General features: G+C 40.5%; 1 protein-coding gene across 2 annotated transcripts; it reads right to left on the bottom strand.

The window, feature by feature from the left end:
* Positions 1 to 26,963: 26,963 nt before the first annotated feature.
* pcdh1a (protocadherin 1a) lies at positions 26,964 to 131,696 on the bottom strand. 2 transcript variants are annotated; one of them, XM_034098319.2, is made up of 5 exons: positions 131,161 to 131,696; positions 123,132 to 123,946; positions 120,004 to 122,190; positions 54,397 to 54,616; positions 26,964 to 30,853 (listed from the first exon to the last, which is right to left on the bottom strand). In XM_034098319.2, exons 2-5 carry the CDS (start codon positions 123,924 to 123,926, stop codon positions 30,483 to 30,485), a joined length of 3,573 nt encoding a protein of 1,190 aa, XP_033954210.1. In that variant the 5' UTR covers positions 123,927 to 123,946; positions 131,161 to 131,696; the 3' UTR covers positions 26,964 to 30,482. The 2 variants fall into 2 exon arrangements, with proteins under 2 accessions (XP_033954210.1, XP_033954211.1); XM_034098320.2 differs by lacking the exon at positions 54,397 to 54,616 and having other exon boundaries at positions 30,755 to 30,853.
* Positions 131,697 to 144,179: the final 12,483 nt, after the last annotated feature.

Raw genomic sequence — 144,179 nt, 5'->3', positions numbered from 1 at the left:
AGACTTTTATGAGCAATTTATGAACTTTTCATGATCCAGCCAATCACAACATTATAATTAAAACCCCACAAAGTGTGCATGAGTATTTCATGAACTTTTCATGACTATGAGCATTTCATGAATTGTGGATGATTGTGGCAAGTTCAGAATATTTTGGAATATTCATGAGCATTTTATGAACTTTTGATGATCAGTGTGATGTTTTTAAAGACCTCTTGAATATTCATCTACTATTTGAACATTTCTTTCTTTTTTAAAACTTTTAATCTTAAAACAAAACAATAGTGAATTTGAAACTGAACATTATCTGTATTTATTTTGGTGACATTCATATCATTTTATGGTTTATCTGTACTGTTTGAGAAGCAGTACGAGTAAGTAGCGCCAAGGTGGAACCTTTGGCAGGTGAGCGGTGACATCTGGGTTACCTTAGGGGGGACACTTCCGCCCCCTCCTCAGAAGCAATCCAGACGATCAACCGGATCCTGTGTATAATTATTGCTGCTCCACTTTTCTGTTTTCTACAGGTCAGTACATAATGAAAATGATCGATGTTAACTTGTGTGAATTAGATATGATGTTGGAGATGTTTAGGAGAGTGTGTCAGAAGGTTTTGAGCATGTTTGACATAGTAACGGTATTTTAAAAATACTAAACTGTCGGCAACAATAGATGCCATTTTCGCGGGCTTCAGCCGCACCTGGGTAAATATGACCTGAGCGAAGGCTCGCAGGCAGGTTAGCTGCTGCGCACGGGTAATATGTTTGGTTTACCTGAGTGCAGTCTTGCAGGCACATTGCCTTGTTTTTTGTTTATTAACATTGACAGTGTATTTTTGTGATCTTCATAATATGTTATATTTGGTAAAGATAGATATATTGATAGAAAGTATTATTTGATAGCGTTATGTGTTTATAGATAACAACCTGTCCTTCACTGCAAACATAGCTGCTACAACCCGCTGCTGCAGATACACGCTTTACAACATCAGGAGGATGCGTCCCCAGCTGACCCAGAAAACGACGCAGGTTCTAGTCCAGGCTCTCATCATCTCACGCCTAAACTACTGCAACTCCCTCCTGGCTGGTCTACCTGCATGTGCCATCCGACCTGCAGCTCATCCAGAATGCAGCGGCTCGTCTGGTCTTCAACCTTCCTAAATTCTCCCACACCACGCCGCTCCTCCGCTCCCTCCACTGGCTTCCGGTAACTGCTAGAATCCACTTCAAGACAATGGTACTTGCGTACCATGCTGCGAATGGATCTGGCCCTTCCTACATCCAGGACATGGTTAAACCGTACACCCCAGCACGTGCACTCCGCTCTGCATCAGCCAAACGGCTCGCTGCACCCTCGCTGCGAAGGGGACCCAAGTTCCCATCAGCAAAAACACGTGGGTTTGCTATCCTGGCTCCAAAATGGTGGAATGAGCTCCCCATTGACATCAGGACAGCAGAAAGCTTACACACCTTCCAGCGCAGACTGAAAACTCATCTCTTTCGACTCCACTTCGAGCAATAGAACTATTAACAAAGCACTTATGGACTGGCTTACCTAAAGCCAGTTGAGTAGCACTTGAAATGTTTTTGCTCTATGAAGCCTGATGTACTTTATGATTCTGTTTTCTTCAAGTTTGTATTTTGTTGGTCGAACGCACTTATTGTAAGTCGCTTTGGATAAAAGCGTCAGCTAAATGCAATGTAATGTAATCATTTATATTCACTATGTTGAATTTCTCCTTGAGATACAGTAATTGACTGTGACAGACAGATAACTTAAATGGAGAAATGTGATGTTTGTAAAGTTCAGCTATTTGAATGTAACTGTGTACTTTGAATTTTGAATAAGAAGCATTCCAGACGATCAACCGGATCCTGTGTATAATTATTGCTGCTGCACTTTTCTGTTTTCTACAGAAATCATTTATTGTTGCTGTGGTACCCAAGCTTTTGGGACCCGTAACAAAAAATGTTGTGCAGCTGAGTGTCAAGAACTGCTTGTGATAGGATTAATTGTAGTGCTCCACCTGTATACATGCATGTTTGTTTGTTAATTTGAGTAAAGTTCCATTGTGATTGACATAATTGTTGTTTTCTATGGTTGCCAATTGACCCACAGTCAGTGGTTCATGAACAGTTCATGAACAGTTCATAGCCAGCCATTGAATTATATTCAGTGACTGGGTATGAACTGTTCATGAACGGTGTATGAAGTTGTTATGAACAGTTCTTGATATGTTCATGAACAATTCTTGAAATGTTCTTGGTTGAATATCCCTACACACTCACTGAAAACTCCATTTCATGAATTGTTCATGAACCATTCCAGCACAGGAGGTTCATGAGTAGTTCATGAACTGCCCTAGTGCCATTTAATGTTCATGTCACTTTCATGAACAGTTCATCAACTTTGTTATGAGCTGTTTATGAGCTGTTCATGAATATGGTTCACTAATATTTCATGAACTTTTCATGACAAGTTCATGAACAGTTCACTATCATCTCACTGGGGTTCAACATCAGCACACAGATCGATTTTACCCCAATCAAAATCAAACTGATCATGAACAAAACCCTGCTCCACAAAATGTTTTATGTCTCTCTTGATGATAATGCGAGGTTTAACCTTTTGGACCTTAGTGTCCCTAATTGTGGCTACAACACAGTGATCGCTCAGATCATTTGCAAATACTCCCACAGAAGAATATTTATGGGGAACATTAGTTAAAATGAGATCAATTAGGGAGGATTTATTAGGGGACTTAATATTTGGGCGAGTAGGACTGTCCACAATCTGAGTAACATTTAACGAGATACAAAGGTTTTTAAAATCCTCTGACACTGCAGTTAACCAGTCCCAGTTAAAATCTCCAAGTAGCACTATTTCCTTGTAGTCTAGTTGTGATAAAAGATTTGCTAGTGAAGACAAGGAGTCTTTGACAGCTGAGGGGGGTCTGTAGCAGCCCACCACCATGACCTGTTGACCCTTTGCCACTTCTATATTTAAGGCTAAAAATTCAAATTGCTTACTGATCGATTTGGAAATTAATGTGGTTACACTGAACTTATTCTTAACATAAATTGCAACGCCACCACCTTTATTAGGCCGGTCGGTACGATACACATTAAAACCATTTAAGGTAATGTCAGAGGCCAAAATAGACTTACCCTTCACTCTAAATTTACGCAGAGGTGCATGTCTATCTATAATTTTCATAAAACCAAGATAAAAATAAGACCATGCAGTTTCTACATCAGCACACATTGATTTTACCCCAATCAAAATCAAACAGATCATGTAAAAAACCCTGCTCCACAAAGTGTTTTTGTCTCTCTTTGTGATGATACGTGGTTTAACCTTTTGGACCTTAGTGTCCCTAATTGTGGCTACAACACAGTGGTCACTCACATCATTAGCAAATACTCCCACAGATGAGTATTTATGTGGAACATTTGTTAAAATTAATCAATTAAGGAGGATTTATTTGGGGACTTAATATTTGGGCGAGTAGGACTGTCTATAATCTGGGTAAAATTCAAAGAGGTACACAGGTTTTTAAAATCCTCTGACACAGAAGTTAACCAGTCCCAATTAAAATCACCAAGCAGCACTATTTCCTTGTAGGAAAGTTGTGATAACAGTTTTGCCAAAGACGATAAAGAGTCCTTGACAGCCGAAGGGGCCCTGTAGCAGCCCACCACCATGACCTGTTGACCCTTTGTTACCTCAATATTCACGGCTAAAAATTCGAGCTGTTTACTAACAGATTTGGAAACCATATTGACTACACAAAACTTATTTTTCACATAAATGGCAACGCCACCACCTTTTTTAGCCCGGTCAGTACGATATACACTGTAACCATTTATGTAAATGTCAGAGGCCAAAATGGATTTATCTAGCCACGTTTCTGATAAGACAATGACATCAGCATCAGTCGAACTCGCCCAAATATGGACAAAATCTAATTTAGGTAACAGTCTACGCACATTTAAATGAATTAAACCTAGCCCAGATCTAGATATAAGATCAGCAGGAGTAGCTATTTGACTAATACTGCTAGGTGGACCTGGATTTGGCTGTACATTTCCTGATAGTAACAACAATAAAAATACCAAGCACCTTTTCCTCTTAATCAACACACATACATTGTCAGCTGTTCTAGAGTCACCAGCAAACTTCGCGAAAGTGAGATTAGAGTTTAAAAAACAATTCTGAAGGACCATCGTGGCAGGCATGTGAGAAAGACAAACATTTTCCGAAATGAATGTCCGCGACAGTGCAACCAGCAATTGTTTGTGCAACACCTCCGAAACTGTACAGGGGATGTCCACTGCGGGCAGCAGAACATACCCGAATCCAGTAGATTTTTCAGGACGACTAGCGATCTTCTCCTTGTCCATCACAGCCAAGAAAAGGCACAGCAGAAACACGACACCCGCCATTCTCCCAGTCCAGCACAACAGTATCCACGCTGTTCCCGGAGCAAGGTGGAACCAGGCCTCAGCTACAGCAGAGCAGAGCAGGTGGAACCAGGCCTCAGCTACAGCAGCACAGCAGAGCAGAGCAGGTGGAACCAGGCCTCAGCTACAGCAGCACAGCAGAGTAGGTGGAACCAGGCCTCAGCTACAGCAGCACACCAGAGCAGAGAAGGTGGAACCAGGCCTCAGCCACAGCAGCACAACAGAGCAGAGAAGGTGGAACCAGGCCTCAGCTACAGCAGCACAGCAGAGCAGAGAAGGTGGAACCAGGCCTCAGCAACAGCAGCACAGCAGAGCAGAGTAGGTGGAACCAGGCCTCAGCTACAGCAGCACAACAGAGCAGAGAATGTGGAACCAGGCCTCAGCCACAGCAGCACAACAGAGCAGAGCAGGTGGAAGCAGGCCTCAGCTACAGTAGCACAGCAGAGCAGGTGGAACCAGGCCTCAGCTACAGCAGCACAGCAGAGCAGAGAAGGTGGAACCAGGCCTCAGCTACAGCAGCACAGCAGAGCAGAGAAGGTGGAACCAGGCCTCAGCTACAGCAGCACAGCAGAGCAGAGAAGGTGGAACCAGGCCTCAGCTACAGCAGCACAGCAGAGCAGAGCAGGTGGAACCAGGCCTCAGCTACAGCAGCACAACAGAGCAGAGAAGGTGGAACCAGGCCTCAGCCACAGCAGCACAACAGAGCAGAGCAGGTGGAACCAGGCCTCAGCTACAGCAGCACAACAGAGCAGAGCAGGTGGAACAAGCCTCAGCTACAGCAGCACAGCAGAGCAGAGCAGGTGGAACCAGGCCTCAGCTACAGCAGCACAGCAGAGCAGAGCAGGTGGAACCAGGCCTCAGCTACAGCAGCACAGCAGAGCATAGCAGGTGGAACCAGGCCTCAGCTACAGCAGAACAGCAGAGCAGAGCAGGTGGAACAAGCCTCAGGTTTTGCAGTGCAGCAATAAATATTATTATCGATATAGTTAGATTCCACCTTCATTATTATGAATCTGTGAGTGTGAGTATGCACGTAGACGCTTTTGACATACCTGGAGAAGGAAGGAATAGGTCTTCAGAATGATGGGAGTTAAAGACAAAAGACTAGGCGGAGACTAGTGTTGAAACTAGTGGAGAAATGATCAAGATGCCACCTTGTCCCTCTGATTAGACCGCATGTTAAGTCAGGAAGTAGCTTTATTAGTGATGAGTGGAGGGCATAGGAGAGTGCTGAGTAACATGGAGTACAACCACTACACCATAAACCACAGCAGGTGGTTTGTGAACCCCCAGACTGGCAGTCATACCCAACATAATGAAAGAGCTAGGTCGACCGTCAAAGGACATGAGAGGAAACCGTACAGAGAGTTTGTTTGAGGAACACCTCACGGTTCTTGAATGGTCATCTTGGCGTGGCTCTGGTCACCCTGATGGATTGCTTGGACGCTTGTTCAAGGGTATACATGTCTGAAAAAAGCATTTATGTATAAAAATATGTGTATTAGTCATACTAAACAGTCATTACTTAAGTCCTGATTTTCTTCATGGGTGAATAAAATGTTTTGCTTGGCTCTGTTGCATCTTACTTTGCATTTCATGTGAAAAATGTGTATTAGGTAATCTATGGGCTCAGAACAGTCTCATAATACACACATGCGCACAGAAGGATTCACACCTGTATTTCATGATCCGCAAAAGGATTCACACTTGTATTTCCGGATCCACACTTGTGTTTTTCAATGCACACACAAATGTGTTCCGTTTCATATACATGTAAATAAAATCCAAATACAGAAAATATATGTATTTTTGATCCTCACACATTTGTTTTCCGTTTAAAACCTCTGAACCTGCAAACACAAACAGCTTTCTGTGCATGGATCGCTGTGCATTCGTGTGTGGGTTTTTTGAGACTCCCCTGACGGTCAGCCGATTCATATTTGTAATGATTTCTATCTATAGCCAATCAGATGTCTCCTCAAGTATAAGCCAATCACATGAGCGCGTCCCCACGAGGGTAGATTTCTTGCGTTCATGACGTAGCGCTTCATGTACGTATTTTGCGCAGTCCGGAGCTGACAGCTCCATGGAGCCTGCAGCTAATTTCAGGACACCCTCCATTCTCAGTACAGCGCCACTTTCCGAACAGGAAATGCACGCAAATACAAGCCTTTATATTATTAAGGTACAGCGCCACTTTCCAAACCATTGATGAATGCTTGTGTACACAAAAACGGCAGGCAAAACCGTTTTAAATGTGTGTTTCCTGTATGGCGAATACAGCTGCTTTATTTATGTCTGTATGAAGTTGTTGTGAGTGTGGAGGGAGCAGCTACAGGTTAGCTTAGCCTAATCGATCAGTGCACTACGAAGCCAGTGCTAGACAGTGACCTGTCAACGGGGGGAGCCCCGCCGGTCATTATCGGACGATATTAATAGTTTGATCGGTGCTCTCTATAAAGGCCGATTAGGAGAGCTGGATCTGATCGATATGGACATAAACGCGAGTGAAGTATAACCGGACGCAAGAGAGAGATCAGATCAGCTGCTGAGTCTGATGGAGACACGCTGCTCTGCATGATCACCTGATGCTCCGCCCTCTGTTTAGCGAGCTGACCGGACTGCGCAAAATGCATACATGAAGCGCTACGTCATGAACGCAATAAATCATACCCTCGTGGGGCGCGCTCATGTGATTGGCTTAGAATGGAGGAGACATCTGATTGACTATAGATAGAAAAAATTACAAGTACGAATCGGCTGACTGTCAGGGGAGTCTCAAAAAACCCACACACGAATGCACAGCGATCCGTGCACAGAAAGCGGTTTGTGTTTGCAGGTGCAGCGGTTTTAAACGGAAAACAAATATGTGAGGATAAAAAATACATATGTAAAACCTTTTTCTGTAATTGGATTTTATTTACATGTATATGAAACGGAACACATTTGTGTGTGCATTGAAAAACACAAGTGTGGATCCGGAAATACAAGTTTGAATCCTTCTGTGTGCATGTGTGTATTATGAGACTGTTCTGAGCCCATAGTAAGCGTGAATGTTATAACTCATTCATAAATGGTCATGTGTATTAAACTTTAAAAAAAAAACGCAACCTTTCAGTAGTTATCATGTTAGTGACTCATCAATAGATGGTGATGTGTTTCACACTTTACAATAAGGCTCCCTTTTAACAATTATAAATGGTTGTAACTCATTAATAAATGGTGATATGTGTTTTATACTTTACAATAAGGCTCCCTTTGTTCCCTACATGTTAGTAACTCATTCATAAATGGTCATAAGAGATGCCAAGAAATATCAAGATGGAAGGGGGTGGAATCAACTCAGTGAGCAACAGATACCAAGGATGCTGGCTGATGAAGAAGACGAGTTAAGCTAAGTAGCCAATATAAGACAGCAGTACAGATCAAGCTCCACATTTGTGGAATCAGCTTCCAGTTTGTGTTCGGGCGGCAGACACCCTATCCGTTTTTAAGAGTGCGCTTAAGACCTTCCTTTTTGATAAAGCTTATAGTTAGGGCTGATTAGATTCAGCCCCTAGTTTTGCTGATATAGGCTTAGTTTGTCGGGGACATCTTACTTCTTCCTTCTCGCTGTCTATACCTGTGTACTCTCATGTTCCGATTAACCCAGCTTCCCCAAATGTCTTTCTTTTTGGTGTCTATATACGCCGGGATCCGGAGTCATGGATGATCCTGCGGTCCTGTGTCCTGGATCGCGAGCGCTGGATCTTGAGTCGTGGCTGTGGTCCTGGATCATCGGTCCTGGATGGATATCCTCGTGGATTCATCTTCCTATTACACACATGCATTTCCAAACATTTGGACTACCTATGTTGCAAATGTATTATCTTTTCAATTTACACACGGCATCTATTGCACGTCTGTCCGTCCTGGGAGAGGGATCCCTCCTCTGTTGCTCTCCCTGAGGTTTCTCCCATTTTTCCCTTTAAACTGGGTTTTCTTTGGAAGTTTTTCCTTGTACGATGTGAGGGTCTAAGGACAGAGGGTGTCGTATTGTCATACTGATATTCTGTACACACTGTGAAGACCACTGAGACAAATGTAACATTTGTGATATTGGGCTATATAAATAAACATTGATTGATTGATTGATTGATTGATTGATTGATACAGATACATGTGGGCTCACTATTTGGCAAGCAACCGGTCATAGTGGCCCTGTTTATCTCATGTCTTATAAAAGCTTATTAATGATTTATAAAGTGTTCACAACCTAATTAATAAATGAATTACAAACTATTCGTAAACCCTTCATAAGGGTAGTCTTATTGTAAAGTGGTACCAACAATTCTAACATAATACAGTCCCCAATACTGTAAAATATGTTACCATCATATACATAACATCTTTCCTCCAGTAACACATATCACATTATTGGAGTTTATGTATACAATATACTGTATATAGCAATAGGAGTAAATTAAAAGGTTGGCAGTTCTTTATGTAAGAAAAAGTAATTATGTTTTAAAAACAAACAATTGCAAACCTCTCATACATTATTTATTTGAATTCAAATTAAAACGGTTGATGTTATGTGAAAGCATCAGCGCTGTGGGAAGTTTTCATGTTTCTTTTATGTCTCTAGTGTTGACAAGATTATTGTGTAAGGAGAAAATCTTCCACATGAGCAGCCACATATTACATTCCACCTTCAAGTAACAGAGCAAAAGTCAAAGATGAATTCCCATTAGAATTCTTAGAAAAGCAACACGCCTGGGGTTTCACAGCCCAGTAATTGCACAAGCAGATTTCTGGCTTGTTATCTGACCAATTACTTTTGACATAATTAAATGTAGCCACTGTGCACTAAAGAGACATTATTTTCTTTTATCATATTGATACTTTTGATTAAAGTAAACCTTGTGTCCTTTCACCTCACAGTCATTCTGTCTCTTCCTCGTGCAACAAATCGTTACAGCAAACTAAAATTCAATCTCACTCAGTGCCGTCGCTTCACAACAAGCTCTTGATCTTGGTGGCGGTGTGACTCATTGTTTGAATTAATTTGGAAACACTCTCAGCCACTGTCTCTATTTAGACATTTAATTACTCAAGTCAAGCTATAGCTCTGATATTTGTTTTTTGGGTATTTTCATAAAATAACAAATTGTCAATCAAATGTGAGGACCTTGAAATGGTTTATAGGGGTGTATATGACATGAAATACATCTGTACTCTAGCTCAGTGTTTTTCAAAGTGGGGGCATTTTATTTTATTTTAATTTTATTAATAACTGCATATCTATCAATCTATGTGTCCTTTGATGCCAATCTTTTAATATTTTTACTTATTCATATATATATATGTATATCTTTTTTAAATCACACGACCGCCCTTCAAGCCAATCAGAATCGAGCTGCCGCTACTGAGAGTGAAATACCTCATTCACACCAACGCAACTCCGGTTCAAGCTCCGTGCTAGAGCTTTTCAGGTTCAGAACCGGTTCTTCGGTTTAGCTCTGGCTCTTTTCACACCGCCCAGAGTCCGACTGGTGATGCGTCATTGCGTCATCGTTTGCGTCATGACGTAACCGTTTGCGTGCCTGCTTCATAAAGCCAAACCGTGCGGATGAAATCAGTTGCATTAATTTCTTATGGCTCTACCTGCAGCTTTTCCGGAGTCATTTCTGTGTTTAGTTATATTCTTATAAAAAAAGTGTACTCGTGTCAATAAAGGTTTTTTTTAAACGCAACTGCTTCCGAGGTCGGTCTTATTTCTTAAGGTGGACTGAACCATGAGTGTGGAGTAACGTTGTATCTTTCATTTAAATGAACTGTCACCTTCACCCAGGTATGTAACAGCTGTTCTCAAATGAACAAGTGAAGTAAAGTTTAATATGTATAGTTTTATAGATTTATAATGAGTTATAATGAGAGGTGATCAACGTGAATGCTCAGGTTCCACCTTAACACGCAGACACGTTGCTTCACCATGAGCAGAAACCTTTATATATACAATCTATGGCAGAAACACTGAAACTCTGAAACTCTTGTTAAGTTTCTCCATCGTTGTGTACAAACTGGATAAAACGCGGGCTTTTTGTTGTTGTTCAGGAGTTGATCTGTCTCTGCCCCCGCCTCGACGTAAGCGTGACGTATGCGGTGCTTTTGCTCTGGCCGGACCATTTTTTGGTACTTGAAAGGAACCCGATTCTGGAGCTAAGAGGCTGCTCCGCTGCGGTGTGAAGAGGAAAACCCGGTGCTTTTCAAGCTCCAGCTCCGAACCGGCCCTGAAACACCGTTGGTGTGAATGAGGTAAAACTGAGTATCTGCTCAGCTTTTGGAGCAAGTGAGAGCTAGTGAATATTTAACTCTGCAGCTGGATGAGAGCACGGATGTAGCAAATATTGATGTTTATATATATGAATATAAATATGTTTATTGTTAATATACTGTTGAATATTATATATAATACTATTAAGGCATAAGTAGCTTTCAAAAATGCAAAAAATATATGTTAATTGTTCATATTACTGTTGAAAATTATATAATATTATAAAGACAGAAATCACTTTAAAAATGCTTTAAAAATATGATTACTGTTGATATTACTGTTTAATATTGTGTTAAGAATGTTTATAACAGAAGACACAATGAATGTAATGAATGACAAACAAAATATAAATACAAACACATTTTAGAAGAATAACTGATTATTAATTATTAATACAAATATAAAAAATGTGTTAAGCTGTATGATTAATTTGTCATATTCTCCATCATAATGTACTCATCATTTAAAAAATAAATTGCAACATGGGGGTCCCAAGGCAAGGCAAGGCAAGTTTATTTATATAGCACTTTTCAACACAAGGCAATTCAAAGTGCCCCCTATATGGGGTCCTTGGCATGGCAACGTTTGGGAACCCCTGCTCTAGGTAATGATAGATTAAAGAGAGCCCAGTTGAGGCACAGCATAGAAATATAAACATGAAAATCAGCGTAATATGGCCTCTTTAAACTATTGTTGGGTGAGGGTTAGGGTTATTAGTGTAGTTAGTCAAAGTCAACATAAGTTTAACAAAAGATGGATTGAAATAATTATCTTTTAAATTGACGTTGTGATACTGTTGATTGTATCATCAATTTTGGTGACTTCATACCTTAAATTGTTAAATCAGCAGTCACGTTTCACTTTACCGTTCGAGGGCTTGTCGTTGATTACAAAAGGTCTGTCAATGCAAACGGATAGCTTGTAGGTAATTCAGTAATGACTGAGAGCATGCTCAGGTGGGAGGTAATGGAGTGTTAAATGAGTGATGCAAAGCTTCACAGATTCAGCTGAGTAGGAAGAGGTTGCTCTGACTGCTTTTCGGTGCCTGCTGTTAAACATACAGTACGTCCTCTTTTCCCACTTTTTAGTATGTGTGAGGGCAACTGACAGGCAAGATTAAATTAATGATGATGTTGCATACATACCAAGTACACTCCTCAAGAGTACTTATTCACTTAACGCAAACGTCCTGTAATGATGATTCACTTAAATTTACTTCATCAATTTTAATGCCGTAATAACATCGTCAGTTAATCAAAGTAAAAATGCCAGGCAGTAAAATAAATGGGTGTGATATGGCTTAAAGACTTGTAGCCGTCATTCATTCCACTTTATATTTCTGATATCAATCATTTCTATAGAAATGGCCTTGAATGGATGAGCAAAAAAGTGTGTGTTTCTCTCTCCAGTACTACAGAAGGATGCAGATTTGGATTGATCACTCAGGCATTTCCCTCCTCCTGTGAAATAACCGTGACAATGTCTGGAACATTGTTTTGCCTTTTTGAGCGCAGTGCAAGCTTGAAAAAGCTTCAGAGGCAATGTCGGATCCTTGTTACATTTGGTACTAAAAGACTAAGGACTAAGCTCCGTACTATGGGAGACCGGGCCTTCTGCTCGGCTGCTCCCAGCCTGTGGAACGCTCTCCCCGACCAAATGAGAGCACCACAGACCGTGGAGGATTTTAAAAAAGGTCTCAAAACCCATCTCTTCAAAAGAGCCTTTGCCTAGACATTTTTATCACCCTTTTATTTGTATTTTTTTTTTATTTTTATTTTTTTTTTATTGCTTTTTAATTAATTCTACCGTGTTGTGTAATGTTTATTTATACTGTTCATGCTCACTACTTGTAGCACTTCGGGATTTGCATTCAAATATGAAGTGCTTTATAAATGGAACTCATTATTATTATTATTATTATTATTATTATTAAAATACATGTATTTTGAAGTCATTCATTTGCATGGCAACCAAAGTGCAGGCTTTTAGAAGCATGGCTCCCAGGTGCATGGTTTATTGAGAGCAGATGTAGTTGCTGTTTCAAAGTGTTTAATTGGAGACTGCATTTCCAGACAGGCATCCCTGCCGCTGGTTTTATTCTAATTGCCAGCAGCAGCGCACTTAATGAAGCGAGTGGTGAAGAGTGTGGGTAAAAGAGTGAGAGTGACCAGGTTTCCACGGCAACAGCAGAGGTAGCCGAGTAGTGTTTTCATCTTGATGAAAAGGCTACAGGAGAGCAGTGTTTCCCTGCAGTGCTTCCTGCAGCTCTATAATGAACATGTATACGGTAATGGATATATCCATGGAAATGTTGCAGGGCTGGAAAATGTATGCAAACCTGTAAGAGTAAGGCCTCTGCAATCCACCACAGGAAACAATTGTTCTCCAAACCTCAGGATTAGACATGTGTAGGCCAAATCTGAAGCACAATAGTGCAGAATCTTAAAAGTGAATCTGCAGGCGAAGAGCTGTTAAAGCTTTCTTCCTTAAGATCTGAACAAAGAATTGTGCTAGTCATTTTTTTTGCCCTGCTTGTCGACCAGATTTATATAATAGCAAGTTCTTTGGAATCCAGAGGGTGTTCATTTGCACAACGTTGACCACAGTTACCCTCAATGGATCCTCATTAAAGCTGCAGTACAGTTCTGCAAATTAACCCGATGGTCCCATGAAGGTATCGGGTCTGGGGTTTTTAATTGCCCGCCAGCCTCATGTTGCGTTCAGGTTTGGTTATTTTCAACTATAGAATTAAATTCTTCCCTCTTTCTGTTTGACAATGCATCTATGTGTATCATGAGTTCCAAGTAGGACACACTATGCCCAGCAGGAGAAGAGAAAGAGAGGCAGAGCGTAGCCAATGTGTTGCATTAGCCTAACGGTCAGTAATGGATGAAACAAAGCAACAACTTGCTAAAGGGTGAGTCTCAAAATCCCCAATGATTCATGCAAGGATTCTTCACTGTAGGAATGTGATGACCTTGGATGATCCAAGATAATGACTATGAAGAGAACTGCCGAGACTGGCTTGTAAAGACGCTCAAAGTTCATTTGACTGTGACCTGATGTTGCTTTTGGGGTTTTCCCTTTTCTGTAGTGTGTTATATAGGTTTGTGTGTCGAAAAAAAAGATTTACATCACAGCGTATAGCCTACTTCAGCGGAATATCAACACAGCGGCACAGGGTGTAAAACGCATCAATGACAGCGACCCTCTACCACACAAAACAACACCATTTATATAAACACCTATCATGACAGGCCACCCACAGCCAAGTAACAATTACAAATGAACTAAGTCGGCGCGGCGGCCCACATTGAAAATGACTTTGGCCTACCTTTGATGATCAAATCACTTAAACACAAAGCCCATCCTCCTGTCCTTTTGGATGAAGCACTTGCGGGTCACGCAGCTGATCCTTTGCCACTCCAGTTTATCATTGTAACTCAATCTTGAAATGACTCGGTTAATAATTTCGCAATGATGTCATCACTATCACTGACATGAGCCATCTTGAACGAACTTATGCTAATTATAAATCTATCGATCATAAATCTATCGATTTAGATTTATGATTCGAAAATAATAAAAGTAGGATAGACATGTGGATATTATCCGACTGAACAAAACGTGCATTTATCTAACAGGTTCGTTTTCCACAGACCTTATTTCCAGCTATTTTCCAAAATCCTATGGAGAAATCCCACTGCTTTCTGTCGAGGGAACCCAGGCGCAGCTTACTTCCGGGTAAATACGTCATCCCTGCACCACTCTATTGTTGAACAGCATTTCCGTGCACATGAATTGTGTTTTTAAAATGTATAGTCCGGTTGAGTTTTGCCTGTGTGAACGCAAACGAACCTTCTAAAAAATTAAAAAATCTAACAAACTCTAGTCTGTTGCGCACCAGAGGAGCGGACTATTAGGTGTGAATGTGACCTTAGTCCTGATGAAAGTATATTATTATTTTGGGTTCATTCTTGTAAGCTTTACCTTAAGTTGAAAAAAAGATAAAGTACAAATGTTTTGCTAATTTTAGCCTAATATTCCATAAATCTGTTGACAGAATGTGATTGAGATTAGGGGGCTGGTTGTAAATGGTAGTGCAACAGGCAAGTGGCTATCAACGGGGGGCAAGGGGTGGCAGCTGCCCCCCCACTGTAGAGCCTTGCCCCCCCAGCTGCCCCCCTAACTTTTGTTTCCCTAAAACTGTACTAAAACAAACCTACACTATTTCCACAAGCTTCTCAAGCAACGAAACAAGCATTACATTAGTCAAAAGTGAATCATTTAAAATATCATTTTAGGCCCGTTAAAAACGCAGCTACGGCCCTGCATTAAACTGCGGAGCGGCGTTCACACAGACCGCGGCTCACACAGCTGCAGAGAGGGAACGAGCTGTCCCAGCACCTAGGGTGGATCAGCTTCCCCTGGGAGCATTTCCCCTTCCACTAGTTTTGTTTTTACTAAGGACGAGAGCTTGAAACTAAATATTAATAAAACGCAGCCGTTTGAATCGATAGCGTTTAACAGATGGGCGCTGTTTTGGGCGTTACGTTACAAAATACTACGCAGACAGCGCTAGCTGAGAGATCGATCACTTTGCTAAATTATGCGGTAGGCATACTATTAAATCCACGTAAACTACACATCACAGCAATGAGGCCAGATCAATGAAACCAGGATACATCCTTTACCGTAAAAACTGGATCTAAACACAGCTGCCTGTTTGCGTTTGATAAATACTTTCTGATGTTATATTTATGATATGCTACTTATTAGCTACATGGCCCTAACGTGTAAAGTTATACAATAATTTGTACCAGTGCTTTTCACAAGTAGACTCTTGCAGGCCAGAGTAGCTGGAGTGATTCAACAACAACACAAAGACATCTGAGAAGTGATCAGGACGAACAGAGAGAGGAAAAGGAAAAGAGAGTTCACTGAAGAGACCAGGAGGGTCAGAGCAGGAGGAAGAGGAGGAGATGAAGACATTAGTGAAGAAGAAGACATGTAGGCTGTGAGGATTGGAATAAAGATGAAGTATCAGAAAGAGGGCCAGAGGCAGGGATCAGGAGGCAGATGAAACTCCAGCTGGACCACATGGTATGTTCTTATTCTCCTTACATATTCCATCACAGCAGCTCAATCTAGCAGCTCTTAGTATTGACAAATATTGATTTAAATGTGTTGCTGCACAGGTCACCTGTAGCTCTCTGAAGAGATGGGTGATGTCATGTGTGTACTTAATTATAACTAAGTACTTTTACTGTAAGCACAGTAAGCAGAATTCTGAGTATTGTCTGAATCGGGTGCCTTTTGGGTCTTTACATCTTTGAAAAATGAAACCAAAATGTTTGGTCAACATCTGGTAGTGGACTACTTACATGTTCCCACCTCAGGCACAAAATATAAATAATTATAGGAATTTCCTTGAAAAAATGTAACATGGTTGAAGTTTTTGACAAAAAGTAGGCCTGAGACCTTGTTTAGCTAAGATATGGCACCACATGGAAATCAAGGACATTACACAATTGTAATATTTTGCAAAACTATTGTTTATTTTCTAATAAACAATTATTTACTATTATTAATTCATATAACAGAGTTGACATGTTGAGCTTGTCAATCTTAATCTGAAAATACAAAAACTGAAATAAGAGAAGAAACTGACACTTGCCTTTCTTTGCCATCTTTTCTTCAGAAAACTTTTGTGATGTAATTCCCTCAATGCAGATCACACATGGACTGATCCATTATTTTAACTTAATAGGAGGGTAAATGGTATGGCGTGACGGGGTTGAAACAAACTGAGGGACGTGTGTCAATATTGCAATTTCATAGATAATTCAAGTATTTTTTCAGAATTTCTTTTTGATCAGTTAAAGTTGACAAGCATATGATTATATTAGCAGCAACATTTTGGGATAATTGGCCATTTTCATTTGTTTAATATTAAATTAATATGTAATAATGCTTAGTGAGGACATGCAAATATGTCTGTCTACTACTAAGACAAACAATCTTTTAAAAACAAAATATATATATATTAGGGCTGTCAAACGATTAAAATGTTTAATCAGATTAATCACAGTTTAAAATGTAATTAATCATGATTAATCACCATTCGAACTATGTACAAAATATGTATATGCCATTCATTTATGTATATTGTTGTGGGAATGGAAAGAGGGGGGAGTCTCCCTCCGCAGCCGGTTGGCGTAGTTTTGGCACAATTCCGTTGTACAGACTGACGTTAACAGCAGTCCTGTCTGTGCACACATGCCCCTTTCACACCAGCGCCTTTTCAGCTCCGGCTCGGAGCTAGAGCCTGAAAAGCGCTGGGTTTTCCAGTTCATACCGGAGCGGCGCCGGCTCTTAGCTCCGGAATCCGCTTCATTTCCAGCTCCAAAAAATTGTCGGTCCAGAGGCAAGAGCTTTGGAGCTAAGAGGTGACGTCGCTTACGTTTCTCTTACGTCGAGGCGTGCAGGAAACTAAACTCACCTCCCATGGGTCGACTGTTATGCCTGCCTACAAGCAGTAGTGCCTATAAACACACTTTATAAAGTCAGGCAACACTAACCAGGCTTCGTGTGATTCTGTTTATTTGTGCCTTACTTTGACCATCCGTTCACTGTTATCGATCATTGTGGAGAGAGGCAGACGTGTTGTTTTGTATTATTGCAGCTATCGGATGCAAGTAGTCAGTTTAGCTTCGGTTGCTATGCTAACATCGCCCGTTTTATACCAGAGAAACTTTCATAACAGCGTTGTGATACCAAACAGTGTCAATTCAGACTGACACACATTCACTTAGGCTAAGGGGAACTGGGGATATGCATCAGCTGCTTGTGTGAGTCGGACAGTGAATACTTTAGAGCGGCCGCTGCAGTGTGAGCTAACCGGGAGCTAACGGGAGAATAAACTCCCGTGGAAGAGCAGCCAATACTGCAGCGGTCGGTAAATGCTGCAGAAACACATTAATAAACAATGAACCACGGCACTCTGGAGCAAAGTATAAGGTTGGAGAAGTCGTTATTCAATTTATTCTGGCTTCGTGTGATTAAAAGCAACACGATCATCGACCCGACGCAGTTGTTGTTGTTGTGAGCTGCCGTTGGGGGGCAAATCAGCGATGTAAACGGTGACGTCATGACGCAGCAAGGGCAGCTCTGGGGCGCCAGTGGGCGGTGTGCACAGAGCGGGAGCTGAAAAGGGAAACCGGAGCTGAACCAGAAAAGCTCCCGCTCGGAGCTAGAAACTGAAAAGCGCTGGTGTGAAAGCCGCAACAGAGACCGACTCTGTCGTCCGGTGATCTAACCGCCTTCTGGAAAAGCTTCACAAGTACGTCAGTACGCAAATGCGTTTTGTGATACAAGTGACGGTACACATTTCAGATTATGCACATAACCTGCGTACCAGTTATGTGCACCCCTGTACTACAGCAAAAGTATTCTCCGTCGGGACTTCCTGCAACAACACCACGCCGTTATCAAAGATGTTCTATTGAGAAGACGATCACTACGTGACAAAAGTTTTCAAAACCGTGGCTACTGAAATCAACTGCTTACTGCTTACTAACTGCTGTCTGTGCAATTTACTCCGCGCGAGTTGGCAGACTTTATTTTGCTTACTTTAACATCATTTTTCATGGTGGGGCTAAGCCATTTCTTGGTATGGGTGTAGCCTACCCCAGCCATACACTGGTGGCACGTATGGGGCGGGCCATTCTACACATGCGGTAAATGCGTTAAATATTTTAACGCAATTAATTCAAAAAATTAATTACCGCCGTTAACGCGATAATTTTGACAGCACTAATATATATACATTTAGTTTTACATTGTAATGCAAAACAACCTGTTTCATTAATTCATTGCTTTAAAATAAATGTGGTAGTTTCCTTTCATTTAAAATTGTTGAGGTAAGGTTGGGGGACTCAAAGGGCACCCGATTGTTTGTCTGAACACCTTGTTTCTCTTGTGCATTAAGAACACTTGTGTTAGGGCATGAATTAACAATAAATAGGTTATATACAGTATAAAATACCACATACTGTCCGCCCTCCCATGCCACCCTGGCATGACCTCTTTCCCCCCCTTTGCCACCCCATGTAAAATGTTCTAGAACCGCCACTGCTATCAACTTGTGAATACATTATTCCACTGATACCTGCAGGTAATTAATCAAGTATTTAGGGACATTCAAACAGTAATTAGTGAACTTGTTAATGTGTCAATCTTTCACAATATATTTAAGTTTTAATTCACACCAAAACAATTATTTTCAGTTTTTTTTCCCAAAAAGTATGCTCTCTACTTGTTTGCTTTTAAAACTTTCCCTATGCTTATGCCAACTATTGTTGCGTACTGAGTCCACCATGCACTGGTGGTTTCAGGTTTCTCTGAATTAATTTGCATATTAGATAGTGATTGGCTTTCGAATTTGTGACCAACTGGCTGGGGGTACATTTGAATCACAGATCACTTCTGCCGCTTTGAATGTGAAAACACCCCTTTAGTGACAGTCTCTGCACAGATACAGTATGCATCAGTGTGGTCAAGATCAGACATTTTAATGTACATAAACATAAGAAAAACACATTTCTGAGTGGAGGCAATCTTTAGGGTTTAGGGGATGATGAATGAAACCGTTTGTACACTTAACCACCGCCCTGACATCCAGATCTGCACTTTTCTCTGTGTTACAAGCAGAGCTTCTTCCTGCTTTTCCACATAACATAAACATTTGCCCTTAGTGGAGCTTGGATAAGGCATATTGTTGTTATAATGATATATCACACTTTAATGTGCCGTCATGTTTCCCATGTTTCTATTTTCACATTGCATTTTACAAATAGTTTTTTTACAGTATAAATCACGTCCTGCATCTTTAATGTCTCAAATGTGGTTGGTAGATATATTGAAATGCCTCAATTTGATATTCCCCCTCACAGTTGATGCCAACTTACTCGACTGTAAGAGGAATATCATCTGTAAAAGTTAATTATAAGTCAAGCTGCTCGGGAGATATGTATAGAGTTATTAATTCGATTTAACATCTTCAATTTATCATCTTCCTCGCCTCTTCTTTTATGCGTTGTCAATTACCACATGGTCTCAGGTCTCTCTCACCCAATTCCAGGTGACTCCCCTGAATAGCAAAACACTTCCATGAGTCAAAAAGCAGATAATAACCATAATACTGAGACAGCACATCCCTCAAGTAAGAGGGTCTCCAGCAGAACATAGACACATTAATAATTGATAGTTATAGAGCCAGCCCTACATGGCAATTCTGAGAAGCCCAGCGCCTGCCATAGGAGACATTTCCAGCAGCAAAGGTCTTGAAGGTGCCAGTTATGTCATCTTTCACTACAACAGGGAAGTGAAATGCAGAGCAAATCTAAAATAGAGCCCCTTAACCTGAGTATAAATTCAGTTGAGGGTAAAAATCCTGTAATTCCTGAGTAACAATTTAACTAATTATACTGAAATCACAAAATATCTGTGAGTAATAATAAAAGAAAACTTCCCTTCTGAAAAAAAGTCTCTAAAACATGTTGCAGTTAAGAATTCAGTCCAACAAATACCAGCATACTAGAGTATTTTATCTTTACCTCTTGTCACTTCAACACTGTGTACACCGGGGGTTTGTATTAAATATAGAACAGCATCCGCAGTTTACCAGTCACTGTGCGGTAGTTCAGCATGCAGTCTCTATCACTGGAGTAAATGGTGTTCTATGCACAGCAAGCTAGTGCACATGTCCAGCGTTAAGGTTTTGTGCTATTGATGATATTGGCTTTCTCTCACTCCCCAGGAAGCACGGTAGGCTAAAATTAGCCGCAAGTTAAGCATGGCATCAGAGCTGATAAACTCAGCAAAGCTACTCATGCAAGTTGCATGGAGCACATTAAAAGAGGTTAGAGAGACAAATGTGTTCCTTCGAGCTCTTGACACTCTTGCACCTCAACTCAGCTGCTATGAGTGTGAGAGAAAGAACATATATATTTTTTTATTTTCTTTATAATAAGACGTAGAAAGAGTCTAGACTATTGTAATCCATTTAAAGTGCAGTAACTTTAAAGAGGACATATAACGCAAATGTTCAGGTTCATATTTGTATTGTGTTCCTCTACTGTGACATGTCTCCATGCGTTGATGCTCTTTATTTCTCTCACCCTGCCTGTGCTGCAGCACCTCTTTTCACCCTCTGTCTGAAACCAGAGCCCAGTCTGCTCTGATTGGTTAGCTGGCTGGCTCTGTTGTGATTGGACAAACGTTTACAGATGTCCAGCCCCTAAGCCTATCACGTACAATGTGTTGGAGCGCTAATCCAATAGAAGCACCAGTGTTACATAGTGATGCCACTATGTTACGGAAGTAAACAATCACGTCCATTTGAGGTGTTTCAGGCTGGGGGGAGATTGTGCGAGGGAACTTTGGAATGTAGCCTTTGTAGGCCATTTACATGCACACAAACCTATAACACACTACAGAAAAGGGAAAACCCCAAAAGCAAAATCAGGTCACAGTCAAACAGAACGGGCAAAGTTCTCAAAACCACTTCTGTGTTTTTTTCCCGCTAAAGTGTCTCCAGGTCAAAACCATGACAAACATACATAAACAGCCTTGTGCTGTAAAGGCTAGTAAAGAGCTTTGAACACCACAGTCGGTGCAACAGTCCTTATTACGCCACTTACATTAAATAGCCTGACTCTTACAGAATGTATATAATCTTCTGGAAATAACATTGATTTAAGAAGGTAATTGATAGTTAGCAAGAGAAAGTGGGAATTCTCACAAGACTTTCTGAGCATGGAGCCAAAATCCCCGGCACTCTCATGCCCCTTCCACACCAACGCGGTCTATCATAAGTAGAATCATAATGAAAAATATGCCGGTAAAATGTGTCAGTTTATGCCACAATGAGATAGCAACAAGTAGTCAAGATAGTCAGTTTAGCTTCGGTTGCATCACCCATTGTATACCAGAGAAACTTTCATAACAGCGCTGTGATGCCAAACAGCGGGCAGCACTGCAGCGGTCGGTAAATGCCGCACACATTAATAAACAATGAACCACGACACTCTGGAGAAAAGTACAAGGGTTGAGAAGTAGTTATTTAATCTAATCTGGCTTCGTGTGATTAAAAGCAACACGATCATCGACCCGACGCCGTTGGGGAGAAAATCAGCGACGTAACCGGTGACGTCATGACGCAGCAGCGGCAGCACCAGTCGGGCTCTGGGTGGTGTGAACAAAGCGGGGGCTGAAAAAAAAAAACAGTCAAGCAGTGAAAAGAAAGGCCGACTTCATCACTAAGGACCCTTCAAACCCCCTTGACAACTCCTTTCAACTACTCCCATCAGACAACCACTTTAGAGCACCTTTGGCCAGGAAAAGAACTAACAAAAAGTCTTTCATTCCCATCCACTGCTTTTCAAACAAGGCCAAATAGACTTTCGCTACTTTTTAATTCAGCTTTGAATCCTTGCTTTTATTTATTTTAGGGGGCATATTGTTGTCATTGTAATCTAAAGTGGTTCCTTTATGGGTATTTTGATTTTGTTATATAACTCTTAAATTAGGAACATTTTTATTATGTGATATCATAACATTTTATGAATCTTTAATCTTCCTCCCAAGCATTTTACTTTGATCATTTCGAAAATTGGGATGATGTGTTTCGCCAAAAACTCTAAGTCTGCAGTGAGTCTTCCAACTCTTGCTGAGATAGTGTTCTCTCTTTGCTTTTGTTCATCTGTTTTGTCTTTTTTTTATTTCAGTCAATTTTGATTTATATCACCTTACACCTTAGCTTTTCCTTTATGGGAAGTACTTTTTGGCTGTTGATCTGTTTTTCCTGTTCTCGGTTCATATTCTTTTTTTACTTCTTCTGAGGTTATTTCCCCCCTACATTGCTGTTTTTCAGAGCAATGTTGGTGAGCTGTTAGAGAAAGTTATTTGTGTCGATGAAGGATGCCTGCTCCTCTGAAGAACTTCAAGAGGAGCAGGTGAAGAGTGAAATATTAACGCACCATATGGCTGTTTAAAACTGCTTACAGTGGAGAACTTAGAAGATATGTTCACTTAATACAATCAAAGGGATTGATGTATCAGGAATGTCCTGTATAACTGAGTTACTAGTGAGGGAAAAGTCAAAGCTGGAGAATGTGTGAAATGGCAGTGAAAAGTATGAATATTCATTCGCTGTTGCATTATTAATACATCAACTGCTACATCCTAACTCCTCTATGTATTGTCTCAGTGATTGCCATTTCCTGCCACTTGTTGTTGATGGGTGTATTGTTGGTGTTAGATTATCCCTTCCAATATTGGTTTAAGAATATGTGAAACCATTTAAGGCAAATACGTGAGAAAAATTTGATATAAATATTAGCAATTATAAAATCTGTTGTTATTTGCTGTAATGATGAGGAATCTACCTTCTGGGTCAGTAATGTTTGATATGAGTTAATGGGACCTTCTTGTGAATTAGTATGGAAAGTCCTATTTGCAATATTTGCAGTGAGCAAAGACAATTGACTGAATACTGATGACTGTAATGTTGAAGTTTATGAATTTAGGTTAGGGAATGATTGAAGGTTTTTCAGATAATGCATCCTTGTAAAGCTTCCTTGTAAAGCACAAGTGTAGGTGAATTAATATGTGCTTGTGTGTTGCTTCAGTTTTTTTGTTTCAATTAAGTTACAATTATTAATAAAAACAAAACAAATACCTACTGTCTTATGATGTTCTTATGTTAAGATGATGCCAACCACTGCCATGTACATTTGTTGGTGCAGAGAATGTAAAAGTAGCATGTAAATCCCTGATGCTGTCCCGCAGTTTAATTGATCTAGATAGTAACTTTGATCCCAGCCAAAATGTACAAATTATAGAGAAAAAAATTAGATGGGATTTTGGTAGATATTGGATGGGCCCCATTATAGGGGAAAAAGTGTGGGCCTCACAAGTATATAACATGAGTATGTGTGTATGTGTGTGTGGCACTTCAAATACATTATCTTTTGATTTGAGCATGCTGTCAACATGTCCCTTGTTTACACTTAATACATTCTCAAAATATTCTAGTATTTCACTTTTTCCAAAAATGTTCGTCCAAAACCTGCTGATATCCAAATATAAAAAAGCATCTGTAGATCTGTATTATAAATGCACAGATCTACAGACATGAGACACCAGTTGTTGCTTTTGCTGCATCTGTGATAATGTAAAATTAAAAAGCCTTGTTTCAGTATATATTATTTTCTTTGTTAACATTAAATCACATAACTGCGGGAAGTATGCACTTGTCGTGTTGGAATTCGATTTTGTATTGTTCATTAAAATCAAATCGACCAAAGACCATTAGACAGTCCCTTGTAACAAGATTAAAGAGTAAGCAACCATTGATTTACCAAAGGTTAAGAGAACGTTTGTGTACACACTGACCTTACACAATGATAAGATATAATGATGAGTTTGCAACCCATGCCTTAATCGAATCAGTATGTCATTGCTTCAAACTTGTCAATGCTTTGTGAATTACATTTTTCGAGCTCTTATAGTCCTTTTTCTACAACACAACCTGGTACATTGAGATATATGTTCTGAATACTTTGTCAGAGAGTTTTTGCTTTTACAATATTCTAGGCATCAGTGACATTACACTCAACCTGCTTGAGTGTAATGACTCCAGAATTGAAAATGGAATTATTTGATGGTGTATAGAAATGCCATCCTTTGCAGTGGCTGTTGTCTATCACATGGCTACGGCAAGCCTCAAAATCAGTTAAGAGGGTGAGAGACCTTTGCTCTCTTTGTTCACCCATGTCACAAACCCATCAGATTTGACCGAAAAAAACGAGGCAGAACCCATCCTTCGTTCTTAAAAGCATTGGGAGTTATCACTTGGATGCCTCTCGTCTTACAGGGAGAAAAACATGCATCCCAATAATGCCCTGAGCATGTTACGTGAAATGAACAGGTGCACAAGGACGAGGAGCAACTCTTTGTCCGTTATGCTGTCAAAAGGGTCGAGGCGTTGGCATTACAAAGGGAGAATGATGTCACCATTATGGCTCTTCCTGCTCTATTTATATATTCCTTGCATTTCATCAAAACTGTATATTATTCTGAGCTGATATTGTTATTGGAATATCTTCATTTTTATGTAGAAAAACAGTGATCCAACTGCAGGAGCCATTGAACTGTGATGAGCTATTTTTCTATAACCGTTTTGAACACAAGAACGCTATTAGCCACTGCGCTAATGCCTGGAAAGCACAATTATTGGCTAGACATAAACCTTTATGTAACAAAGCTTTACAGTTACTGGTCTCAGCCATAATGCTTCATGTCGGTTATTACTGATGATGTTGTAATGATGATGAGAGATTTCTGCCTTCATCTAGCTTCAGAAGAATGAATAGACTTTTTTTAAACAGTTCTGTTGGCGAGTGCAGTTTCCCAGCAGTACATGGGGGCCTGTAGCATATGTTTGATCTTTGAAGCAAATATATAATGTAGGTATACCCTGATCCAACTTAAAGGGCATTGAAAGGCAATTTCATGGCCTCTTAGGGCTGAGTATCCTACACTTTTGAATAGTTGAATGCATTAGATAGCAATGTGGGTTGGTCTATCCACCATTTTTGGATCCAAATCAGGTTTATTGCCAAGTTGGTTTACACATACAAGTAATTTGTTCTATTACCATTCACTTTTTTGGGGATGATTCCGAGACTTCTATCCTCTGGCGCCACAGCAGGTTGACCTTTGTCTTTCAGAGATAAATACTGGACAGATTATCTTACCATTTGGATATTCAAGGTATTTGAATATCACTCGTGATCCCCTGATATTTGATCAACCACCTTCATCAGGTCGATGGTTTATTGGTGTACGACAAATTCATGAACAGCTGATATTTTAAAATGTACATAAAGTACAACCCGTAGCATGAATTGTAAAAGGACTTGAGATGTATTAAGTACATTTCTATAGCTCAATGTTCACATCTTTGCTGACTTGACACTTGCTTTGAATAATAGAATGAGTGGCTTATTGTCATACTGATATTCTGTACAAACTGTGAAGTCCACTGAGACAAATGTAACATTTGTGATATTGGGCTTTATAAATAAACATTGATTGATTGATTAATGTTTCTGCTTACACTACCCTTTGTTATTTGGCGCTATAATTTGGAAATTACCATAATATTAGTTACTCAATGTTCTGTCCACCCCTGACTTTAACCTTGACTAATACAGTTTGCAGTGTTCAAATATATGCATCGTTTTCCATTTGAACAATTTTGTTAGAGAGAAGAAGGCTTTTTCCTGCCATTTTTATACCCCCAGTGAATAAAAAACGTGTGCTGTCTTAAAATTCCTTGAGCGCAGAAACTGGGGGCAGTGAGGAGTAAAAAGCATATGTGTGAGAGGATTACATTATGAAGGAATGACTCAAGACTTAGTCCTGGCGACCGATTGTGAAGGAAGCCTTGAAAAAATTGCTTAACCACTCATGTTACATTTCTGGAGTTCACACATTATTAAATAATATGGTATCTGTGCAACAATGATTAAGTCAATTAAGCTTATATGCTAATGATCAAACACAGCAGAAGTGCGCAGAGCGTGAACATCTCGCATAGAAAGAGTTTCCCTTTCTCGGAATGCTTTCAACCGTGGATCATTGTCCATTAAAACTATTATATTCTCCCTTTAAAAAAAGACACAGACAGTTCAAAATTAACATCACAAGACAGCGGTCTTGTAAACCTTGCACTGAACGTGTAGCGAGCTCATCAATGCTTTAAAGATATGTTCTGTGTGGAGCTAAGTGCATGATGGGGGCTGTGTATTTCTGGCACATGTTTCTCATTGAAGTGGAGAACATAGGTCCTGGGACCTCCTACTTCAAACTCTGGAATGCTTCCCTCTCAACATTCTGGGGCTTCCTGACTTAGAAATGAGGTGCTGGGCCCCACATGACCGGAATACTAGTTATTCCTAATGAGCCTGGGTCCTAGAGTGAGAGACATTTTACACAATGTAGCTCCGAGGCTGCAAAGGCTCTTATAAAAATGCAACAGCCAAGTCCTTGTTTAAGAGTCAAAAGCGATGAATAATAAAAGGGAAAACACTGACAGCATTCATTTTTTCCCTGAAGTGATTTTATTACAAAGTTCATGAGGACTTACAGTATTACAAGAAAATTTGTCAACATGCGAAAACAGAACGAAGCAGAACACAGGAGTTTAACAAACTGGTAAGATAAGACGATCCACTGTTCACGATAAACATAAAAACTGATTAAGTCCTCAGGAGGTGGGAGCCGGTGAATGACTACAGTGCAGGCAGAGAACGGCCACATTCACACTGACTCAGCAAAGGTCAATCAAACCAAGGCAAGATTTGCACATCTCAGGAAAACATGTTACAATTTTTATATGCCATCGGCTTTTCTCAGAACTTCTAGAAAGCTTCACTTGTATGTACATAAAACTGTACAAAAACATGGCATCACAAGCATTTTATCCTATATAAATATACCAACAATTAGGATAACAACTAGATTCTCTTTTGCAAAGACATATTTTCAAGGCAATTGTCTTGTGTGAAAAAAGATGAAATGTTCAGTTAATTTCAGTTCGTTTTGGGAGAGGGCCTTTTGAATATGAACCAGCACTGACATTTCAGAAAGGAAAAAGAGTAAACAGTTTCTACCAATTATCTTTGGAATTCATGCTAAAATCGCTGTCTGTTCAACAGCAGACGCATGGTGGTGGAGATCTATGTACACTATACCACCAAAATATGTCAATATTTTTTTCACACAACCAGTTTTCCTAAGAGTCTTTGATCAGTAAGAAAACAAAATTCCATCTTAGTAATTTCAGTTCAGTAATTTCTAAAGAAATGATCACCATACGATACACACCACAGAGGCAAAATATACTCAAGTGAACATTAAATCAATGTTAGGTACAAATTAAACATTATTCAGTGTATTTAGGTGCTTCATGATGTCCTCCTACTTTAATCAAGAGGAACTGTCTGTGTTTACGAGAGAGGGAAACACAGTTCATTCAGCATGAGTTCAAAAGAAAGGTCAAACCTGGTGATATATCGTTCCAGGGGTGAGTAGCACGAGGTCATTACCGACTCGAGAGAGAATCCAACTCATTAAGCCAGGGCTTGTTTTTTATTTTGCAGAGCACCTAAATCAAACTCCCGTCATTCCGTTCAGAGCAACAACCGCTGATTACGACTTATCTGCTAAAAGCCACGCCATTTATTTCATGTATTAGCGATCAAAGAGGCAAATCTGAAGATACCAGATTCCCAAAAGCGATAAGTGTACTTTGGCTGGAAACAGGTTAACCCCGGATACATCTGGATATGAAGCATAATAGGAATTGAGTCAACGCATTTAAATAGACATAGTCGTGATGGAGGCTATGTGACATTGGTTTTATCACTCACTGCTATCTTTCTCACTTATCCTCAATTCCAGGTCAGCGATCTTACCCACTGCTTTGAGTTCGTGAAGCGGCTATCCGCAGCTCCGAGAGGGGTGCTGGGGGCAGCCGTGGGGGTTTAATCACAGTGTATCATGGCTGTTGTTTGAAATTTATTTCAGTTGCTAAATGGCTTTGAAAACGGCATAATGTGCTTTCTCCCCCTCAAGGCAGGATAATCGCCCACCTTATTTAATCATGGCCATGTCCAGTAATTTCCATATGTTTCCAGTTTAATTATTCTAAACGCAGCTTTCAATGGCAGTGTGATGAGGTAAGTGCTGATAAAAATACCCCTTTTAACTGATTGTAGCTCTGCGGGTGGATTTGCATTATCTGGTGGGTGCCTTGTCCTGGGGGTGTGCTCACGCATGCCCTAGCTCAGGACTCATTACTCACCCTAATTAGGAAATGTCCATTCAAGGCTCTTCCACCCTTACTCAGAGACACAATCTCACAATGGAAATACTCTGCAGAGGTGAAAGGTATCTACAAATCTAATCAAATCAATGTTTAAATCAAAGACACCGGCCGGCCCTACAATGCTGTAAGACAGGCTAGTGTTGTCATCATTAACATCCAATTACTGACTAATACACAGTGTCCTTCAGACATATCCTTCAGTGTAACTTGGAACATCTTTGTAGAGATAAATGAAGCCCCACGGGCATGCCCTATATTTTATTCTCTGTTCAATAGCCAGAGGAGGAAAACATGCCTAATAATTGATTAAGCATGTTGTCCTCAATAGAGGGGAACTCATAATTAACAGGAGTTGGAGTCATTCCAGTTTGACTGTTTAATCTCAACAATATTCTGCGTTTGCTATCAAATATTTGTTTCCCTCATGTTAGTAACAATAACTTCAAAGATGTATTTTCATTCAATATCCTTGTATTCCCTCATTTCATTGTGTGCTCTGTATTGTTTCCACCTTTGAAGAAGTACATATCTATTGACAACTGATACTCTAAAAAACAAAGAAAGTATTCTCCACATCAAGCACTCGTGTAGTGATATTAGCTTCCATAAGTGCTCAATGTTTCTCTAAGCTCAAGTGCCTTTTTATGTGAATACATCCTTATGCATTCAATAGATCTAGAGAAGTTCTTCTGGATCTTAAGGGGTAAAGGACTATGAGCGTAAAGGGGGGACGGGATTGCGAGATCTCGTCTGATTGTCACGACAGAGATGAGCTTTTCGGGCTGAAACATTTTCATCAACAGAGTGTGTCAATATGAAAAGCCAATCAGAATATGTCCAGTGAGTACTCTGCGGTCATTTTAACTCTGGGGTACTGTGGCCTAGTCAACCGTTTTCATGATGAACGATAGGTCACAGTGCCGAGAGTCAGTGGAACATAATGTCAGTTTAAATGTTGCCACACAGCTTTCTTCACCAGTGGCAGAGCTCTGTAGGGAGCAGAGGTAAAGGCCATTCAACTATGATTAGGGGTCTGAAATGTGTGTGTGTGTGTGTGTGTATGTGATTTTGTGGAGCGGATAAATGCCCACCACAATATTGAGCTCCACTTCAGGAGATGGTTTCAATCAAGTTTAAACAGCAGCAGCAAAGAAAAGCTTAAATATGCAAAAAATTCTGAGGCAATTTCTTTTTTCAGCGTATGCCGGACAAAAATATATGTAGAACACACCATTCAAATGTATTTACAGCACTGTACATTAATATAGACCGTTTCATTTGATGTTAGTCAAAAGTGTAATGCCTTCTGATAGGGCCTGACTGTCTGTCTATTGAGTGATATCTAATAATGGCACAAGAGCACTGACCACAACTTTCAAATTCAAGAGATCACTTCACAGAATGGTACTTGGCTAACTACAACAATAATTAGTTACTACTAAAGTAGCATTTGCCATCTGCACTTCCTTTTGATTTGTTAGAATCGAATCCATCCGGATTTTGTATAAATTAATGAGTGAGTGCATCAATCGACTTTGTGGAATTCTTAATAAATATACTAATAAATTAATAATTTAAAGAGGAAATGACAGAAAACAAGTGTCCATGCCAGTGATTGAATGTGTCACAGCCTATTGTTACCTACAAAACGGGCATTGGCTTTAGCATGTGTACAGCCTGTTTCTCCTTCTGACGTGGGTGTAGCTTTTTCCTCATTTGTGCACCAATCGGATGACGGCATTCCTCACAGGTAAATTTCCCTTTTTGGAGTGTGGGCCGAGGGGGGGGTGGGCGGGAACTCAGACGCCACGCTCAGGGGCATCTCCTCTAAGGGGCAGTCCTGACTGGCGTCGTTACCGCTGTTGGAGTAGGCACTGCGGGAGGGCGGGAGGCGCGACCGGGGCTCCTCCCCCCCCAGCCTGACGCTCCCGTTGGCCAGGCGTCCCAGGCTCCCTCTCTCCTGGTAAGGCACGAAGGTGGAGAGTTTCGGGGGGTTCCTGGCCTTGCGAACGGGGGAGGGATGCCCGGGCATCCAGCAGGCGTCAGAGTGGCCCAGCTCGCTGCACTCGTTTGTACAGTTTCCGGTCATCGCCACATCAGGGAGCGAGCGGATATCTGTGGGCGGAAGAGAGGAAAACAATAAGAGACAGCTTCACAGTGGTACAAACAAAGTTGTAAAAAGGCATTTGTGAACAGAAATGGTGTCATCTGAAACACCCCACGAAGCCCACCATACCCCCTCCTCTGTGTCTTTGCAGCTGTTGCTAAGCAGTCAGCAGCAGTTGCTATGTAGCTGTTGCTATGCACTGTGTAATGAGCACCTCGGTGTGTGTAGTCCACTAGCTGATGTGATGCATTCAGGAGATGGGGTGCTGTGTCTCTGTCATTTAGAAGTGTCCAACAGCAGTTTGTCTGAAATGTTGGGAAAATATCACTGCATTGTTAACGAGTTCATGACAGCGAGCATTGACTTCTATCACATGATATGTGTGGACTTTAAATGGTGCTCCATGTACATGTCCACATAAAAAGACAGCAATACAAAGATAACATACCACGGAAATACCGACACACATACCGTAAAGAGGCAGTGTTTGGCTACACTAGCTGGAGGCGAAAGCATTGAGTGAGGTATTGATTGACAGTGCTAAAATGAGTTCCCTGCCCTTGATTTCCATCCATTTTGTATTCAACTGCTCCTAATTAAATAAATGGGTCTCTGACCTAGTGACCTCATTTAAATGTACAAGCTGTAAAAGCTCCAAAAAAAGTCTGCCTCAAACATCACTCCAGAGTATAACAGGCTTTCTGAACTCACTGTAGAGCTGCCATGAAGAAGAACCCATGGACTTGTTTACCAGAAATGTGCAGCTGGCACCTACTATACTTGTTAAGCAGCCCACCTGTTGACAAGCTAAACACACAGAGCCCAGATTTAATGGAAATACCGCTCAATTTGTCTTTGTTATGCCGTCAGACTCAGACTAGGACAGCTCAATCGATGGCTCTGAAGAGAAAGAGCAGACAACTAAGATCTGTGAGAGTGCGAAGTCACCCTCCATGTAAACTTTTGATTGCCGTGATAAATGCATTACTGTAATGCCTTGGCGCTGTCCACACCATGAAAGCACCCGTCCATCACGGCACATCTTGTTTTGTGGATTGTACACAGTGTGTAAAAGAGAGTCAATGCATCTGTGGATAATGTGGAGGGTGCTTCACACAAAGAGAAGATGTTGCTGCATGAGAATGATGCAACCACAAGAGATGACGTATTAGAGGCAGGAGTGAGGGTTCACAGCTAATAGAGCACATGCCCTCTTCGCAGTGTGCCTTTGAGACGTTCCATCAGTTTTGTACTCATGACCAGTGGCTATAGATAATTATCTCCACAAAATGTCAGACCTCTAAGGCCCGAGAAAAACAGCATCCGGGCCCACCGAGGCTTCAATCAATCAGATCCCAGACAGAAGCAGCTTTGGTAATGGCAAGGCATGCTTTCATACTTTAAAATGCGTAATGAAAAGTAGTGGAGTGTATTTGTTCTCATTTCGTTTTCCTATGTGTGTCTAAAGATTCATTTCTCATGGTTAATCCATATACAATTCCATTGTTTAGAATGAATGCATAGCGCAATCTATTGTTGCCGTTAATCTCATTGTTCCAATAATCCTAAATTGCTAGATGTTCAGGCTATTTAATACGTTTACTTTACAATTGAGCAACGTTCTGCCTCATCCATGCTTAATTCTATTATTGTGCTTAAGTGGCAAATTCTTCTCCCTGTTTACAAGGCCAATGTCAATGATTTTTTGCAAATGAATGAGCAGCACTATTCCTGATTAACAAAGAAGAAGACTGAATGTGGTGCTCCAAGAAAAGGACAAGGCGAGAGCGTGCCCGTGTGCATCATGCATGATGATTGGGAGTTTCATTTTCCTGAGCGCCGCTAAGAGCGTTGTCTGTATGCATCACTGCTGCGAAATGGACTCTTGATACAAAAGATGTTCATGGGAAGAGAGTTTGGGGAGAGGGTTGAGGAGTACGCTTCTAAGCACAAGTACAGTCGTGTAGGCATCTACTCCGAAAGGATTTCACACTTGATTAAAACCTCTCCACAGCTTCCAGGAGGTTTATGCCACACCAAGCGGCCTTGTGTATAAAAGTCTGCAGAGCTGCACAACCGAAAAATCTGTTTGTGGAGCGAAAAAAGGTACATTTCCACCGGTCTTCTAAAACACCTCACAATGGGCAATGTTTCTTCTTCATGAATTTGACTTTATATTTACATGTACAAATCCTTAACTTAATCATACATGCACATAGAACTTACATTTTGTCCGATATGTTTCATATTTCATACGTATTATATAATCTCTCTTTTAAATCATTCACGGAATAAAATTACTGATTGCCACATCTTAAAGCCCCTGTCACACTGTCCCGAAATTGACACCCGATGGACACACGATAAAGGAAATGTTCAAATTCGGCTGTGATCGTAGCAACATCGGGCCATTCGAGAGGGCATCTAAGCCATCGTATGACCGCCGGTGGAGTTTCTCAGGCTCCGGCAGCAACTTCGTGAGCGGCAACTTCGTAAGGCACTCGTGAGGGCATCTTGTCAAATCGTGTCATCTTCGTGTTATCATCGGTGCATTCGCCCTCACTCTGATCGGGGCGAATGCCCGATGGCACCGAGGATAACAAGATGCCCTCACGATGGCCTTACGAAGGGCAACATTGACACACGAATTCAACACGAAAATGAACCTTCGCAAGGTCCTTCGGCAATTTTTTGGCGTGTCAAAGATTTTGCCACCGCTCACGAAGTTGCTGTCGGAGCCTGAGAAACTCCACCGGCGGTCATACGATGGCTTGAGATGCCCTCACGAACGGCCCGATGTTGCTACGATCACAGCCGAATTTGAACATTTCCTTTATCGTGTGTCCATCTGGTTGTTTTATGGCACAACAAAATCATGTAAACATATTATGTAAATAACCCAATTTGTGTTCTGTGAAACTAAAAAGGATATAATATATATTATTTTGAAGGACAGTTGACAGGAAGTTGTTGTTGCAATGGAAACAGCAACATGACGGAGAAAACGTAATATTTTCTACATATAAAGACGGAGAAAGTAAAGAACAAAGTCTGAAGATATCAGTACAGTATCATAGTACTGTAACATAATTGTTTTTGGTACTTTCATTGCAGTTGTATGTCTTAAATGTAATGTAAATGTTGCCTTCGTGTGGTTCATGGCCATCTTCGTGCGAAATTCACAATTCCATATTCGTGTGTCCATCGGATGTCAACTTCGGGACAGTGTGACGGGGGCTTTACTGATTGTCAGGTTGCTAGGTTCAGAAAATATAATTTGCTCTTAATGATGTAAAACACTATCTAAAAGAAAACATGTAAGGGGAACATGATGCCATGCACCGGTGACAGGAATGAAAGCGCATTATGAAGCACATTCATCATCATCCAGGGCCAGAAAATCAGCAATGACAGCTAAAGCTTGCCAAAGTCTGGCATTTCCTTCCAACAGTGCCAAAGCACACATCGCACGCCATCGACAGAGAACATAGATGCTCTCATGCCAGCTATTTCAGTAGGCCGTTCGTTACCTTGTCTGTTGGTGTTTCATCAACATTATATGTGGTTGTATTTATAAAGTATGACATCATTGTCTGTTTTCCATACACATAGATACAATGGGAGGCCTATATTTAACAGGAAGCTGTCAGGTTGGAGTGACTGTGTTTCTGCATACTGCCACTAGCCTTCCATAATGCGTGTTATTTCCCTTCAAGTATTCCAACATGTAGTAATAATAATAATAAACCGAGTGCAGTACTTATGCGTTATGATGGGGTGTATCATTTGTGAAAGCACACATTTTTACACTTGCTCGTGCTGACCTTTCTCTCGCACTCAAATCTATCTCTACAAAAATCAATACGGGTAATTATACTTTTGTGTCTGCCTTCCGCTGTGGCCACACTAGCCATCTGTAAGTGGCTCACAGCGTGGCAGAATTCCATCTGCTCCGCACATCTAAAAACACACTCCCACACTCGACCATTGTCTGAATATGTTAGTGGACGCGATGAAATGAGATGAGTCAACCATTAGGGCGACCGGAGCAGCCAAAGGGGGTGAGAAACTACACATTGTCCCGCCCACTCAGGCCTGTCTCCTTCCGTAGGTGTACTGTACCTGAAATACATCTGCAGTCTAGAACAAACCCCTCTCCAGTCTTGTCTGTCATGTATGGACTGTACGGTGGACATCATGGGCAAAGCACAGCACTGATATGCCAGTGGCAACAGGCTGACTGGATTTAAAGAGCTTTTGATTTGGTTTTTGAAGAGTGGTGACTCAATGACATGTCTGACTCCCCACACAGCAGTTCCTTTCCTCTAGACTGGGAGATAGATTGCACCTGTAGAGCTCGTTTATATTAGGTTAGCCCCATCTGCTTGCTTAAAGCATGAACACAACAAAATGTCCACTTCCAACCTTCACTACCACACTCACAGTTAACCTCAGCACACGTCTTTCTTAAAAGCACCTCCACTGCAGTAGCATAGCATGCACAGTGCAGTTCCAGAGTAAGGGTACACACATAGCTTAACCCCCCCTCCCTTTCCCTAGGCTGACAGATACATGGGTTTGCATGCGGCTTGCATCAGGGTGCCAGTGGGAGGTGTTGAGTGTCTGAGGCAGGCTTCCACATCGTCTGATCCCCTGCCCACGGGCATGGGGGAAGCTGCCTCTTCCTGAGATTTCACACCGCTCCTCTCCGTTTGATTGCAAATGCTGCCTCTCCCCACCGGCTGCTATCCAGCGTGTGCGCCACACCGCTATGATCGATGGCGAACACATATGAGAGGCCCACAGCTCATGGAGGGATAACGGCGGAAAACAGCTACTATTGTGTGCGCGAGTGTTATTAATGGTATATGTGTGGTCCCTGCAAACAGTTTGCGGTGGTAAATGACTAAGATTCAGGGAAGAAAAAATAAGAAGCATCCCACATTGGAGCAGACATTAGTTTCTGGTGCGGGCTATCAGTGTAATAACTGGGTGTGAAGGCATTCTGTCCTTGTCATACTTCGTGAAGAAAAACAACAAGATACCAGGGTTTTGTTGTTCTTTATCTGTGACATGTCAAGTCGTGTTATTCAAGTGTTCACAACAGTTTTTCGCAGTAAGCAGAAGCTACCAAAAAACCGTCTTTTTTAAATGTATTTTTCTCCAGAGGGGAGCATTTTGAACAGGAGGGGAACGTTGCTACAAGCAAGCAACCGTAGTGTTGACGCGCGCATTTTCCTTGCTCATTGTAATGGAATACAAAAGAACAATGGTGGAACTTGTACCCGCAGACGTGCACTTTTGCAACAATTCGAATGTGTAGGCTTGAAGGCTTTGTCACCTTGCCTGTACAGAAAGTAAAATGAGGCTGGAGCCAACCATTTAAGTCACAATACTGTGCTGATTTCCTGTAGATAATTGCTGTGCATTCATATTTCACAGCATGCGGTTTACATACCTGCATTGTTGGAAAAGTTTTATTTTCTAACTATTTAGAAAACAAGCCAATGCATCCCTTGATGCAGCATGGAGGGCATTTGTTCCATTCTGTTTCGTCTCTAGAGCTCTGCTTGCACTGAAACCTGATGAGGGGGACCTCTAGTCATTTGTGATAATTGCAGTTGTCGCAAATTACCTCATAATTCACCAAACATGGAGGTCATGTGATAAAAGTAGTCCTTTGCTTTCGGAATATGAGATTTGGGATTTTTCGCTACGTTATTTGTTTTCTGAAAGGGAAAATAAGCACATTTTAGGAAGATCACTATCAGTGGTGTAAAGTAAATGAGTACACTCTTAGTTTATTGAGTTCACTCAAGTACTGTACTTAAATAAAATGTTTATGTATCTCCATTTTCTGCACTCCACTACAATTAAAAGGTAAATCATCTACTTTTTCTCCATTAAATGCATGTAATACCTCAGTTACTTTGCAGTTATGGATTTATGATACAACATATAACCAACACTTACTTAAGATATTAGTTACACTTAGATTTCATTTACAAGATACCCAGCAGCAAATAAAGTCATTAAAATCAGTTCCACCTTTTCCAGCGTAAACACATTAATACATCAATAATTATAATCAATCGATACGATATATATTATTCTGAAATGTGCTTATCTGCATAGTACTTTAATGTATGCTACTTTAAGTATATTTAGATGTTAATAATTATTTACTTTAACTTGAGAAACAAGAACTTTTTAATTGTTACAGAGTATTACTACACTCTGTTATTTCTACTTTTACTAAGGTACAAGATCTATGTGCTTATTCCACCTCTGCTAACTATACATCAACTAGATCAGGGGTGTCAAACTTATTGAAATGAACTTATTGCACCTGGAACTAACAAAGCTTAAATTATTGCCTATAAAACAACATTAAACATTAAATAATCAGTTGCATTCATTTCTTATGGCTCTATCTGCAGAGTCATTTCTTATGATTACATTTCCCCACAGGCTAACAACAGCTTCAAAAAAACAATTTCCCTCAAAGTGAAAACCAAACATGCCCTGTTGTCGTGAGAAAAAGTACAGAAGGAAACATCCATGTAAACTCAGTGTGCCGCTCTGGGATGCTAGTTCAGATACTTGGCATCTCATCTCGGGTGCACGTTCATCAATGTTTGGGCTCAGGCTCTGAGCTGAGGAAGCCCTCAGGATGGAGTGAAGGTGTGCGTCCAATATACCGGAGAGCCAGATATAATAGTAATTAGAAATGATCCTGTGGGCCGAAATTAAATCCACCACGGGCCCGATTTGGCCCCCGGGCCTTGAGTTTGACACATGTGATCTAGATCCATTCCAAAAGGCTGCTTTTTATTTTAATAAATGTTATGTTAATGTTATATAAACATAAATAGTCTTATAATTATAATGTAAATAATATATAGTTTAATAATGTGTATATAAGTGTTTGTTACGCCAAGCTGTGACATCATATTTAGGGTATATTATCAATCATTTTGAGTAAAATACTTTCCAGTGTAAATTCACAAAACACGTGGAGGGTTTTAACATCATGAGGTCTGCTGGTAGTACTGGTCCCATGTGAAAAGGACTTATGCTTAAATGGTTAATCAATCATTGGCCAATTACAGGTAAGCCAAGATGAGCATCTGTGTTGAAGTTTGAGGCACATTTCCCCCACTCCGGGTAAGGTAGGCGAGCCTCTTGCTGACAGAGTGTGATGAGTGGACGTGTTGTCCAGAGACACGTCAGCAGAAGCCCTCGATGGTTCAGTGGGCGATGGTGCACTTCCTGTCAGCCCACTCACCATCCACCATTTTGTCTTACGGTTCCTTTATTTTAAGACTTCCTTTTGTTTCCGCACATTTGACAAAGCCTTAGCACCTGCTGACAGATCACACCATGCACCGTCTCCTCCAATTGAGAAGTTGATATGCGGTGTGATCTGTCAACCAATACCAAGGCTTTTATCAAACTGTGACAAGCGCAAGGCATCGCTGAATAGAAGAGATTTCATACATCGGTTTGAGAAGAGGGAGGAACCGGTTCTAAATGATGATGTAGTTGCTGTTGCAAGTAACATAATCGTTCCTCTGTTGGTGCACAGAGGTGTTAGTGAAAGGGTTGCATGGAGAACAGCTTCATGCCCCTGCCCACAACAATATGTTTGGCTTGCTGGCCAATTACAGACTGGAAATTGCATTCTGAACCTTGACAACACTATATTGATCTGCAGCAGCTGCCAATGCGAAATAAAACAGAATACATTATTCATCAGGGAGATCTGAGATGCAGGTTGATGATTATCATACGGCTCTAGTTTCCAGTTGTATGACTTCTTCGACTTTCGAACGTTACCAGTTCTGTTAAGAAAAGTTAACAAATAAAAAAGTAGGTCTCCAGAGAATATCTTACACAACCTACAGCAAATTATGTCTTGACCATAAACCAACGGGTACTCAAGTTTGCATCGAGAAGTAAGGATGCCTACATCGTTCTGCTTGAATGTTTTATCAGTGCAGTCAGCCTGGATAATAAACAGCAGTCCTCTATATGCTGTATTCAATCTCATATTCATGCACAGAGGGCTTCAGGGAGAGCAGAATGTGCATGTTGACTTTGGAAGGCATTAGTAAGACGTCAATGCCTACATTTAGACATTTGCATTTGTTCTTTAGGCCAATACAGCAGTGGCGAGCCGTCAGGGCCCTCTAGGCCCTCTGTGAGGGCCTTACTATATTCTAAAAAATAATATTTGAAAACATTAAAAAAAAACACATTTTTTTTTTAAATATTTTTTTTTACATTTTGTTGTTGTTACATTTTTCATTAATTTTACCAACATAACTTGATTTAATTGTATTTAAAATAATATTTCCAAAGAAATAAATCCTTCGAATCTGCCTGTTCAGTTTCTGTTGGAATGTGAAGGGTTAAATGCAGTCTCTGTGAAAACGGGAGAGCTTGGTCCCTCTCTACATTCACAGAGGGCCAGCTATAGTAACTCAACGAGAGAGTAATGTCAAATGACAGTACAATTGACCAATCATATCTTCCCTCTAAATGGGCGGGCTTTCTTTTCGCGGACTTTATGACAGGTTCCGCCCGCTGCGAGGTCTATGCAAGTGGTGCAGTGACGCGTCCTAAAACCCGGAAGTAAGCTGCGCCTGGGTTCCCTCGACAGAAAGCAGTGGGATTTCTCCATAGGATTTTGGAAAATAGCTTGAAATAAGGTCTGTGGAAAACGAACCTGTTAGATAAATGCACGTTGTGTTCAGCCGGATAATATCCACATGTCTATCCTACTTTTTTTGATTCATAAATCTAATCGATAGATTTATGATCGATAGATTTATGATTAGCATAAGTTCGTTCATGATGGCTCACTTCAGTGATAGTGATGACATCGTTGCGAAATTATTAACCGAGTCATTTTCAAGATTGAGTTACAATGATAAACTGGAGTGGCAAAGAATCAGCTGAATGACCCGCAAGTGCTTCATCCAAAAGGACAGGAGGATGGGCTTTGTGTTCAAGTGATTTGATCATCAAAGGTAGGCCTAAGTCATTTTCAATGCGGGCCGCCGCGCCGACTTAATTCATTTGTAATTGCTACTTGGCTGTGGGTGCCCTGTCATGATAGGTGTTTATATAAATGGTGTTGTTTTGTGTGGTAGAGGTTCGCTGTCATTGATGCGTTTTGCACCCCGGACCACTGTTTTGATATTCCGCTGAAGTATACGTTGAGACGTAATATCTGTTCTTTTTTTTCGAGGGAAGGGGGGGTCAGAGGGCCTAGGTCTAAAAGTCACGGCTCGCCACTGCAATACAGGTATTGTGTTAATGCTGGTCATTTCAATTGTTATTGCTGATTTGGACTGCAGTTGGTGTAGGGTGTACTACAAACACAGGTATGCTGATTAGGCATTAAAATACTGTATAGACTTCACGTGTTCAGTATGTAACGAAACACAACATTTTGGTGTGCAAATGTAATAATTGTTTTTACACCGTATGCACGACTGAATAATGAAGCCCATTACTGCATAGACATTTTGGATGCCATGGGTTTATTGGAAAAAAGGGTCAGCAAATGTTTATAATCTTATCATATGGGATAACCTGCTTGCATAATTACATTGAGCTCCACTCTGCTGCTCCGTCTCCCTCTTTCTCTCCAACCCTGAAATAGGATACCTCACATTTCCCATTCAGTTTTCTGTGCAATTTAATTATAAAAGCTCAAAGAGACTAAATCCCTGTGGTGTGGGGTTGTGACTGGACGCTCAATATGCTGAGGCTTTTCCTATTTTTTTGCCTTTTTCTTGTGCTACAAAGTTTAACTCCATTACAAAGTCTGCACAGGTCAAAACACCTTTAACCAAACTTGGTTAGAAACATTTCAAGATTAGATTTCTGTCTGAACAACTTGATTGACTCTTTGCTCTTTCCTGCTGCTAGGGGATGTGCGTGTTGAGAAAAGCACCAGAAGTCTGGCTACTAGTGCAAATTAGTTGGAAAAAGAAACATGCAAGACTTGCTTAATAATTGTTGACAGCTTTGAGGTTAGAAGCTGAGAATAAAAATACATTGTTGTGAAGTTGTAGGGCTTTTAATGAAACTATTGTCATGGCAATTAGACAGGCTGTTTTCTCTGACATTTACTTTAAGAGTCACTTGTCTATTCCTGTCTCCTACCCAACACGTTCTTTCTTCTTGTTGTCTGAATGTCTCTTTCTTGGCCCGGCCCTTTGAAGCATTCTTCATGCTTTCGGCTTTCACATTTGCACTCTATGGCCCTTTATACCCGGGTGCAAGCGCCTAATGGCCTCATACTAGTAGGTAGGAGATAATTTTGCAACAGCAGAGAAAGAAACATTCAGTCTTGCTGTAAAAACGTATTTTGCATTTAGGCTGTTTATTTCCTTGGAGCACATTTTCAGAGAAAACACTTACTGTAATGGCTTTTTCTTTTCAGGCCCCAATATGTTATGTCGCGCTTTTATCTTTGTTTGCCACCCACGCACTAACCTGTCTCTAAGAGCCTCCATTGAATATTCTTTGATTTTAGTAGACGAAATCTTTTTTTTTATACCAAGAGAGAGGTTAAAAAAGGTTCCAATACACATCCAGCATGTTGACTGGATTTACTGTTTTAATGATTCAATTAATCCAAATAATGTCGGTCTCAGTCAGTATTTTTTTTGTATCAATAAGTAAATCAAAGGTTTCGTGTGATCTACAGCCCCAATTATTTCCCTCCCTGGACACGTGGAGTTAATTCCTGAGCATCACTCACGATCTTTCACTCATTGATCTCATTGACATATAAAACGGATGGTGTCCATTTACTGTTTTCCTTCCCGTTCCCAACAAGATGTTATCTCTCCACCAATTCTGCCTTTGATTTCCACCGTCTGCAATGTGAGACATGGTAAACCAGGGAGAGATAACATAAGCTGCCAACAGAAAGTAGAAATGAAGTGGTATAAATTGAACAGACTTATTTTTGCACTCTTTATTGACATTGTTCTATGTCTTGTGGGCTTTCTTAGCGTTGCCAATGGCCATGGTTGTTGCAGAATAACTTTTTATCATTTGATCAAACATGATATTCTTTAACCGAGTGGTCATGCTCTGTGTTACTATCAGAGAGTCTTGGATGCATTCCAGGCACATCAGCCCACGTGATATGAAGAGATAACTGCATTAGTTAAATCTGTGAGTTACAGGATGTACACCAGTTAAATGCCAAGTATGGACAAACACCAACATAATCTCACCAAATCCCATCTTTAGAATCATGTAAGCAGTTCATGCCGCGGCTAAATAACAACCCCAGAGAGGCAGTGCTTTATTTGACTGTTTACTGTAGATACTGAGTTGCTGCATGACTGACAAGTCTCTGGGAAAACAAAGTACTAACGCAGTCAGATGGAAAGCTCTCCTCCCACATTGCTTTGAAAAACACAGCTATGTGTTCAGAGGAGAACAATTGTAATGTATTAATTGTTGAAATATAAATATTGCCTTTTGTGTTGCATAGAGGCAAAAGGAAAATAACTGCAGCAATCTCCCAAAGCTGCTCTATGCCCATCTTCACCCGGTGCAACGCTTCTCTGATTAAGCCTTTGATTAAGGCGAGCGGGAGAAACACCGCATGATATTAAGAATGTGATCGAATAAACAGCACAGTTATTAAAGGAAACAGCACATTTATGTCTTTAAATCTGGAGCTCAAGAGAAAACGCAAAAACAGAAGGCAGCGGGGGGTGATCACATCGACTTTAAAGGCCAGCGTGATTCCATCCCCCCTGTTGTTCCTTCCTGATCCTTTGCATTCAGCTGCTTGTGTTTGATTGACTTTTACAAGCTTCGACATAGTGAAGAGGGTCAATGTTCGTGTCCTTTGATGTTACTGAATCTCACACCGAAAATAACAATCGATAGCAACACATGGTGTCCTCATTGCTCAGAGTATATGTGCAGGGGGGAAGCTGGAAACAATATGTGGGAGGCTAAGTATTTTGGGTTAATTGAATGAAGACCACACCTGCACTTTAGTGCTGCCTTGTGTATTAGAGAGGCATTAAAAAGCAATATAAATGTTTGATCACATTATTGTATAAATGGACAGGACATCCACTACATTATGAGGCAATAAGATTAACATTTAATGAGCCGGTGGGTGAAGTGGGTCATGGAGTCAGTGCAGTTGCCTTAGACTGGCTGTGACCCCGGGTGCACGACTAAACCTCCGTATGTGGCTGAAACGTGGGAGGCGTTTTTTTAATAATGTTGAGCTAGCCTTAATACCTTTGTGTCTTATGAATGTGGCTTCAGATGAGCTAGGGAGCCATTGCAATAACTACAATAATGCAGGAAGAAAAGGAATTAAAATACATACAGCAAATGCACAACAACAGTAAACATCGCTGTCCCTTTTTTTATTAAAGTGGCTGCCCTCGCCATCTGTTTTTTTCCGAGCCTGTGGAGGCTGCATGTTTGATGGGTACCTCATCTCCAGGCTAGATAGTGGACAGCTCATCAAGATGAGTGACAAGTGTTGGGACCTTTCAACATGACCGTCTGAGAGGGAGCTAGCCAAAGGGAACAAGATGGAAAAATTGCTTTGAGTAAAATGGACCTTTGTTCGGAGACCAAAGGATCACATGGAAATATACGTCTGTGTTACAGCTTGGCACTTTGGAACTAGCGAAAATCACTGATCATTTACAGCAAAGTTAAGTATTCTCAGTAATTACAGCACCAATCCAGTTGAAGTGATAGAAACAAGCTATATTATCATGCAATGAAATTAAGAATCACTCTACTTTGTGCAAGGGCTCTTTAGGGATGGCATGGTAGTGGGTTTTTGAAGCCAGAAAATCTATAAAAAGATATGGATGATTCTGTGTAATAGGCCTGTAAAATGTTAGTTAGCTCAATCATTTCTACATAGCTTAAGGCATGTCGAATATTGACTGCATAATAAACCATGTTAACACAGGACTGCAAATTAGGAATTGATCCTTCCAACAGTAGGATGTTATCATTTGTGAAAGAAATCAACAAAATAAATGGCACTACTGCTTTCCGTTTTCAGTTCCACTGGATGCAGTCCTCATTGTAAGGTCCCGCTGCATTCTGAGATATCTTCAACAGACTGTGCCTTAAAGCGAAGGCGACTTCATTCCCCTGCAACTCACTGGAAATAAGGAAATACATGTCGAACCTATACAGTACAACTCTCCCTCAAGTGCCATCCATCATTGAAGGGCAGAACACTAGTTAGAGGGGGGTTCAGCGGCTCTCGGTCCCCATCACACTATGATGGAGAGATGACCCCCGGGGCCTCTCTCTGATGGCGGCTTGAGCTGCTCGACCAGCTGAGGTTGAAGTGGATCTGGCCCCGAGCCAGCATCCCCTCTTCTACTCACAGCTCTACCTGCTTTATGCATAACATCTGGGGTTGGTCTAGGTAAGACCCACTGAGACTCAACACCTCTTTCTATCTCTGCCTCCATAATTATCCTTCAGTTCAAACTCAGGGTCTCCAGGAACTGCCAGTGGACACGGACATCTCTTATAGCCACGAGCCACTAATTAAGACATCTTTCTCCATGTGTTTTGTATTAACCTGTACTTTCAAACCAGTGTTTAAACACATTGTGCCACCTACAGACCTGCTGCTTCAGCATGCTGTTGCCCAGACTCACTGTTAAGCCAAAGCGGGCAGCGTGCTATCCAATTTTTGCCTAAGTACAGAGAGCCATCCACTTTTGTTAGAGTAATACATGAGCACATCTAAAGCTTAGGGATACTGGCTTAGGCAAACTGGCTCACACATTTTACAAGCTTAGTGCTAAAACCACACATATTCAGCAGCAGCATGGTGTTAAAAGCATCATTCATGTGGACCTAATGTGTGCTTATATGTGTGGAGTTTTTTTTATTTTCTGAGGATAATTCAAAACACCCATCTGGGTTTTCATCCATATTGAGTTGCTTGTGTGGATCTGAAATAATGGATATCTTTCCCAAAAATGTTATCCACAAAATCCCTTTTGATTTCTTTTTTTTTTTTTTATTATTATTCTTATTTAGACGAGATTTTGACATATTTTGTGCTATTTTAACAGCAATTTCTTAGTTTTTCTGTATTATTTTGCTCTATTTTGTAAAAAAAACGTACTCAACACCCAAAATAAAAAAAACATGTTCAATTAAAGAAAAAAAATGTGTATATCTTTTCTTTCTTATACAAATGTATGACACATATTGCAACTCTAAGAACCACAGTTCATGAGAGTTTAAGGTTATGAAAAAAACATGATATTAAGAAAAAGTCGTCCAGTTATTTGAACACAATGATACTATGATGAAACCACATGAAATCTGAGTTTTTGTTGAATAGAAGGTGAATGCAAGGGTTACATTTATTGGAATAATGGCACTTCTATTCTGGTTCCATCTAGATTTCTCATGTGGCTGTGATCTCTGCCACCAAATGATATGTCAGTCTGAAAGTTACCAAGCCAATTACACACTTTGCTTCAGTTAATTATCTGTGCTGTGATACCATGTCCTTCCTCTAACATGGACATGTTTCAAAGGTCCAGCCTGTCTGCAGTCATTTGACAAACACTGCAATGTGTGCTGTGGCCAACGTTTGTGGAGTGTCTCATTGTGAGCGATCACACAAGCGGAAGCACATTTTCAATTTCAAATTGGGCGAAGGGACATATTCAAAACTGTGACGGGTTGACACATAATCTGTTCCATTTTGGATTCAGCTGCATTGTCCCATGAAGTCATTTGTAAAAAGGGCCATAGTTAACCATTGTCCATGGTGTCGGCGCCTAATGCAGGTTGGAGAGTTTACTTCTGCTCCAGTTAGGCTCTTCCAGTGACCTATTTGCTCTGAAATAAAATTACAAACAATCAGGGGGTAACAAACAGTTGCAGATGATGTGAGCAGAGCATAATGCGTGTGCAAGGATGAGCTTGGGATTATAAGCGTATTACTCATGACAACTTGCCTCAGGGGAGCACTTGTAAGGACTTATTTTCCTCCGAAGCTTCCACAAAAGTGCCAGTCCCATGACCTGTCCCTGCTCTGGTGGTGTTACTTCCAACAGTGGCTGGCGTAAGCTAATGCACTGGTACAGGCTACTCCACTCAATAGTGCTAACAGGCAGGGACTCTGACAAGGCTCAATGGCATCTGTCTGAGGAAACCCACACCCCTGCATCAGCACTTTATACTGGCACCCGGGCAGGAGCCCAATATGGCACTCATAGGACAGACAAGCCCCATCAGGCTGACAGTCTGCGTCTCTGTCTGCTCAACGTCTTCTTCCACATCTTTCTTTGTTTTAAATATTTCTCATGCTTTGTGCACAAACAAGCCACTAACCAGATATCCACAGGGAGCTTATGAAAATAAGTAATGGCTAAAACGGTGGCACCCCCTGTATGATACTGATATGGCAAGCAATGAAAGCAGAGGAAAATCCCTGACAGGAGTTCAAAAGGAACAAATATATACGACGCAACAAGCATCATCCGAGAGATCTAAGGAGGGGAGAAATCAGACAGCATCTCTAAAGCACCTCATTATCATGCAAATGCCATTTATTCCATTTTATCTCACCCTGCTCAATCGCCCATATGGCAGCGAGTCTGCACAGAGGAAGACACGGGGAGACCTCACGCTGGGCAAGCGGCCACATCAAAATTCCTCCATCTGTGGTCAATTGGGTGTGTGTGCTCGTGTGTGTGTACCTGCATGCTAGGACCAGTCTTCACTCCACCTGTGTCCTATTGGTGCTAGCCCTCATATCACAGCCAAGACACCTGACCACCGATCCCCGGAAGAGTGATTACTGTCTGGGTTGGACAGGACATGATGGGATTGCCAGTCTGTGTCCCAAGAAGAGAAGGGGGCCTGTAACGGGCCCCAGATGACTCATGTCCAGGGTTCCTGGGCAACAGGAGGTTAAATCATTTCTGTTAAGGGACTTCAGTTTTGCACTGGGGCTCAGAATACACTTAATAGCTCGGGTCGATGAGATAAAATAAACTGTCAACTGTTTGTTTTTTTGTTATTATAAAGAGGTCAGCTCAAAGACTGAAGATAACAAACGTTTTGTTTTGGTTTTTGACATTTTTCCTTTTTTGTGAATTCAAATTATTTGCGTTAATCAATCTGTAATAATGTCATGCTCTGTCACACCGGTTTCCTGTTTTATTTTGAAAAGCCTTCACCCCCTGAGTTATGTCTGTTTTAACTTCCTGTCTCTGTGTTTTCCCTCCTGCTTGATTATCTGATTGTGTTCACCCAACAGCGACGTTTGGTCAGTGTCCGTGGCGTGCAGTTGTGACGCTCCTAGGCTCCTTCAGCGTCATAAAGGGACGCAAATAGCTTTCAACTGATTGCAATGTGTTCCCATCTGCGGCGGGATTTGACGCTCATGGAAGCACGGCATTCGTTTGTGTCGGCTGCCCTTAAAGGCAATGTGAGCGTCCATTCTCATTGGATAACGGAGAATTGTACACCCGGAAGTAAGTATTCCCCTTACTGTCGATTGATTTTACAGTGATATCTGCACTACTCATCAACTAAAACACACCAGATTATCCTTGTTAATTACACAACATTGATTGGTATAAATTGTGTGCAATGCTTTTGTATGTTTCCCCTTCGATTCGGAGAAACAAATATTCTTAAAGGATGGCAGAAGACACTACACTACCCAGAATCCCCAGCTATCGTTTAGGACTACACCATGTGCTCTGTTTGACAAACCCCGTGATAGTCCTCAAGCTCTGTGATTGGAGAGTGTGCTCTGAGGGTTACGCCGAGCCTCGAACAGCACTTGAAATGGGATGGAACCACGGCAGACTGTCCTAAACTGGATTTGAACGGGTCCACCCCGTCCCCCCCTCCCCCACCCCGTCCCCAGAACTACACATGCTGGCTATTGTGTTTCGCAACATGTTCTCTATCTATGGCACGTCTCTACTGGGAGTTGTATTTTTAAAAGATGTTTTCGTATTTCCCATAATAAGAAGTTGCCAGTATTAAACTGTGTACATCCCTGGAGGTTTAGGGGATAGGAAACACTCACATTTAAAACATATAATTAATAAATGGGTGAAAATTGTTTGTGCCCATAATGAGCAGCATTAATATATACCCACATGCCAGCTAAGGTCAGAAGAGCTTTATTTAACAGCTGGTCTTATGTCTGTGACCCCTCCTGTTGTTAATTGATAAGCCTGAAACATACACTTGTCAAGGTTCAGAGGCACATTTTGCAAATATGGCAGTAGCCATCGATCAGCTTAAGATAAGAAATACTTTATTGATCCCAAGTTGGAACATTTGCGTTACAGCAGCATGTGTAACAGTTGTAAATATGCAGTGGTGTTTATTTGTAAATCATTTAGTATAATCACACAAATTCTATGTTTTATATTTAACAATTCTGTGTTCTTTATTTATTGATTGTTCAATACCTGACAAGGCCGGAGATGAAATATCTACATACATCTTATAAGAGTATAATACATTATGTATAATATCAGTTAAAATAAGTGCTTCAACATAGTTAACATTGCTGGAGGTATGCACAAATATGTATAGATGTCTTGTAATGCACTATTGAGGAACCTGCGACCCAAGTTTTTCATTCAATGCAGAACTACACCATAGTTGTGTAGGCCTATATGAAATGTCAATAAACCTTAGAAAATCATGAAATCTTGAAAGGAATGTGCAAAATAGTCATTACATACAGTCTTTAATTAACTATTAGTAGAGAATAACGAGTAATGAATATACTTTATAGGGATCCTAATAATATATCTAATAATAAAAATAATGAAATTCAATAACATGCTTTAACCACTAGGTGTCCCTTTATATCAGCTGTGCACCTTTATGGTGTAAATACAGCCTATCTATCAATTGGATCAAATATAAAAGTCTGCCGAATTAGTGTTGATACTGCAAGGAGACGTATTGTGTGAAAAGAAATGTAAGATGTTGTTTAATGGCTGATATATTTATGATCCACGTCACGTTTTCAGTTCCTCATGTTTGTCTTCTCATCAGGGCTCGATAAATACAGAACTACGGCAGATATGTAATATTTAATGCAGCCAAACCGTGTATTACAATGCCGTTATGTGATGACTTTCCAAGAGAAAAGCAAGCACACTCGGAATAAGTATTATTCTGTTTCCGGTATTTGTTAATGACGATGTGCTGTGAGATGTGCGACTGGAATTGCACAGGGGGAAATAACGTAGGCTATCTTTAGATGCGGATTTTGTTAAACTAATGTTTGCGCTGTGGACCAACACTATACATTGACGGGGAAGGGGGTAGCAATAAAGATAACACCATTAAACAGTTACACAACATAACAGAAATAATATCGATAGCAGCGTCCCTAGCAACCACCTTGGTAACAATGAAAACGTTCTCAGTATTCTTCGTAATAACTAGCAAACTAAAGATCATGTACATCCACTGCACATATAATCTGAAATAACAACTCATATTTCTCGCATCAAATGACATCAAAACGCATTTTAATGCCAAACTAACTTTAAAATCGGCCATGTTTTCTTTTTCTGCAGGGAGAAATTTGAAGATCACGTGACATAGACGCCAGCCATTGGAATGAATGGTGAAAAAAAACGGGGTTTGTCAAACAGAGCACATGGTGTAGTCCTAAACGATAGCTGGGGATTCTGGGTAGTGTAGTGTCTTCTGCCATCCCACCAAAAATATTTGTTTCTCCGAATCGAAGGGGAAAAATACAAAAGCATTGCACACAATTTAAACCAATCAATGTTGTGTAATTAACAAGGATAATCTGGTGTTTTTTAGTCGATGAGTAGTGCAGATATCACTGTAAAATCAATCGACAGTAAGGGGAATACTTACTTCCGGGTGTACAATTCTCCGTTATCCAATGGGAATGGACGCTCACATTGCCTTTAAGGGCAGCCGACACAAACGAATGCCGTGCTTCCATGAGCGTCAATTCCCGCCCCAGATGGGAATACATTGCAATCAGTTGAAAGCTATTTGCGTCCCTTTATGACGCTGAAGGAGCCTAGGAGCGTCACAACTGCACGCCACGGACACTGACCAAACGTCGCTCCTGGACGATTATGGAGTGAGAGTGTGTTGGTTCACCCGGTGCCTTTGTGTGTTTTCTTCCCTCCCCAGCTGTGTCTTGTTTTTTGTGTTGGAGAGCTTTGTTATTTTGTGTTTTGACTTGCCCTGATTTGCCTGTTAAAACCTGGAATTAAAGGTATTTGTGTTGTTCAAGACTTTTTGTCCTGCCTTTGGGTCAACCCTGCTCAGCTCTAAAACATGACAAATAAAAACAACAGCTGGGCAATAATTCAATATCATAATTTAAGCGTTTTCAACCGAATGATATTGTGACTAAATCCTATATTGGGCAAAAATTACTCAAATGTCTAAAATAATCTGATATTCAGAGTGAGAATTTAGGGAATATGTTTGGTTATGGCTAAAATAACCACAACACACAATTCTGCTTATGGGTAAATGGCAGTTTAGTTTAATCAAACTATTGTCTTAATCTCATTACTATGTGTGCATGCATGAAAACATAGTATGGATGGAATGTCAATGTATTCTTCTCTAAGGTTTCACATGAAAAGTGAATGTTTCTTGCTATATATCCTGGTGAAAATAAGAAATTCCTTATATCTTGAAAACATATGTTGTCCATATTTCCGAGCACCTTAAATCACTTTGATTCCACCACTCTGATCAGCAGCGTAGAAGATAGATGGACGGACAGATTTGACATACATAAACCATTCCTCTGTCTTCCTTTGATTTCATTGTGGAGGACAAATCATGTATCTCGACAGCAACCACACATACAAGATAAGCAGTTTCCATGTTGTTTGAAGCAATCCATTTAAGAAGAATTAAAGGGCTGAGTGATTATGGTGAGAGTCGGTTAAAGTAAAATGCCACAGCAATCAAACTGATTTAGAGATGCAAGGTGTGATGCACAACCTCCAATGCAAACACATACGCTCATACATGCAGGTGCGAACACACAGACACACCGATGGATAAACAATTTTGCCGAGATTAACTAACAGAGTGAATGATGTGCACTCCACATGCATGAACATAAGAGTGGAACATACACACAGGGAAATGAAATGCAGTGCACTTAACACAGCCCGGAGACAAGAATTAGAAATCAAATGGGAGGAGGAAGCAGCTGCTCAGGCATACGGAGAAAGAAAAAGGAACTCCAGAAATGAATTGCTGCAGATCGGGCAGCATACATGTCATATATCAGAAATGGTATTACTGTAGTTTGAATCTACTCTTAATTCCAACGCCAAGAGCCATGAGGGAATATGTTGCCGTCTACTCTAGTGAACCAGAGACTATTACGGACCACACGCTCTCCTTCCTCTCTGCCACCCAGCCCAGTGAACCAAGGTCGTATTACTTTAGTCTGCACGACTCTTCAAAAGGCAGCACACTTAGACTTCCCTAACGCCTTGCATTAAAATTCCTCTCATATCCAGATTGTCTCCTGATATGATTTAACATGATTGCATTTACACCTGGTAGTAATATGTGTCTCCAGTGTCCACATTGAGACCTAATTGAGATCCGATTGCTCAGTCTGAAAGAGCTGAGCGGAAGCCTCTGAAGGCTCTATTACGCACGGCTAGCAGGAACCGCTGTTGAGGTTGAGAGGGCCACCAAACGTGGATATGCTACTTTATCGTATATTCTACACCACATGGGTACATCATTTACAAAATGAACATCATGATGTATAGAAGAAGACTGGAATTTAGCAATTAAGACCAAAACAATGTCTGCGGAGGAAATAAATAAGCTAAAACGCAATTTTCAGACTTCTACAGTATACATTCTTCTCCCCTGCTGCCTATTCGGGAGAATGCAATAAGGCAATTCCTCATCGGCTTCAGTTTTCAATCACGGTAGTTGCCACCTGATTAACAATCGTGTTTAATGATGTCACAATGCATCACTGAAGGTGATTTAGCCAATCGGTTCACAGTCTGTTTGAGTGCATTTAAGCCTAACTATGCTTTTTATGTCGTCACTATCCACCTGCACCCCAAACATATTGTATTTCAAGGAGTAAAGGTGGTTATAGATAGAATATTTAACACAACATTGACCAACTAATGCAAACCAACTCATAACAATCATGTATAATTTGCTATTGACCTATCTTTGGAATATATATCCTGACAGGGACGAGCATTTAATAAAGATATTGCATGGGCTTAGATCGCTTCACACTGGAATACCCACCAAGTGCACTCTAATGTCAGTAAAGGTCTGACCTGACACCATCACTTTTCCAAATGTGAATCTAAAATAGAACATGAACCACATCATTCTCTGCTGTAGACCACTGACACTCTCTCACAATGTAGATTTTCCACTGTCAAAGTTCAACTTGTTATACAAAACACATCCATGTCGATATCTCTGGGGCCCAGTGATGCAACGTGTGACAGTCTGGAGTTCATATATCGCGTTTTATCCAACTTAAATAGAGTGACACATCGTGCTCACCTCCCCATTTTTTGCCTGTCACTCATCACTCCTGCAATGAATAAAGCTCTGCACCATTACAAGCTGTCAGTCTGTCACTCAAAGGATTTCACGTCACAATTCAGGTGGAAGCTGGGGAGAAATTCCTCAGTCTTGTTTGATTTTCCTGTCTAATCCTTCATTTTATGTCGGCTCTAAGTTATCTCCCTGAAGTGGGAATCACATTTTAATTAGGTCTATCCTCGGTGAGCCGTTCATCTTTGCATCTCCCCGTCCTATGTGCTCATCCTATGGGCTTTGCTTCCTTGTCAGAGACTCCTAAGTCCCCGCTCCCTGTCACAATCTAACATCTCCACCATCTTGTGCCATCTTTTCATTCTTTAACTGCTCCATCTCCACTCACAATCTTGCCCTCCTGCTGCTGACAACAAAGACTGACAAAAGCTGTTTTCCACAGATGGGAGAAACACAATAATCAGTTACGACAAAAAAGATTTAAAAAAAGAAAAAATGCATATATTACATCTTCTAAGTGCAAAGAGCAAATGGAAATGGTCAACTGTTGCCCCGTAAACACCAAGCCTGCACTGTATATAGGGCGATTAAATCTATCTATTAAATGGGATGTTAAGCAATCCCTGACCTCTATAGGGCCTGAGGGAACTGCAGTATTGGCTGGATTCATCCTCCACTGCACATCCACCCCCCCCCTCCCTATACCCTTGAATAATGGTGTCACTAATTCACATAAATAAATAAACAATAAACATTTGCAATACAGATGAATAAACTAGCTAATGAGAGCCAACACAGTTGTCTGGCGATGCATCACAACGCAAGCTACTATGCTAATAATAGAAGTTTGTCATCTGCTGTTATGGTGTGACGGTGACACTTTTTAGCCTTTGATCCTGCTGTTTTGCAACTGAGAGCTCTTGAGGTTGAGACTGTTTCTTTCCCTCATTAAAAAAATATATAGATATATATATGTTCCACACTCAGATCCAGTCCCGTAGACAAAAGGTATATTTGTGTATTTTTCTCTGACACTGTGACAAACTGACTGTCAATGCTGATCAACAGCTCCACCGTGTCTCACTTAGTATGGTGGCAGTACAAATACATCCGTATGCATTAGCAAGACACGATAGCCACGCATGCTCTCGATATAGAACCATACATTAACACAGCAAAGTAGTTATATAAAAACATAAGAAGCAAGGCGATTTGTTATTGTGAGTGGTGAACATCCACCGTGTAAGAGCGGCTAGCAGCAGTGCAATGCAAAACACTATAATGAGTGGAAATGCACCATGTGAATCACTTATCATAGTATGTTACAAGACAGGTAATGGATTATGTTTGGCAGCTTAAGGCGCCAACGTTATTATTATGATGTGCAGTTCACAGAATAGCAGTTCCAGCTTTTGTTATGTTTTCTTTGTATATGGACCTATGCTGAGACCATCGCTGCTCAGCCTGTGGATTTGGTTGCAGTCCTTTGGAATAATGCGCACCTGAGCTGCGATGTAACTTGCGGGAAAGAAACGCTGCGAGTAAATACAGGGTTGTGTGCACAGATGCCATGGTTCAGATTTATTTAGAGGGCAAATGCTCCATTAGTTGGGCATTTTAATTAGCACACTTGTGAGAGAGGGTCATTAAGGATGTCTGACAGAGGAGGATGGAGACACTGCTAACTCCAGCCTTGATCCCCCCCCTCTCTATATGCACACACATCCTCCCACAGATCTGCTTAAAAACCAATAACATCTTCACAGTCATCGGCAAACACAGCAAGTCACAACATTTCCACTGGAAAAACAACAACACATCTTCCACAAATGCCTCCCCATCACCAACACACACAAAGATCTTATTAGAGTCATGTACATGCAAATACATATTCATGGGGCACACGACAGAGCGGAAGGGATTGTCAAGGTACCGTTTTCAGGGTGCTCGGTCTCTCCGATGCTGCCATCTGGGGTGGTTCTCTCATAGTGATCCTCGGGCAGGGTCAGGGGTCCGATGCGGGGACCAGACGACGACTTGCTGCTGGGAGTCTCCGATTCCTCCAAGCCGCTGTCATAGTAGCTTTGCTGAGAGGCGTCCTGCAGGTCCTGCACGGGGTTGGTGGTGGAGAAGGTCACTCGTCGATGGGTATGCTAAGACAAAACGAAAAAAGGGACAATCATTTAACATCTTCAACACGAGGGACGGTGTTTTTCAACAATACTTTTTTCTTTTTTTCTGAGGGCTTCCATGTAGACACCCAGCAGGTGGTGCAGTACAGTACAAGTTGCAGCTCTAAAATCCACCAATGATCAGAATACTGTCTGCATTGTGCTGGCCTTATAAAGTTCACTCTTCAAAAGTCAGAAAATAGCATTAAATATGTAACACTCCTAAAACATTAAGCAGCCCTTGTGCATTGTTACTATTATGCAGTCTCAGGTGAACAGAGGAAGAACTTTAAAGGGGACCAATTATGCCTGTTGGGGTTTTCCCTCTCCTCTAGTCTGTTAAATTGGTTTTTGTGCATGTAATGGTCTGAAAAGGCTCAAATCCCAAAGTCCCTTAAGATGTCTGAAACTCCTCCATTAGACTCTTTTGTTTACTTCCGCATTTCATTTCCTTTCAAACCTTTATTTAACCAGGTAGGTCCCATTGAGATTTTTTCAAGGGAGACCTGCAGAATTATAGTGACATCACAACGTACCACTCTTGCTTCTATTGGCTAGGGCTCCAACACATTGTATGTGGTCGGCTAAGGGGCGGGACATAAGCGGGTGAGCAATCATAATCATGGAGCTGGCCAGCTAACCAAACAGAGCAGACTAGGCTCTGGTTTCAGACAGAGGGTGAAAAGAGGTGCTGCAGAACAGGCAGTATGAGAACAATAAAGATATTTTCGAACATTAAAGAATGTAAACATGTCACATGTCAATACATCTATGCAAAGGTAAAAGCAATTGATAAAAAAAGACAAAACATTATTTATTCTGTTATTAACCTTATTTGTCAGACACAAGTTTATTTTCCAAATCTTCCTCTGACAAATGAATTCTGCTGACAATTATTGGTTCACTTTTCATTAGCCCCAGTGAGCGACTTCCTATCTCAATATTTAAATATTTCCACATCTTTTGATGTCTAACCAAATGGAAAGCTAGACGATAATTCACAGTGAAAAGGGAATCCCAAAAAGATCCAAATAATGCTAACAAGAAAGAGCAACACAGTTTTGGAAACGGTTACAGTAACTATTTTAGCAGCATCAAAATAAATCATCAGATCTGCCTCACTGTTAGATTTGATGAAAGAATAAATAAAAATACTGAAGAAACACTGAATGTGATACTGTGAAGAGGAGCCGAGCGGCAACACAATTAATCATTCAACATCACACCCTTTATCAAATTAAATGGCTTGTAAATACAGTTAGGAGACCATTACATTTCCTCTTCCGAAGATCAGTTTACTAATGGCTCTACTTTCCACCAGTCCAAAACAGAAAGATGACTCCTTACGGTGCATGTGCAATCACACTCTTCCCCCAGCCCACCCATCCCCGGCCCCCGCCCCCACATGAGCGCCTCTCGTAAAAGTCAGGAAAGCACTGATACAGCACAACAGAGCTGCCTCTGCTGCACGCGAGTCAGCCCAGATCAATACCGCGGGTCTTTGCTTTCTACCATTCCACTGCTTTTTTTGGCAAACAAATCCATGCCAGAAATCATTCGAACCATCAGCCTTTTAGTCCACGCACACCTGATACTGAGAAATGCTTTTAGAGCTTAGGTAAGTGCCATCAACACTGTGTCCTTTATACCTTTTCGCAGGCTTCAAAATGTTTCCAGAAACCTGTTCATCCCCCAATCATATCCAACCGTCACTTTTCTTTCTCACGGCAGATGTAGCTCTCAGCCATTCATCTAAATAGTGATTATTTGAATTGTGGGGTGAACCATTGTATTGTCCCTCCAGCAGTGCTGCTACATTGCTACATCAATATATCACGGTATACAGTAAGAAATTGGTCTTTCCTGTTATTGAATGAGCATCTACTAAACAAAATGTTGCACACTTTTATAATGTATCCTATGTTTATATGTTATATTATAGTTTAAATTGGTCTATTATATTTGAATAAGTTATTCTGTATTTACTATTAGGGTTAGGGTTGTGTTTTTTTTGTTATTTTATTTATTTTATTTTTAACTCATGTGCAATACTTTACCAACATGCTCCAGTGATGTGTTTTCTTCCCATTTTGGATCATTAAAGACTATCTAATCTAATATTCTAAAATCATAAAGACTTTGTTATGGTGTAGTGATTTGTATTATTGATGCACAAAAGGTACAAAAAAAGATAATCCATCTCGAAGGAACGTGGGGACTTTAGCCTTTGCAGACCATGTACATGCACAAAAATCTATATGACACACTACAGGAAAGGGAAAACCCCGTGAAGCATAATAAGGCCTTTTTCAAAATGCTTGTTGATTGGTGCATCCGACATGCAGTTTATCATAACCCATAAAGAAAGAAAAGGACATTCTTTGATCTAATATACATCACCAGTGTGAACACAGACCATATTTAGGAAGTCTCAATAAAGAACTCTTCCATAACACCAGCTAGTTTTTTTAACCATTGTTTCTGCAGTACTTCAATAAAATTGCTATTGATTCGTGAGGCTGGACCGGACATGATATACATCAATGATGCTTGAAATATGATTGGAGGTCGCTGAGGCTCCATGACTGCTTAAATGTGAGGGGGGCATTCAGTTGTTTAAATATGGATTCTTGCTTAAACTTCTCCTCGAGCCATCACTCCAGAGAGCCAGCATGTTCCCTATGATAACTAGCTAAGGCTGCAGAGATGGGAAATAGATTCCTCCTTTTAGTCAGAGCACAAATCCTTTGCCAGGCCTTGGGGGGCTGCTGGGATGCGGCAAGATGGAAGGATGGAAGAGGGGGCTGGGCAGGAGAGGGGAGTTGGTCAGGCAGACACGGGCGGCGCTTTGGCTGGAGGGGACAAGCAGAAGGATTAGGTTCTGGGAGACTGGGGGCGGGAGAAGGGGATTGTTTGGGCATTGTGGTAGGAGTAAGAAGCTGTGGGGCTGAGAATGAAAACGAGGGGACATTTACGATGACATCTGAATTCACAACCACCTAGATTGGGCTAAAATGGCCTCATTTATACGCCTAATATTACAATCCCAAAGCAGATGAAACGATAGTGCGGGATTCAGACTTTACAAGGGAACCAAGGCACATTTTAAAGTAGCAATAAACAGCACTCATCCCTTCCTGGAGCTCCTGTAGCCCTTTGGAGACACTTTTTTTCTTCTGTCAGACTGCAAGACATATTATATACAACCTACTGCCTCGGAATGACTCCAAGCTACACACGGACACAGCCGAAAAGTTCCACCGATACACTCTTATGCCAAGAAAGATAGTTATTTCTGCAATGCATTACACATCAAGGGTGGTAAGATGAAAAGTGATCAGGTACAGGGTTTCATTACGTACACAACGGAATTCTGCCTTTTTCAGCTGCCCTACACTGCATACAAGTAGAACATGTGCAAACAAACACTTGACCAACTGTACATGCCACATTTTTACAAAGCTGGAGTCGAAAGAGTGATGAAAACGTTGCTGGTTGCTAGCATTGCGTGGCGCAGCGACAAATGTATAAATGGCAACTGCTGTTCGTCCACCGATTTTTCTTTCAAGTTATTCAGTGACATCGGTCTTATATTTATGTTCACTCAAACACACTCATTACCCTTGAGCTGAAACGACATGGCTTTAATGTCTTAAACATAATGCTGAGACAAAGAGCGTACTGCACCATACATCTACTCTATACTGAATGGTAACATGAGCCTTCATTTTCCAACATATTGAAACACATAGGTTCATCACCTGCTAATGAACTTTTGATGACGATGTTTACCATATTAATCAAGTTCATGAGCAATTTCAACACCAGCATCTGACACAACAGATTCAAACACATTTGTAATTGCTATTGAAACATATTTTTTCTAAAAGGTGTGTTTTTTATTAATTAATTAAAAAAAAGTGAAATATAGTCGTGCTTTATTTGTTACTTTGAGGTATTTCTATTTGAAATTGCATACTTGCAATTGTTTCAATTTTTCAGCTTTGTTTGTTGTTTTTATTTCCGTTTATTTTTTTAAGGTGCCATCAAAATGTATAATTTTTATTACTTATCATTAACATTTTTGCACTAGAAATTGACTGTATGTGGACAATGCCGCATGTAATGGCATAACTATTGCGCTGAAACATGTTTAAATGTCATATTAAAAAGCTTTGTCACATCAAGGAGAAAAAGGTACATTAAAAGCCGTTTGATGTTCTTGTATTTCTATCAGTTATGTAAGCTGAGGGTCCTCAATGTTAATTACCATAACTACTGAAGACATATGTAAAAACCTTTACAAGAAAAGACATTTGACTTCATAAGCACTACGCCTTCTTTCCCTTTCATCCTCCAAGTTGCATATACATTTAGTAATTAATTTGAAGGACCACACGTCAGTTATTGGTGGATTTTACAAATTCAAAGACAACTTCTTATTATATATTAAAGCAGCTGAATACCAAAGCAGAAGGTGACATAAAACTTAGCTTAAGCAAGTGACATTTTCTAAGGGAAGATATTTTTGAGTTTAATCATGAACTTATGGCTAAATAACTTACTAAAGTAATAATCGAGACTGGAAGCTGATATCTGATTCATCAAACTTAATTATTCTGATTCAAACAGCATTTATTGATGGTTTAAATTCCCTTTAACATCCGCAATTTGACACACAACAGTGACGTCCCTTTCGGAGAGCTGGTAGGCCTGTTAGCTGGTTTGCTACTGCTGAGAAAAAAACATATATCAAGCACCTCTGTCGCTAATATTGTCTGGTATGATGGAAGACTTCTGCACCGAGCCTAGATATTGCTATGGTGTGAAGAGTGAGGGGATACGTCTCCATTATTCACTCAGCCTCCAGCTTGCTGTTATGTGTCTGTATTGCGAGAAAAAAAACGCATCACCAGTTTGCAAATGTACCCCTTGCCTATATCGTTTCCACAGCAACTGACGCAGATGGGTTATTGTTAATGGTTATATCTAATCACTCGCAAATAACAGTCTGGAAAGTCTGTCCTAAAGATTGGATTTGAAAAACAAAAACTAGTTGATTTGCCTGCAGCCTTGAATGAAGGAATATAAATGGCTTCCTGAGGCCAATGGCTGTGGCTAAGGCACCAGGATAGCATGTTGGTGACTTTGGAGCATCAATAATCTCATTGCTGATTTGCACCACTGATCCCTGATAGGACAGCAGATCCCTCTGTTGTTGTTCTCTCCCATAGCACCAAGTCCACTGTGAATACCCGGGAGCTACCTGACACCACTCCCATGTCAGCTCCCCTGTCATCCGGCCAAGCCTCGCTGACTGCCAGTGAACAGGATGCTGGTGCTCATGCAGATGGGCAAGCTTTTCCATCGCCACTTTTTCGTGCAGATTTCCAAAAGAGTCGCAGGTGAGTTCGCTTTAGTGAATGACTCTCCTGCGTCCAAGTTTACGTTTGACTGATCTGTATGTGAACATTTGGTGATCAAGCGTTAGCACTGTAGGTACTCTAACTACCTTGTAGAACTGGTTCCATGGCATGCTGCAAGCGGCGGCTTAATGGTTGTTACATTTGGTCGGACTACAATCCATAAAGTGCACTGGAAGTAGGATGTAACATATAATAATAATAATAATCTTCCAGCATATTTTATAGAAACAACTCAAACAAGGATTTATTGTAGAATAGTACACTAGTGGTTCTTTGACAAAGGTACCTTCATTTGAATACTACAGTACTGTACCTCATGTAACATCTAACCTGATATTTAAAGGGGACATATTATGTTTATTTTCAGGTTCATATTTGTCTTTCGTGTTAACAGAAGAACATGATTGCATAATTTTTTCATGTGTTGTTTTAGGTTGATTTACAAAATCTGTCCAGGGACTACGGATGAAAAATAGCCTCTTGGCTAACTCTGGCGCATTTACAGAAATGTTAAAGTGGACCTATCATGCTATATGCTATTTGAAAAATACATTGTAGGGCCATACCTATACAAAACATGTCTGTGAAGTTTTTTTTTCAAAATACCAAACAGTTCACCCATTGTAGCCATGCCTCATACTGCTCATACCCCTCTTTTGAAGCCCTGTTAGAGAAACGCGGATCTTGGGTCCTTAGCTTGAAAAAAAAGAAAGAAGAGGAGGCGGAGCTAATGCCTGATCAGAATTCTACCGGAAATAAAGTTAAGTTTGGTTGTGATAAAACGCCATCCTGTTTAAACCACGTCAAGGATTATTTCTGAAACAGTATGGAGCTCAAATGCTTTTTCTCTTGCAGGTTTATCACAAGGTGAGTTCCTTTTTTTATTTCCTGCTTTTTAAACACATGTGCTCTACAGTACAGGTTAGCTCTGAGTGTTAGCGAGGCTTGCTAATGTAAACAAAGACGTCCAAAACACGTCAGGCATTGTTTCCGATAGCAACTTTCTGTGGGTCCGCTGCCGATTTGATGTCAGTTCGGATGATTTGGGTACGGAGGAAAAGAGAGAGGGTTTTATTTTCGGATGCTGCGTGAGTTCCCCGACGCACCAGGGACACATCTTTAAGTATAAAATACATCACAAAGTGCATTTTGCATGATAGGTCCCCTTTAATTCATGTGCACTGTCCCTGTTAAATAAATTAATAATTACACATTATGTCTGAAACGCTCAATTTTTAAGGCCCTGTTCCTTTAAAAGCCACTCCCAAAAAAGCTAAGCCTGCAGTGAGTAGTTCTCACAGTTGGTTGGTTGATGGGCACTCCAGAGATACTGAAATAATGTGTTTTTTTGTATGATACTGTTCCCTTAAAAGCTTTAGAAAGCCTCTAATCTCTGAGGGATTATGTTAAATTAAGTGGTTGATACCCCATAGGTCTTTGATTACATCTCCATATATTTTACTACTTGTGAAATATCCAAATCCAATCAAATATTATCTATTATATTCCAGGAATAAATAAAACAATATGCTAAATTGGTGTGTAGAGCAATTACAAATAATAAATACTTTCAGCAATCTAGATTTGCTTTATTCAATGCTTTAAAGAGAAAAATCATATTTTCCCAAAAGCTGAAAGAAAACAGCAACACTGTATTTAAATAAAATATGTTTGTGTTCAAGTCCAATGGGTAACTGTGTAATTGTCACAGCTAGTTTGTTTCCAAATGTTTTTGTTGCATTTTTTATTACACAGGATGTGTAAGGCTAAGGATGTGTCACTGTGACCTTTGAAACATGCAAATTACAACAGTCGCACGTTTCATACCTTTGGAGAAAACACATGAATGGGGGTAGTAAGCAACTTAGATGCAAGTTGCTGGAAAAAGACAGGAATGCAATTAAACTGGTAAACTAGGCAGCTCCAGAAGATAAATAATGTATATATGTTTCACACAGAGGAAGGTAGAGAGGATGGAATCTGTGAGGGTATGAATAATTTCATTGGGTGCACAATGGAGTGCTTTCAACCGGGTTGTTAAGCCAAACAGCTATAGTATACTCAACTGGAATACACTCAACTTTCCAGGCTGCTGGAAACCTATGTGGCCCTGTTTATCAATCCTGAGCTGAAGTATATCATGTGTGTGCTGGAAGCCAAACTGTTCCCATTGAATCACAGCCATGTGTCTCTCAGATATTACGGAATGGGTTTTCTGCCCATGTTAAAGGAAACGGCTGATGTCTCAGTGCCTCTGTGATATGAAAAATTCAATTTAAAAAGGATGATAGAAAGAATGGTGCACGGCCTATTTTCATTCTCCCACATTGAGAGATATGAGAATGATGTTCTGTTGTGTGGAGGAAAGGATGCCAATCGTACTGCAGAGAAATTCCTTCATAATTAAATTCAATTTCGTCTAAATCCCAATGGCAAGCTCCTCTGCCAAAGCGAGGCAGTCTGACAGAGACAAAAAGGTAGGGCCGGAGACGAAGATGGAAGAAGAGGGACTAAAGATTGAGACTAAAACAATGGAGGGATATAGATGGAGTCGCAGGGAGCAGCCACACTCGCTGAAAGGTAAGTGGAGGAGACAGCAATACAAAGCGAAGTGGGAGAAAAACGTTTTAGTAATGACTCATTTTGATTAGTGGTGCACGATAATTATCGGCCCGATATTAGGAATTATGACGTCATCCCGATAAACCCGATAACAGTATGAATAGCCCCGATAATATACAATATATTTTTTGGGTGAAAAAAAAGAAAAAAATACTGCGGTGTGGGTGGATTGGGATGAGGGGCGCTTGTTTTTCAGTCGGCTCCTCCCGTTTTGCCAGTACTGTGGTATTAGTGGTTTAGGAAGAGGGGAGTTTTTCGCAAATCCAGCGCTCCCTAACTCATGCCTGGCTGTGACGTAAATGGTGTGCGGCCGTGAAGCCAGGACAGTAAACAAACATGTCGTCGGTAGTATGGGACTATTTAAAAGTTTCAGAGTTAGATAGTTCGCTTGGTATTTGTATTAACAAATGCAATGCAGAAGTTCCACGAGGAGGGAAGAAGGCAACGAGCTATAATACTTCCAACCTGATTAGTCACCTGAAACATCGCCATCGCTACGATGGTGTGTTAAAAGCGTACGAAGACGCCTGCGCTGCTAAACTAGCGGCGAATCCAAAGCCAGCTGCAAAGGCACCGGGGCTTTTACCTATCGACGAAGCTTTTGAAAAAGGCAAGAACTTTATTTGGGGACATAAATATGGTCACTTTGAAGAGTCAAAACTGTTCTTGGCTTTGTTTTGTTCATAGTAGTAATGCTCATGTCATTTGCTCACTACTAGTCTTGTTTTTACCACCAGGTGTGCAAAAACTACAGGTACATTTAATATATATATATTATATTATTATCGGTATCGGTCTTGATAAGCAGGCAGTTATCGGTATCGGTATCGTTCTTGAGAAGCAGGAAGTTATCGGTATCGTTCTTGAGAAGCAGGAAGTTATCGGTATCGGTATCGGTCTTGAGAAGCAGGAAGCTATCGGTATCAAAAAAACAATATCGTGCATCCCTAATTTTGATCACTGTGGGATCTAATTGCCTCTCTGCAGTGTCTGACAGAAAAAGAGAAAACAATTATTGCTGAGATTTAACAGTAAAAACTAGTGTTCAGACTGACTGACTATTGTGGCGTGAAATTGGATATTATACTCATTTTCTGTTATTCTAACCATATACAGTAATTAGTTACAAAATGTGCAAATACACTCTACCATATAACTTGCACAAGTTCCTCTAGTTTGGTTTTACATTTAGAAACAATCTTTGTGAGTACATCCTGGCTCCGGCATTTTGGGCGTGTATGCAGGAATCAATGAGCTGCTGCCTCTGAAGGCAGAGAAAAAATGAGCCGCACCAACAAATATGACAATGAAGAAGTGCACCTCTCAGTGTATGAAGCACGCATAAAACCATAAAGACTGGAGCAGTTGCAAAGGAAATGCATATGGAACTGTTTTTATTTTCCACTCCACCATTATGTCTTCCATTCTCATCCTATCCACTGCTCTCTCTCTCTGTTCTCTCCTTCTTTCTCTACAGGCACACACACACACATACACATTGTTTTTGTAGGTGCAATAGCTCCAAGGCAAGCAGCGTGGAATTGGAGTCTTCAAAGAGTCTTGGATTATCAAAGAGACACAGCTACCAGAAAACTAGGGGACACGCTGGAGAGGGGGAGGGGGGAACATAAGCGGGAGGCGGGGAGGGGGAAAGAGTGCAGAGGAGTCAGCATGGGTTTGGGTGGAGGATGAAGTGATCAGACAGGGGAGGGGTGGGGGGCGAGGGAAGGATAAGGACCAGAAGCCCCTTTGTTCGCATACTGTAAATGGAGAGAGAAAAAGGTCGAAGTGAATGCATTAAAAAACAATCATATAGACCTTAATGGTCTTGATAAGCAAGACTGAATTCACATTCTTCACTGTCTGCGCCGCCGCCTATTCTGGACTTTTTCCTTTTTCCGTGTATTTCATTTTCAATGGGCGCACTGGCCTTGAAATACCATAATGTTGTCACAGTCAAACCAAGTATTACTGCAGCTGGAGATGCCATGTGTGAATATTGCTGCCACATCTAATGACAAATCTGACTGTTCACGCCATTCCATATGACATGATGTGGGGGTGAGGGGGTGAATGCATCAGCCTTCGACAAAAAGCTCTCCGTCAGCCCCTCTGTCCCGCAATGAGCTATGGATGTCTCTTTTTCCCCTCTATTACAGGAACACCTCTCACCGTAGAACACATTTCAAGTCAGTGTATGAAACTGATTCTGGTGGGTTCACTGCTGTCAGCTGCAGGGCATCACTCGGCAATGATTCTGTCCCACTGGTGAACGTGAACCTCCCACCATCACTGACCCGTTTCCAACTAAACGCCTCATGATGAGAGGGTATAAATACTCCTTACACACAATGTCGAAAACAAATCCGAATCCAAAAAGTAATCTTCCTCTCACTGTGCAACTCTTCTCGAGAAAAAAGGTGGTTAGTGTGAAAGATGGGTACCTGTGTGAACAAAAGTGTTCCCTGCTGCCTGCATCTGTTAGGCAATTTTGGGAAATGCCGTGACATCTTTTGTTCTGACAGAGGAGGGTGAGAATATGATTGTAGTGTGTATGCGGTACGAAGTGTTCAACTCTCCTTTGTTAATACGGATTGTGTGGTTTAATGGTATCGGTTAAGGGAGGCACACTATAATCGCATAAACATAGTCAAAAAAGTGTAATTTGTGCAAATGTTTTCAAGCCACAGTGAGGAACAAAGTGTTGGAATGCAAAATAAATAAAACATATCTGTCATTCTCAATATAGGATCTGTGCGACTTTTATTTCACATTTACAAAACCATCTTATGTTCAAATAATCTGTGTTTTGCGCACTTGTAATGTAACTGTTAATATCAAAAGTGAACAGTTAATTAATAACAATATACAATATATTTTCATTTTTTTCCTGGCATAATAAAATACAATGGTGGCTGGGGAAACACAAATGTAATATTCTTTGGTGTCAAGAGAGAGATTGTTCGAGAGGAGGGATCAGCTCCGGGGAAGCTGAGGAAGGATCAGTGGTTAGACTTAATTGGGAATGGCACAGGATTAAACATTTGATTGGTTTAGGGTTTAGATGGTGATGTCTTTCCACCGGCACTTTCATTGTCTTAAACTGTGGGGACTAGCTATGCTAATATGAGCTCAAAGGGTCAGAAGAAAACTTATAGAATGAGCAAATGTTTGGGGGGTTTGCAAGTGATGTGCTACTGGACATTGTGGGAAGGAGCTCCCAGTAGGGAAGTGAGAAGTACATACACTGTAGGAGAAATGGAGAACAGAGTATAGAGAAAAAAGAGAAATGGGAGTCAAAGGAAAATACAGTTTGGATGGAAAGGAACTGCAGAAGCTATTATCTGCCACAATTGTTTCCAATACAGACAGACTTACTGTACAAGTGAAAACAGGAGAGTGAAATTGCACAAAAATAACACAATCCTAACACAAGCAAGCTTCATGATCCCTTGAGGGCCATTCAACTGACCAAGATGTGTCCACTTTAAAAATCCGACCTTTGACATATTCAGGCTCCGGCCACACGAGGACGAAAACGGCTAAACGCATAGGATTAACGCAATCGCAAAAAAGCTTCCGTCCACACGCAATATTCACCGGATAGTGTCTGTCCACACGAGACCGCTCCGTTTAGCTCCAACCGCTGGAGAATCTGCAGTACATATGCAGGAGCCTCTACGTGGCGCTGTAACTTCCTCCACAAAAGCAGCGAAGAAGCATGGTTGTCATGGTTGCCCTTCTGTTTATTCTCCGCGGTGGGGGCCGAGGGAACCGGGCAGAGTTGTTCGCCAGTCAGCGTGTATTAAAGTTTAAATTTTCCGGACAAAATTATAAAAGTGCCGGTCAAAGGTCTTCTTTGTTATTTATTGAGCTTTAAAACAAATGAATAACGACTCTATATAATATAATAATAAAATACACGGAGCCTCTCTTTTTCCTCCCTCTCTTCGGACAGCGTCAGTGTCTGTCTCATGCAGCAGCTGATCCGGCCGACAGTAAAAAATAAACATATTTATAACTAGTTTAGGTAGTTTGAGAGGTGTCTCCGTCCTGTCAGATTAGACTTCACTCGCGTTTAGGTCCATATCGAGAGAAAGATAAATAATCTGAATTCAGTGTGCAGTTTACTTTGACGCGGGGGGTGAGCAGCAGAGGTGGGGAGGCGGGGCTATTCATCATTATCAGAAAATGATCGTATTGGGCGTACACACGGAGCCGTTGGACCCCCCAGAGCGTTGCGTATGCCGTTCTATCCACCTTGGAACCCGTTGTCATTTCCTCAGTCGTTTAGTGCCGTATTCGGTCGTCCTCGTGTGGCCGAACGGTCTATATGACACTAAACAGTAACGCAAACGACCATTTTCGTCCTCGTGTGGCCGGGGCCTTACTGTAACTGACCTTTGATACAATATCATCATTGGTTTTAAAAGACTGAATGGCTGTTAAATGTTATGCATCCATGACTCATCAGGTTTACCACTAAGAACGCTGCAATATGGTCCGCCAGTGCCTATGACGGTTGTTCATAGTGATGTTTTTATTTTTTTAAATGCCTAATACATCTAAAATATGTACAACCTAAGCTAACCCATATGGAAGTCAAAACCTTGTTATTGATTTTATTTTTTAAAGAAAGAAGAAGAAATAAAATATGATCACATTTTACTAAATAAACACAAAGTGAATATCCAATATATTTTAAAATGTATAAACATGATAAGTCTTACTAAAATATAAATAATTATAACTATGTAAATTATGTAAGTGTTTGATGCCAAGGCTTTGTCATGCGGTTTGACTTTGGGTAATTGATTGATGGAGTTAATCGCCATCATACTACAGTATATGATAGATCCAAAGAAAGTACAAGAAAATATTAATTCTCCAACAATTTGAGTTTAAATGCTAAATTGATTTAAGCAAGCAACAACCCCCCTAGAGATATACTTCATAGGGTTAAACATCATTGACATTATTTACATTTGGTTGCATTCTTATTTTTTATTTAAAAAATACATTAGAATGATGAGCAATGAGATTAGGAGCTCAAACTTACATTCCTCATTCTCACAGTTTGTGTTTTTATTATCACATATGCTGAATAAAGGATTATATGTTACGGTTTGGGAAAGGTAGGACCCAAAATGCAGACTACAAAAAGATAAAGATATATAAACAAAAGTGAGCTTTATTCTTAAAAAGCCGATCAACAAAAAACATGGCAAGGATAATCCATCACACGAGGAAGATAACATACCCAAAAAACTATCGTGACCAACAGAAACTGCTCTCATTGCTGTCACTGAGGAACTGCACACTGCTAAAGCAGCCTCCCTCTCCTCTGTCCTCATCCTGTTGGACCTGTCTGCTGCATTCGACACGGTGAATCATCAGATCCTCCTTCGCACTCTCCAAGAACTTGGAGTTTCAGGCTCTGCACTTTCCCTCATCACCTCATACCTCAAAGACCGCACCTACAGGGTTACTTGGAGAGGGTCTGAGTCCGACCCTTGTCAATTAACTACAGGGGTCCCTCAGGGCTCTGTTCTTGGTCCTCTCCTCTTCTCCCTGTACACAAACTCGTTCGGATCTGTCATTAGCCCGCATGGTTTTTCATACCACTGCTACGCTGACGACACCCAATTAATTCTGTCCTTTCCCCGCTCAGAGACCCAGGTCGTCGCACGCATCTCTGCTTGTTTAGCTGACATCTCTCAGTGGATGTCCGCTCATCATCTCAAGCTCAACCTTGACAAAACTGAAGTGCTTTTCCTTCCGGGAAAAGATTGTCCCTCTCTTGACCTAACTATCAACATCGGCCCCTCTGTTGTTTCCCCGACTCAGACTGCAAGGAATCTGGGTGTTATCCTAGATAACAACCTGTCGTTTACTGCAAACATCGCTGCTACAACCCGCTGCTGCAGATACACGCTTTTCAACATCAGGAAGATACGTCCCCAGCTGACCCAGAAATCGACGCAGGTTCTGGTCTAGGCTTTCGTCACCTCACGCCTAGACTACTGCAACTCCCTCCTGGCTGGTCTACCTGCATGTGCCATCCGACCTCTGCAGCTCATCCAGAATGCAGCGGCTCGTCTGGTCTTCAACCTTCCAACATTTTCCCACACCACGCCGCTCCTCCGCTCCCTCCACTGGCTTCCGGTAACTGCTAGAATCCACTTCAAGACACTGGTACTTGCGTACCATGCTGCGAATGGATCTGGCCCTTCCTACATCCAGGACATGGTTAAACCGTACACCCCAGCACGTGCACTACGCTCTGCATCAACCAAACGACTCGCTGCACCCTCGCTGCGAGGGGGACCCAAGTTCCCATCAGCAAAAACACGTGGGTTTGCTATCCTGGCTCCAAAATGGTGGAATGAGCTCCCCATTGAAATCAGGACCGCAGAAAGCTTACACACCTTCCGGCGCAGACTGAAAACTCATCTCTTTCGACTCCACTTCGAGCGATAGAATGACTAACAAAGAACTGCTAACAGAGCACTTATATACTAATAAAGGACTGGCTTATCTATAGCCAGTTGAGCAGCACTTGAAACGATTGGCTCTTTGAAACCTGATGTTCTTATATGATTCTGTTTTCCTCAAGGTTGTGTCTTCCTGGTCGAATGTACTTATTGTAAGTCGCTTTGGATAAAAGCGTCAGCTAAATGCAATATAATGTAATGTAATGTAACATGAAGTGAGACAGGAAAAACAAACAATGAACCGACAATGAACACAGGAAGAGACCAGACTAAATACAGGGAGGGGTAATCACGAGACGAGAAACAGCCGGGCAGGGGAGGAGAAACACAAGGGCAACAGGTGAACACAATCAGACACACCAGGGAAAGTAACGACAGGGAGGACAGAACTGCAAAATAACTCCAAAAGTAGACACACAAAACTCAAACCTTGACATTATATAAGAAGTGTATTGCTTTATTTTCCCAATGTAAAAAGTTCACATTCATGTCGACTAATCAGGTTTAAAGTTATATAAAACGTATTTTGCTCCTAAAACCCAGACATTAACACTCCCTTGGAGGCAAAAGTATATTTGCAGGTTAAATTCCAGCAGCAATACCAACTATTTAAAGGAGAACTTTTATAAATGAGACTATTTTGGATCCTGGAGTCCTTCCAGCAAGATGCAGGGAAATTGAGGAGCAAGAAAGACTTGAGGTAGACAGATGAATACATTCCATCTTGGATATGTTTGCCTGTTTCACTATCATATACATTCATAATAATGTGTGGTTTTATTTTAGATGCAGAATACTTTATTGTCCAATAGATTAGCACAAAAAGGAAATGTGTCTTTGAAACTGGCATTTAAGACAACACACACAATGCATAACGACACATGACGAGACAAAGCAATACCGCATCTTAAAATATTAGTGACAAAGTGGCGGTAATAAAAGTGACAAGTGTATTTTTCTTCCACCAGCATGTGAGTCAATCACACAGGCAATGCTTTTTAAACAATACATAAATAAATGTGCATTACCGGTTCACATCATTCAGGAACAAGTACAAAAGGTTGCTAAAAAATTATTTGAGTATTACAAAGTAAATTTGAACTGTGCCTGTGGCTATGTATGCATATATTATTATGTACACTTATTTGTATTTACTTTTGTTTGGCCTTAGGATGGCGATAATTGGATGACCATTCATTTCACTGTAAATTGCATGAAATTATGAGCTGTTTTGTTGTATGTATGTTTATGTATGTTTTGAGTGTGTGAGGACCCCAGGAAGAATAGCCAATGTTCATGCTAGTGCTAATGGGGATCCTAATAAAGACATAATAAAGACATAATAATAAATTATGGCTGAAAGATTAAAAAAAAGATATAAATTATTATCTCAGTGTGTCTCACACTTGAACTCTGGATTCCCATCTGTCATGGATCTTATTATCTCAGCTCACAAATGTAATTTTCACTTGGTTCATGTCTTTCGGCCCACACATGTTAACGCTGTGGGACTTTAATTCCATGACCTGCTTTGGACTTCAATAAAGAGTGTTCTTCCCCTTTAGGATGTATGTGTGGGTAATTTGAATTGTATTAAAATGTTGGTGTATTCTGAAAAAAATAGGTATGCGCACTAATTAGCTTGAAATGAGAGATTGATACCACCTGGGTTAAAATGGCTGAAATTCCAGAGCTCCTCCCTGATTGGCTACAGATATCAGGTGATAGGCTATAAACATTGTTGGAGGACAGCAAACTGTCTGTGCTAAAGAAGCAAGGCCACTGGTTTGTGTTCTGGAAATTTATTTTTAAATAACCGTCTGCAAAAGGAGCCTTGGCAAAAAGACTAATTAGATGTTTTGTTTCTCCTTTTTGTTGCTGGTCTTCAAAAACGGCTGCAAGCTATTCCATTCTTCCCTCTCACACTTCAAACCATGCTCAATAACACCATCATCACAACACAAGAACAGCATGGTGACAGTGATGTTAATACTTCCAGAGATGTGGTTTCAACTTAAAATCCAACACAGTCTGACCTCGGCAGGATATTTTAGGTGGCATATATTTCCACTGTGCGCTCAGTGCCTCTGCAACACGAACATCACAAGCTCCTCCGGTGATAAACAGTCAGTGGCACACTGGTGTAGAGATCACTGCTTTTTATGGGAGAAAAAAGGATCTGATGTAATTGGCTCTGAAACTGTGGCAGCCGGTTTTTACTACAAATTTATGATATGTAATTTATCCTAATCTGGCACCTATTACTGCACTGCAGGTAAAACATATTTTGTTCAAGCTCAAACGATATTATACACATTATGTTGAGCCAGCATCTGGGCCTGCGAAAGTGAAGTCCATGATATTTCTGTGCCAATGCGAGAGACATCACATTTTACATTAATGTCTGGAATTGGCCCTTACGTTTGTCAGATCACATCTGGCCATGCTCTATAATGCTGCTGAGCAGACGCCTTGGCAACTTTGCAAATTGCGATATCTGAGCTCTCCAATGGTCAATTGTAACTATATTTTCTATCTAAATAATGTCCCCGGTGCAAGTTTCCAATACGATCCAACAGCTGCGCTCCTAAACAGAACTGAATTAAAGGCAAGTAGAACTTTGAGGCTATATTTTAACAAAACGAAGGAGTAATAGAGCGACTTCCCACCATGTTGATGGAAGGTCGAAAGAGGCCAAGAGAGCTGGCTCATTTAGACTTTTTATATATTCAATTAAAGTAGAAAAGTAGGGATTTTTTTTATATCAATTCACAGCCTTGCCTGAAATGTATCGTGGCCAATCTCTACAAACATTTTGTATTTGTTTAGCCTGCAAGCAGTTGCTCAGAGTACTCTGAAACAAATCAATATTTACTGTTCTTAAGCCGATGAAGAAGTTGCACAGTCACCACACCTTAAAGGTGGGGTAGGTAAGTTTCAGAAACCGGCTCGAGATACACTTTTTGTTATATTCCATGGAATGCTCTTAACATCCCGATAGCAATGAATATCTTAAGTGCTTTGACAAAAAATCCATAAAAAAATGTCATCCTGTAAAAAGTACAACCAATCAGTTTAGCCGGCCCGGCTAAACTGATTGGATGGCCTACCTGCCTGTCAGCCTTCCATCGGGGCACACACTTATCTCGTGCCCTCATTGGTCATGTGCGCATTCGTGTGTGTTGGAGGAGGGGCTCTATAAGGAAGTGACAGATTTTCTCCGGTTGTGTATTTTCAAATTCTAGCGATCTCGAGCCGGTTTCTCAAACTTACCTACCCCACCTTTAATAGCTGTCTGTGGGCTAGTATATACTTTGTCAGTGTATTCATGTCAGCACAAGGCGGTAGGCTCAATTGAACATTCCAACTTAAATGTTCTTATACTTCTTGAATCTCATAGAATAATGTAGATGTTCAAGTTTATTTTATTTCCTTGATCCATTCCTGTTGAAATAAGCATAGACCCAAGTGTCTCTCAGAAAGAGGCATGAGGATTTAATAACACCAGCAGAGGAAGACTGAACAGAGAAGAAGATGGGCTGATGGTAGGAAGTAAAGAATCCGACATGAGGACAAATTAATCCCCAATATCCACTCCCTGCTGGTTACCTTATTGCCTCTCAAACTTCCCATCTTCAGAGTTAATATCTCTATTGCTGTAGCATCTGGCTGAGAAGCATACATACTTCCATTTGTTTGAACTGCAACATAATTGGATTGGGGAGAAGGATGAAAAAGCCTTCAACCATACTTAAAACTTCCCTTTTTTTTTTTCCTTTTCTGGCTGTCCTCTAATATGTGCGTTGGGAGTATGTGCATGTGCATTCACACGTATGCGTTGCTATTAATAGCATCGCTCATGCTCTCGCTTGTCTTGATTTGTTACCCTGCATCCGAGATATCCCGATTGGCAATATATTCCAGAGAGCTGGATGATTTGGGATGTGTGTCTGCATCTCCTTCTGGCACTTAAAGTAATCCTTTGGATGGAACTGGATTGGGAGCCCTCATGTTCAACCATCTTTTCAAGGAACAGAGAAATCATGCTTAATTAGATTCATAGTGACCTTTTTCCTCTCAGGCTACGAGCCCAGTCACTGCCGAAGCAAGACGTGTTCTCAACATTGATCTTTCTGCAGACCCGGAGATTGAGACGAGCCCGGCGCAGTGAAACGAGGCAGAAAAAAACAACATATCAAAAATCATCAGATGAAGAGATTACGTTGTTTGAGTGAGAAGCTCTGTGTGTGGAGGCATTTAGGAGCTCGCGTGTTTCTGCGGGAAGCGCTTCTGTAATCCACCTACTGCTTCTCAATCATAGTGCAAACAAAGTCACGCACAAGTATCTAGTCCCTGCCCTCTGTCTCAACGCCCATTCGCCAGACATGCACATGTCTAACTGCCTTTCTTGTTGCTTCTTAGATCCACTAGCTTCCTCCCTGTTTGCATCCCACCATGCTGCTTCCCCTCTTCCTGAAACAGCAGTCTGCCACTGAGCAATGCTCTCCCTGCAGGCTGTAGACAAAAGATGGCTTACAAGTTCCATCCGGGTGAAAAAGATAGATGCTTTGCTGATGAAGACGATGCATAGTGATCCGGCGTTTCCAGGGGAGTAATTGCTCACAGATTTGAAAACTGCATACGTGCATACATACATCAATTTCACATTTACAAAAATAAGAGTAGGGTTTTGTGAATCTTTTGGTATCGCATGATTACATTTTGATTCTTGGTCACAACTGTCGACCAAAGAATGAATGATTATGGAGTTTAATATTTTCTTTCAGGGTACAGTATATCTGATATTGTTAACACAAAGGCAAACCTAATACAAAATGTAGAAAAAAACTAATAATGCTGCCTGTTATATAAATACAATTGGTAAGGTAAAATAAAAAAAAGTCTATATTTTGTGTTTTCTTTTGTGTGTGTAGGTTTACTGTCCATCAGTGGCAATATCTAGGTCCTTTTGTAGGAAGGAACATTTTATTAAATATTGATTGTATAAAGAATCTTTGAAGATATAACCTTATTGCATTTAGATATGTTTCCCCCCCGCCCTTTCATTAGAGAGCTATTAAGACATCTAAACAAACTGCCTTGACTACAACAGCGTAGGGAATTCTCATTTTGAAATCTTGAAACGATGAGCATTTGCTGTGTGCTATGTTTCTGAGGGTCCCACTGCAGCTTCGGTATCACTGTGGGGGGATACACTCGGCACAGTTGATGCAGATATGGTATGATATTGATGACAGATTTGATTAATCTACTGATGGAATTTTGGTGCGAGAGCTCCGCAATGGGCTTGAGACAGAGCCCCAAAGCACAATATCCAGTATGAATTCTCTTATATCCTTTCAGAACTCATTTGAGTCATATCTGACATATTTATGGCTCATCATGTCATATCGTAGCCATCAGAGTACAAGCACCATGAACCATTTAAGTACTGTGGGCCATGCTGTCATGTCCTTTTAGCAACATATGTCTGATAGATGCACAAGAATAGGCACTCAACTGGATTCTTCCAAAGTGCTGAAGAAAAGCTTAAACCCAAGACTTGGTGCTTGAAGAAAAAGGCCTTTTGAATTGAGTACATGTAGGTCACAGATGTGAAATGTAACAAACCTGAGCCTTATCTGGATAAAAAGGTATACAATATATGTTTAAAGAAGTACACGTTAAACGTTTGCAACCGAGAAATCTATAATGATCCTTTGTGTGCACCTTAACCGTTGCCTGGCACTTGAGCTCTGCAGTGAATTTCGGTGTCAAACGAGATACATTTGTAATCTAAAGGCAACATGGGTTACATTTTGGACAGTAGGATTGCCTCTTCATTTCAATAGCTGAGGTGGGCAAAGTGAATTGGGAAAGGCAAATCATTTTCTGCACCTTAATAACTCTTGGAACGCCGGCTCGTGCCTGAAAAGGAAGGGTTGAACGAGCACAAAATAAGCACAACTAATTAACTGTGTCGTTTAACAAAAAAGAAAAAGTGCTGTCCTTAATGGACACCGTTATTCATCCTCCTTCTACAGGGGCTGTGAAATATCAAGTGGGTGGACGTGATGCTGATACATTCTGATCACATATGGATCAGTGTCATACCTTTTTTCCTCTGAATTATTGATTACCCCATAGGCAGAGCTGCTGTTTGAAAACATTTCCTGCTCGAGCTTGACCACTAAAAGCCGCTTCATAAGTACCACATCAAAAAAGGGAAAATAATGCTTCCAATATGCGTTCAAAAAATCTGAGAAACACTCTTGCTATCTTCCCCAAAGTCCCCTTCCGTCTCGCTGCACACACAAACAAACGCAAATATTTCATGAGCAGAATGCTCATTTTCTGCTAAACAATGTTAAGCATTTACACAAAGGGACCCAAATGAGCGCCTGATTGAAGATAGAATCAGTGCCCAAGTGACCCATCACAGAGCCTCTCAATCCCACATATGCATGATTAATACATCAAGCAACATCAATTATCTGTCCTTTTCCACACACACACACACACACACGCACGCACGCACACACACACACACACACACACACACACACACACACACACACACACACACACACACACACACACACACACACACACACACACACACACACACACACACACACACACACACACACACACACACACACACACACCCACACCATGTATACATCACATCAGGGGACATTACATTGACTTACATGCATTTCCTAGAGACCAGAGTCCTTAACCATAACCAACACATGCCTAACCCTAACTCTTACCCTTAACCTAACCATTACCCTAACCAAGTCTTCACCCTAAAATTAATGATTCCCCTCATGGGGACCTCCAATTTGTCCCCATAAGGGAGGCGAGTCCCCACATGCGACTATGTAAACAGATATAGGTCCCCACAAGTATAGTAATGCTAGTACACACACACACACACACACACACACACACACACACACACACACACACACACACACACACACACACACACACACACACACACACACACACACACACACACACACACACACACACACACACACACACACACACACACACACACACACACACACACACACACACACACACACACACACACACACACACACACACACACACACACACACACACACACACACACTGACTGACGGAATGTACCCAAATCCTTCCAGGACTGAGCATGAACACACAGGCCCTGCCCCCTCCATCATGGTTAATACATCAAACAGCATTAGCTTCCTGCATTTCTGAAGCTTAGACAGACACGGTTCTGACAGCCAATGATTCTTCACTGGCTTCCTTCCCCTCTAGCTTCCCCACTTTCTTTATTCCCTATGAAGTCTCTTTGGGTGGTTACAGAACATGCTGCCAACATAGATTCACTTACATTACCTTTTGCTTTTTGTAAGCTTGTATAATGTCATGTTAGAAAGCCATCTCTACAATAAGATGACACTGCCGAGGAGACGTGGGAGACGTAACAATAATAACCGCAAGCCCTGATCAACAAACTCTTTATTTCGTAAGATTTCCATATTATTTTGACATAAGCAGGTATTTATAACCACGTGTATCCACGGGTTGCTTTTGTTTCAACGGTTCGTGAACATAAAATGGAGTCCTAGATCAGAATAAATGTATTCAAATCTAACCTTTACAATATGTTCTGTTTTGTTGGCCAGTTGTAGAGTCAACATCAATGAGCAGTTGGCACATTGGGTCACGGTCTACTAAGACTAAGACACTTATCTTTAGCATTAAGTGCTCTGTAATTACATGAGAGGCCTGAGTCTTTATAATACGGTTCTGCATATGATCTCCATTTGATGTTACGATGCTTTCAGCATGTTAGTGATTTAACCTTGATTTTAAAGATCCAAGCAGTAGAGTCTCAAGTCTAACTGAATAAACAAGAATATTTCCTGTAATGATCCTTAACCACAAAGGGAGTATAAGTCATAGTATATCCCCCCAATAGTATCAACAAAATGCCAGTGTTTGTGATGTGTGCAACGGCAAATGAATAAACATCCTGTTCCCTCAATGTGTTCATTCCACCCGACTGACTGTGTATTATCACAGAATGGCATACCATATTTGAAAGCCTTGCAGTTTAAAACCCTTTACCTTTTAAGGAATACGAACCATGCCGTGCTGTTATATGTAAATGTGTGTTTTTTTACAAACAAGTGATTTACGCATTAGCTTCTTCAAAGACGGAAAGCAGTAATGTCATTTTTCCGCAATAATTCCATTGGCCTAAAGTAGTAACGGGAAGGCACTTGGCAGATTGCTTCATAATTTTGAATGGTATCCAATGAGTAAAGCTCTTCGATAAACACAAAAAGTAAATGAAAAGAGGTTGTGTGTGCTATGGAAAGCCTACTGAGCTGATGATAGTGTAGCTTAAGTGCAGGGAGACTCACATGTGGCCCGCTATACTGCAAATCCTCAGAAAGAGGATAAAAAGGCTTTAGAATCCCATTTACAGCACAGGAGCAGCATCCCGCAGATAAATACAGATCATGGTATTTGACCCTGTCCGTCAGCACACAGAAAGGCTCTTGGCTTCTACTCTCTGGAATCACAAACCAGGCTGTGTCACTCACAGACGGGGCAGCACTTGGATAGCTCTAAATAACACAGGCAGATTGCAAGACTAACTGGGGTATGACTCTTTTAGCTTTTTCTAGAACCCCGCTCAGTTCTTTGACCGTTGTATTTGATGCGTTAAATGAAAAACATTGTTTTGATTTTAACCCTCAGATTGTTTTTTTGAAAAGCACGAGAAAGCAGAGCCTTTAGTGAAATATGTTGTATGAGCCACGGATCCATATTCTGCCTAAAAGCCAACGTACCATATTTTCTTCCCTCATAACACTCTACAACAACCTTAAATGTCAATACTGATCAGCATCTGCTAGACATCTTCTGTACTACCTGAAAGGAATTACCTTCACAATACACCAGGAATCCAATGGCAGCAGAAGCTTGTTTCTCTGGCCATGGGCGTTTTGTAAATGATGAATCCAATATCCTAAATCTGTTGTGTCCCGTCAAAAGTGTTGAGTTCAGTCATGTTTCATGTTTTTGTTTAATCATTTTTTGCCTTGTCTCCCACTTCCTGTTTTATTTTGGTCCTCACCGTTTGTGTTTCATTCCAGGTCCCTTCACTCCCTATCCTTGGCCGTTTCTCAATGTCGAGTATACATGCTGCAGAGCCACTATTTCAAGTATACTACGTCATCGAGTGGCGCCGAATGCTGGGCATTTCACATGCATTTAAACAGTCCTTCGGCGCCACTCGATGACGTAGTATACTTGAAATAGTGGATCTGCAGCAGGTTTACTCGACATTGAGAAACGGCCCTTGTGTGTGTCTCCCACTCTCATCAGCGTCAGCCCCGCCCCTGATTGTTTCCACCTGTGCCAGTTACCTTTTGTTTAAACTCCCCAGCCTTCCTTTGTCTTGTGTCAGTTCGTCTTGTCCTGTCTCCACGTCAGTCGTCTGCTACCCAGTGATCACGTATCTTACCTCAAGCCTGATTTATGCTCCCGAATTACTTTGTATGTTTTTTTCCTCACTTAGTGAGCGATTTTCTTTGTGCCTTTGATGAGCCTTTTTCCACCTCGTTAAGAGTGTCGATCACTTTTTGTAAAGCTATTTTGGAAATAAAGTATTTTACCTCTGTCTCCCGGGTCGTGCATTTGAGGTCTTTACCTTGTGTTTCCAAGTTCGTGACAAAACCAATAGCACAGAAAACTGTGACCATTATTAGGCTAATGTGTCACACTAGACGTCAAAGTTAATATATCAAGAAACCAACTGTGTAATTTAGCTTCCTTTGCACAGAAACAATAACCTGCAGTTTAATAAAATCTGGTAGAATATATTGGTTTATATGTATTGATATTCATCCCTACAGAGGGGCTAAATGTGTATGGCTGTTCATTAATTCATAGTTCTGCTTTCTTGGAAATAACACTCTCAAAGCTGTAATGAATATAATTAATGGCTGTGGACATTATCTTTTAAGGGTGGGTTTGGGTTTTATCAAGATTGGACTTTCATTGATTAGAAATATTTGATTATCCTAACAAGAAAGGGAATACAGATTGCAGGTTGGCTCCTAACTCTCTGTCGATCCATTCAAAATGCACATTATTGGATCTGCTTTGACTAAATACGCATCTCATAACTTAGCATTTTCTAAATAAAATTATCTGGCATCATTTATAAATCCAACCAAAATGTTTCCATTGTCCCCATGACAAGATAAATACAAACTGAATCAGACATGATTCCATCCTCCCACCACAATTTGAATAATGGACAAAATAATATTACATATGAAAAAATAAAATATTATTAAAGACTTGGAAATGAATGAAAAGAAACATTTGAACAGAATATCCCAAAAAAAATGATCCTAACGTCCTTTATCACCCAAACTGAAGGTTGCAGAGAGCACACACACCCTTCTCCCACCCCCCCCCCCCCCCCACACACACACAACTTCCCCAAAATCCAACACCAGAGACACTATCAACACAGATATGTCCATGTATCTATACTGTATGCAAGGACACAGTGGCATCAGTATTTATTATCATAGAGACCCACATTAGCTTGCCAGGGGGGAGTTAAATAATTCAATTGGATGGGAAAACATCTGACAGGCCATGGTTCTTATTATTTTTATGTGAAACATACAGAGCATAGAACATTCCCCTTAAAGAGTACAGACAGACAGACACAAGTTTGCGACTATTGTCCCTAGATGACGACAAAAATACTGCGCAGAACATTAAAGTGGTATCGAATATACAAATACACACACATCTTAGAATTGTTCCCGGGTTATGTATCAGGAGCAGTATCATATTAGATTTAAAATAGTCGATTCTAATAAAGAGTTTCACATTTACCCAATGAATGCAAGAACATTCCTTTAATCACTAATCCAGATCCCTGCTGCTGAGCACACACACGTTTTAGAAACATTTAGAGATACAGTGAGTTTAAAATGCCGAAGTCAATGTAGGTGTCGTGTTTAACATTCAAGTAATTAGGTTTTTTTTGTTGGATACGATCCGAAGTATTTACAGTATGAGGTGAGCAAACCTCTGACTCTCTTAAGAGTCTTGATTATTGTAGACTTTAAACAACCAAATGAAATGCAAAAAAAGGCTGGTGTTCTTTTTCTTGGGCACTTGAGGATGGAGTACTCTGATGCGGAACATAACGAGTCTTTTTCGAGGGGTGGTTCCAAACAAACCCCAGTGCGTACCATTGCATTGTGAAAACACATGCAGGGGATTATAGGCTGACTTCTTGGGCATTCTTTGGGACAGACAATGGTGAACGACAGGTACAATACAGGGAGTGTAAGGAACAAGAAGCACCAATACAGACGGCATCACAAAACGTTAATCCTGCATATTCTGCTAGTTCCTCAGTTACTGATTTATTTGTGCTCTTTATATTCAAATGGATTTGTGTACTGGGAAACCCAAACAGACGAAAGATAAAATGTCACTCTGATCTATTAGTGATTTTCAGAAATGTATCCAGTGGAAAAACATTTCTGATGCTGCCAGCGACAACAACACACTAACAACAAACACAGTACAGCTCGTCAAAGACGTGTTCACTACAGCATCCACATGCTCATTCTTTTTCAGGGTTTGTTTAGCAGTGCAATGCTGTTAGGCACACATGATCTGTTAGCCCGGTTTGTTTTGAGAGATGGCCCCCTATACCGTGTGATCGTGTTTAAAGCTCCTATTGACTATTAAGGGTATCTAATAGCTGTTAACAATTCATTGTCTTACCACTTGGTTTCTGCATGATTTGGACTGAGAATGTAACAACACAAAGATATTTGCTTAACTGAAACCAGTTTTCTAGATTGTCCTTTCACAGTCCATTTTTCATATTAGTTTCAGACGAGGACCAGCCCATGTGTAAACAAAAAAAGCCTATCTTCAGTTTTCTTGGAGTTAAGTGTTAGATATGGGTTTTCAAATCATGCAGAGGCTGCCACAATGTTATGATACATCTCCCACTTAGGAAAGTCTTCAGCTAGACAGACACTAACGCTACATTTCCCTTTAAATCGAAACTGATGCACAGGAATTCAAACACTGTGGATCATCAGATAAGCCTGGGTTGATACGCGTGTTATTTGATGGAGATAATGAACAACCACTCCAGAAATCTAGCTGTTTTTTTCTTCCTGTAGACATTGGAGGCACATGAGGGGAAAAATAGCTCTATTTCCCTGATGACATTTTACTGACATTTTGATTGTGAAGCATCTCTGGTGAGTTGGGAATAAATGTATATATGTTCATATCAACAATCGTCTGTCTGATAAGCACCTTGTATCATCTATCAGATCGACCGCTGGAGCCAAAATCCAGATGACCACCCTGAATCAATAGGAGGAAATTAAATGTGTCCTCTTCACAGCCCTTCTCATAACTGTGTTTTTCACATATTGCTGGATCCTGTGCTGATGAAAGCAGTGGCAGGGAGGTTAAGTTCTAGAGCAAATACAGTCATGGCAGGCTTTCACGAGTGTTGGAGGTGGTTTGTCATGCTTTCCCCCTTTCCAAAACTGAATGAGAGCAGACCTGGATGACTCATTGGCAGTAGTAGGTTTCTGCTTTATTTATGAGAGATGGTGGTTTTCTCCAGCGTGTCTCCTAGGCCCAGTGATTCATGAATGGACTAGACAGCCTGAGCCTGCAAGTGGGGGTGCATTGAGAGCAGTGGATATTGAGGATTAATTTCTTTCGCGTCAGACTGTTATTCCCAACCCCCATCAAATCCATCTCTCAATGCTCTCTATCTTCAATGACTTTCCCATTTCTTAGTTTAATAGAGTGAAGCGCAATTATTTGTCCACTGCCTGACAAATGGTCCGAATATTACGATTGAGCAACCCTATGATATACTGTGGTATATATTATGCTGTTGTTGGTGGTAATGATTTAGGCACCACCAGTCACATTGTTGCTTGTTTTCCAGGCGCATATAGGGTTTCATTACTTGCACTAAGGCAGAGAACGGTGGGCCTTTTATATATTCTGCTGCAATCGAAGGTTCAAAGACCGAATGAAACAGAATATCTAAGGGGCGAATGCATCTAAGCTCAATTATTTGCTGGCTAAAGCAGGATCTGGGCATGTTCTTGCTCACTGTCTAAACTGCAGGTGACCAAATGGGGAATGCTCACCGGTTTGATTGGCCTTCATGACAAAATTCCTGCCACTTCTTGTCAAAGTTAACTTGAAATGTAGCCCCTTGTCTCTAGTCTCAGTGACAGAGTTGGTGTCCACGGGAATCTTTGAAAATAGATGAATATGTCCCGGTTTCAACGGTATGTGTCCCTAGATATTCAGTTTTCGGCAGATTGTTAAATATTCCTCTCTGTAATGTTTCTTCTGGATCCTGACCCACAAAAATCAAACCATAAAACAAACAGCCATAACCCCATGTGGGCCTTCTTCTGCAGCTGTTGACGGCTGCTCAGCTGCTGACATGCCAGTCAATCACAACAAAAATAGTTTTAACCGTCCTACCTACATTGATTCTGAAGCAAATTCCTGCTGTCTGACGGGAGAGATTGCTGACATTTTGCATTTCACCTCACCAAAGATGAATTGTTCAACAAAGACCTCCAGCTAGAATTCTTTTAGCTTTTGTTCAAACCTAGGCTACTTACCTGGCCAGAAATAACAACGTCAAGGGGTATTTTCGTTCAGTAAGTGAATCTCTATAAACATTTGAAATAGAAATGTTAACCTTTTTAAGGTGCAGTACAACTTTGTTTACTTTCGCCTTCGCCTTTTGACGCAGTTAAACGCGTATAGACGGGCATCAAGAGTCTATTGTGTTGGACTCAACCAATGCAGGCTGTTCTCATGTACTGTTCATAGCTATAGCTACACAACGTAGAAAGGGTGGATGTCCAATGAAATCCAGTCCTCTGTAATTTTGAACAAGGAAGTGTAAAACTTTTAAACAGGAAAGCATTGGTGGTGCGCCATGTGAAGCCGTATTTTATTTACTTCTTAAAGTTGAAGTTCTTGAAGTACTTAGGTCTCGCCATTTACTTACACTTATTTACCCCACATATGGGCTTATTTGTGAAAAGCTTTGATACTTTTAACTCATATCCAATATTTTCTGGAATCTAGCCAGGTTGTTTCCTTTGAAGATGACGATGTCGTTTCGTACAATCGTATGAAAAGATTTAAGAAATATCTTTTTGAAAGATGTATATAATGCTGTATGAGTTATGTGTTTACCAATGACATCTGATATTTTTCAAATATATTTATTTTCTGGGTATTTTGGCTTCATTGTATAGTTCCGAAAGACAGGAAAGCGGGAGAGAGGGGACACAATTCAGCTAATGCCTTATGGTCAAATGTTAACAGGAAACTGCATTAATTAACTACTTTTAAATCCAGGCTGAAGACTTTTCTCTTTGTCGCTGCTTTTAATTGAACTATTCATATCTTAGACTGCACTGTAACTTTTTTTCTTTTAATGTTTAATTGAACTATTCATATCTTAGACTGCACTGTAACTTTTAACCATGTATTTTTTCTTTTAATGTTTATTTTATTAGCCATTTTCTTAATGTCTTTCATTTTTTGTAAAGCACTTTGAATTGCTTTGTGTTGAAAAGTGCTATATAAAAAAACTTGCCTTGCCTTGCCTTATGGCTCATCTTTAGTACATGGGCAACTGCTCTTCTAACTGAGCTACATGGAAACCCATCAACAGGTTTCTAAAGGGCCACAAACCTATTTCCATTTACTATAAAAAAACATGACTCCATTTTCTCCTGGCTCACTCAGTGTTGTTATTAGGCAGCTTCCTCACTGATCAATGTGTTCATTTGATTTATAAAGAACAAGATGTATTGAACCTGGCAATTACTAAGGGAGGCACAACATGAATGCAGAGAAGCTCCATGCACACCTAGAAAACCCCATGCTGTGTCACAGCGTAGCTTTGATCTGTTAGAAAACAGATGCCCAATTGGTGCAATCTTCACAACCTAATCCCATGTTGTGGGATAATCTGTTCTCTCATAGTCCTGTAATGGTTCAACAGGCTGGTTGTCAAGTATTGCCGTTTGTACTCAAGAGCAGGAAATATCATAAGTAAATCCGAAATGTCAGCAGATCTAAGTTGTTCACATCTGCTTACTGTTCGGACATGAAGAAGTGAACAGTGATTTCCTAGAAAACATTAATATATTTCAAACTGCCAGGAATTGGAACTCAGTTATGAAAGAAAAATGTCATTTGAGTTTTTAGATACAGTACATCTCTCTGGCACTGATGAACTACTGGCTTTCAAGAAGCTGTAACTACAGTAACAACCCTTAAAAAATGACTTGTGTATCTGTTGTTATGCTGTGAAAAGGAATAATATGAGATGTTTTTAAATAGGTATAACGGAAATATTAGAGAACAAAATGCAACATACAAAACACCACTAGAAATAACTCTGAAAAGCAATTCCACACTCGTCACATTATTAGTGTGGCTACTGGTTTGTAGCAATGATGCATCAGACAATGGCCAAAATGTCACTAGAATATCAATATAAAAGTCGTCTAGTCTTGAGCACAATAAGTATTAAACTCAATGCTGCATTCCAGTGCTACTCAGATGCCCTTATTTGACAAGGTCTGTAGTTAGTCTTCTGACTATATTGTGTTCCTGAGCTCAAGACCTTTAGAGTTGATGTCACGACGTGAGGGAGCAAGGAGCATTCACATGAATACTATTCCATTAGAAACTAACGTTTCAGATAACTCCGGCACCACAAGGATGTCTTGTCTTGAAGTGCCCCTCTGCACCCTGATTTGGATTTGCTCCAAAATGATGTGGGTTAGTTTTGGGTCCATGCTGCACTCTTCAAACAAGTTTCATGAAAATCGGGCAAGCAGACGGACAAACAAATGGGTAAATAGACAAAGCTTTTGTTTGTGAGTTACAGCACGTCGTTCCAGTTCCCAAATCTCAGCCTCAGACATAGATTGACACGTAGCTAACTAGCTACAGTTGCTTATTCTGAAAGAAAAAGTTGGATTAGTATCCCTAAAATAGGCTTGTGCAAAGTTCATTTGAGAAAGATAACTCCCACTGGAAAGTGTGTTTCCTCAGTCTGCAGTCAGACCTAACTAAATAGCCAGGAGGGTTATGATGAGAACATAACCAGCAGAACTCAGATCGCCCTGGAGCTAACAGTGGGTTTATCAAAATATAAATATTAGAGAAAAGAGATGGAATTATTCAATGGCAGCTGAACAACATGACCCAGGCACTCTTTCTCCTCATGACATCTGATTCTACAGCAAAGCAAATAATAAGACACATTTTCCGTCTCTCTTCTTTCAATGTCTCACTCTCTGGCCCTGGTGCTCCGTCACTCAATGTCTGCGGTCTGCCGGGTGTAAGAGCATGTCTGACACATTTCCATTAGTGGGGAGACTATTCAATTACCATAGCTCAAGATATTTAAACCTTGCCAATTACTGAGCATCTCCCCTTTAAATTATGCATACACAGAGCTGATAAGGTTGTGTGTAGTGATTTCTCCTTTTGACACGTTGCAGTGTGTTCTGCTGTGTCAGGCTTGCTTCTTCTGAGAGTTAGAGAAAGCTATAGACTTGCTTATCACACATCCATTGACTTTGGATTTCACACTCATATTGGACATATGTAGCTTGTTTCGACACGTGTGGGAGGCCTTTGTCACATCTGGAAGGATTTACAATAAAAGTCATATTTGTTCGGGTGGTAAAATGCTGATTGTGCATCAGTTTGTGTGAAATTGCAACGCTTGCTGGAAATCTTAAACAAGTAATCATCATTGGATTTAATTTTCCCCATGCCAGACCCAGTCGGCAAATTGTGTGTGCTCACCGAGAGCATCTGATCTCATCCCTGGTATCCTAGTAACCCCCCACCATTTCAAAGGACACAGTAGCGTTCACACATCCTCCTACTCGGCACACCCACATTCCTCTGTTTCTGCCCTTTTCACCTGACCCAATCCCCAGGTGAGCAGCTACCTCCAATACCCTTCTAGAATTGTTCTTCAACTTTAACCCCGACCCACTCATTGTTGCGCCTTTTTCTTCACAGGCACATAAATAAGATACTAAACTCAAACCTCAATGCCCCTCTGCTTTTCTCACAGTTCTCTAACTGTAGTCTATACATCAGCTTCATAGTTCTGCATTACACTTTGACACTAAAGTATCATGCCGGCAAGCTAGGATTTGCTTTAGAGTTAGACCCACGTTTCCATGGTAGCCGAGACTCTAAAGCTCTATGGTCAATGGGATGCAATTGCTACACAATACCTTTCTACACGTTTCTAAGCTATGTGTCTTGAGGAAAACACTCCCCCTGCCTGAAACGCCTCAATTTGACTCCTTTGGTTACCTGTGTAACATTGTGACCTCACTATGTAACACTCAGGCTTCTATTTGCTAGCACTCTGAACAAATTGTACATGATAGGCTAAGGGGATTCACATTTGCAACACATCTCTTAGCGGTTAACCAATCACAACAGAACCGGCCCGCTAACCAATCAGAGCAGACTGGGCTCTGGTTGCGGACAGAGGGTGAAAAGAGGTGCAGTATGAGAAAAAGAAAGCCCTTGTTGAACATTATAGCATCTAAACATGTCACAATAGAGGCATAAAATACATATAAACCTGGAAATTACCATTATATGTCATCTTTAACTAACAGCAAATCATTTGAATGTGTACTGCTTGTTACTTATTGACTGTTTCCTCTCTATACCATGAATCACTTCAGCTTTGAAACAAGGTATCACTACATGATTAGACTCTATTACTGGTATGTTCTTTCCTGTAGCCAGCCATATGTCCCTCCAAAAAGTGTTGCTTCACGAATTAAACATATTGAAATTGTTATAATGTCATCAACAGGTCTAATTTGACTAATTATAGAATTAACTGAGGAGATCTTAATCCAGAAGCGCTTAGGAAGATTTGATCAATAATGCAAATATACAGTTAATTGGTACCCAGAGAAAAGCTTAGTAAGATGTTATCTCTCTGTCCTCATAGAATGTTGATACAGCAGGCACTCTGTAGTCGGCAATGAGAAGCCAGGGCATATATCCAAAACAGAGATTCAAGATCAAGATTTCTCAGATTCAGCACTGACAAAATAAAACCATAAAAAAAGGAAATAGGGATGCATATATGTCCAAGCAGCCCTCAATTATAAATCTGTTATTAGTTATTGTTCCTAGAATTCAGTTGTGGCTTAACCACAGAGCCATTTTACAACACCAAATTGCTTTGATTTACTTGCAAAGTGCAGCATATACACAAAAGGGAGATTGCAACCGTCAACAAAAAACTAGATAATTATTTGAAATCAAGTTAAAGTTAAGTAAAAAATTCAGACAGAATTTTTATAATTCGGTATTAGTCGTAATGACACATTATACAAAGTGCGTCATTGTTTTCAGCAGAATATGTTTGATAGCTAACGTAGGTCGATACTTAGTTTGACTTGATTTCTACAACCTAAATGTCAGTGTCAATTAACATGTACAACGTAGGTATTTGGTTGAATATCTCATAAAGAAGCTACAGCCTATGCTTTCAATACAGTGTATAAGAAACATTGTTGCAGCAGCAACACACTGCCAATCTACATTTAGCCTCGACTGAGTCAGGCAAGTTTCCAACAAGTTAAATGTACTTAATGATTCACTGGCATTTGCAGGAGGAATAAGGCAGATTACCTTTAGAGTATTTTTGCATTGTTTGAATTTTCTGTGAGTTTTGTGCATCTCCTGAAGCTCATGGTGCATAAGAATCTTTACCCTGTCAGCTAAAACATTACAGAAACCCTTAATTATCAGAGATAAAGCCTCGCCCAAGGAAGTACTGGAATCAGTCCTGAAATGCTCAAGGAACAATTGAGACCAGAATCCTCTGCAGGATTGGGCACACTTAATAACGAAACTGCAAAAACTGGAGGGCATATCGACGTCAGCCGAGATCTGATCTTATCCTACAGAAAATGATTTACCAAAGATCCATTTTGATAAGAAGAAGTGGCTGATTTAAGAAACAGTAAAGACAAAGCAGATGGTCTTTTTTGCATAGAGTATTGTCACAAAGCCCTGAATTGCATCCTAAAAGTGATTCTTGAAAAGATATTTCGGTGGTTTAGGATTCTTTATACAGCAGCAAATGTCATCCAAATGTAGATTGGAGATGTCAAGTCGTCTGCAAGGGGTTGTGGTATGTCACATTGAAACTGAATGTGTGAGGCGCTTTATTTTCCCTAAACTACTCAATCATCACTACTGTGACTGGCAAGGGGAAAAGGCTTTAAAATATGGAGACAGGGGGAAGAGAAGAGAGGATTCAGAGTACGCTCATTTTGTCCTCCAGCTCTTCACAGGACGTTTTGATAAACAAAGTAAGGTCTCACTGCAAACCCATAAATCATCTCAAATGAGTTGAGAAGATTAGGGACTTTCATCAAACCGCATATCCAAGAAAGCAGAAAAACAGAAGCTGACGGCAAATGGTATTCTCTTGTGAAAACCTGTGTCCTTCATAGGAACTGCGCTATGCGTTATTACTTGTGAAATGAAGGAAATTAATTGAATTATATTCAAATCATAAGGGTAATTATTTCTGAGTCAATGACTGTTTCCGACAGTGAGGCAGACAAGCTTAAAGACACAAACAAGCGCCCAGCTGGAGAGACGCATGCACACATTTAGAGTCAAGTCAATTGCAAACGGCTATAATCAAATGCATACCCTGATGGTATTAAACTCACGCTGGGCTCCAACTATCTCTGTTCTTGTATCAGATCATAATTTGGAATCTAAACCATAAACCCAATGAAATAATCCAGACCCTATTATCGCTTTCAGACATTCTGTACACCTGTGCAGCAAGTTGACATGTTGGCTTAACCAGATATAAATACAGGAGGAAAGGAAAAGGAACAGTTATTATCATAACCTTAGCTTTCCCCTTGAAGGAATAAAATATGCAGTTTACAGTGCTGAGACAAGGGCATGACTCACATGGGAAAACTTTCTTCAATTAGAGTTGGCTCGTCACACAGGCATTGCAGGTGACACGCAGAGTACATAAGGGTGCACTATTTCCCTGCTTTAACAACTTTGATCTGATTTGTTATGCCACGGGGAGGATAGGTTCAGGCTAGACAGCTGGACAGGGTTCAACAATACTGCTTTTCTCCCAACCAATTAAGCAGGTCAGAAGTGTTCCACTCATTGTATTTTTTTCCTAGAATTTCAATAGCCTCTGAAAGGTGCAAAAGGCAGTCAGACAGAAGTTAAAGTGGACCTATCATGCTATATTTGAAAAATATATTAGGGCCATACCTATACGAAACATGTAGCCATGCCTCATACTGCTCAAACCCCTCTTTTGATGCCCTGTTAGAGAAACGCGGATTTTGGGTCCTTAGCTTGAAAAAAAAGAGAAGAGGATGCAGAGCTAATGCCTGATCAGAATTCTACCGGAGATAAAGTTAAATTCTGAAAATTCTGGCTGAACGATTAATCGATTTTAAATTGAAATCGCGATTCGAGATGATGCGATTATCAAATCGCAAAGCCTGCGATTTTTTTTAACTTTTTTTTTTACATTTTTTTTTTTTTCTTCTTGTCTGTCAGTCATCCACACCAATCAGAAGTGCTGTGCTCCACATGTACCAGCCATTGTTAATCAATCAGAAGTGGCCCATGATAGAAGGTGATAGACAGATTGATCCAATCACCTGCCAAGTGCTTTTGAAAGTGCCTGCCCTTTCCAAATGGCTTCCAATGGAGCTTTCCTAGATAGTTTGGTGAAACAAACCATCTGAGTCAGGTTAGTAATGCTCCATCACATGTTCTACATCTAAAAAGGGTGAATCTTTAACTGAATTCTTGACTTTAAAGCAATCCAACGGAAATTTCATGTAAGTTTAGTTATTTCACTCGTTGCTCGGGCTGCGGGGGTGCTAGAGACAGGAGTATGTTGATACGACCTTCCTAGCCGGAGTTATGGCCGCATTTTACAATAAACTTCCAAGGGTCGCTTAAAAATAAATATCGCAAATCGCAATATTTGTCAGAAAAATCGCAATTAGATTTTTTTCCCAAAATCGTGCAGCCCTATGGAGCTCAAATGCTTTTTCTCTTGCAGGTTTATCACAAGGTGAGTTCTTTTTTTATTTCCTGCTTTTTAAACACATATGCTCTCCAGTACAGGTTAGCTCTGAGTGTTAGCGAGGCTTGCTAATGTAAACAAAGACGAGATTACGTCCAAAAGACGTCGGGCATTGTTTCTGATAGCAACCTTCTGTGGGTCCGCCGACGTCACAGCGGATGGAAATCTGTATCCGCTCGTTGTACACGCGTTTTTAAAGATTTGGGTACGGAGGAAAAGAGAGAGGGTTTTATTTTCTGACGATGGGTGAGTTCCCCGACGCACCGGGGACACATATGTATGTATACAAGACATCACAAAGTGCATTTTGCATGATAGGTGCCCTTTAAATTGAGATAAAGGTTGAGTTTGAAAAAGCACGATCCCCACAAACACCTTACGACCCAGGCCCGATTAAGTGTACCCAAACTTTGCAGGTGTGTAGATCAGACCAAAATGAGTTGGAAGATGGGTTTGGTCAAAGCAAGGACCCAAGAACTTAAAAGAAGCAATCGAAGCCGATATTAACCACAATGTACGCACCTAGCAGGATTTTGGCTTTGTGACCGGTATAATCCTATCACAAGAAAGTCCCTGGTTTCAATTTATTAGAAGCTTTTAAATAACATCAAAGTAAATAATCTGGAGTTTCACTAGATTTTGTATTAACGCCCAATTAGGACTGCGCATCTTCAACTCCACAGATGAGCCAGAAGCAAGCAAGTTGGCTAATTTTTTAGCAAATTAGTTGGATATCGCTCAAGGCATTTTACTTGCACAGGGCACATGAGCGTATCTTATTGTTGAGCCCTGCTGTGCTGTCTAAAATGCAACCATGTCCCTCCTCAGTACAAAGCAAAGTCGTTATACTGTGCTACAAACAATAATCCATCAGCTTAAAACCATTTACACAGAGTTAGGATCAAAAACATAGTGTTGAATGCGCAGAGAACACGAGATCAAGAGCCGAGGCTTTACAGTGTGCTATAGTCAAATGTAAGGCTTATCACACAATTGCAGCACATTGATTTTAAGACGTATGCTTATCAAGCACATACAGAACCACTATTAAATGCCCGGACTCCAACATATTCTTGGGTTTGGACTTTCTCAAACAGACCCTGAAATGTTCAGGCTTCTGATATATTGTATTGGAGCTTATCCATCTCTGCAGGCTGTCTGCTACACAGTTAACAAGGTGGAAATAGTCAAAAAGCACATAACGGAGGGAGGATATAAGGAGCTTCTGTCGGATAACAAATATGCTTTGGTGAGAGTGTATTCTTGACACAGAGTATATCACCTCTGCAAATCAAGTAATGATGGATCTGTTTTTTTAGTATTCACCACAAACCCAAAAGCAGATTACTTTCTTCATTTCAAATATGTGGGGCTTCAAAAGGCTGCATGGGGAGAACAGCAATACCTGCTTATGTGGGAACCTTTCAATAAGCTTATCATCAAAAGGCTGATTGAAACGGCCCTGTGTGGGGTAACATAACACCTGATGACTGGTGATACCTTCAAGCATTCAGTACAACTGCGGTCAGTCTGAGTGCAGTCAGCATGAATGGCCACACAACTGTAATTGGTGAGATGAGGTTCTAACCATGTTTCTTATTTTCCCTACATGACTGTTATTTTTGGCAACATTGAAAAGGGCAAATAAGGAAATGTATTCAAAGCACACTATGCTATTGTTCTCTTTTTCTACGAAACATAAGCAATATAACATACCAACATAGGCTATATATCACAACTTACTGAGAGAAACGAGGCAATTATATGTACATCAGACATTGTGTACATGGATATCATTATGCATGTCATGTGTTATTTTCTATTTTTGAGATGGAAACTGTAATTAAATGAGGTACCCACAGTGCTTTTCTCTACATTACATGCACTCTGAACAGGCAGTCATGCAATGGTGCCAGGTGTTGGCCTGCTCCACCACCTGAGCTGACTCTCACCCCACATACTATTACATCATTACACTAGTCATGTAAAAAAACGGACTACCAGCATTTAGTATTTCCACAAATGCAAACGTAAAGAGACACATGATGTGCCCGTGCCAGCATATTCAGAGCGCAGTGTGTGTATGTAAGAGAACAAAAGGGAGGTTGCTTCCGACTCTGCCCTCTGTTAATGCGTCACGGTGGGAGGGCACTACTTTTAAAGGGGATAAAGGAGCAAATGTGATTGGCCACAGTTGTTAAGGCCACTAAACAAACCTTGCACACACACTTATTATGTATTAAAATCTATTTACCATATCCGCTCTTCTTCCCCGTGCACTGCACGCCCCGAGGAGCAATACATAACTAAATGATGTCCCCACTATTACTGCAAACTGCTTTATTTGACTTGACTGGTTTTCTGGCAGGTTGAGTCACACAATTAGTGGCCATAATTGATGGAAGATATTTAGAATGAAGCTAAAATAAGCTAAATAATCATAAAAGGCTTTTATATTGTCATTGTGACTCATACAAAATATTTTTTGGGGGAGTGTGTGTGTGAGGATCTTTGGGATTTTAGCCTTTGCATTCACAAAAACCAACATAAAACACTACAGGAAATGGAAAACACCAAAACACATAATCGGGCCTCTTGAAGGATTAACAGCATATGTATTTATTTGGTCAGACAAAATTAATGGCTGACGCATATAAAGTCCATCAAGTCTATCTTCATCCCACCTGAAATACTGTATGTTCCACCTTATGGTACGTCCACACAGCAGCTTTAAACAAATCTTCCACCGCTTCTCTGCCCATTGACTTTGAATGGGGATGACGTCACTTTGCCTCGCTTTTCGCCGAACTGCATTGTGGGGAGCGAAGCAAAGATTTCCAGGATTTTCAGGATTCAAAAGTTGAGCAATGTTCAACTTTTGAAGCTGAGCTGGAAGCGTCAGCCAATCAAATCCCGTTTATGCAAATCTGACAGTAGAAGCCCTAGCCAATCAAACCACGTGTATGCTGGGAGAGCCAGACTTTCAGAGCCAGTTAATTTCCTCATATTCCAAACGAGAAATTACGGTAGCAAATCACCCGGTTCTTTACGACCAGACTATTTACCGGGATACAAACCGGAGGAACCAGGCATGGAGGGAGGTGGCAGAGACAGTGGGTGAAACTGGTAGGTTTTCGCCTGTTTGGGGAGTTTATATATATATTGCTCGCATAAAATCCCCGGGGTTTTTTGCTTTGTATGTCGGGGGCTGGAGATTCATGTGATTGGTTGTTGGTCGCGTTGCTCGCAAAAAATCCCCAAGCTTTCAGACACGCCCAGCTTCAAGATGTTTTCAAAGCTGCTGTGTGGACGTACTGTTAAGAGCACTGGGGCTACTTTAATGGAAAGGGATTGCTCTGAAGCACGACTTGAACCCCCTATGAGCACATGCAAAACGGAAAGTTAGCAATGCCTGAGAGACTGAGTTCAGGGTGAAGTATGATAAAAACACTTGACAATGACATTTAACATAATGATATACTCTTTCAACACATGGGCTTGAAATGTGATTAGAATCTCTATTTGACAATACAAGATGCATATTTATAGGATGACAACAGTATTGTTCACAAATGTATATGTCATTCTGCCACAGTGACTGCAGCTGCATATTGTTTAGTGGAAGCCGGACAATCGCCCTACTGTGGGGTGCCCTGGAGCTCAAACTGTGCAACCATGGAAATACCAATGTGCTGGGTAAAATAAGACTTAGAGACAAAGTCACTCCAGCTGTGCCACCCAACCTCTCCCCAGATGTAACCCAAACACAGCAGCCTTAGCTGGCCTCCTTTATTATGATTTGCTATATAGGGGCATTGTGGTTTGTGAGCACTTGCAGCAGTATGAATTATTTTTAAAAAACAAAGAAAGATATGGTTCAGTGCAAACTATTGATCTTTGGTCCATGAACCATGAAGAGAATGCTATTGATGCGTTTATCAAAGACATTTGAGTAATGCTTAGATCTGATCAGGGCTCAAGCTCAAATGGAAAGTGCAACTGTGAGCAAGACTTCAAAGGCGGGAAAAAAAAGTAATGTTTAACTATTCTGGTTGTGAGCCAGCTCTAATTAGATTGAACTACTGTAGCTAACCTACAGTAACAAAGGAGATGATATAATGTTAGAAATATAAATAGACAAGTGAAAGCTGTTGATGCTTTTTCTGTTTTACAGTAAAGGGGGCTGGAAAACTAACTCCAAAGTACAGAATGTAGCTAAAGTTTAGGGTCTTTTTACTCTACTTTGTGTTTTGTTTGTGTTTCTCCGAAGCGCCTAAGGGGAGTGAACCAAAAGAAAAGAGGACACATCCAAACCAGATGTGCGCAAATAAATAAGAACATGTGCAGAGGTCTTGGGAGAAGTGTCTGTAAGTGGAAAAAAGTTTCATGCTGACATTTTTATTTGTTAAAGGGGCCCTATAAGTTCTCTCCCGAGGGAGTTTCTCCACCACACACCCCCCCACCCCAGCCTGAAATACCTCCATTGTACTTTACTTCCATAACATAGTGACATCACTACTTACCACTCGTGCTTCAATTGGCTAGCGCTCCAACACATTGTACGTGATACGCTAAGGGGCGGGACATCTCTAGGCGGTTGACGAATCACAACAGAGCAGACTGGGCTCTGGTTTCAGACAGAGGGTGAAAAGAGGTGCTGCAGCACAGGCAGTATGAGACAAATAAAGAGCTTTTTGAACATTAAAGCAGGGAAACATGTCATAACAGGGCCCCTCTAAATAATGGTTTAAAATTAGATTTATTTAGCTTTCTTGCCAACAAGATATTATAATTTGGTTAGTTGTCGTTGGCACACACGAGAGAGGAAATACAGAAGCATAACATCGTTTTTCATCATATTAAACAACGAAGATATTGAGCTGAAATTAAAACATAGTGTTTGCTTGACTTTATTTCAACAGTGCAAATTATTGGCCATTAAAATAGCATTTTAATAGTTTAAGAACGCTGCCAGTTATTGTGACCCCGAGACAGCAGAGCCCACAGTAATTCTTGTGGCAAATAATTTGTTTTATCACACATTGACACGGGTCACCCGTAAGGGCTTGAATATAACAAGAGAACAATTTTTAAGAAAAAGTGCGGTTCAGTGGAGGCCTCAGAGGGGATTGCTTCTTCATATCTTGTCAAATTCCAGATGACATTTCGTATGACTGCAATCCAGAAACAGCCCTTCTCTCTATGAGCTGCCGCAGCCTCCGAGAGTCATTATGTTGAGAGCTGAAATTCCACACTGCCATGCTTTAGTCCTCAGTCGAAGTGCTTTATTTGTTCTGGCACTTAGCGGAGAGGAAGAGAAGACAGAAATAAGATTTTTTTAATCAATGTTTGCCAGATTTTCTCCAGTAAAATGTGCTGCAATTGTATAAATATGTAAACACAATATAGCCATTTTATAAAGGCATTAAGGCTGGCGGTGTCAGCGATTAATCTTTACCTCCAACTGATTGACAGTATTTATTTGAGATTGTATAATTCATCACCTTTTCCATTACCCGTGGCGAACTGTTCTCTTAATTGCGCTGCATACAGTATTGTGCCTGCCCAAAGGAAACGCCGCGGTGCACGTGCACATTTTGCTTCTATTTCACTCCCGACTCCAATCTGTACGGTATTGACCATATGTTGAATAATACAGCCTATTATTTGTTATTCCAATTACATTCGGTGCACTGTATTTTTTAGCTCTGCCTGATGGATTTGAACTCATCTAATGTGAGCAGTGTACTGCTGCTTTACAGACTGAGAATTTGCATGATAATGATTTAGAACACCAATGCATTGTTAATGCTCATAAACAAGAGTGTGCACTGTGGCTTTCTTTTCTCACGGAATATGTTTACTCCACCATTTAACTGTGTGTATGTTCGTGCAATTTTGTAGCAACTCCTTGGTGTAAAATTGCTCTTAGCTCTTTTGTGTGATGAAAATGTGCTTTAGCTGAAACACAAAGACATTTAATGAGAACGCGAGTTGAGCTGCGGCGTTAAAACTACACCGACTTTGTTCATAGCCGTGAATGTAAGCTTGCAGTTAAGAGAAACTCCTAATTAATTATGTCTCTTATACTTTCGGAGACCTGATGTTTCGTTATGGATCAGCTTTTGACTACACTTGGGGGTATTGGTTTTTGTCTTTTTATTTTAAACTGATAAGCTCAAGGGAGGCAGTGCACCGTAAATATGTTTGATTGATTTGTTTTTTTTACAAAACTGAGCGAAATGATGCACTTAAACACTTAATTTGAGCTGTTTGAGGAAAATTAAGATAAATGGTTGCTTTGCCTGCCATTTGGTTCCAACATGTTGACAACCTGCCACTGAAATATCTAAAGATTGCACACGGAAGGTAAGATACATTCCTATACTTCCTACATTTATATTCAGAACGGACTATGTCAGGGACTGAACGGAAAAGCAGCAAAAACACAAAACGAACCAGTCATATATCATATCATAAAGCTATATATTTGTATTATATTAGCAAATTGGGCTTAAGCAAATAACATCTTAGACATGCTTAGACTCTGCTTGTGATCAATGAAAAGAAGGCTACACCTGAAAAACCAACGGAAGGCAACTTAACTCACACAATGCGGCCACAATGAAAGCATGATCACAAGAGTCTCTCAGGGTATCAGGGTGGCCCTAAGCCTTTATCTTATCAGGTTTCAGTCCAATACACAGGGGAATGGGGGCAGGGACAAAAGGAAGCCGAGCAATTAATTGTCTTTTCTGCTTGGTATCTCATTCCAACACCCCAGAAGGTCTATTACAGGAGCAAGACAGTCATTAAACTTCAACAATAATCACCGCTGAGCTATCCTTCGTGCTACTTCAGTGTCTCCTGCTTAATGGCATCCGGCTATGACAATTTCCCCTCAAAAGCAATAAAATGTTGATACATGCAAGGCAATTTATAGCATTTAAATGCCATGTTAGTCGCATCAGTGACAGTAAACAGAAGCGGGGACGTAATAATTGTCTGCTGGAATATATTAACGACTAAATAATCCACTAAAAACAGCGATATGATATAATGTAGCAGGACCTCTTCAGAAGCAACAGAGAGAATAGTGGCAGGTGAAAGTGGGAGCAAAACATGTAGGACAGGGGAAAAAAGAGCTTGGTGGGTGAGAACAAAGACGATAGGGTTTGAGGGCACTGGGAGAGTGAATGGTGGGAGGGAATGGGGAAGGACGAGAAAGGAGTTTGAGAAACAACTGGCAGTTGGGGAAGAGGAGACGGTTCATTTGTCACTGTCAGATCAGTTTGTCTCTCCTTCATAACTGCAAGGACGAGATCTGGCCCGCAACCCAGCCCCCGATCCTCCCCATTCTCCAGCCAACCCCCCATCAGCATCTATCCTCCAACCTCTGCCAGCACCTGCCCCCGCTCCAGTCGCTGGAGATGAGGAGGCAACCCATGCCACGCTGCGCTCCACACACACACCATTGTGTCTGCCTGCGTGGACATGCTCAGTGAGCCTAATCAAATGTATGTCCCAGTAACAGTAGCAACCTATAGCCTGGAGTAAAATCATCTATCCAAAGATGTCTCCACGGTATTAGCGTTTCCTTTGGAAGATAAATTAATAACCTGCGCAATCGTCTTTTCCAAAGCTCACGTTCTTAATAGAAGATTCATGTTGATTTTGAATTTCACAGGAATACAGAACAGCTGCTCATAGCTCCGTTTGACCATGGCCCTTCTTTCTTCTCTACATGTACCTCCTGCAATTAAGCGGAGCCGGCATGCTGATATTGCACTCCTGGATGCATCACAGGCAGAATTGGACAAACTTTTATGGGCTGAGTACCGTAATGAGCGCTATGGCAGTGCTTTCACTGTAAAAAAGCTCTCAGCTGGAGGTTAAAAAAACACTTTCATTGCCTCTGGAAGCGCGACGCGTTTGGCAATCATATTGCATGTTCAGCCCCCGGTGGGTAATGCGCAGATGCATCCGTCACCAGGTGTAATTAACCTGAATTGTCTGCACTTTGTAGGTAAGTCTGCAATTACTGAACAAAAATACGAGATGCTTTTGCTGCTCATGCAGTTACCTGACAAGCAATTCAGTTTCCAAACGAAGAGAATGGTCATAGGGATATCATTCTTTACTTTGGAGTCCAACTTTTTACCAGAGCTGTTTCCCTCTTGGCCTTATAGCATACAAGCTATACATTCCCTCGTTTTTTGTTAACTTTTTTTTCGTAAAAATTACTATCGATCAGTGGCGAGCCGTGACTTTTATACCTAGGCCCTCTGACCCCCCCCCCCCCCTTCCCTCGAAAGAAAATAACCGATATTACGTCACAGCGTACCCTTCAGCGGAATGTCAACACAGCGGCACGGGGTGCAAAACGCATAAATGACAGCGTCCCTCTACCACACAAAACAACACCATTTATAAACACCCATTTATAAACACCTATCATGACAGGGCACCCACAGCCAAGTAACAATTAAAAATGAATTAAGTCGGCGCGGCGGCCCACATTGAAAATGACTTAGGCCTACCTTTGATGATCAAATCACTTAAACACAAAGTCCATCCTCCCGTCCTTTTGGATGAAGCACTTGCGGGTCATTCAGCTGATCCTTTGCCACTCCAGTTTATCATTGGAACTCAATCTTGAAAATGACTCGGTTAATAATTTCGCAACTATGTCATCACTATCACTGAAGTGAGCCATAATGAACGAACTTATGCTAATCATAAATCTATCCATCATAAATCTATCGTTTAGATTTATGATTCGAAAATAATAAAAGTAGGGTAGACATGTGGATATTATCCGGCTGAACACAACGTGCATTTATCTAACAGGTTCGTTTTCCACAGACCTTATTTCGAGCTATTTTCCAAAATCCTATGGAGAAATCCCGTTGCTTTCTGTCGAGGGAATCCGAGCGAAACTTACTTCCGGGTTTTAGGACGCGTCACTGCACCACTTGCATAGACCTCACAGCGGGCGAACTTGTCATAAAGTCCGCGAAAATAAAGCCCGCCCATTTAGAGGGAAGATATGATTGGTCAATTGTACTGTCATTTGACATTACTCTCTCGTTGAGTTACTATAGCTGGCCCTCTGTGAATGTAGAGAGGGACCAACAAGCTCTCCCGTCTTCACAGTAACTCGCAGAGACGGCATTTAACCCTTCACATTCCAACAGAAACTGAACAGGCAGATTCGAAGGATTTATTTCTTTGGAAATGTTATTTTAAATACAATTAAATCAAGTTATTTTGGTAAAACTAATGAAAAATGTAACAACAAAAAATATATGAAAAATAATATTTAAAAAAAAATGTTTTTTTAATGTTTTCAAATATTATTTTTTAGAATATCTTAGGCCCTCACAGAGGGCGCTGACGGCTCACCACTGCTATCGATACTATGTGTTAAAATGAACACATCAATGTCAATGAGAACAAATGAATAATAAAGGAATATGGACGTTTCAGGATTGTCTATAGAAAATATATATATAGTTTTATTTTTTGTGTACGCTGAATTCTGCTTACAATTCCACAATGCAACGCATGGGTTGATAAATAGTTCCAAAGTAAACTTGAACAACTTTTCTAGATGTGAACAATCTGTGGGTGGCTTCCAATGATTATGCTAAGCTAAAGTAACACATTAAAGAGATTCCTTTGTTAGAAACACATGGAAGTCACACTTATCTGTTCACAGGTGGGACGCTGCCGTGTGAGAATCTGCACAGGTAAGTTAACAAGTTGTATCTGCAACCAAAATAAGAGTTATTGCTTAAAGCGTCAAGTGTCAAAACGTTGTGCCCTAAATGTGAATTAGAAATGTAAATGAGAATTGTGGCTGTTCAACTAATAAAGTAAAACCTTTTTTGCAGTCTTTTGAATCACATTCAAAATGTTAACCACATGAAATGTAATAAGATGATTTCTTTTTCCACAATTTTTCTTTTCTTACTCTGTCTTTTCTCTCTGCCATTAAAAGGCAGAAGTTCTTCAAATCAGAAATGTTAATGGTGTTACTACCAGTCAAGGGGCTTTCACTAACTAACAATACATGTCAAAGTCTTATTCATTACATTACATTGCATTTAGCTGACGCTTTTATCCAAAGCGACGTACAATAAGTGAGTTCGACCAATCATATAAGTACATCAGGTTTCATAGAGCAAAAACATTTCAAGTGCTACTCAACTGGCTTTAGATAAGCCAGTCCTTTATTAGTATATACGTGCTTTGTTAATAGTTCTATCGCTCGAAGTGGAGTCGAAAGAGATGAGTTTTCAGTCTGCGCCGGAAGGTGTGTAAGCTTTCTGCTGTCCTGATGTCAATGGGGAGCTCATTCCACCATTTTGGAGCCAGGATAGCAAACCCACGTGTTTCTGCTGATGGGAACTTGGGTTCATAACACTAATTACTCTGCTTTTTGAATTAGATGTTGGTAAAAAGTAAAACCTGTCATCACACTTTTCTCTGAGCCATTCCTCTTTATTATGACTTCTTACTTTAATTCTCATGGCAAACACACTGGGGCTCAGAGCAGATCATTGGCCAAATAATGTTACAAATGATAAGATAGATACTGTGAAATAAATATCATATTGCATTAAATATCATATTGCAGATTCATAATACTTTGAATGTATATAAATATGCATGGTTGAAGAGCTGTAAAATAAAACGTGACACTTAAAGATACATTGTGGGTATGAAAAGGAGAATACAAAGAAAGAATGCAAAATATTGAGAGCATATCCACTTGGAATGTGAAAAGAGGAATGTGTACCTACCTGCCACACTTCAGTCAATGGCCGCGTTCACACCGCAGTACTTTTCCCACTTTAGTTCCGAAATGTTGCGTTCACACCAAAAAGAGCCGGAACTAAAATTAGTTCATCAGAACCTTTTTTATCCCCTTTTCCGTCCCTGCTAGAGAGCAGGGACTTTCGTGGGAGAAAAAGGTTCCTATGTCTGATTGGCTGGGCGGAATGCAAACCACGCCCCGTAAAACTCCCAAAACGTTTTGTGAAGCCGCCATGTTATTATCCTGGCATTAGCATTATTAGCATTATTAGTATTAGCCCAGCGCACAAACACAGAGAGACTAACTTATGGCAACACAAAAGAAAACATGGGAGCGGTGGAGATGAGGAGGTGTCGGCGTTCTGGCGATTTACTCGGAAGGCCAATCCCCAACTCCGGGGACTTCCGGCCGGGGACTTTGGGCGGCAGTATACACTGTGAAGTTGTGTGCGGCCTGCCAGTAAGCCCAAAGCAGAAGAAGTGACGTCAGTGGCTTCATTTGCCTAATCCTTCCCCAGGAACTTATTCCGGTGTGAACGTGATCTGTAGCCTTTAGTTCATCAGAACTAAAGAGTTCTCATGAACTAAGTTCTCATGAACCTTTGTGGGAAAAGTACTGCAGTGTGAATGCGCCTATTGTGTTTGAAGAGCTTTCTTTTCTTTGGAAATGTATCCTAGTTTGTATTAAAAGAACGTTTTCTTCAGTTGAAATAAATACTTAGCATATCTTTAAATATCGTTTGTAGCCAACTTTATACAATGTATAACATCTTGTCCTCAGTATCGAGCTTAATACTACATAACAGAAATATCTCAATTTGTCAGAGGCACAGTCAAAAAATGCAAAAGCAAAGCAATAGAAGTGCCAATTGGCCACAAAAAAAAAACGTTCTAGTCGAGTCTTCTATAATGTGTTTAAAGTACATACGTATAATTCAAAAGAATGCATTTAATCAAGTAGTTTTCTTAAAGCAATACAACAACATGCACTTGTGAGTGATATTTAAAAAAGGGACATGTGAGATCCACTTGATGCTGTTAACTTGTCAAAATAAAGGGCATGCAACACATAAATTAACAAACAAATGAACAACAGTTTGTCACAAGGAGAAATGCCTCCCACAGCTAATTAAAAACCTCTCATTAGGCAGTGCTCCCAAACATGATGTGTGGCAAGCGCTTGCTTTGACGGGGGCGTGCTGCTTGAAACCTTCTGTTACTTTCGTAAACATGTCAACCACTAAAAATGTGTCGCCCCGGTTTTAAACATCAGGAAAATGCAAGGAACAGCCGAACATCAATGCACCGCAATTATGGCCAAGTCAAGGATTCACCTCTGACTTGATCTAGGATTTAGAATTTCAAACCTTCGCTGTGAGAAATGTGTCTGCCACTGGAAGATTTGGGTCAGGCTCATCAAACGTAATAGGCAGTGCTCTGATCACATGAGAGGCAGAACGCTGAGACCTCTCAGCTATACGCAATTGTTCCAATCGAAGGAGCGTGAAAGAGCTGCCATTTGCTGAAGAGCCTGTTCAGGCAGCCACAAAACACTGAGGGGGAAATATCAGCTGGAATCTGTTTGAGCTAAATAACACTTATGTCAATTTATGTTTTTAGTGCTCGTGTTGCATTGTGAGCTGGTTTTCTAACAAGAAATATTATACAAAGACCAGAATTGTTCACTACATTTGGGAAAAATGTGTTGTTTCATTTAAAACCAGCTTATTACTCAACAGCGTCCTTAAGCTGTTGTAGTAATGATGAAAGGACCAAGGGACTTTCTGAGAACCTAAATAACGCTTATGTCAATTGTGTTCATGTTACAATATGGGCTGGTTTTTCATTACGACCATGTAACTACACTATACAGTAAGTCACAAGTGTTATTTTGTCCCGTTCTTATTAACCAAACCACAACAATGCCCTTAAGCTAACCAAGTAAGTTTGCTGCCTATACCAATTGCTGCTACATGGAACGGACAAAGGAACGTGCAACCTTTTATAATGCTAATTGGAAGGATTATTTATCTGTATTTCTTGGCCTTCACTGGCAATCCATTTATGCCGTTGTTCTGTTATGAGGCCGTGTTGGAATTTGTAGATAATTGACACTGACATATGACTTTTGCAATTACATTAATTTTGCAACCACGTAGCAAACATGCTTGCCACCCACACCGATGCTTCTTGTGTTGCATTATGTTGACACATGGCTCTGAATGACAAATCAAATAAGTTTTACACCATCTGTAACTGTGCACCTTTGTGGCCAACCGGCCTTAAAGGTGTCTGAGGGCCAGAGCACTTCCCTAATGGACCTTAATGGCTTTTATGGGGCTATGCAGGCTTCTAATGGGGTAGTATGTCTGATGGGGATGCTGCACTCTGGTCCTCCTGGGACCTGTCTAGGTTCCTAATGTGACCCGAAGAGAAGAATACATTATGTATCACTGTCTCTCGTAGTCAGAGGTTAATACCCAGACTTAAAGAAAGTGGAGACGTTTTTGGGGGTGAAAACAGTGAAATGTGCAGGAGCAAAAGACAGGGGAAGAGAAGCCCTGGAGTTAAAGCAGCAGGAGAAAAAATAGCATGGCATAATTATTGAGGGACACTTTGGTGCTAAGCTGCTTATTGATAAAAGCACTAATCTGCCTGGCAGAAGGTAAGGAGGATGGGGTATCTCAGCTAAAGGCAATGCCATCAGGGAGCTGAGCCTCCACACAGCTTTACTGTACCTAAAGGAGTTACTGGTTTTATTTTATTTTTTTACATAAAAGACGGAATCTGTCCATGTGCCGCTCGCAGAATGCATATGCGCCGGAGGAAAATTGAGAACAGATCATTGTGAACCACAGGCTTTTCATCAGAATGTCATCTGGTCGTGATCGATAGGGAGAGACCATCTCTTTTTAATACGTATATAGATCACCAGCATCCCTTTAATTATTTTCCCTCTACATCAAAGAGCAAGTCAGCATTGCCGGGCATATTGATGATATCACGAGGGCTCATAGCTGGCCGTTAGGGCGAGCTGCACAGAAAGTTCAGGTACAGTCCATTCATCGGGAGACATTTTGTTACGGGTTATTTGCCATTAAATTAATAGATTGTTACATTATTAAAAAATTGTATTGAGGGTCTTTGGCTATGGTTAAAATGTTCTTTTAACTACTATTCAGAATGATTGTGTGTTGGAGACTGTGGCCTTTGTTTAGGATATGTCAAGCTCTGACACATCTCTATACCTTTTATCTCTCCTCGTTATTTTTTATTGGCAGCCACCAATGTTCAATGCGTGTTAGGTAATGATTTAATGCAAACAGAACATTACTCTGTAACCACACTATCATTGAATGAAAGGTCTTTTTTATAGTGGTGACTATTCTCTTGAGTTAACTCAGTGAGTTAACATGAAGTCGTTTACACACTACAGTACAGTAGTTTGTCAGAACAATCCCAGTCAATATCAATCAACATTGTATTGTAGTTTCAAGTTGTGGACATATTGTAAATTAGGCTAGTTTATTTGTTTTAAATGTTGATTATTGTACAAGCCAAAGCTAAAAACTTGCACATTTCTAGCTTTCAGTCCAAAAATACTGAACATGAGAGTTCAAGCTTATGATTTCAGTTACTTGCAAATAACAAAGCTAAACTGCATGACTGAAGAACTTGTATTTGTCAGTGCATTTGAGTCCGATAAAGAAAAATACTTTACTGGAGACACTCTTGATCCTTATGTTGAAACGTTAATCAACGTGCAATTTCACACCACAGTGCAAATGAAATCTGTTCCAAACAACAAGCGGACCAAAAGTAACAAGTTGTATACTATATATCTGTTCTTGTGCACTGAAATCATCAGCATAAGCCCAGTGGTATCACACTTCGCTGACACATTCTCCAAGTTTGGTTGTTTTTTGAAGTCGGAAAATAACATCTTGCCACAGCTTTCTGCAGGTCCCCGGGTGTAAAGACTCTCCAGATAGCAACAGACGTGTATGCTAATTATGCTCCATATACTGAAGGGTAGAACACTCGCTCCTGTGCATGGTCTTAGCCTGTTATCTACGCCTGTCAGTCCTGCCACACTGAAGCTGGGCCGAGCAATCTCTGAGGGCCAATCCTAATCATTCAAGAGTGAGGTGCAACTGGAATCAATCCTTATGTCCGAGTTCAAAGGATGGTTCTCTCATTCGGGCAAGGCAGTTAATTGAAGTCATTTGCCTCTCTGCTGTCTCTCTTGCCCTCACCATGTTGATCATCCCGTCTAGTTAGAGGTTTTATTTTATTGGGAGCATTTTGGATCAATAATTCCTCTGTTACAGAGAGTGGTTGGAAAACTCTTAGTATTATCTGCTGTGTTTGCAAGTATTGTCTCCTACAGTATATCCGACTTCTAATGATAACATGGGTTTTCTTATTCAGTTCACAATGGTAGAAAAATAGCAGGAACTTACAATAAATAGGAGATGGTTTTTGATACAATTACTGAAGGAACTATTCTACTGCTCTGCTACCAATGTTACTTGGAGTTTATTGGCAACATGGTTTAAAGGGGCCCTATTATACACATGTTTAGGTTCATATTTGTTTTTTGTGCTTTAATGTTCAAAACGTGCTTTACTCTTCTCATACTGCCTGTGCTGCAGCATAGCTGACTGGTTAGCCGGTCGGCTCTGTTGTGATTGGTCAACCACTTAGGCTAATAGGCGGGACATTTTCTATCAAGTACAATGTGTTGGAGCGCTAGCCAATAGAAGCTCAATATCTAAGTTATTTGTAATTTCTCATTGTAGTCCTTATGATAAATAGCCTTCTGCTGGATATACACATCATCATGGCCGTATCCACCATTGATGTCACCGAGGTCCGGACCTCGGTAATTTTTTCCGAGCTGTGTATATAACAAAACTTGTGAAATAATTGCACTAAACGTGGTTCTTTGTAGTACTTCCATTTACTGACGATGGGGGCGCTGCATAACTACGTAGCCTCTGTTAAAGCAGAAGACATGTACTGTATCAACAAACCACCGCAGCCCGGACTTGGATCAGCGAAGGAGTGATGAGGTATCTAGAGATCTGAGTCCAGCGGGCTGCTTGTGTTTCTGTTCATCAGGACATCATATGAGCAGCAGATCCTGTGTGAATGCTCTACGTTAGTCAGTGGACGTCCGACAACATGCACTCTAACTTATATTGCAGCTATAGGCTATACTTTGGTTTAAATTGCGTGAATAAACTAGCTAGAGAGCTACTGTTAATTAGATTCATCCAATGTCAGAAGGATTACCTTTTAACAAACGTTGTAATGCTTTTCTTTCTTTTCAATTTGAGTAAAACATTGAAGATATTGTATTGTTTTCTTTTTACACTGACTCAGATATAATGAAAAGACTACGTCAGTTGAAGCTCAGCTTTGGTAAGGAAGAGACAGGACAGGCAGAAAGAAAGAGAGAGAGAGGGAGATGGAAGTCAGGGAGGAACTGGAGTCACACAAAATAATGTAGGCTTAATAAGCCCATCTATTTATCTATCTATCTATCTATATATCTATCTATACTATAACAATAGTCTTCATTTACTATAGGCATAATTGTAAAACAACATATCTATTGCAGTTACGATGTCATAATAACATACAATTGTATAAAACACAATTTGCTTACATCTTTGTTCTCTTTTGAGAATCAAACAAAAAATAATGCAAACAAACAAGTGAAATGAACTAAATGGCTGAATTGCTTTTAATTATCTGGCAGGAGCGACAAGTGAGGAGGAGACAAGTGAGCAGGAGACAAGTGAGGAGGAGCAAACAGTGAACAACGAGGGAGAGATTGAACAAAGAGAAAGCGTAGAGGACAGAGAGAGTAATGAACAGGAAGAAGACAGAGAGACTGAAGAAGATGGAAGAGGCTGCAAGTTATGGAAAGGAGAGAGACATGGGAAATGAATGTTGACAATGTGTTGTGATCATTTTAGCCTCTTCTGAATGTCCAGATCATTAATAGTAACAATCAACTGATTCTTATGTATTACACTTTCAAAAATAATTGATGCTGACATTGTCAGCCCACTGACATGGTTTGAAATCAATATATTATCCAATTTGTGACCCCCCACAGGACTTAAAAAGCACCTAACTAGATCATGAACATCCCCAAAATCTCGGGGGGTGTCCCCCGAACCCCCCTAGCATGTTTGGACCTCGGTATTTAGGAAATCCTGGATACGGCCCTGCACATCATTTCCTGAATATGTAAACCCAGGCGTGTCTAACTTCATGATCCATGGACTCTGACTTAATGTTAATTCACGTTTTAATTAGGGCTGTCAGTCGATTAAAATATTTAATCGCGATTAATCGCATGATTGTCCATAGTTAATCGCGATTAATCGCAAATTAATCGCAAATTTGTTATCTGTTCTAAATGTACCTTAGAGGAATATTTTTCATTTTTTTAATACTCTTATCAACATATGAGTGGACAAATATGCTTTATGCTAATGTTTATTATCATTTGAACAATGACAAATATTCTCATGAATATTAAACACAACAACCTGGAACCTCTCTCATTCAATACAAATGGGGTGTGTGTGTGTGTGTGTGTGTGTGTGTGTGTGTGTGTGTGTGTGTGTGTGTGTGTGTGTGTGTGTGTGTGTGTGTGTGTGTGTGTGTGTGTGTGTGTGTGTGTGTGTGTGTGTGTGTGTGTGTGTGTGTGTGTGTGTGTGTGTGTGTGTGTGTGTGTGTGTGTGTGTTGGATCGTTGGAGCTATGTGCAACACAAGGCATATGCTCGAACGGGAGCTGCCTGGACGCTGCAATCATGAGTGTGCTGACTTCTCGTACAATGTCCCGCTGTCTGGCTTCCTGCATAAAGTCAAGTGCTCGGCGCAGTTGTGTGGATAGAGCGCTCCTCTGTTTTCATTTAAACAGCTCCTTATATCCGTTAGCGCAGCTAGCTAGCACCAGATGCTAACAACAACAATAGCCGCGTTCACACTGCGGTACGGTAATGCACGTAAGGTCTCTCTCTCGCTCGCTCGCGCCACACACACACACACCCTCCCGGTCCTCCCGATGACCAGTCGGTGCCTGCCGGTGAGCGTGGAAGTGTGGTCTGCTGCAAGCGGGCGGCAGGAGCGGGGCTGTCAGCATCAGCTTGTAGATGGTATTGTAAACTCGATGCGCTCTGAAGCTACGGGGCGGCCGAGGAAAAAAAATACACATGCGTTAATCGCGTTAAAATAATTAGTGGCGTTAATTTTTTGTTGCGTTAACGCGTTATTAACGCGTTAACTTGACAGCCCTAGTTTTAATATAACTACCTATAACCCTTCACTAGTCTTGCTCCCCAATTGGTTTAATGGTGTAAAACCAGATATCGGCATGCCAATGAGCATCACATGCCTTAAATACACTTTGACTTGTTTAGTCACAAGAACTTCAAGAACATGTTTCCCCTGCCAAGTTTAGACAGCTGATTGGCCTCTGAATAATTAGGATGTATCTTTATATTTAGGCTCTCCAGTCTTTAAGTGAACATGAATCAAGGCAGCATCAGAGGGGTACTCGGAAGGTGCCAAGAAATTGTAAATGTGCTGAGTACAGCAGGCGGCCTGTGCACCCAGCGTTTCCGCATAAGCCTTGATTATTGAGCCGTGCCATCTTTTATAACGTGCAGAGCCAGATCGCACAGCTGACATCCGTCTCCGTCTACTGTAACTCAAGGTATTGTGCACCCTCTCTATCCTGGCAAGATACTTCAAGGGGTGTCTGGGGATGTTATGTGAATGTTTTTGGCCCCAATCTCCACCTGCAAACCGCAGTTTTTAATAGCAATGAGCAGCAACACCAAAGAAGATATGAAGGGGTGGAGTTTGAGGATTTGAGACTCTAGCCCACTCGACTTATGCAGTGGAATTATTAGAGCCTTAAAATGAAAGTAATATTCAAGGCAGATCCGTTTGTTGTGGCTGTATTATTTGTATTTACGGGCTTAGACATTGGACCTTTGATGTCTGTTGACTTGTTTGTATATTAGGCAGAACCAAAGGAGGACATAATTTGATATTGTACACTTGGGGGCCCCTATTATGCAGTTTCATGTTCTTTAAGTACTTGCAGTGGCATTGAAGCTGCAGGGTTGGCAGCATTGAACAGTATTGTCCTGCTATATAAAGATGAATGTACAATCTAAGTGTAACACAGACACAGGGATGCACAACATGGCTCATCCCCCTCAGTTAAATAAGTAATTGATCCGGAGTCCACAAGTCTGTCCGTGCGAAATACTGCTCGCTTCTACAGTTGCCACATTTTCAATTGACATAGTCTTGCTTTTAATGGGACTGGGAAATGACATTGTTTTTTTTTTTTTCCCATCTATTTTATGTCTCTGCTGTGATTGATTAAGAGACTTAAGACAACCTTGTTACCCCTTGTTTCCTTTACGCCCGGATTATGCACGATTTAATTAGCAAAAGTGGAGTCGGACACGCCCGGAATACACTTGAGCAATTCACTTTGGACCATGCACTATAGATCGTTTAAATCGGGCTCCAAGTCTATCCCAGGCTTCTGCTAATCCAAATACAACCCCACTGTGTTTCCCTTATTACATTTAGGTGACAGTTTATTTTCCCAAGGTATTTGTATGTTTATGCGAAAAATGAATACGTGTAGATTTCGGATGTAATTTGCTCATGGTGTTGCTTCTGGTGTTGTTACTGTATGTTAAATAGTCAATGAGCTAAATGTCCATAATGCTGCCTGCCTCTAATGCAATTTCACAAGCTTGGCTGCTGGAGATATGGCAGCAGTTCCAACAGGCAGGTCAGCGGCAAACCCTGTGAATATCAACAAGACTAATTTGTTGGACAATCCAAATGTAAGGGGTTGTTATTATTATTATTAACAAAATAATCAGCAATAGGAGATTAAAGGATATTACGAAGACAACTGTGCAACTAACCAAAAGCGTAATCTACAGACCAATGCCAACAAGATTTAGCAAAGGCACTTTCTATTATTATTGATTTTGTAACAAAAAACATGACTTTAACTCTACTCGGATTGATGTCTGCTCAGGTGAATTCAAATGTATTGAGCCAACTACTGTAGGTACTGTACATGTCAGCCAAAGTGCTTCCATCTTAATGCGGCCTGCAGAATTAACTACAATTGAATGCAATCAATTCACAAACAGAGTTTAATCTGGCGTTTAAATAAAACAGTGCTGCATGGTTACAGAATATTTTATTTTCAACATTAGCAAGATTTTCAAGCCAATTCTTTTTGAAGCTTTGCTTGCATCTGGCCTTTTTTCTGAATATTAACTTGGTGTAGATATGGTAATAGGGAATGCTTTCTTTTTTTTCTAAATGCCCAAAATGTATATACTTCCCACGAAGACCAACATCGAAACACTTTTAAAAGTTTTAAAATCAATTACTTTATCTTTGTTTTAGGTAATATTTTCATGTTCATGTTAGCCCACATAATTAACGTATGGGTAAGGAATATTTTATTAAGCTTTAACTTGATTTGTCCCAAGGGAAAGTTTCCATTTTGGTCTTCGTGTTCAGCCATCCTAAACTGATTAAATGTGTTTAGAGACGATGCTTCAATGGAAAATAATGAAAAGTCTCTGGAGTGGACGGCTTCATTTTCTACTGTGAAAGAAAGTGTGGAGGGCAGCAGCTGAAACATTAACAAACCAGAAGTGTACACATAACAGTATGATACAACAGTTCAATGCAGGGCCGTTCTTTTTTACCTTTTCAGTAGATGAGAATAAAAGCACCAAGGTCTTGTTTAGTCAAACGTACGTTATGTTCTAACTTGTATCTGCCTCTTTTGTGACCTATAGTAGAGTCCTTCACAGGCAACTCAACACCAATTATCTCTGATTCACAAACAATGGTATTGCTTATATTTCATTTTAAAAGGATAAATGAAATCTCAGCTCAGCACGTACACACACATGTAGCCAAAGTCCTTGTGCCTTCATCATCTCTCTTCCATTTCAGGTTCACATTCAGACAAAGCCATTTGAGCGACTCTCTCTTGTCAAAGCCTATATGGGATTTGTATTCACTGCCTGGTAATGCTACCTCTCCTACCAGCCATTTCTCGTTACCTGAATGCCTGACATCCAGTTGTTAATATCCTGAATACTCGACAATTTTCTTGCAGCTATATTAAATTGCCCAATAACAACTCTGCTGTACATTGTTGTCTACTTTTGAGTCGAACTTTATGTGTCAGTTACAGGGGCGCCGCCAGGGATTGTGGGCCCCATGAAAATATATCACATTGGGCCCCACCACCAGGCACAGGCCACGCCAACCAAGCACAATGCTGTAACCACACCTCCAGAACCCAACCCACTAATGTATGCTTTAAATAACTCTACCTGTACAGGCTTGCATCTATCTTGTAGTCCAAGTACTGCACAATATTTACTGACACTGAGCGGTGAAAATATAACACTGTGCAGACGTGCAACATTCTACTGCAGTAGAATTCACTATTTGATATAACACTAACATTCCTGACAATAGACCTCAATAGTCATCTTTTATGGTGGAACATTCATAAATCAAAATAAATCTAACTTAAATATACATGACCTCTTAAATTAAAATAAAGTGAACATTAACACCAATATTATCAACAAAAAATAAAATAACATAAGCAGATTTTTTAATTAAATATACATACCAACTACAAAATAAGCGGACCAAGTGTAAATGGAAAACAAAACGGAAATGTCAATGAAAAGGCCTGATGGTGGTGCTAAATCAGAGCCTACCTGTTCTCAGTCTTTTTCTCATCATGCATCTTGTGTGTAGTGATCCAATACTGTTACCATAGCCTTGCCCTTTAACAGTTATTACGAGGCCTGGCTCAGCCTTACTCACCAATAGCCCAGCACCTAGCCTTCTTACAGGCAAAGTCACTGATCAAGTCCTTGAAGTCCAGCTTTCTAGCCAACTGACTTTCAATGGACAGCATGGCGAAGACTGCAAAGCCTTATGGGAAGACAGGGCTGCAGAGCCTAAAGATGGATCTGTTGGTCCTGGCACCAGGGGGAGGGACAACTGATTTAGTATGAATAGCTGCTAAAAATGTCCCTGCATTTATTAAATGTCAGCTAAAAGAGGAGTGAAATGAAAAACCTCAGCATTTTCTGTGAAGATATTAACAGTACTTAATGTCAGCAAAACATTACAATTGTTATTTACAATGGACTAAGCTTAGCTAACAGACTAATTTCCACCACTCATGGACCACACCCACCTATTCTCTTGAAAAACTGGGTGACATACTGTCCCCCTTTAGTCCCTCTCTCTTGTCTTTCTCTCCTTTCTTTTCTTTCTTGAAAGCCTGACTTTGTTAGTCGTTGAGACATCGTACACACGTAAGTACTAGCATCCCTCCTCACATGCTCTCACTCTCTGCCAGAAAGTGTGCCGCGCAGCGTTTGGAGGCAGGACCAAACCATTACATGTAAATAGAGGGGGGTGTTCGATGCTTTGGATAATTAACTTTTGGAAGAAAAAAAGTGAAATGAATCGTAAGTTTAGTGAGTACATTATCAATTTAACGTTATATTAATGTTAATTGTTGATGATTGATGAAAGGCGACTTACAACATTTTTCTTAATGTTCTAAAAATGTTTGGGGCCCCTGTCAGTCACGGGCCCTGAGAATCGTCCTAACTTTTCACCCCCTTACGGCGCCCCTGGTCAGTTACCTGAACGATGACAGCATGGTGGTGGATGTGAAGCACATCAACAAGTCCAGTAATTATGTTCTGCCCTTGCAGTATTTTCCCATCATTCAAGGTTCCCAATTACATACGCAAGCCAAGAAACCTTCCATCTGCTCTTGTCATCTCCATAACTGTGTTTGATCCAGCCATGCCTTGGCTGCATCATGTAGGGATCAAAGTACCATACATTACTATGTCCTGCTCTTAAAGCAGCCTATCAGGGTTGGTTCCATGTCAAAATACTCCCTCATCAGAAGCTAAAATAATATCTTCTTTTTATTTTTCTTGGAGAAAAATAAATAATGGTACAGTTAAAGGTGTGTAATTTATTTAAGAAACACTTTTTGTTATATTCCATGGAATGCTCTTAACATCCCGATAGCAATGAATACATGAAATGCTTTGACAATAAATACATAAAACAATGTCATCTGTGGAAGCCGTAGTACTGTAAAAAGCACGACCAATCATCTGAGCCGGCCCGGCTAAAGTAACTGGATGGCCTACCTGCCTGTCAGCCTTCCATCTGTGCACAAACTGATCTCGTGCCTTCATTGGTCATGTGCACGTTTGTGTGTGTTGGAGGAGGAGCTCTGTAAGGAAGTCTGAAGGAAGAGGCAGATTTGTTCCCGTTGTGTATTTTCAAATTATAGCACACTCGAGCTGGTTTCTCCAAAATGACTCACCGCACCTTTAACATGCTCATGTAAAAATGCTTAAATTTTTTTTTGATGAAATAGATATTTACTTCAAATGTGTAAATGCAGCTGAAAAACATTCTGAAATAGACTGTACTGCATCATGAACCAATCATTGGATGCAGATTCATCAGTTGATAGTATGTTGTTTACTCGTTGGCTATTTCTCATAATTTGTTTGTGTTTTTTTTTTTTCTTCCTTTTGTTATAGTTTTGTTCTGTTGGATAAGCCTGGGGCTTTTGACCTCTCCTGCCACATTTATTGTTGTATTATCTGGACTTTATGCTGTATTATGTTGGTGCAAAAGGTGAAGAAAAGAAAAACCTATACATATTTGCACTGTTTTCTAGGATGTTAGGTTATATAACTGTAACTAAGCATTTCTTACAGGTAATATGTTGTAATAATACAAATGTGTTCTACTCTTTTAGGTCACTATTCTTTGGAACACAAGCAAAACATACAATGGGTAAACCTTTGAAAGGGTGTTGTTAAGATATATAATGGCAACAACAATGGGGACTTTAACGATATACATAGTACGTTCAAAAGAATGCAGCAACATGCGACACAATGTATTCAATCACGCTTGCATGCTATCAAACAGCAGGGAAAACGTACAGTACAGGCAGGGTGAATTATTCTAGCTTAGATGCTTTTCACCTCAATTTCCTTCTCGCCTTCTTTTTCTGTGTAATAAGCTAGGGCAAATATGTGGTGCGCGCAGAGCCGTGTGTGTGTGTTTGTCTGTATATATTTGTGTGTCGTGCCTGTTTGAGAAATACTGGAAGGCAGATTGGAAACCAAGATAGGGAAACATGGGGAAAATAAGTCAGCTGCACTCCTTGTTTGGCCAACTATTCACTATGCAGATGACATATATTCGAAGATTTCAAGGTTTCACTGGTCTTGAGTGCAGGCTAGAGAGAATAATGTGTCACAGTCTTTGAGAACAATTAATGTTGCCTCCGGCCTCGTCTGTAATGCACCTCTGCTGAGTTGAAACAGCAGCATTGGGCTAAATTGGGCTAATCCCAGCTCAAAGGGATGCCTAAAGTTCACAAAGTGTGGGCCCTGCTTAACAAAGAAGCAGGTTAATTAAGACTCGCAGTGACTCATGCTATCCCCTTTCCTGCTTGAAGAATGGCTTTAGGCTACATGCAGACAGGAAGGGTGATGAACGAGGAGCTCTCAGGGGGACAACACATATCTATTTGTGATAAATAACGTATATTAACCGTGTGTATAAAAGGGTGCGTTTACAGCTTTTCAGGAAGTCATGATTGCCAGTTTACACAGAATATCCGCATGTCATACCCCTTGCATTGTGTTGTGTTCAATAGCAGGATTCTCATTAAGTAAAGTGTGAAAAAAGGTGCCAGCTCTTGTACCCAAAAGGGCTAATTATCAGCTCCAATGGACTAAGTGAGGCTCTGGTTTCTCCAGCAACCATCATGCAATATCACACATTCAAAGGTGATGACATGTGGAAACTGTAAGAGTGCCAAAACCTTCAGCAGTCCTGTTATAAAAAGGTGAAGCTTAACATGTTATTTCTACGTAAGATTTTAAAGCAGCAGTGTGGAAACTTTGTTGGTTAATTATACTTTTTTAAACAGCAATTTAGTGCATGTTTGTGTGACCATACTGTTCATGTATATATTATATTATGAATGGTGTTACATTTAAAACACAACTATTACCTGCAATTTCTACTGGAATTGATACACGACACAAGCGTGCATTATCCATGTAAACATATATTCCCATATTAATGAATATTCCTTTGAAATATCCCTACTTTCCTGTATGTGAAACAGGCTATGTAACAAAAGTGTGACATACATGAGAGTGGTTTAACTTGCCAAGACCCTGAGGAAAATTCCCAATGTCCCCACTTCAATTATAATATTACCCAAACAGGTGCAAGCAGAGTGAAAGCAATTGTAAGGAGCCTTGTTCGTGCACTGGGAGGCTACAGCATTCATGCAGAGAGCTCATCATGTGTGTTGAAACTAGAATAAAAACAGTTTGGGTTTGTTTGTTGGTACATTTGCACTTGATGTTGTTTTTTCTTGCCAAGAATACATTGTTTTTCCTAACAGACAGAGAAACTGGCTCAGGTATTTCTTTTCTAGCTGTTGGTGGGCTTTATCCACTTAAATTTAGAATTGTAAACATTTAGTGTTGCTAGTGGTTGCGAACGGAGTCTTTCAATCATCCTGAAACAGGCCGTCTTACTCTCTGCTCATCATGAAATTGTACTCCATCTGCACTGAAGAAATATATATCCTTTGTTTTTAATTGCATTGGATTTAGACAGACAGTACATGAAAACCATTGGTTACAGTTGTGCTTACTGTTTTTGGATGCATGTGTCTATTCTAGGCATTTGACTGGTTTGTTTTTAGAACAAGTCATTTAGGAAGAAAAAGATTTATGTCGGATTTCTTGTGAGGCAATGTTTATTTTCGTGCACAACTATGTTTAGAGGCTGTTGTAATACACTATACGCAGGAAACTGCATTTCAAGAATTATTTTTGAAAGTGGGTTAATCTAAATCAATTAGAGGGCTGAAAAATCTCTTTGGGGGAGGGCGATCAAAATGTTTCTGAATTGATAGCAGTATTAGCCCATACTGTAGGAAACAAAACAAATATAGCTGACACAGACTTATACAAATAATGTTGGGATATAAATAGGACATTTGAAACATCTACTTGGGTTTGGCACTCTAAGCAAACCATTCGTTAGTTTACAGTGGCACATTGTGGATAGATATCCATAGTTCCTCAGACTTTTTGATGATACTTTTTGTTCTTTTTCTGTATTCTCCCTCCTTTTCCCATCTAAACACCTGCTTTGGTTGAGTTCAATGCTGTTCAGTTGTGCCGTGCCTCAGTAATGTCTTCAAATTCATGTTGCCTGCAGCGTCCTGCATTTGGGTGCACCTGCTCCACTTTTCATGACATACATCATACAATATTTATATGTTCTGCTGTTCAGCCATCTGGTATCAAGGCTATCATTTAGAGGTGTGGATGTTCTTCTAATAAGATAAGGTCCTCCGATGAATTCATGAATTAATTGGATGTTTTTAGACTGAAAAAGACCAAAGCAGAGTGAGTCAATACCTTGAAAAGATCATGCATGACAAACTTACAATCAATAGGGAACTCTTCAAATTGACCTGATCAAATAACCAACATTCTCCAAAAAGCACCCAAAACAAATATTAATTATTGCTATTAATACATACAGGTATGAGTGTACCTCGCAACATTTCAAGTAAAAAATGTGTACTTAAAGGTAAGTAAAATAATCAAAAGGCATTGCAAAGGGGTTGGTGCAGGCGTAAAGTTTGATTTTCTACGAGCAAACAAATACTAACAAGCCCTAAGAAGCAAAAATATACTTAACCATTTTTCCTCAACACTCTCTTTATATGTTTTACCACCCACTTAAAACAATGCTATTTTCTGTATTGTGGTGTGTGTTAGGGGGGGCGGGAGTGCTGACAGACGATAACAGTAACCACATTTTAAAATGATAAATTAATTGGTTTGAAGCAAAGTTTTTCATCCAATCACAGTAATGGTGTTAACATATAAATCAATGCAAAGGCAATTTAGGAATATCCCAGCTAAAAGAGGTTCTCCAGACCAAGCCGGGTCTTAAATACTAAACCCTGCAAAGAGGGTCCTTTTTGTAAAGTGTGTTGCACTAGTCCGTAAACGTAACCTAAGCCCTATTTAAATCATGTCCAACCCTAACCCTGAACCTATTTTCAGTTTAACCTACCCCCGTAGGCGCAAAACATCCCCATCTTTAATAATGTACAACATATAAGTGTCTTAATTTAAACTTCTTTCCACCCATTTATGGATTGCTATTTAGGGAGTTGGAGTAAAGCCAAGGCTGCAGATAGTTACAAAGCTAAACTGTAAAGTACAAAAAAGTTTGACTAGAAAGGCTATTTATATTCCATGTGAACATAATCGATACACATTCTGGCTGATACATGTAGACATGAAGCGGTTTAGTAGAAACACAGACACCTGACTACATTCCCAATGAAAAGCCATTGTCAAGTGTGGCACAGTTAATTAAAGCAAGGGCACCACTCTACATCTGTCACATCACTTGGCAGAAACTTTAATTATATATTTTGGTCAATCTGTTCTTCCTGATGTAAGAGGGGATGTCATACATGAGACAGCATCTGCTGAGGTGTGTCACATGAGCTTCAACATCTGTCCATGTTTTTACACAGCCTGTCAATCACTTGAGATCTGTCTCATACACATTTTGTTATCATATTGAGAAACCACAAACACTGTCAAGAGCTGCGAGCGTACATCTGTGCCACAGTTACAATTAACAGTCTTTTACCGAGCGGTGAATCTACACACAAACAGAGATTGGCACTACACACAAATACCCAGACAAACCCTGTGGCTTGCAGTCATTTTGGTCCCTAATGTTGTCCATCAAGGAGACAGTGGTGACTGTTCTCTAAACTGACTCCACCCACAAAGGCTTGTGTTCACCTAAGCTGTCAGCAAGCATCTGCTGAAACCACCAACCAGCCAACTGTGATAGTGGCTCTGAAGATATCTCCAATAAACAAGTGTCACCTACACTTGTTCAGCACTCGGTGGCATATTTTCCACTTCTATTTTTGCTAATTTTTTTCCATGTGTCAAACTTTATCTGTAAAGCCCTAGGAGAATGTCAAACAGTTTTGTATGCATGACACTGTGATTTGATATATGAAAGCATCTTGAAAGCCGATGTCAACTTGTCTTGGATGAAAATGAATCGTTTACATCACTGTCAAATATCTTTTTCCATAAAATGTGCCCCTGTAGCAACAAGACTATTGCACTGTTAGAGCTTGTCATTATTGTGTGATTCCCAAATAATTCAGTTTTCACTCAGAGGTGGCGAGAACTATCTGTCACATTAGGTTACTGATTGTGGATGCAGCATGTTTGTTTGAGAATGAATGCCTTTGAAGTAGGCAGTCTTTGGATTTGGGTGTTCTTTGAAGTTGTTTTAAACTACCTCCTTTTTACCTACTGGATTATTTTCTTCAGTGGAATGGAAGTTTAAAACAGTAATTACAGGAAAAAGGGAGCTAAATGTCAATAGTGTATAGCTATCTGAAAAAACGGATGGAATAACAATATGTATTATTTAAAGATAATAGTATGACGGCAGTCTGCTTTGAGAAACACACACCAATTGAAATCTACACGTGTCTAGTCCATGCACGCACTTGCAGATGACACAGAAACCTAGAGACACAATATCCCTAGACTCCACCATTTTTTCTCTCGTAATCCCCTCTAAGTCTATTAATATTTCTGTTTCCATGGCGATTCAGGTCTTGCCAAATGTTGTCCAGATAAGAGGAGATAAGAGCATAAGGAGCAGAGAGATAAGTGTAGCAAGTGACCCGCTGAGATCAGAGCACCAGAGGTCAGGCAGAAGAGCCGAAGCAAGCTACTGAGAAATGGACCATCCCTGCTCAACTGCACTGAACAACCCCATGCAGAAACATATGGAGGGCCGTCAAAGTTTTCCGTATTAGAAGTGCAACATTTGACCACAAACTTGAAGTTAATATGTGCAGCAACTTACTCTTTCCAGTGTATGAAATGTCACCCTCCAGAGATGTTACATTGGAGCAAAAACAGTAAAAACTATTATGGCAGCCTTTCACTGCACTTAATATAAGAGAACAAACGGATTATTATATCTATAACTGGATCATAATAACACTTTCCCCTAAAGAATACTATGGTCATCCATGCGACCATAGCCACATTTCTCTGCCAACTCGAAAGAGAAGTATTTAATGAATTTTTAACAAGTTGTATATTTTTTTAATGGGGGTATATGTGTTCCTTAATCTGCCATGACACACAGTATGTACTGTTCTGCAGAGAACACATTTTGAATTAGGATGAAAGGACAGTAACACATGTCATGCATGAGATCATGTTATTGTCTTTTCAAGTAGATCTTGACATGTTACTGTATAGCATTTCATATAGTATAAGTTGTTCATTCTATCAGATGTATTACACTTTTTGCAACAGGATGAGTAATGTTCGTGATTTCTTAAAGTTAATTATCTCTCCTCAAATCCTAACACAATAAGACACACTTTCTAACACCTACACAACAGCTTGTGTGAGTCATGTTCTTACCTGTTTGTTGCTGTACTTCATCTGGCTGGTCTTGTAGCTGTAGTCTGAGTACTGGTCTGAGCCGGTAGAGTTGTCGTCTCCTCCGGTTCCTACAAAGGTGTTGGCGGCAGGAAGGTCCTGGACAGCCTGGTGCTTCTGTGAGGCCGAAGGGGATTGGGCCTGCAGCTGGATGGAGGGTAAGGGGGAGTTGGAGCGGTAGTGCCTGCCTATATCTGGGCTTCCTGGAGAATATGTTAAGGGCAGGTGTATCCTGGGGCTATCATTCACTCCATCGAGGTTGAACTTGAGACTCTTTTGAAGGCTGACTTCTTCATCTTCCCCGAGTGGTTTGGGGGACTTTTGGGGCTTTCCTTTCCTTCCTCGTTTGCCTTTGGCATGTTTTGGTGCTTGTTTGGGCGCATATAAGTCTTTTGTTTCTTTCTTGCCAGCCTGATACCCACTCTTAGTTTCTCTCTGGATGCGGTGTCGGATAAATACCACCACCAGGATCAACATGACAACACCTGCCACTCCGGCAAGGCTTCCAAACAAAATGTTACTACGCTGTGCAGCGAAACCATAGTCAGGATCACCAGCAATGTCCCTTTCCAGTGGAGTGTAAAGACTGTGTCCTACTAGAGCCTCCACTAAGCTGACATTTGAGATGGTGTCATTGACATAAATGTGGACCAGGGCAGTGGCATGACGTGCAGGCTTCCCCCTGTCACTCACTCGCACTACTAGGCGATGCAGGCCGCCATGTTTTCGGGTCATTTCTTTTGCTAGAGTGATCTCCCCACTGGACGGTGAAATGCGGAATAACTGGTAAGGGTTTCCGCCAGAAATACTGAACACCAGCTCGGCATTGGGCCCACTATCCAGGTCTTCGGCTTCCACTATCTCAACGTGGCTATCTGGGGAAGCTAGAGGTGACAAACGCCTGAAGGAGGAATTGGAGGGTTTGGTAACCACAGGGTTGTTGTCATTTTCATCCAGTACATTGATCGTGACGGCCACATATGAAGACCGAGGGGGCTCTCCTCCATCCACCGCTTTAAGACGGAAAGTATAGCTGCTTTCTTTCTCCCTGTCAAACGAGATGCTTGAAAGAATGGTGCCTGTTCCATTTTGAACGACAAACTTTCCTCCATCAGGCTCTACAGACAGATCAATCAGGGCGTTCTCCCCTTTGTCCACATCCAGGACTGTCACCATGCCAACTGGACTGAGAGGAGGCATGTTCTCCAAAACTGAAAAGCTGTAGCCACTCAGCATGAACTTGGGGTCATTGTCATTGCGGTCAAGGACGTTTATTACAACAGTTGCTGTCCCTTTATGAACAGGTGACCCTTTATCTGCTGCCGTGACCCGGATCTCGTAGCGTTCTTTATGCTCACGATCAAGGGGGCTTCGGGCTCTTACTGTGCCCGTATTTGGATCAATCTCAAACAGACCTTTGATGGATGAGTCTGCCACAATACTATAAAGGAGTTCAGCGTTCGTGCCACTGTCAGCATCTGAAGCTATAACATCCAAAACCTTCTCCCCTGGTTGGTTTTCTTCGGCGAAATCTACCTCAAACAATGTTGGGGAGAATATTGGAGAGTTGTCGTTCACATCAGTCACCTGCACCTTCAGAGAATTTTGGCTAGAGAGGGCCGGATTTCCAGAATCAACAGCGACAATCTCGACTCGGTAATCCCTAATCCTCTCGTAGTCGAGGGGAGTGGTTGTCTGTAGGAAATACTTCCTCTTACTGTCAATGGATGAGTCGCTGGCAGGGCGAAGCTGGAACGGCACATCTCCTGCGACTACACAAGTGACCATAGCGTTCTCTCCCTCATCCTTGTCAGACACTTGCACTAAAGCAACAGCGGTTCCAACTGGCATGTCCTCTGAAATGTTGGCCACTCCTTCGGTGTGTGTCACAAGACCAATTCCCCGAATCTCCACAACTGGGGCGTTGTCATTTTGGTCAGTCACCTCAATTGTAACAAATGTCTTTGAGCTTTTAGGTTGTGGACCCTTATCCCTCGCCACCACATAGAAAGACAAGCTGCTGATTTCTTCCCTGTCAAGAGATCCTTTAACGTAGATAATGCCGGTGGACCGGTCAATTCGTAAGAGTGTCGACACTGGGTCTACTGCTTGGTGAAGGGTGTACTCAATTTCTCCATTAGAGCCCATGTCAGAGTCATTCGCTTTGACCTGAAATGAAAGGAATTCTGTGGTTAAAGGCGTGATTTATGTGCAGCGCTGTGTGGTTGAATTAAAGGAAGTCAGTGTAGGATTTTCTCTACTAATCATTGGTCAATGAATGAATGAATACATTAATCAGCGGGTGCCTGATCACTTCAAAGCACAGCAAGTGAACAGCTTTATTTAGGCATGTTTTATTATTGCCCTTCCTCTGTGCTTTTGATGGGTCTCCCCCCCCCCACCCTTCCCTTTATTACAGACATGGGGAATAGAAAAGATTCACATTAAACCAAATGGCAAAATATAAGGGCTGCTTTTTCTTCCATGACAGTTGGTACAAGTTCCCTTTGGGAAGCAGAACAAAGCATACACTCTTTGAGTACAGTCATTGTGGATCTCTAATTATTTCCATGTAAGTATAATAGCACAAAAAACAATATGCAGCTTAATTACCTGTATATACATAATTGTATATTGTGTTGTACAAATATCAAAATGCACATAAGAGTAATGGGATTGAAACAACTTATAAATAACGTATTTTTTAAATGTGAATATGATTATCTGTGAGTTGACAAGAACTAAGCTTGGCCCTTGGATTCCCAACAATTCCGCATGTGAGGTTACATTTTGACCATTCAGAGTTGTAGGGCTACTTTTAAGTATTTTAAAGCACAATGGCAGAATAAAATATCTATCTTTGAATTTAATTTTCAATAGAGTTCTGTATCTGAGGAATAAGCACTGCAGAAACATGACTCATTTTTCAAAAACTTGATAAATTGTGTATTTCATTATGTATTATTGAGTGTTTCTTTCTTTGAGTCTGTGTTTCTTAGTTGCTGAATATAGTACATCAAGCAGCAAAAACAATTTTCTTTGCAATTTCAATGTCCTATTTCAAAGAAAATAAGTTCTTGAAGTCAAGTTTGTTTGCTGCCAAACCTTACCTGCAACACAGAGTGCCCCGGTGGACTGTTTTCGGACACTTCCGCCTCATACGTGGACCTTTCAAACTTGGGAGAGTTGTCGTTGGCATCAGTGACTACCACTCTCAGCAGAGCACTGCTGTAGCGCTGTGGATTTCCTCCATCCATTGCCTTGATGGTGAGATCATAGGAATCCTTTAACTCACGATCTAGGTTGCCCAGGACAATAAGCTGCGGGAGCTTCCCCCCCCTGTCGTCAGCCACCTGTAAGCCAAACAGGGTTGCTGCATCTGGCCCTGCAGTCAGAGCATAATCCGCCACCCCATTCCTCTCTGAGTCCCTGTCAGTAGCCAGAGGTATGGAGAATAGCGCCCCCATGATTGTGTTTTCAGGGACGGAGATGGTGAGGACAGAAGAGGGAAATTGTGGAGTGTTGTCATTTATGTCCTGGACCTCAATGCGTCCTTCAATCAGTCGTGGGCTCTGGTTTTGTATCAGGTCTGTCACCGATACTTCAAATTCAAGGTAGCAAGGCTTACCCTTAACCAGGGTTCGACAGTCCCTCAGGGTCTCTCTGTCTATGGGTATCTCAGTGGTGAAAATGTCCCCCGTCTTCCCATCAACACGTAGGTAGGGTGCCCCGACCTCCAGCTTGTAGAGATGGCCTGAGTCTGGTAGGCCCTGGTCTGCTGCCAGGCTACCAATCAGAGTGTTGGGGGGCTGCTCCTCCTGGACCCTGTACAGGATGCTGCCCTCAGCAGAACCACAGTGCAGCACCAGGACCCAGAACAGCACTTGTCGTACATTTGGTTCCATTAGGTCATCAGAAGATCTGCCTGTAAAATGACAAAGAGTATTTCTGTCAAAATGGTGTCTCTGTTGGTTCGGATTAAGCTATTAAATACCTGGCCAAACATTTGCTGAACTTTTATATTTACATAAAGGCAAGAAACTCACATCAAAAGGTTATTAAAACCAGACAGATACATGCGGTCGGTAAAGAAAAAATGTCTTTAGTGTATTTTCTTTATTATAACAGAAAAATCTGGAACAGGCCTCGGAGCAAAATATAATAATTAGACAATAATAACAAGAAAGGGAAAAGAGGCATGATAACAATTTCCCGGCTTGGTTTAATTTCTGTCCCAGAGCTTCAATAACTTCTATGAATGTCTCAGCCTTACAAATATCCCGTGTACATTACAGCAGGAACAAGAAATTGTATCTTGTGAGCTTACACACACACAACAAACTCGAGGGCTGGTGTGGATCGCATTGTTTCAGCTGCGTAATCAAATAAAAGTGTACTACAAAATCAAATTGCCTAAGAGACTCATTATTTTGTTATTACACTCCTAGACATTGAGCGGGGAAGCAATGTTGCTTAAAAGGAACCTATGGTAAAAAAAAAAAAAACCTCACACATGAAACCTTACACACTTGCCAATATAGTGTCCATTGATGAAGGTAATTGATCGTTTTCATTACAGGAGACCTCTAACAACGAGAGCTTGCCTTCTAAGAGAGGTACTGTATAGCAAACAGGTATTTTTGTGTAGATTAAGCAACTACTACCACATGCAGGTTGAAACAATGCACAATGCAGAATTCTCCATCTGCGCTCTATTGCTACTGGCTAACTAAACATTGTATCATTGTGTTTGATTTTGAACCTTTCAACTCCGTAATTACAACCCATTATTTTAGCGTCTTCTTTCATCTGTATTCCCTCCAGCTAAAGAATACTGGGTTTGTTCACGCTACGTCGATTTTAGAATACAATTATTTTTGTCTCCCTGTGTGTAGAGTTGTATTGGTAATTGAAAAGAGAGCAGACGTTTGGGTTAAAAATAAAGGCCCGGTTCTCAGGGTAGCGTAGTAATGGCCACCAGTTTATAGTGTGTGTTTGGGCACGTGTGTGAGCGTCGACATCACCACGTAGATAGAAATACATGTGTGTTGCAGTTCACATAGAATAATTTAAAGAGAATAAAAAGGAGTACAGGTTCTGGATCTGATATCAGCCAGTTCCCTGATGGACCCTTGGGGAAAGATAAGCGAAGATCAGCGCAGCCTTAGTTTGTGTGCTTGTGAGAAAGATAGAAATACACATGGTCAGATGGTGTTATTGTGAGCTCAAATACATTCTGCATCTCCTCACATGAAACATTGTTGCAGAGAGGAGCAAAGCAAATGTGTACTAAGCGAGACAGCAGAAAACAAATATACAGAAAACCAATGAGAAATCCAATTCCTTTTGAATACATTAAAATTGGAAGTGCAGGTTATTGATGCACTAATTGCCCGGTTATCGATGTGTCCCTTTTTACATTTGCAGGGGGAGTCTCGAGTCAATGTGCCGTGAACGGTGAGTGTGCATTCTGTGTGTTCAAGTGTGGACGGGAAAAAAAGGCAGGCAGGAGTAAAAACATAATCAGCGGATGCATCCACTAAAAAACTGAAAGTTAACATTGGACAATGATCACTTGTGATATATTTTCCCTGTCTCTTTTTGTATACTGATTTCAAGATTGCAAAATGTTTTACCCATAAAATGACCATTTCAATATGAAAACCGTAATAAAGGTTGTAACATTTGTTTTGCTCTAACTGTCCCCCTACCATTACAGCCACTTCTAGAAGCAATAGGCGCACTTTGATAGTGACATGATTGTTATGGTTGATGACACTCATGACTTAATGTCTTCCAGTTGCCTCATGCCTGTCTTCCAGATGGCACCGTGCCTGGCAGCCACGGTGAATTGGTGTTCTTTTTTCTTTGTTTACATTGACATTAAAATGAATGTTATCTGTGAAATACGCATGTTGCCATCACCCAGTGAGCATCTCTTATCGGGTGAATATTACTGACACCGTGCACATGGGCTTCTATCTCACAAATATTTTATCAAAAGCTTAACAGCATGTTTTCCTTCATCTCAAAGCATAGCGGTGGCGAAGGGGAACATATGATGTGCTGAGATTTCTCAACATTGACTACTGCAAGTCTTGCAAGAGTCCCCTACATGTACCTGAGCAGCAACATGGATGAATGAAAGCAGCTGAATCCAACAAGGAATGTCATTTCCTGCATCTCAGCGTTTTATCCTCTAAAAAACTTGGTTATCATCTGCCATCCCAGATGGTGTGGTAGACCCACAAGACTACTAGCTGATTCAGGCAAATCACAAAACATAACTCAGCATAAAATTAGAAGAAGTTAGCTTTTCCAGTGTGTTCAATGTGTCTTTGATATATCAGTTCTGCTTAACCACTCCTTTTGTATGGACTTAACTGTACAACTATACTCCATTTCGACCAAAATGTGTGAATAAACATTGAAAACCCACTTAAATTAGGCAGTAAACTCCTTTCCCAGTAGATGAGTATGCCAGTTGCAACATTCTCTTAGCTTTTCCTTAACAGCTGTAAGACTAACAATGAACGTTTAGATTAGTTCATGAGTTACCAGTATATATTGTTGAAAGTGCGTTTTACGATAAACAGCGTGTTAAAAATACTGTTTCCAACAATGGATTCTGGTGGCTTTCAGGAAAGTCTGCTTTCCGTAGTTTTTGTATGCATCTATATTATAAGGATTGCCTTAAGTTTGTTATTTAAAATGTAAAAGTGCATCATTGCATTGAGCGGGAAAAAGTGTGAAAATCCATCACTATCGATTGTAGCTGGAGCCGGTACATACCAGTGACTACTGGGATAGGATGTCGATTACAACCTTTCCCTGAACAGATGTTAGTGGGTGTTAGAGAGTTGTGTTATCTACTGGGAAAGGGGCTTTAGAATACCAGTGGGGTGCAGATACTTGCACTGGATCAGGCATCTCAACACTGACATCCCCTTGTCTATTATAAACGTACTCTGCTGACTTGAAACTTCTCTGTTCGTAAACTGAATTATAAATAATAAACACAATATAATTATAACAACTTCCAGCTAATGTACTTTGTAGGTAGCTACACCACAGGACAATCGACTTGGCTAATTCTAGGACGACCCCTGCTGTGCTACTAGTTGAATGAGTGCAGCACACTGTACTTCCTTTACGCAGAGCTATTAGGGCTCTGCACGGCCTAAAGGGCTCATACTGTAATTCCTATAAGCTCTGTGCACTGCAAAAATCATCCTGCACAAACACACTGAGCTGCACAGAAAAGAGCAACAGATATTCGGAGGAAAATTCGATCGAAATAAAATCAACGCATCCACTCGTACTGAGGAGAACACTTTAACTCTACCAGTGAAGCAGCGTTCACACGTTGCCTCACGCTGTGATCATGCAATGGTCCAGATGGTTCCAACCTAGAGGAAAACGAAAGGCAGCCTGTACCACAGTATGGAGATGGGCTTTCAAAGACTCAAACTGACTGATGGGTCCTCCATTTGATGTATCTTCTCTGAAAACTTTGAAACAAAGAATGCAGTCAAAGCGAAACTACTCAACAATTAAGTTTACGACCCCTACGGCCGCCACGCGGAAAGAACTCTTCCATCTGGGGACACAGGTCTAATGCAAGACTAGACCAGAGAGTCTGTGGGTCATCGCTCCTTCTCAGCATGGCCATCACCCTACAGACTTACAACCTGCAGGAGAAATGTACCCGAGCATACCCCTTCACCTGCCATCGACCTCTATAGATAAGCACGGCTATAATATTCCCACTCCCGCATACTGTGCCTGGAAGATTGCTGTCACTGTCAAATTTCACTGACATATAGTGATGTGATCGACATCAACTGTTCAACTGTTTTATTTAAGGGAAAACAATATGTTTACCATTAAAACCAGAACAAATTACAGATTTATACTACACCCTTATCGAGGCTAATAGAATTCATGGGGACAATATTACCGTGATATGTAAATACTCCGCTCAGTCAAATTCATCTTAATCTTGGTTTATTATGCGCTTTTTCATTTTTTATCTTGATTATTTCCATCATATTATCATGTTTATTATTTAAATGATATCATAATGTAATGTTTGTAATAATATCATAATAATAAAGGTATATTGCAACATCCCAATTATTCAGAAGTTCTGAAACTAACCCTAATCCTAACAGAGCTTTTTCCACCTTTACCAACATATTTACAGCTATAAACAAATATGCAGTTTGTTTTATATCCCTTGGCTACATTCTTGGATGCTGGCACTCGGGTGTTGTTAAAAACCAAAGAGAAATTTTAACATGATATTTGCTCAGTTATGAAGAGTTGAAAACTGATAATGTATTTAAAAGTAATGTTGACAAGCATCCTGTATTTATACAGTTATTTTACTGCCACAACATTGTATATTTATTTTATGAGCATTTCACAATTGTTTTGTAAAGCTAAATGATTTGCAATCCATATGTTTAGGTGCTGAAGGGGATAAAATAATGATAATAAGATCCATCAGATATTTAGTCACATAATAAGTCACTCAATATTTGTGTATGGCTGCATACATGTCATTACACTTTCATAATTTAATGTATGTAAAAACAATGAACGGTATAATTGTGTTGCAGAGCATGTGGCCCATGCTGGTTACCATAGAGACAGACTATCTACTGATTGAGTCAACTCAGTGACCGACTGGGTGACACTTGCTCTTTAAGTTGGCCGCTCCACAGGTACATCGGAAATGACTCACGGGTAGAATCAACTGAGGTATAATTGCAAATTAATAATAATGTCAAAGAAAATGATTAGAGTACGGCAGCGGCTTTGTGTTCCTCTGTAGAATCTGAACCGTCACCTGTTACTTGGTCACAGATCAAGCTCAAGATCTGTAAGATCTGCTCTTCCAAGCTGTGGTAGTGCGCGAAAAGATAACGGATGATTTAATGATTTTCTCAACTGAGGTGATTTGATGTATTGGCTGACTCTGCGCCTTTAGCTAGTATAACAGGTAAAACCCATTACCCTCCCACCAGCATGATTTATGATGGCTATATCACAGCTTAGGTCCCCTTACAGCTGATCTTCCAAAATAATTTACTGCAAAATGTTACACTGCGCATTCCTAGAGACAGTAAACCCTGGCTGTTGGTAATGAGAAAGGAATAGCCTTTGGGTGGAAACACCTGCTAAGGGCAGGAGCATTTAGCTATTCATGTGGGCTGCTCCACAAAGAATGCCATTAAATGCACTTAGATCAAGGAGGTTGCATTCAGACATTACGACACAAGAGGGAAATGTAGACCTGCAACAGTTGACTCAACTTGCTGCAGACTCATTCTTTTCTAGATTCATCTATAAATGTCAGAAAGTGCAAGTCCAAGTTGATTTACATGTCTTGATGTGGAACCAGAAGATAATCAGTTTGGTAGATAGAGAAATTCAAAAATATCCACATTAGACAGGCCAGTTGTTTTCTGCCATGTTAATGAAATATATAGTAACGACTTTTCATTTAAATGCCCACTGATCAACTATTGTCTTATTGTTACAACTATAGATGTATAATCATAGGTCCTATATGTTGTATTCCTTTTCAGGCTGTGTATTTCATTATAACCTGATTCAGTATGTCTCTGCTTTTGAATGATTTGTAACAGGTCTACGCTCTCAAGTTCAAATAACAGTTTGATCAGTCATGTCAGAAAACCCTGCTGGTGACCTTTCGATGAATTGTTTACCGAACAGATGGGCTTACATGACACAATGCATGTAATTGAACCATGTTCCTTTAATAGAGGAAAGGACATGTGTAAAGTTCACCATTGATCATCACCATTGATCAGCAAGGGAAACACAATTAGAAAAAGGTGGGAAATAGAGGAAATGGAACTTGATAGATAGATAAGATATTGTTCATGAAAAATTGCAGAAAATGCTGGTTTCTGCCTCTCACATATGGATGTTTCTGAATTTCTCTGTTTTATATCATATTAAAATTATTATCTTTTGGTTCCACAACAGGACATTTAAAAGCATCATCTTGTACTTTTTTAGATAGATAGAAGGCTACTTGTCCGTAAGAATTATTGGCAGAACTAACAATTAAGTCTGTCTTTTTCCAAACTCCCATCTCCAACGACTGCTTCATAATCGATCGACTCCCACCCTCACATTCATCAGTTGTATGTCTCATAGGCAGGCTGTAAGATACGGGGCAACATTGGGTAATTAAGGCCTGTGTTGATGCTCCGTTTTACCGGCACCTTAGCCTCCAGTGTGTGGGGGAACTTAGACCGACATCAGTACGCGGGGCAGACTATTACAAATGTGCCTGGTGGTCGATGGAGTGGCGAGAAACAACACCCCAGACTCTCAGCGGATGTGGGGGGGAAGAGAGAGAGAGAGAGAGAGAGAGAGAGAGAGAGAGAGAGAGAGACGATGAGAGAGAGAGAGAGAGAGAGAGAGAGAGAGAGAGAGAGAGAGAGAGAGAGGAGAGAGAGAGAGAGAGAGAGAGAGAGAGAGAGAGGAGAGAGAGAGAGAGAGAGAGAGAGAGAGAGAGAGAGAGAGAGAGAGCGAGAGAGAGAGAGAGAGAGAGAACCCGTGTGGATGCGCTGATCAAAGATTTCTTTTTTCACCCCCCACTTCAATTATATGCGCGAGTGTCTCCATACAGAAAATACGGGCGATTAGTTGCCTGTGCGTCAGAATGGAAAACAAAATACTCCAAATAAAGAAGATAAATAGTGATGTTTGCGAAGAAGGAATGATGCGAATGGATCAGATTTGTCAAGAAATCATGATATGAGATGCAATTAGACGATCGCCAGCACACATCATATTAAAGCGTGGGTGAAGTGCAATGATATATGATAATGACTTAATGCCATTACGCAAGGAGGCTATAACTACTCGATTTATATGCGTTTTTAATCACGCATCGTTACTGTGGCTGACATATGTCCATCAACCTGTAACACAGAGCTCGCCTGTGACAACTTGTTGTAGGAAAAAAACAGTCCGTTTGGCATAATGGGCTGCGTTGTATTAGGAGTATTTTCAGAAGGAAACTTCCCTGGTGCAAAACATCTAGACAAAATCGACTAATCGCGACAACTTTCTCCGTGAATTCGCAGTCATTACCTGAGCCAGAGACTTCTCTATGAGCGCGTCGCCGATCTGTCCGCAGTTGAAGTGTCCGCCGGTGATCCCAGAGGCAGGTGTCTCACCCTCAAACCTCCGTCACATCAGAATAACTTCAGCAGTATCAAAATCCACTCACAGCAATTTGCAACTTCCAAAAAAATCACCGGATTCCGTGTCGTCCCGGTAGAATTCTGTCCGTGGAAAATATTAGAAGTTATGAGCTGATCGATATATTTTGTAATATTAAGACAGAGCATGAAAACGCGGGGTCAATCATTCCACAGGGATAGCCCGCTGTGTGCTATTTCCCAATCCTTAAGAACTGATTCCTGCCAAGATACGCACCCGGTGGCGCATCGCTTTGCTCCAAGTTTCCAGAGCGCTTCCTCTGATGTGAGAACTAAGGACGCACTGGATGTCTGATCGACTGTTATTTGTATTTATTTTCTTGTGCAACGGAATAAGCTTACCAACCCTAAAACAAGAAGCCAACCTGAAGCATTTCCAGAGAGCAAGTGTGGAGATGCTGTGGCTCCGTTAGTTTCTCCCCTCTCTGCCTATCTCTCTTCCTACTCATCAGAGCGTGGGAGGAGGTGGGGCTCTCATCCACCGCAGCACACAGCAACTTCACACTCAACATCACATTATGCCCGGGCTGCCTACCAGGAAATTGTGTGATTTCCAACAGTTTAAGATCTCATCAAACTGGGTCACCTCAAATGGGGCGAATTCAATGCAACCTTGGAGAATATTCCTGCAGTCTGTGTGCATGTGTTAACTGCTGCTGCAAACACCAACCCCTGCTACAAAAAATACACAAAGGTGTCCAAACGTGATGTAACAGGTAGCACTGACAGTTTACTTGTTGATATGCATTCCATGTAGCAAAATGAATGTCCCTAAAATGGAAGCTGGTGCTGCCACTATTTATTCATTTGGCGCCACCCTCAGGCGGTTATAATAAGGAGGGGACATAACACTGTTTAGCTGAGGGAATTAGGAGGGAAATTGAATGATAACATTGAAGTCTGAAGAAAGCACATTATAGGCCTATTGTTGCTTCTTCCTTTTTTCTGCGATTGGAGACAATGGAAATGCTGTTGGTGTACATTTGGATTAACTAACATCATCTGTTTAAAAACTGCAACAGTGTAATTACAAAAAAAACAATGTTTTTGCTGTGGGCTATAAATCAGCATGGCTCAGCAGGGAGCAAACCCATCCCACGCCACAGTTATTCTCCTCCTTTCTTCCACAACGGTGATGCCAGTGATCATAACTGTTTAAAACACAAGCAATGGACCAGGAGCAATGAGTCAAACGCGGGTTTTGTAACAAAGGAAAGCCTTGAGCAACGTCCCCTCCGGAGAACACTTGATTTCCTATCTTCCCCAGCCATTCTGAGGCAAGAGTTTATCACAGTGTTTCCAGTCTGTGATCCTTTACTCCTCCCCCATCTCTCATTAACTGCAAACACACAGCTGTTGGGTTACCTCTCCAGGGCTCCCATTAAGAGCTGCCACTCAGGCTTACAGTGTCCCTCAGCCAATCACATTAGAGCTCCCGCCCACGCACTGCCACTGCTATGTTGCTCTTCTGCAGCCATACTAATAACAATTTAAGTGTATTTTACAGGTGGCTCATGAGTCACCTAGAAAGAGAGAAGAACACAATGTGAGAGGAACAAAGTTGTATTAGTATACAAATACTATACTAGAAAACTATTATTGGGTCAAAACCATAAAGCAAGTCAATGTTACAACAAATTATTTGCAGCAAGATCATTTTGATTTGTTTACATGTGATAAGGCTTTGTGTTGCTCTCGAACAACATTGACAATATTTTTCTTCTGAATACATTTGCTTTCATATATTATGTTAATGCATTAGTTGTTGAAATATAAGTCAAAGGTTTTGCTACAGGGGATTATGGATATATCTCTGTATCACTTCATAAATCTGAAAATATTGTTAGCAGGCAATTTGTCATGTTTGAGGAATAAACAACTGAGCAATTATTTTTGAGTAAACAGCCTTCCGAGATGTGTATTGTAAAATTCAATACATTTTGCAAAACACTACAGAAAAATTGGGTAAAATAACCAGGATTAAACTTTCCCAGTTTTCTAAAATGTGATGTTTACAAATGTCTAGAGTATATGGGATATTTGGAACATGTTATGGTTGCAAAATGCCCAAACTGTCAACATTGACCAGTGCATGAAAAAAATAAATGTTTTCTGCCTTGAGTATCTCTTTTTAATCATGTAAATTAATACAAAATGAGAATTTAAAGCAGTTTTAACAACCCTTATACTGACTTACAAGTATTGTCATCGGTTTTTGGCTCTCATAGAATGAATGAATTGAAATGTGTGCTTGTCCTAAACCAAACAGCACAGACAGTCTGGGTCAATGTTCAGTGTGTTGTCATGTAATCGTTTCATTTAATAGTGTATTTGAATAGGGACAATAATGAACACTTAAGACACATAATGCTTCAAGTGTAAATATGCCGGATTTTAGCATTGAGCTCATTTCCATCCGTAGTCCCTGACATACAACATATAAGAACATGACATTTATAAACATAGCGACAAATAAATACATGATATGCAAAAAGAGCAAGAGCAGCACACACAAGTATTTACCACATGGCAGTACACTATACAGTAGCAGCAAAGTCCGTTTCTGATATGACTGGGTGGGCAGAAATACTGCTTCATTTGATCCCTTTATTCAGTTTAAAGATTACAGGCCTGTTTGATTCCCACTCACCTTTTCCTGTTCGCCATATTTGAAATTGAGTGCGGTAAAATGAGGACAAGGCAAGGGTAACCGGTGCCTCAGAACAAAGGCAGAAAATACCCTCAAACCCTCCCAAATTCCCCAAAAGACTCTGCCCACCATGCGGTATCTATCCAGCACATGTTCTGTGGCCAGTGCCCTGAATATTACAGCCTCGTATTTACAGATGTCCTTTTCCAAATTCCAAATTCCTAATTGAGTTGTATAATCACAGTCAAGAGCATCAATTAAGCAAGTTTTCTTAAATAAAAAATATGCTTGCGAGAGACCCATCTCTATGTTCATCAATTGACGCTGAAGACTTTAAAGCTGCCTGAAGACTCTGTAGGCAGACAGGCTGTTTTAATTCTAAGCTCATGGTTTGTTTACTGTTGCGGCAACACGGCTTGTGAATGTGATCTGTATACATTTACATCTATTCTCTTATCACATACCACACCTGGAGAAGGTCCCCCCCTCGACAAACAGACACACTTTCACAGGAGGCGTACAGACTCTACCAAATACAGACGCGCACACATACAAATCAGAAATGGGGATACATCTAAGGAGAGGGAAATGAGGGAATATAGAAAAAGCTGCAGCAATATTCGACACTTTGAAGAGCAACTCCACACTGAATGGAAAATAGGAGAGATTCCTGCTGCTGCACTGCTCTCTATAGGATGAAATGTTAACAAAGGCTCTACTCAAAGGCTCTATTCACATCCCTGTCACTGATGTCACAGCTGGTGTTTCACCTTTGACACACGGACGTGGACGTAAAGAAGAAGCATTTATCCTTTTTAACTTTTTAATTGGATTTTAGGTGTTTAATTGTCCTCATTTATCTAATTATTTATATATTTGACTTATTTACTATCTGGCATTTTGTACAAGCATACAGAAGAATAGTATTGGATGTAGTCACCACGAGTCACTCATTGGTGTGTGGGCAACATTTTGAAAATCTCAATTTAGTTGATGCTATTTTTGTACATTTACTCAAGAGGTGAGTTTAGTATAACCCAATGAGCAAGACATTTTAAGCCAATTAAAATGTTACAATTTACTTTTTTGAACTGAAACGACACTGAGGGGGTCACAGGTCTAAAACGATTCAAGGACATTGTCTTTGTTTATTCTAAATTGGAAGATAATTTACAAAATGAACACAACGCTGTACTAAAGACGGTTTGAAACTAGCTATTGAGACCATTAACTCAATAGTTAAATGTCTAATATATGTCTAATATGTAATAAATTAACTTAGAAGTATGGTCATTTTTTCTTAGACTTATTTTAGCAACTAGTAAAGAGCTAGCTGTTCGAGAGGAGGGAAGTTTAAAGCACTCACATTTTGGCTTAACTTTTCCAAACTGTATTTTGTCGTCTGCTTTAAAATGCCCACTGTGACATCACGGGGTGTAGAAAGACATAAAACAGCATTTAAGCTGCGCAGTCAGTGCAGCAGCATCGTTCTGCCATATGTGATTTGGTCCGGATATAATCTTTAAACATCACCACAATATATCATCCTCAGATAGGAAGAGACACAGACACAGAGTTGAAGAACATTTACATTTGGAACACATCCACTTGTGGAGCAGGAGCTTTTATAGATGGGTCAAGCGAGGAAAAGACAGAGCAGTGATGCGAAAAGAAAACTTTATGATTCCTGAACTGTTCAGTCCCGAGGCAAAGCCAAGCCACGGAGTCAGCTGTTTGTGAAGAAGAGTTGGCACTGATGCTCTGTAAATCTGATTAGTTTTAAAGAATCTATACATATTACAAAGAATATCTAATCATTTAATATTTCTAAATGCAGGCATTGATTCTGTAATGGGAGTAGGGAGTTCTAAGTGTATATTCAAATGACAGTGTGGGAATACATCAAAGTAAACAACCGCCAATATAAAAACTAGTAAGATGCAAAAAAAGTGCTGAATTTATATTTTAAAATATAAGAAGTTTATACACATTTAATGAGACATTAAACCGTGGAGTAGTGATTTTACCCGATGGGCTACTTCAACAGTTGCCAGGGTATGGAACGATATCGAACTAGTTTGAGTAAGTCGAAAAAAATAAATCCACTTATTGAGTCTAACACCTGAACAGTTTGTTATGAAATTGAGAGAGTGTGAAAACTTGCTTGCAGACAAGCAGCAAAAAGGTCAACAACAAAATAGAGAAAAAGCTAAAAGTAACACATAAATGGTGGAAATGTCCAGCTTCTGCCAAAGTGGTCGGCTATAAATGAAAACTTTAAAACTGTTGAATTCAGAGCCAGTCATCATCTTTATTTGTTATTTATCGTGTTCCGTATGAATTATAAGCACTTCTAAAGATTGATTCTGGGAGCACAGTTTGATCATAAAAGCAACTCCCTTTTGGACACGGCCCAATTCAGTTAAACTTAAGGTTGTGCTTTCTGATCCGAATGTTATGAAATAACCCCATGTACGTGTTCATCTAATACAAACATTATTCTTCTCCTCTAAGAACATATTTGAGTACATAAGTATATATATTTGAGTACATAAGTATTAGGTGCAGGTAAAATTTGAAGAAATGAAGAGGAAGAACTTTTGTTGCAACTTTATTCTCCACGAATTAACACGTTTTCGACTTTCAACACAAATCTGATTCATTCATGCTTGGCAATAAAACTGAAAGTTCACCCTCATTCTTGACATTTCAACTTTATTCTCGACATTTCAAAATTATTCTCGAAATGGAAAACAAACTAAATCTGAATTTTCAACTCAATGTTCTCTCTGTGCCCGGTCCTAAAACTCATGATATCAACATAAAGCTGATTTTATTTTGGTGTCACTCATCATTTTAATGTCTCTTTAATAGAGGACAGCAGAGCTATACAATCAGAGCAGATTTACCACCAATATTTACATTATATTGGGTGTAAAGCAGCTTTGTAAACCTTCATAATGAACATGTTGATACATAATAATAGAGATATTAATATCACTATAAGAATGCAATATATTACATTATGTCTAAAATGGGACTTTTACACAAACGTTTCGTACATACTTTCTATTCTATGTTCTACCTTAAGTATGTTAACATGTAGTTTGTATTGTTATGATAGCACAAGTCTCCTTTCAGTACGCCTAATGATTCAGTCATTTCGTCATGTCAATGAGAAAAACAAAGATAGAGAAGAAATAACGACATCATTCTCTGAAGGTTGAAATGCCGACGAAACGAGACGTCTTAATGGACAACTGATTTGCTAATGGCCCTGGCATCTGAGGAGATTTAAAGAGGTGTGTTTATAAAGCTGTCAGCGCAACTTCCCGTCATCCCTGTCGTGATTTTGCTCTGTGTGTGTATGTGTGCATTTCTGATTGGCAGTTACAAAGGCTGAACAATTTACCAGCTAATATTCCCACCACTCCATTCCCGTTATCAGTTGACTCTTCAACACTTGTTTATCTTTTGCAAACACAATCATGCATGAGAAAGGTGGGGAGCTCAGCGGTGAGACAGGAACTGATGTATTACAAATCTGAAAGAAGAAGAAGAAGAAGACACTTGGCACAAAGCCAGCCCAAGTACGAAGACATGCAACCCAGTCTCACGGCATTTTGTGTTATCACGACTTTTATTCTATTGATTCGTGTTCACCAACACGACTTTCTCCTTTTTTCGTGTCACAAAGAACGATTTTAAAAGCAATGTATTTCTATTGGTAGTGTGTTTCGTGCCTGCACCACGTCTATTTGTCCGGTCGGGTCTTGGAAGACCGGAAGCTGTGGGGTTCATAAAAACGTTTTCTTACTCAATATCAAGCCACGATTATTGTTTTAATTTTAAATCGTTTAATGTCGAACTTTTTTTGCCGTCCGTGAGCAAAAGAAGAGGCTCAGAGCCTCAGAATACTGACATTTTTTTTTTCCTTCTAATTTGTTATTCTTTTCTAAATAACACACTGTTATTTACTCAACAATAACACACAATTATCCTTGTTTTTATTTATCTGTTTAATTCCATAATCTCGGGCTTTTTTGCCGTCCGTCAGGAACTGAATTTCAAAATAAAGTCACCGGAAACAGACGTGGTGCAGGCAGGAAACACACTACCAATAGAAATACATTGCTTTTGAAATCGTTCTGTGTGACATGAAAAAAAGGGGGAAATCGTGTTGGTGAACACGAATCAATAGATTAAATGTCGTGACTATAACACGAAATGCCGTGAGACTGGGTTGAGACATGGGTGGTTGTTTAAAATATATTATATTAAATATTGCCTTTAATGGTGACCAACCCAGTCCCAACACCATCTATTGCTTTGTGTACATGTACCCATTTTTGTTGTTGTTGGCGGTTACTAACATTCAATACTATCAAAATTATATTTATTTTGATAGTATTATGTTGTTCTATTTTCTGTCATGATAAGTCTTGGAAGCTACAGTATATTGTTTCATTATTTTTCTAATTTCTTATTCTTTTTTTTTTAGCTATTACGCCAACTTTACTCAACATGTATTCACAACCATGGCATGATTCTGGATCAAAGACATATTATCAAGTTTACAGCCACATTTTCACAAGATCTTACTTGTTTTAAACGATATGTTTTTAACCTGATAAAGGTTTTGTAGTCTTCAGACGTCTGGTCTGACCCTATATTCCCCTTAGCTTCCCACTTAATGGTATATATAGAAATATATATATAGAAATGTTTTCTAGAAGCAGCCTCTGCCCCCTTCTCTTTTTCACTGGAAGAGAATACGGTGAAGTTAAATCAAAACAAGGAGGCATTTGGACTTGTGTTTGGCCCCATGTGGTTTAGTTAATTAACAGAAAGGGTTCTCTAGGAAGCAGAGAGCATTAAGAGGTGGGAGGATCCGCATCACTCCTCCCTCTTGTAGGAAATGCAATATAAGACCATGGGAAGAAAAGGTGCTTTGAAAACGTCCCTTCATCTTCAATAATACTGGTCTACAATCAAGCAATTTTTAAAAGAATATTAATTGTACACGCTGAGTACATTGTGCTAGGTAATCCTGTTAATGTCATGTACACATGCCTCTATGTCTTAAACTCGTGCCTTGATATTCAGTACATTGATCATATGCAGCAGTGCAGGGTTGTCAGTATTGTGCTTAAAGGGTTTGGGAGGGGGGGTCTGGGCTTAACCATGCCAGGAGCTACTGTTTGCATTTCCCGTTTTCAGTTTATTGTTTATGTCTGCCACTGGGTTGGGATTATATCCACATGCTCCTGACAGTTAGGCACGCAATAGCAGCCACAACAACATTTGTGATGGAGAAACAGTAGGTTTTAAACACTCCTGCAGTCATTTTCTGCACTGCACAGCTGCAAACCCTACACCAGAGAGAGACGGAGAGCAAATAGAGCCACTTAGCATTTTGGTCCTGCTCTTTAAAAAGATTAAATTATATAAAAAGTAATAAATACATTCTATACATGGGAGTGGATTAGCAAATGGTGGCATGCCTCTAGGTTTGCAGTCTGATTCAGGGGCTGAACTGTGTTGTTGATCTGTGGAAAGTGAAGTTATTCTGTCTTGTTTTCTAAACTTTCATTATTTACTGGGTATTGTGCCAAACCGTTTAGCTGATTACAGACTCACTCTAATGGCAGTCGAAAGGATTCAAGGTTTTTATCCCATAGTTGATGTAATTTCAGGAAAATAACAGAGTTCTAGGCTCTTAGATGCAGACTGATGTTCAATATAAGTGCAGTATCATCCACTTGGCCCGATCCTCACTGGGTAACTTCATAGTCCAAAAGGATGATTGAATAAAGGGAAAAAAAGGTTCAAGTGTTCAAGGAGGTAACAGACTCGACACATTTCATCAAAAGTCTATTCGCTCATATTGGTATAACTGTAATGAGAAAAAAGGCAAGATCCAGCTGGCAGTCGGAACATAATAAAATATAGAAGATCTGCATCCCCTTGCCAAAATGCATCTTCATTTAAGTGAGGAATGCAGGAATGATATACTTTTTATATTAAATATTTGAACATGTGTAAAAGCGATATATTAAAGCAATATATTCTAAATAAACCTGTAATATGTCTGGGAAATATAAGGTTTGAAAAGCAAAAGACTCCAATAAGCAGAAGAAATGTGTTTGTATTAACTGTATTGTTATTTTCAATATTGGATGTTGGAAAAGGCATATTTTTTTCCACAAGTTTAATAACGTCAGAATCTGATTCAGGCTTCTGAAGAACTGTGGGAACGGGCTCCAGCAGGAAATCATTCTTCTTTTGTTATCATTAAAGCCAACCTAATGATTTATAATATATACAATACAATATGTGTTCCCATTTGGATGCACAACACCAAAATGGCAGAGTGTGTGTGTGTGTGTGTGTGTGTGTGTGTGTGTGTGTGTGTGTGTGTGTGTGTGTGTGTGTGTGTGTGTGTGTGTGTGTGTGTGTGTGTGTGTGTGTGTGTGTGTGTGTGTGTGTGTGTGTGTGTGTGTGTGTGTGTGTGTGTGTGTGTGTGTGTGTGTGTGTCAGCCTGTCACACAGACCGCGCTGCTTGCACTTAAACAGGAACAGATGAGGCGTCTCCTTAGGAATAGCATCCTTAGACCCCACCAATGAAAGAAGTTCATTCCCTGGTTCATTGGTTTGAAAAATGCTACATCCACTTATTGCCTCAGCTGGCTGTAGATATTGGCTTTTGTGAGAATAAATTATCTGAAATATCTGAAGCATACCCACGCAACTTTATTCAAAGCCATGGTAGCAAGGTTAATGCATAAATATTTCAAACAGTATTTTTAAAAACTTGATCTTGACCTAAAAAGCCACCTACATATACGACTGCTTTTTACTCCAACTCAGGTTAGGTGTGAATTAAATTATTTAGTAATACTTTTCCCAGAGGTCTTTTGAAATAGATTAATTGTTGATAATGCAAAACAAGTCATATTCCTATATGCTACAGTGAACTACCACTGTACTAAAACATGCATCAAGTTGTGTCCAGGTCACCAGGTTCAGTTTAAATTGGTATTCATGTTAGCCTTTTACATATAAAAACTGTTCTCATCTGATCAATTGAATTTGTTGTATAAGTACTTCATTCATATCAAAGACACTGGTATCCTTATAATGAATAATCCGTCAAAATATATTTTTAAATGTATTAACATTGTATGGCTTTAAGCACATCATCATCATGGTTATCCACTTTCATAACAATTTGTTTTGAAAGCTTAAGTCCTTGGCTTTACATTGTTGATTGTTTTTGCTATTCATTTCACTACAAGCCTGTCAAAGAGGACATATTATGCCCATACTGATATGCTCTTAAAAGGGCCCTATACATGCTTTAATGTTCAAAAAGGTCTTTCACATACTGTCTGTGCTGCAGAACCTCTTTTCACCCTCTGTCTCAAACCAGAGCCCAGTCTACTCCAATTACAAACACACAAACAGACTGAAAACCTTCTCTGTGGTGTTTCCCTTTTACATAATAGCCCTCCAGGAGCACATTCCTCCATGATAACACACAGATTACAATACCGGCATCACTTTCTTGACTACTAATAAGGTCATTGTTGTCTAATGTTGAACATTCTAAAACTGTGTTGCAGACTGATTATTTTCAAAGGCTGGACACAATAAAGATAACAACATAATGCCACCTTATTACCTTTCAATGCACACCATCTTGGAAAGTGTTATTCTAATTTCTAGTTTATATTCTATGTACATCACTGAGGATGTTGTTTTTCTAAATGCAAGCTCAATCAGTCTTGACCTTTAATGATTTCAAAAAAGGTGAAACATAATTGCTCTAGCTATTCTTTAACATAATAGCACAGTGAACAGAAGCCTTGGTATGCAATCTAGTGTCACTGACGGTCAGTGATGTACCTGAACGCGTTCAATGAACGATCGTTCATGGAACGCGTTCATATTTTGGGCGAACGTGAACTGAACGTACTGTATTTCCGCTAGATGAACGTAATTGAGAACGCGTTCATTCTCAGCACTGTATAACGGCGTTCAAAAGTGCGTTCATTCTCAGCACTGTATTATAACGGCGTTCAAAAGTGTGCCAGATTTCATATGCCTTTCAGCCGAAAACCCAGTTAAAACACACCGTAAACAGGCTTCAAAATAATGCGGAAAACCACCCAATCTGGCAACAGCAAGCTGCCTGTGACGCGTACGCGCCTGTCACCCCTGGCTGTCGCACTAAAATATAAATATACTAAATATATCAGACTCCTCACAACAAACAATGTGGAACCGCGGAACCGGCGAGCATTGAATTAATTAATTAATTAATTAATTAGTATGGACGAAGCCGAGAGCAGCTGCAGCAGCACTCGCTCAGAGTGAGACTCTACGGCAGGGGTGGGCCGGAGGTTCCCCACGCCACGCCACGCCACGCCACGCCACTCCAGCACTTCAGCACTTCAGAAATTGCAGTACCGATAAGTCCATACACATGCCGCAGTTTCTGCGTGTCTGTGTCTTTAGTTGAAAGCCCAGTGGCGATCTGCTCATCTGTCATACTGATCAGACAGTCAATAACTGTGTTGTTATAATTAGCATCTGGTTAGCTAGCTATGCTAACGAATATAAGAAGCTTTGTCTACAGTCAGTGAGGTAAAGGCACATCTTTATATGATCATTATAGTTCTAAAAAAAATAAGAGAATAAAGTAAACAGGTATAAAATACTATATGACAGTTATTAATAAAGAAGAATACAGTTTGAAAGGGTAGTGATTTGTCAAATATCCATAAATTAAAAGAAAATCTGCTTACAGTTCTGTTTGGGTGTTGAGAGATGTGTCCATAGATCTCCTAATGTTGCTCTCATAGTGCAACAAATCTTCCCAGGGGAGCATGCCCCCCGGACCCCTCTAGAGGAGGTTAGGTCCCCCCCACTTAAACCATGTTCACATGGATAGGAAACTAAATACATTTGCACACATCTTGTGTCCATAAATTATCTTTCTGTTTTGGTGGTCACGCCACACCGTGCACGTGCATGCATACGCGAGTCATGGTGAGATATCTGGATTAAGAGGTTGCTTTTTCTTTGCACAGAATGAAATGAATGGGCTGTGATTTTAGTTTTTTTAAGCAGAGGTCAATAACTTGTACGGCCCTCTGAGGATATTGTAAAAATTGAAATGGCCCATTAACATCGTACAGGAGACAAATAATAGCTCGCAGCAACGTATTGAAAAAAGAACTATGAACTATAAATTAGTTCATTTTTGAAACCATGAACTTTAGTTCAACATTTTGAATTATGAACTATGAACTGAACTAGTTCATTTTAAAATGTGTGAACTGTGAACTGAACTAGTTCATGTAGAAAGTGAACTTTCCCAACACTGCTGACGGTTATACCGTCTGTTTTTCTCTCTTCAACCAAGATGGCCGATATCCAAAAGAAGAGACACAAATTCATTGTTTTCATTGTTATTGACCATGTTGGTAATAAAGCACAAATACATAATAAGAGAGCAAGCCTTTAACAGTGTATACCCTTGTTGTCTTATAGGGCATGTGGGATGAAAAACATTCAGAAAATGACATCTATATAAGAATATCCACTGGCTGAAAATGAAAGACATTTTTCTTGTTTTATTGTGCATCCAAATAGCTTCTTGAAAAACGAGAGGCTGGAGGCTGCCAATAGAATACTTTGGGGAAAAGAGAAAAGGCAAAACATCTAGCCTCCACATTTTAATGAGACCTACCATTGGGATTTCTTTCATATTACGTATGAGGGTACTCGATCTTTTCCTTGATGTATACTTGAACACATGATGGGGAAATCAATGAAACTATTAATTGAAAGTGAAACACCCTTTATTTAGGATTCCGTGTCAAGAACAAGCAAATCGAAAAACCTACATTTAATTTAATAATGACTGTTGAAGCATTTTACTCCAGGACATTGCTGACAGAGACTGGGACAATACTGTAATATTTGAAGCTACACTTTAAAGGTGACATGTCATGCTTTTCCGGTTATTGCCCGTCCCCTTGTGTGTTATGAAGGTTTTTATGCATGTAAACGGTGTGCAGAGTCGAAACCCTCAAAGTACACCATGTAGGGAGTAAAACTCTAACACAGAAAATACCTCCCCAAAACGCCTCGTTGGAGATACGTCACTGTCCATTTGATTCTTCCGGGTACATCATGATGTCATGTTGTCCCCGGAACGAAATGGACCA

Source organism: Pseudochaenichthys georgianus, chromosome 14 (assembly GCF_902827115.2).
Source record: "Pseudochaenichthys georgianus chromosome 14, fPseGeo1.2, whole genome shotgun sequence".
Lineage (NCBI taxonomy): Eukaryota > Metazoa > Chordata > Actinopteri > Perciformes > Channichthyidae > Pseudochaenichthys > Pseudochaenichthys georgianus.
The sequence above is the reverse complement of the archived record's forward strand: the minus strand, read 5'-3'. Positions and strand labels throughout refer to the sequence as shown.

What these genes read in the sequence shown, in the direction of transcription:
- pcdh1a (XM_034098319.2), bottom strand. Translation starts at nt 123,926, where the DNA reads ATGGAACCAAATGTACGACAAGTGCTGTTCTGGGTCCTGGTGCTGCAC. An exon ending in CGGGGCACTCTGTGTTGCAG is followed by an intron (nt 122,191 to 123,131) that starts GTAAGGTTTGGC and finishes CTTTCATTTCAG; the next exon opens with GTCAAAGCGAATGACTCTGA. An exon ending in TGAAGTACAGCAACAAACAG is followed by an intron (nt 54,617 to 120,003) that starts GTAAGAACATGA and finishes GTTTTGTCTTAG; the next exon opens with CATACCCATCGACGAGTGAC.